We start from the raw sequence: 144,179 nt of genomic DNA, 5'->3' as shown, positions 1-144,179 counted from the left end.
ATTGCCTTACAATAGTGTGTTAGCATCTGCTTTATAACAAAGTGAATCTGTTATACATATACAATATGTTCCCATTTCTCTTCCCTCTTGCATCTCCCTCCCTCCCACCCTCCCCATCCCACCCCTCTAGGTGGTCACAAAGCACCGAGCTGATCTCCCTGTGCTATGCGGCTGCTTCCCACTAGCTATCTATTTTACATTTGGTAGTGTATATATGTCCATGACACTCTCTTACCCTGTCACATCTCACCCCACCCCCTCCCCCTATGCCACTGTCTTCTTAATACCTTAAAAAATGGTATTAAAGTTCAGGAAAAGTAAATTTTGACTGTACATATTTAAATAAGTAGGGTTTATAGCAGAAAAAAAGATTAAGAATAAATTCTGGCTTAGTAGGGCTCTTAGTAAGAGGGAAAATCAAGGAAAGTATAATTTTTTCTCTAGGAGTTATTATAACTCTGAACAAGAGAGCCAAAAAGCTGCTGGAAAGGTTTATAGCTTTCATCACTTAAAGGTATTAGTTACGAATTGGATTAGCTCTCCTTAACAGTTTTGGATAGAAAAATACCCTTGTAATGTCATAGCCCTCCATAATGAAGTGTCCTTTTAATACCTATCAGTGGTTTGTCAGAAATACATCTTTGAAGAGTGAAAAACGATAGTAGCCATATTTCTCAAACTAAATATAATGAATCAAACTCTGAAAAAGGGGCTTCCCTGGTGGCGCAGTGGTTGGGAGTCTGCCTGCCAATGCAGGGGACACGGGGTCGAGCCCTGGTCTGGGAGGATCCCACATGCCACGGAGCGACTGGGCCCATGAGCCACGGTTGCTGAGCCTGCGCGTGTGGAGCCTGTGCTCCGCAGCAGGAGAGGCCGCGATGGTAAGAGGCCCGTGCACCGCCATGAAGAGTGGCCCCCACTTGCCGCAACTGGAGAGAGCCCTCACACAGAAATGAAGACCCAACACAGCCATAAATAAATTATTTAATTAAATAAATAAACCCAAAGTTTAAAAAAAAAAGTAAGCTGAAATATTAAAAAAAAAAAAAAAAACTGAAAATATGCAAATTCTTATTTTCAAATTTACCTACAAATAAATGTGTGTTATTAATGGCTTCAATTTGTTCAGTCCTCTCTGTGTCCTTCCATATGGACTCTGGGCTTGGTCATATGACTTGCTTTGACCAACAGGATGGAAACAGAGACTTGACAAACACTTTTCATTGGGTTTTCTCTCTTACTTTCTATTGGAACCCTGCTACCAGGTGAGGGACACTATGAAAATCTGCTGAGGCTGTATGGTGGGAGTAGAGATGCTTCGTCAGCAGTCAGCCAGCCCTAAACTGACACAGCAGCTGTCAACAGACTCATGAGTGAGCCCAGATAAGATCAGCCAAGTCTGTTCTAGGGCCACAGGGTGGCCCATCTGAACCAAGCATGCATTGCTGACAGGCAAAAATGTGGGCAAAATAAGTTGTTCTAAATTTGGGGACAATTTGCTACATAACAAAAACTAGCTGATACATTACCATTTAAGAACGTTCTTAAAATATTTGACTTTGTTATTTGTAGTCATCCTAAAATCCTAGAATGTAACAGTGGAAAACACTTCACCCCTTGACTTTCTACATAAGGAAAGTGTGTTACAGAGATATGAAATGACTTATTTAAAGTCCCACAGCTAGTTAGTGACAGCATGGAAGCCTGGTTCTCTGGCTCTCCCCTAAGCGATCTCCCTACTAGATGATTACTGTGCTTTCTTTTGTTTATGAAAAAGACGTCATTTTCCTCACAGTATGTGTGATGGAGTTATCTCACTAACAATTAAAATGGAATGTGCTGCACACGTTCACCTGTACCATGTCATGTCCTCCTGTGATAAGTTCCCGACCTATCCCTGGTTATGGTGAGTGGTTTGCCTGTGTCTGTGGTGCACAGAGGGATACATCTCCCACCCCCTATCTTGAACTCATTATCTCTCTGATCCTGAAAATCAAGCAGTTTCTAAGCAGCTGTTATATGGCAGCTACTAGGCTGGTTATCCATACTTACATAGAGTTTGTAAGGAGACAATGAGCTCAAATAGGTTTAGACAGTAGGCAGCGTAAACTGCATGTTCATTTAAGTTCCCCTTGCCCCCAAATCCCATGGGGGTGATGTAGAGGCAGGACCTGGTGGATACTATGCATTCAATATTTGTTTCACAGCGGAGGGACACTGAGCTTAGGAAACTCCCAATCTTTTATAGAAATTATTAGCAAAATTGGCCAAACTTTGTCCTGCAAGGAAAGCATTATTTTTATTATCTTTGTCAGGAAACAAATGTACCCTCCGACCTGGAGGGAGACTCTACCTCTAGATTCCAGGGATATCTGTTATGCCAACATCCTTGAACAAAGTTGCCAATATCTTTTGCTCAGAAGATGTGGAAAAATGCCAGATCCATGGGGAATTATCTCCCAGCAACCACATGGGTTTGATCTTGGAGAGACAGCAGCAAGTGGTAGCTTGAAGTGAGATCTTAGTTCCCTGCACAGGAATTGGACCTGGGTAGCCTGGGTGAAAACCAGGAATCCTAGCTGCTAGTCCACCAGGGGCTAGAGGCTAGAAGACAAGTTGCCCTGGCTCTTGCCCTATTTGAAAAATGAATTTCTCAAGGAGGCAAAAACTGTAAAAACAGGTACAAAGTTTATTATTAGAGACACAGCACAACACTTGGGAGAACACACAGAGAAATAGTTTGTTTATTTAAGACAGAAGCAAGGTAGAAATACACACCCAGAGAGAAAGGGTGTGGGCATCCTCCCTAATGAGGAGCACAGTCAAGAGGTAGTTAAATCATTTATATAGGGCAGTTCTTCCAGGTCTTTATTTACCTATGGCCAATTATCTCATTTTCTTTTTTCCACATCTTACCTTCCCAAGGACCCTCCCCAATATGCATGTGCAAATTTCTGCCAAAATGGATTCCAGCACAGAGGCCTGTGGAAGGTTTGACAGCATTTATTATGGGGCTACACCCCCTCCCTCTTTGACCCCTGAGGAGCCTTCCTGTACATGTGCAGTCCGGGAGATTTTCTTGACCTCAGGAGTAGTCATCTTATCTCTTTACTGTAGCAGAGCTCAACTTTTGCCATTAACTTTTTCCTTGGAGTGTCTAGGGAAAACAAAGCTCCAATTTACTCTACTTGACAAACTCCAGCTTCTCAGCCCAGGAGTCCATCTACCTCAGGTTCAGCTCACCTTCACCTCTTGTCTGGTTTATTGCAATAGTCTCTGGCGACTCATTTTTTCCATTCTTATTTGATTCATACCCACTCTCCATAGTTGGTAGAACTAACTTTTTATAACAAATCTTATCATAACACTGGCTCCTCACTGTCCTGCTCACCAGTGTCATCTGTGGCTATAATGATCTTGTTGCTCTCTGAATTCCTGAGCCACTTTGTGTTTCTCTTGTTTCCTCAAACCCACTGATTTGTTTTTCATTCAAGGACATTGCACATGTTAGTTCTTGGAATGCTAACCCCTATACTTAATCACACGTACTCCTCCCCACCACCTCACCAGGCTTCTGGTGGCTTCCTCCTTCTTAACCAATAGGTGTCATCTCAGAACCTATAATTGGATTGTCTACTAGTTTCATTATACTGACTGGTTTTATTCATTATTTAAAAAACAACTTTATTGAAATAAAATTTATATACACCAAAATTCACCCACATAAAGTGGACGATTCAATGGAATTATAAAACCTTTACTGCAATCAATTCTAGAACATTTTCACCATTCCAGTGGTTTTATCCTTAACACTTGAAGAATTTGTAATGATATACTTTAGTTTGCATGTTTAGTTTTTGTCTCCCTCACTACACTGTAGGCTCCAGGAGGACAGGGATGAGGTCTCTTTATTCACTACAGCATATTCAGCACAATCATAGAATCTAGCACATAATAGACACTTAAATATTTATTGGTTGAATGTGAAGAGTGATCTTGGGAGGAGAGTTTTCTACATAGAGGGAGCAGTATGATTAAAGGCCCTAGATGGGAAATAATATGACAAGTTTAAAGAACTGAAAGAAACTGGAGTAGCTTGAATAAGAGAGCAAAGGAGTCATGGTACTAAGATAAGGCTGGTGAGGCAGGCAAGGGCCTTGCAAGGTTTTGATAAGAATTTCATTTTAATAACTATGTCTAGTCCACTTTGTTTTCTGCTTAAGTTTTACTGAGAAGCCCTTGTCTAGATCAAAGAATTGGTATTTGAGTTCCTTCTCCAACTATTTGAGTGTTTGAAGATTCCCAGAGTTTACATAAGTGCTGAAGTACTGCTGGGATGTATCCTCACATGATACAGGCTGATCTTTGGACAATGTCTCAAGCATAGATTTTGCCATAATCTTACTTAAACCATAGTAGAAAATGTTCTATTGAATCAATGTCAGGCTTATGCCCATATGGGCCCTTTAGTCTGGCTACTACTCCTGAGTACTTACTTAATGCTACTCTCCTTCCCATCAAAGCCCAATCTGGGACAGGTGTCAAGATAGGACTTTGGAATTCAATCATCTGGACAACAAATCCTCATCATACCCTGGCCTCTGCTGAACCTCCACATCTTTCTTCCTTAAGATTCCTGCCTCCTTTAGTAAAAACTTCTAATGTAAAGGTGTTCCTTCAACTCCTATTTTCCATAATAGCACCTATGGCCCATCTGAAAAGTCATACAAATTATCAGTCATATCATGGGTCAACTTCTCCTTACCCATCCACAAGGACACTGAGGCTTTTCTTATTACAACAGTGAAAAACAAGACACAAGTTACTTTCTCAACCTATCATTATACTAGTCAATCTTTGTTTCTACTGAAATTTTACCTTAAGGGCAATGAGAAGAAAGACCAGTGAGGTGTTTTAAAGCACATGGGGAGTGATTGTCAAAAGAAAAGTATTCAAATCTGGACTTTTTAGATCTCTGAGGCTGGATTTCAGGGGACAGAGACTGAATATTAAGTAACCATTTCAATATGAAAACAAGATATTGTTGTCAACTTGATTCTTGGGAGTGGTGGTGAAAATAAGGAGAACAAACTCAGAAAAATATTTAGAAAGTAAAACTGACTGGACACAATGAGATGAGGGAGATGGTAGAGAGGGAAGAGTCACAGATGATGGCAAGGTTTCTGACTTGCATGACTGAATGAATGGTGCTATTATTTATCAGAATGGGACCTGGGTGGAAAAACAGGTTTAGTCTATGAGGAGGATTAGTTCAGTTTAATCAAAAATGCTTGTGTGATATCCAGAGATTGGCAAGTAGAAGGTGGGTTTTATAGATCTAAAACTCAGAGGAAAGATCTAGGCTGAAGATATTAATTTGAGAACTAGTAGCCCCTTTTCTGTCCCTAACTTACTTGACATCTCAGCATCTTTAAACAGAACAGAAAATTCTTTCTTAAAATAGTTTCTTACTTGGCTTTTAAGATACTTCAATCTCTGGTTATCTTCCTGTATCACTGGTCATTCCTTCCTTGTCTCTTTTGCTGCTAACTACTCCTCTTTTCAACCTTTAAATGTTGTATTTGGTATTGGGCCAATTTTTCTTCTCCATTAAATCTCCCTTGCCAAGTAATTGCTAGTATTATTCTGCCAGTGGCTTTCATATTTACATCTTTAGTCAGATTCTTTCCACCCAAATCCAGATCGATATTAATATGTTCAAAACAGAATTCTTCCCTAACATTCCCCTTCTCAGTAAATGGTACCATCATCTATCCAGTTGCTCAGGTCAAGAATAAAGTTGATGTCAAACACTTAAATCATAATAAAGTCCTTTTGACTCCACATCCAAAATAGTCTGAAATATGGCTACTTCTATTTTCACTCAAGCCACCATTTGATTTCTCTGGGATCATTGCAATAGCCTCTTAAAACTCTCCCTGCTTCATAGCCCACCGTATTTCTTTCTATTTTCTACACGGTAATCATTTACATTTGATCTTTTTCAAATGTAAATTAGATGTCATTACCCTGCTCAACACACTCCTTTGAATCCCTATCACACTAAGTATCAAATCTTATTTATAAACCCGTTTGAACAGGCCCCAGGCCATCTATTGAAACTCAACTACTACTTTTACCATCCTTTTTCTCTATAATTCAGCCACAGTTGCTTTCTCCAAACCCTATGCTTCAAATGCATCATTTGCTTCCTCCTAAGTGACTTTGCACTAGTTGTTTCTTCTGATGGATAACTCTTTGCATATGTTGCTTTTCTTATCACTCCTGTCTTAGATGAAACATCACAACCTCTGTGAGTCCTTTCCTGATTACCCAAATTAGAGTAAGCCTAGAGTAAACCCTTGTTTTCTTCCTGTCACATTAACCTATTTTATTTAATCACATCCTCTTTGTTTAAGTTTTATTTTTTGCCCTCCCCTAAATTTTAAGCTCTTTTAAAAAAGGAATATATCTCTTAGGTTCAGCTTTATATTTTAGTACTTAGAACAATGTTCACTGAATGAATGAATGAATGAATGAGATTTGTAAACATATTTTGATAACTGAAGTCATAGATATAAATGAGATGACCCAGGAAGCAAGTAGAGTGTGAGAACAGAAATTGGTTAGGACCAAGTTTTAAGGAATGCCAATATTTTTTTTAAAAAGGCAGGGAGAGAATAATGAGCATGTGTGATGAGAGAGGAAGGTAGAAACTAGGAGAGAGTATGGAAACAAAGAGAAGGAAGAGGGAGTGCTCATTATGTGCATGGCTCTTATGAGGTCAAGTAGGATAAAAGCTGACTCATGTTCACTAAATTTTCTAATATATAAGATTTTATGGACCCTTAGGTACGTCAATAGGCTTTTTAAAAACTGAATACCCTAATGATTTCTTGTAAAAGGGAATAAATGTGGACTTTATCTTACTCTTAACTCTCTCAGTTTTAAGTCTGCCATGCACAGAAACCTCACTGTAGTAGATAAAGATGATGATGCTGCCTTATGGTCATCTAGTGAAATTATTAGCCAGGTTTTTTTATCATTGTGAGGATTTAGCCTTATAAGAATATTTCGTTTGAGACTAGAAGTAGGGTTGAACATAATGGAAAGAATAATATCAAATTTGGCCCAGTACCAGTTTTTGTAAAGAAAGTTGTATTGGAACACAACCATACCCACTTGTTTATATATTGTCTTTTGAGTTATAAAGGATCAGTAGTTGTGACAGAAACCCTATGGCTCATGAAGTTTAAAACATTTACTATCTGCCCTTAACAGAAAGTTTGTCAACCCCTGACTCCTGTTCTAAATCATGAGAATACCCATGTTTTCTCTGTAGGATCTCCCCTGTCCAAAGTATGTTTCTTTGGAGTAGGGACATAAAAAATGATTCATCCCCATTTTTGTTTTCCTTGAAATTTAATGAGTCCTGGTTAAAAAGATGTTGCTTACCACTGATGTAGTAATTATTTGATTCATATTACAAAATTATCCTAGAGGTTAATGATCGTTACTGTTGAGAAATAGTTATAGTATCACTGGGAAACATTTACTAATAAAATATATCTCAAATAATCAGAGAAAATTTAACGAATCAAAAAAATGTGTTTTGTTTTGGTTTTTCTCTAGAACTTAAGGAAACTGATTGTATTGCTTAAGGATTTATATTTAACTGAACAGAAGTCTAAGTTTGGATACTTTTCTTATCACATTAAAAGGTAGATGGTGTATAGAAACAGAAGGGGAAGTCAGTCAAAAGCACACATAACTCTGATTTTAATAAGACTATTTTAAAATTATTTACTAGAATTTTTATTGGATTGTATAAGTAATAAAAACTTAGCACTTCCTAGATGCTGCTTTGCATGTTTAAAAATGAAAGTAATGAGAGATGAAAAAATACTCTGAATCTTGCACGCATATAAATCTGCCTATCTATTAGTTATCCAGGTGGTTCAGGCCAACACATTAATTTGACTAAGAAAATTTCTACATGTTTATTGCTGTGAAGACAAAGCCAAAGAGTGCAGAGTCATGGGATTAGTGATATTTTTAAAAACCACTTTGGTATACAGGTGCTAAAAGAAGAGCTTGGGCCTTGTTTACAAGGAACATATGAAGGAATTCTTTGTGGCATGTAAATAACCATGACTTTCATGTGGCAATCTGTGCAGATAATTTTGTAGAGGGAATTGATTTTAGAGATTAGGTTAGGCCACTCACCCTTAATTTTAAGAGAAACTGAGCTCCAAAGACTTTCCCAAACTCACACAGTTTGGTTATAGCAGAGGTGGGGTGAAGGAGAATGGAGAGTAACTGCTTAATAGGTACAATGTTTCCTTTTAGGGCGATGGAAAATTTTGGAACTAAATAGAAGTGGTTGAACAATATTGCAAATGTGCAATACTAACTGTCACTGAATTGAACACTTTGAAATAATTTTGTGTTCTGTGAATTTTACCTCAATAAAAATTAGTAAATATATATACACCATATATATTATATATATATATATATATATATATATATATATATATATATATATATTTATTCACATATAGTCTCAAGCTTTTTTGTTCTTTTCAGCAAAAGAGTTGGACAGAATTACCTAGTCCACCATTTTCTTTTCTTTTCCATTTTTTTTTTTGTCAGAAAGACCTAGTCTACCAATGTGCTTTTATTTAATACAAATCCCTTGTGTGTTCTACTCTCAACCAGTGTTTTTCATCCTTGGCACTGTTGATATTTTGAGCCAAATAGTTCTCTGTTGTGGATGATTGTTCTGTGCAATATAGGATGTTTAACAGCATTTCTGGCTTCTACTCACTAGATACAAGTAACAACCCAATCCTAACTGTGATAAATAAAAATGTTTCGGACATTGCCAAATATCCCCTGAGAGACAAACTTACCCCTGGTTGAGAATTTCTGCTCTAAATTAAGTGTTCTTAGCTTGGCTTGCATCAGCTCCTAGGGTATGCAAGAAGGGTCTATGAACCCTCTGAAATTGTATGTACTCAGAAGAGAAAGTAGAGTAGGAGTTAACAGTTTCATTTGAAGAAAGTTTTAAAAAGTTAAAAACAGGTTTGAAACTTATTCTTCTCCAGGAGTTGTACAATAGGATTCCAGAATAAGAGGAGGTTCTCATTCTAAGTGCTTTCCTTTTCTTTAGTAGAGGTTTAATCTGAGGTCTGGGTAGGTAGTTTTTGAGTGTTTGTTGTTGTTGATGTTTGTTTTGCTTTTAAAAATCACAAACAGAATTTAAAAAATAGAAGTAACTTGTAAGCTACTAAAATGTCTCAGTCAAGGCTCAGATCAGGAAACAGACCTTGCTTTAGGCATTTCAAATAGAAAGAGGTTTAGTAGATGCAATTGGATGCTACAAAAATTACTGTAAACTTTGGATCATCACCAGTTGATTTCCAGGTCTCACCACCTCAGTCAGGGTACAGAGGTCAACAAGCTGCTGTTGTAATCACTGACACATTTTTTTTTTTTTTTTGCCACTACATCTGGCTCTCTCAACAACAAAGTTTTTGGCTAGACATTGGAATGCAGAGACCAGCTGCTATAAAGGTATTGCTCTCCAACTGCTACAGAATGAGAATTGGTCCCTGTGCAGTTTTGCCTTCAACTGCCACCCAAGGACATCAGATTAGGAGAACCTGAATGACATCCAGATTCCTAGCTAAAAGAAGGTCTAGGAAATGTAGGTTATTTCCTTAATTTTCTAATCTTTTCAAGTAGAAGGAAGATGGAATGGGGGTTTCAAGAACCAGTTTAAGCAGCTACTATGTAAGGAAATTCACTTAGATGATGGATTGTGTGAGTATAAATAATTACAAGAAACAAAAATCAAAGACCCACAAATTTTTTGAATACTGTTCATGAACATCAATATAGTAGAAAAATGGTCATTTTTACTAGTTTTCAAATAAACAGAATCTGACACAATGTTATAGCCCAGACTGGGACAGTGAAAATCTCTGGGCTGTTCCTTCAAAACAAAGAGATAAGCTACAAAGACCTAAGCTAAACTCTGCAGAAAATAGCAGCTTTAGATACCTAATGCTGAGCACTTTCACATGAGAATTGACCTTATCTCAAGAGTCAGGCTAAATAGAATTGAAACAAACGTGCATTAGTTTTAGCATATGCAAAACAACAAGTGACTCATACATTAAAAATAATCATATAAACTACTGACTCGACTTTTTTGTTCTATTCCTCCATCACTTAACCCTCTTCATCATGTCTTTTATGTAATGTTTATTTGGATAATCCAAATAATTTTCACATTATATTCTCTGGTTGAAGTTGCTTGTGCAGAGCAGAGTAATAAAGCTTCCAGGTGAAAGCTAACTTGAATCCAATGGCCTTTCTCTGTAGATAATAAAGTTCTTTATTTACCAATAATCTCTTACACAAGTATATTTTAAAGTGAGATAAACCTGGAGAATATTTTTTTTATTGGAACTCCAGCATGCTAATTTTCACACAGGGCAGGAGAGCTGAAAAGAATGCTGGAAAGGGCTGCCTAGCATGCATATTTGTTATGCTGACCTCTTTGGGAGATTACCTGCTATGTGAATTGAACTGAAGACACTTTATTACTATTTCTCCTCTTGAAGAAATACACAAGCCCCCTCATCAGATACTTTTGCTCATGAGGTCCCTGACCTTTCCTAAAACAGAAGAAATTAATCTTATTAACTAGATTAAATGTAAATTATAGTGACTTGATGTTTTACCTTTCTTAACACATTTGTATTTGAAACATAGTCCAGCATTATTCAGAAGATGTTTGTGGTCAGGACAACTCCCAAATCACATTTCATAGACTACGGTATTATTTGTGCCTGCTTTGTTACCTGAGCAGGAGGTTGGTTGGGTAATATCCACAAAGATCAGTTGTTTGTATAGGCAACAGAGGACTACTCATCAATACACACGTTTATACTGTTTGTGATAATATTCTGGTTATATGGAAGACATAAAATAATTGCCTTTTAAAGATACAACAGTCCAAATTGTGTATTTTTGCTAAAAGTTGACCAGATCTTAAAGAATTACAAAACAAAGCAATCTAGTCTATGAACCAAATGAGGTAAAAAGGTGATTATTTACATAAACAGAAAATTCTTTACTGTAATATCCCTCACAGGATTTTTTCCTATAGAGAATATGTCTCCAGTAGTAAATCCACTTAAATACCACTGAAATATTTTAAAGCATCTTCAAGGATTCATAAATTATAGTCATTTTTTTAAATTGGAAAACAAACTTAGATTCCACAGGATTATTTGTTTTATACAAGGCATATTCTGACACCTGACTGAACAATATCTAAGTGTCATAGTACTGTATCTTTGGACAAATTAAATGCTTGATTTTTAGAGTTCCTATTATGAAGAAGGAGATGTCAGAGATGTCAAAACACAAAAATAATTTATTGCTTATTTAATTGAAAGAGGCTATGTTGGTCATGTGCACTCTTTTGAGGCAGAGCAGGGCTATGATCTTATGATTTTTAGGAAGTTTAGAGTTCAAGGTCTGGCAAACTTTCAGAAGTGTAAGTTGATGTCAGCTATAGAAACATGCCTGCTTGGGGCTTCCCTGGTGGTGCAGTGGTTAAGAATCTGCCTGCCTATGCAGGGGACATGAGTTTGAGCCCTGGGCAGGGAAGATCCCACATGCTGTGGAACAACTAAGCCCATGCACCACAGCTACTGAGCCTGCGGTCTAGAGCCCACGAGCCACAACTACTGAAGCCCACGTGCCTAGAGCCTGTGGTCCACAACAGGAGAGGTCACTGTAATGAGAAGACTGTGCCCCGCCATGAAGAGTAGCCTCTGCTCACCATAACTAGAGAAAGCCCACGATCAGCAACAAAGACCCAGTGTAGCCAAAAATAAATAAATCAAAAAAAGAAGAAAAAAAAAAAAAGAAAAAAGAAACATCCATGCTCAAGTGAGATTTTTGTTCACCGGGTAACGTTCAGAAGCATGTTTTTAGGTGTGAATGCACTCTGATTGCCTGGCTTAGAAACAAGCTGCTGTCACTGATTTGTTGTCTTTCAGAAATGTATTAATTGAGTTGTCCTCACTGATTAAATGGTAGCATGGCTACAGAACTATACACTTTTTCCTAGGAATGAGAAAATATTTCTCCTTATAGCATAATTATCTTCAATGATACAGATAATGATAAGATATTTTAGGGAGGATTTGTGCTGCAAGTAATAGAACACCAAACTCAAACTAATTGGCTAAAGCCATTAGGAAATTTTTGGCTCACGTAAGAGAAAGTACAGTGAAAGGATAGGCTTCAAGGACTGACTAAACTCAACATCTCTGAATTTCTTTACCCAAATTTCCTGATTCTCCCTTCTACAAAATATTGGTTCCAACCTCAAGATTTAGAGGAGGGATGACAGCTATTCCCTATTCCCATATGATGGCATCAGAGGAAAAAGAAAGTTAGCTTTATAAGTTAGGAAGATGCATTCCCCCAAATCTAGTCTCCTTTCATGGTTGGTCTGAATTAGGTTACATACACATTTTTGGACCAGTCACTGGGAAGGAGGAGGAATTATGTTTAGACCAGTCAGGCCCACCCCCATATTTGTTGGTGATTTCAATATTCCCTGATGTGCATGGGTAGGTGGCATGGAAAACAGAACACAATCACAGGTTTAGAAGGATAGAGGAAGAGACACTAGATAGGGGGAAGGGAACCAACAGTATCCACCAAATATAATAAAACAAAATAATGTAGAAAGCTCAATGTTTATATCATAATATGTAAAATTTACTATATAATTCACGTTTTATTTTATTTGATATTCACAACCACCACTGATGGGTATTTAGAGTACTCAATGTATTCATTTTTCTAACTTTATTTTTCACTTCTTTTTAACTTACACTGCATCCATTCTCATTTCTTTATTCCCAAAGAACTCTATGTTCCATTTCTGAAGACAAACTAGAAACTTTATGCTTTTCACTGACATTGATGTCCTTCAGTCCTTATCTTGAAAGTTTCTGTTGATTATTATTTTATTTTAAGTTAAAAGCCATTTCTTCTATTTTTTCTTCCAGTTTTATTGAGATGTAATTGATATACAGCACTGTATAATCTTAAGTTGTACAGCATAATGATTTGACTTATATACAACATGAAGTACTATCATAATAAGTTTAGTAAACATCCATCATCTCATATAGATGCACAATAAAAGAAAAAAACTTTTCCTTGAGAAGAGAAAAACTTTCACATATAACATAATAGCAGTATTAATTACATTAATCATAATGTACATTACATCCCTAGTACTTATTTATCTTGTAACTGGAAATTTATATCTTTGAACCACCTTCATTCAATTAGTGCTCCCCCTGCTCCCCTCCTCTGGTAATCTCAAATCTGATCTCTTTTTCTATGAGTTTGTTTTTTTGTTTGTTTGTTTGTTTCTGAAGTGTAATTGACCTACAACACTATGTTATTTTGTAGTGATTTGATATTTCTATATATTACAAAATTATCTTCATGGTATATTTAGTTACCATCTGTCACCATACAAAGATATTATAATAAAATTGACCATATTCCCCATGCTTTACAGTTCATTTCTGTGACTCATTTATTTTGTAACTGGAAGTTTGTGCCTCTTAGTCTCCCTCACTTATTTCACTCATTTTCCCAACCCCCTTCTCTCTGGCAACCACCTGTTTGTTCTCTGTATCTATAAATTCTGTTTCTGTTTTGTTATGTTTGTTCATTTGTTTTCTTTTTAGATTCCACATATAAGTGAGATTATACTGTATCTGTCTTTCTCTGTCTGACATTTTCCTTAGTGTAATACACTCTAGGTCCATCCATGTTGTCACAAATGGCAAGATTTCATTCTTTTCTATGGCAGAGTCATACTCCATTATATATATATATATATATATATATATATATATATATATATATATATATATATATATATATGTATATATCAATCATATCTTCTTTATTCATTCATCTATGATGGACACTTAGGTTGATTCCCTATCTTGGTTATTTTAAATAGTGCTGCAATGAACATAAAGGTGCATCTATCTTTTCTAATTAGTGTTTTTTATTTCTTCAGATAAATACCCAAAAGTAGAGTTGCTGGATCACATGCTGGTTCTAGTTTTAATTTTTTTTGAGGAACCTCTGTACTGTTTTCCTTAGTGGCTGTGCAAATTTACATTCTCATCAAGAGTACACAAGAGTTCCCTTCTTCCAACACTTGTTATATTTTGTCTTTTTGATGCTAACTATTCTGACAGGAGTGTGGTGATATCTCATTGTGGTTTAGATTTGCATCTCCCTGATGATCAGTGATGTTGAGCATCTTTCCAAGTGCTTATTGTTCATTTGCATGTCTTCTTCAGAAAAATGTCTATTCAGGACCTCTGCCCATTTTATAATTGGATTGTTTCTTTTTTTTGCTATTGAATTGTATGATTCTTTATATAATTTGAGTATTAACCCTTTACCAAATATATTATTTTCAAATATGTTCTCTAATTCAGCAGGTTGTCTTTTTGTTTTATTGATGGTTTACTTTGCTGTGCAAATGTTTTTAGTTTGACACAGTCTCACTTGTTTATTTTTACTTTTGTCTCCCTTACCTGAGGAAACAGATCCCAAAAAATATTGCTGCAATTGATGTCAAAGGGCACACTACCTATATTTTATTTTAGGAGTTTTATGGTTTCAGGTCTTACATTTAATTCTTTAGTCCATTTTGAGTTTATTTTTGTATATGGTATGAGAAAATGGTTGTTTTATTCTTTTGCATGAAGTCCAGTTTTCCCAACACCACTTATTAAAGAGGCTGTCTTTTCCTTATTGCATGTACTTGCATTTTTTGTCATAGATTAATTGGCCATGTAAGTGTGCGTTTATTTCTGGGATCTCTATTCTCTTCCCTTGATATATGTGTCAGTTTTTGTACTAGTATCATACCATTTTGATTACTGTCACACTATAGTATAGTTTAAAATCAGGGAATATAATACCTTCAGAATTGTTGTTCTTTCTCAAGATTGATTTAGCTATTCCAGGTCTTTGTATTCCCATATGAATCTTAGAATTATTTGTTCTAGTTCTGTGAAAAATGTTATTGGTGTTTTGAAAGGAATTGCATTAAATCTGTAGATCGCCTTGGGGAATATGGTCATTTTAACAATATTAATTCTTCCAATCCATGAGCAAAATGTATCTTTACATTTGTTTGTACGGTCTTCAATTTCTTGCATCAGTATCTTAAGTTTCCGGAGTACAAGTCTTTACCTCCTTAGTTATATTTATTCCTAGGTATTTTATTCTTTTTTTTTTTTTTTTTGAAGTTGTATATGGGATTGTTTCCTTAATTTCTCTTTCTGATAGTTTGTTGTTAGTGTAGAAAAATGCAAGATTTTTGTATATTAATTTTGTATCCTGAAACTTTACTGAATTCATTGATGAGCTTTAATAGCTTTTTGGTGACATCAAAAATCTTTAGGATTTTCTATATATAGTATTATGTCATCTTCACACAATGACAGTTTTATTGCTTCCTTTCCAATTTTGACTTCACTTATTTTTTTTGTTTTTCGTGTCTTATTGCTGTGGCTAGGACTACCGATACAATGTTGAATAAAACTGGCAAGAGTGGGTATCCCTGCCTTGTTCCTGATCTTAGAGGAAATGCTTTCAGCTTTTCACTATTGAATGCTATGTTAACTGTGGGTTTGTCATATATGGCCTTTATTATGTTGAGGTATATTCCCTCTAAAACCATATTGTTGAGAGATTTTCCATAAACGGATGTTGAATTTTGTCAAAAGCTTTTCATGCATGTATTGAGATGATTATATGATTTTTATTCCTCAATTTGTTAATGCGATGTTTCATATTGATTGATTGTAGATTGAACCATCCTTGGATCCCTGGGATATTTCCCACATGATCATGGTGTATGATCTTTTTAATGTATTGTTGAATTTAGTTTGCTAATATTTTGTTGAAGATTTTAGTATCTGTATTCAGGAGTGATATTGGCCTATAATTCTTTTTTTTTTTTTTTTTTTGTGGTATCTTTCTGATTTGGAATCTGGTTATACTGACCTCATACATTGAGTTTGGAAGAATTCCTTCTTCTTCAGTTTTTTGGAATAGTTTGAAATGGATAGTTCTTAATTGTTATTTTAATGTTTGATGAATTCACCTGTGAAGCCATCTGTTCCTGGACTTTTATTTATTGGGAGTACTTTTATTACTGCTTCAATTTCATTACTGGTAATCCGTCAGTTAATATTTTCTATTTATTCTTGATTCAGTCTTGAGAGATTGTATGTTTCTAGGAATTTATCCATTTCTTCTAGGTTGTCCATTTTATTGGTGTATAATTGTTCAAAACAATATCTTATGATCTTTTGTATTTCTGTGGTTGTAAGTCTCCACTTTCTTTTCTGATTTTATTGATTTAGGCCTTCTCTTTTTTTCTTTTTTTTCTTTTCTTAATGAGACTGGCTAAATGTTTATAAATTTTGTTTATCTTTTCAAAGAACCATTAATCTTGTCTAATTTTTTTTAGTCTCTATTTCATTTATTTCCCCTCTGACATTTATTTTATTTTTCCTTCTACTAAATTTGGGTCTCATTCTTTCTTCTTTTTCTTTTGTTACTTTAGGTGTAAAGTTAGGTTGTTTATTTGAGGTTCTTCTTGTTTCCTGAGGTAGGTTTGTATCAGTGTAAACGTCCATCTTAGAACTGCTTTTGCTGTGTTACATAGGTATTGTGTTGTGTTTTCATTTTCTTTTGTGTTCAGGTATTTTTAAATTTATTCTTTGACTTCTTAAGTGACCCATCAATTGTTTAGAAACATGTTGCTTACTCTCCACATTTTTGTTTTTTTTCCTTTCTTTTTTTCTTATAGTTCATTTCTAGTCTCTTCCTGTTGTGGTTTGAAAGATGCGTAATATGATTTCAGCCATAAATGTATTGAGGCTTCTTTTGTGGCTTAGCATGTGATCTATTCTAAAGGATGTTCCATGTGTACTTGAAAAGAATGTGCATTTTGCTGCTTTTGGATGGAATGTTCTATATATATCCATTTGGTTTAGTCTGTTCTTTCAGGTCAGTGTTTCCTTATTGATTTTATGTCTGGATGATTTGTCCATTGATGCAAGTGGGGTATTAATCTCCCCTACTAATATTGTGTTACTGTCCATTTCTCCCTTTTGTGTGTTAATATTTGCTGTATGTATTTAGAGTCTTTTAAGTTGGGTAGATATATATTTACAATTGTTACATATTGTTGTTGTATTGATTCATTTATCATTATGTAATTATCTTCTCTGTCTCTTTTTACAATCTTTGTTTTAAAGGTCATTTGGAATAATATAAGTTTTGCTACCCTGGCTTTGTTTTCCTATCCATTTAGCCACTCTGTGTCTTTTGATTGAATCAGTTAGTCTATTTACAATTAAGGTAATTATTAATAGGCATGTGCTCATTGTCATTTTGTTCATTGCTTTCAGATTGTTTGTGTAGTTCCTTGCTTCTTGGGGAGAACCTCTGAAAATGCTATTGTCCTCCTGTTTGTGGGTCACCTATCCAAGGTGTGGGTTTTGACTGTACCACATCTCTGTCCCTCTTACCCATCTTACTGTGGTTCCTTCTTTATATCTTTAGCTGTAGAATATCTTTTCTGCTAGTCTTTGGGTCATTCTCCTTGATAGTTTCTCTGTAAATAGTTGTAATTTTGATGTATCCATGGGAAGAAGTGAGTTCAGGGTCTTCCTACACTGCTATCTTGCTTACCCTTCTGTTGAGTCTTTAAGACCTCAGTTACTCTAAGAAGAATTTAGACCTCTATAATATTGGTCTTATTAGTGCCTTGTACTATCTCTCTGATAGCAATTGTGAGTTTGTTTTATAATTATGGATTTACACATTCATTTCAACTTCTACAATGTGAAGGTGAAGGTGAGTGGACAAGGCAAGAAGGGGTCAAGAACTTTATTTTAATCATATTTGTATCTCTAGTAGCTAGCAGTTCCCATAAGATAGGCATTCAAATTTGCCAAATAAAAAATGAGGCAAAAGATATGTAGTTGTTTAACTTTTATCAATTCCATATATTTGTTATTTCTTTCATTTTCAAAATGGTAAAAATGAGGTTGGTATGGAGAGTGAATGATGAGTGTTATCTCCCAAGATTATCAAATTGAAATTGGGTATGTTAGGAAACCTTTTGGAGAAAGGGATTTACAAAGATAAAAGGTAGTAACATCATTATCACCATCATCATCATGCATTCATCCAACAAATATTTATTATTTACCCTGTCTCAGGCAGAGCACAAGGAACACATTGCTACCTGGAGAATATAGTCACTTTTTCTGAACATCTGTGCCTATTCTTTACTCATAGAAAACAACCATTTTGGAGTACTTTCAGAGATTCCTGAATCTCTATGTTAACAACAGACATGCTTCTAAAATGTGGACTTTCAAGGCCAAATACTTGAAGGCCAAGTGAACATGGAAGACCTCTGGTTCCCAGACAGATGACCAAACCCATGCATCTCTGCATTTGGATGAATGGTTTCCCATGGAACCTTATACAGATTGGACCCATTATTGGGACAATGTTGGCTTGGAGGAATAAGCTCCTAGAAACCTCACTTAGAGTTTGGTGTATGGGCATTAAACAATGTTGAGGCTGGAAAAAATACATCACACAGCAGGTTCCAGGAAATAAGCAGAAGGCTGGCTGTAGGCCAGGGCAAGGGGCCAAAATACTTGTCAGGTACAATTCCTCACAGAGAAATGACAGCAGGTTTGAGGACAGCAGGTGTAACCTGAAGAGATAATGATATTAATTACATTTTGAAAATGGGAAGAAGAGAAAAGGAAAGTGGTTTTTATTTGTTTCTCTAATGAGAGAGATTTTAATTTTTTGCCCAGCTTTCATAAAAGTCTGAAAGGAATGAATAATTAAAAAATGAATTTTAAAACAATGTTAAGCATATTAACCATTACTACACATCAGCCTTATTATAAATTCTTTTAAATATATATATATATATATAGACTTAGTTTTCAGAACTAACCTTTGGAATAGGTAGTTAAGATCTTCATTTTACAAATGGAAGATGTAGAGAATAGAGAGGTTAAGCAACCTGCTCTGGGTCATACAAGTAGCACTGATGGAGCTAGATATCAAAATAAGGTAATCTGGCTCCAGAGTCTACTCTCCTAAACATGTTGTTGTACTGCCTCTCTATTCTGTCATAATAATTAAGAGAGGGTCAAATTCACCCAAGGATAGATGAATAACCCTATGAAACATAAAAACAGAGCTCAGAAGGACTCTGGCACATACAGGATCCTGCTATATGATGGAGGTAGAAAACAGATCAGTCAGAAAACAGGATGCCCTGTTTAATAAATGGTGCTAAGGCAATTGGTTTTCCATTAGGAAAAATACAAATTTGGGTGCTTACCTTACTTACACTGTATATAATAATTCAATCCAAGTAGATTGAAGTCTTAAATGTAAAATATAAAACTTTAAAATTGTTAGAAAAATATATTTATTGCCTATGGGGAGGAGAATATTTTTTCTGAAAGCATAAATTATTTGGAATTTTTAAATGAATTTAATTAAATTATAATTTAACGTTTCAATTTATCAAGATACATATTTTAAAATGAAAATACAAACTACACATTTGAAGAAGATGTTTGCCACAAATAAAATTCACAAAAAAATTGCATCTAGGCTATGTAAAAAACTCCTATAAATCAAATAAAAAACTCCTATAAATCAAATAAATAAATAATAAAATAATTGAGGAAAAGATATACAAAAACATTTCATAGTAAAAGAAACATTAATGGCCAAAAATGTGAAATGATTCTCAAGCTCACTATTAATTAGGAAAATTCAAACTTAATTCAAAGCTTTCATTTCACATTCATTATTTTGGTAAAAGTTAAAACTTCTGACAATGTCAAGATTTGGCAAGGATGTGAGACAATGGAGAATCTTACAGACTTTTGGTGGTGATAGAAAGGTGTATTTGTACAACCACTCTACAAAACAGTTTGTCGGTACTTGGTAAATTTGAAAATATCTAAATCCTACAACCAGCAACTCCACCCTTAGATATATACTCTGAAGATCATCTTGGACATGTGCACATAGCACTAGTTTTTATATAATCAAGAGCCTAAAAATAAACCCAAATAAAAATTGTGAGATTGATAAAGAGTGATATAGTCACAGAATGGAAATCCGACAAAAAAAAAGAATAAACTACAGTTACACACATTAATATGTATAAACTTCACAAACTTTACAATGTTGAACAAATGTTGGGTAAAAGTAAAAAGCAAGAGACAAAATATAACTGCTATGATTCCAATTATTTAAAGTTTAAATACAAGAAAAACTATAAAAATGACTTTTGGATCATAATAAACTATAAAGAAAAGCATGGAAATGGTACACACAAAGTTCAGGGTCATGCCTCCTTTTTTGATGGGGGTGGGAATGATGGCAGATTCTGACATGAAGGGGCTAGCAATAGTAGGGCCTTCAAAATTTCCTGGATGGTAAGTACATGCTTATTATGCTTTATAACTGAAATATGCACTATACATACTTATGTTTAGGTACATTGTTAAATGTATACAATATAAGTTTTGCCTTCAAGTTGTTCTTACCTTCCATTTGGGGAGACAGGCAGAGGAACAAATAAGTGCAAATATTTTCAGTGTGTCTATGTCCTAGGAGCTATGAAAGTCTTGTCACTGGATTTCTGAGAAAATTACTTCTTAACTCTGTGGAGAAAGAATGACAGATAGACAATACTGAAAACAGTGAGGCTAGACAGACACTATAGTAACAATCTAGTCAAGGGATAGTGGCTGGGACCAGTATTGTAGCAGTGGAGTTAGAAAGAAGTGTGCAGATTCGGGATATGTATTGGAGATACTCAATAGAATGTGCTGAATGACTGTGATATAGAAAAAAGGGAATAAAAAGACTCACTAGAATGCATAGATTTTTGGTTTGAGCAATTGAATGTATAGTGGTGCCATCTAATATGATGTGAAAGGCTAGGGGACTGGCAGGCAAGAGCAGAGGATAGATGAGGAAATCAAGATTCCTGTTTTGGCATGTTAAGTTTGAGATACAAAATAGATTATTCAATTAGATATGTCATGAGGGCAGATAGATAAATAAGTCTGGGTATTCAGTAACAGTTAAAGACTGAATATAAAATTAAAGTGTCAAGTAATTTGGGACATATCTAAAATCTTGATTTTAAATCTCTATTTTCTCATTAGCTGATTTTTAGGGATATTTTAAAAATTAAATAATTTTAAATGTGAAAATGTTTTGGGAATAACAAGTGTAACATAAGAACATTATTATTAGTGGGAAAAATGTACTAGGATTAGAAGAAAGGCATTTTAGGCCTAACTCTCCCACTGGCTAATGCTACAACTTTAGACAAGTTATATAATTCATCGATTTGAGTTTCTTTAGCTTTAAAATGATGGAATTAGAATCAATATTTATTGATTAGTTTCCTGTCTAACGTTCAAAAAGACATTGACATATTGACGTTAATTGTTCACTGGGAAGAATATGGTTATTGTTATTTAGGTGCAAATTACTTAAACGTATAAGCTTTGTAATAACTTTATTTGAAAAACATTAAGCATCTAAATGTGACATTACAAGAAAATCTTAAGTTTGAGCCAGAGGAAGGACTCAAGAACCAGACTGAATTCTTCAGTGTCTGTGCAATTTTGTACTAGAAATAAACTTGGTTTTCTCATTTGGATTTGCAGTGACCTTTATATTTAGGCAGAATGGATCTGAAGATGAGGGCAAATAATTGTAAACAAACAAAAAAAAAAGCTTTGGATAGAATATTTTTATGATGGACCATCAAACAGAAACCTTAATTTCCATTACTAAGCAAAGTCATAAATGGAATAAAAACTTTAAGAAGAATAACTTTGACTGCATCCATATTTTTCTGTAATCTTGACATTTTTGTAATATGCATGTAAATTTGTAATTAGCTAGATACTTAGAGGATGGGTGAGAATAAACTAGCTACTGAGTCAGCATTTAGAGACCTAACAAGAATATCACTAATCTCTAAATCTTATATGCCACACGTGGACTCATAAATTTCCAAAGACTAGAGAATTTAGAGTTCAACTTCTTTTCTTATTTAAGACCACTTGGAAGTGGCCTTGAATACTTCCAGTGCAGTAAACTGATATTTCACAGGATAGCCTATACTATTATTGTACAATTCTAAATGACAGACCATCCTTTGCAATGTAAAACCAAAGTCAACTGCCTTGTAATTCCCATCCTTTGATTCTATTTTTTTCCACTTTGGAGAAACAAGTAGAAAAATAAGCAAACATATAAACTTTGAATATATTGTATTTGAGGTAGGAAAAACTGGGCTTCAGGCCATACACTTACAACTAGCCTATTGTTTGCATTTCCTGAGAAAGGAGATAGGTGGGCTCCAGGTTAGGCATTTACAGTCAGCCTCCTGTTTGCTCTCCGAAATGGAAGTGACGACAGAAACATGATAAACAGCCAGGCTTTGTCTCCTGGGTACACTTTAAGATAACAGTCATGGCGGGAACAGAGAGGCGCTAAACCTTGTTTGAGTAAAGTATCAAGACGTCACATATTTCTCATCCTTGGAGCAAGGGAGACATTGCACATGTGCAGAAAGGCTCCTTGGGGGTTAAAAAGGAGGGGGCACTACCCCATAATATGTGATGCTAAGGCTGTCCCATAGGCCTCTGGGCTGGAGTCCATCTTAGAAAAAAGTTGTTCACGCATGTTGGGGAGGGTCCTAGGGCAGCTCAGGTGTGGAACAAGAAACCAGCTAATTGGCCAAAGGTAAACAAAGACCCGGAAGAACTGCCCTATATAAATAACTTAACTGTCACTTTACTGCACTCCTCCTCATTAGGGAGGACACCCACACCCTTTCTCTCTGGGTGTGCATCTCTGCCTTGCTAAACAAACTGTTTCTCTGTGTGCTCTCCCACTAGTTGTTGAGCTATGTCTCTAATAATAATTTTTTACCTGTTTTTCAGTTTTTGCCTCCGTGAGAAATGCATTTTTTCACTGGGGGCAAGAGCTAGGGGGTCTGGTGGCTAGGATTCCTGGTTTTCACCCAGGCCAACCAGGTTCAATTCCTGGGCAGGGAGTTAAGATCTCACTTCATGCCACCACTCACTGCTGGCTCTCTGAGATCAGTATCTTCTCAGATCTTTCTATTCATTCTCATGTTCTTCAAGCATTTGTTATTCTATTTTCTGGACTACTTCATCCATAGTTTGTCCTTTTATGTAAGAATTCATTTTATAGTTTTAATCTTTAAATGTGGTGACCAGAATGGACCATGATTATTTAGATATGATATGACAATTACAGAAATTAGTGAGACCCATCACCTTCAAGATTGACTTGCATTGAACTTGTAGGATTAGGAAGCCCTTAGTCTGTCTTAAAAAGTGTCAAGCCAGGCATTACCAATTGTACACTTTTGTAATTTATTAAACTTCTTCAGATTTCCAAGTAAAAAGTTCAATAAACATTTCCTTCAACCTGAATTTTCTCTTAAAACCCTCTGTTAATTTGGCTCCCATGGCCACTAGAATATAAATCTGTTCTTTCTATTCTTTATGTTAATGATAATAGATGAAAGATTTTTTCATCTCAGGGCTTTTTATCAAATATCACTGTGATATATGAGACCAGGTCTTTTATTTTTGACCAAAACAATATCAAGATTTTAGGTTTATTATTTAATGTCTGCAAAAGACTAAATTTGAAAACCTCTGACCCACAGCCCCAAAAAATATATTAAATTCCTATTTTTGTAATGTTATAATTCTTGTCCTGTAGGGTTGCTCCCCGCAGGCTCGCAAGCACTGTAATTGCCCAGCCTCAAGACCGACAAAGAACCCAGAGTCAGTGACAGAGACATCAATGGTTTAATAGATGGGAGATCTTAAACATTTGAAGGAAAAGGGTCATAAAGTGACAGCCCACCATGGAAGGGACAAGCAGATGGCAGGCAGGACGCTGCAGCAGCAGTCTTCACTGGTTGGGGGGGCAGACTACCAGTTATAGGGAGAATTAATGTCAGAATGGCTCACTGGTTACAAGGGAAACCAGCAGGGAGGCATGGCCCTATTAGTCCCTCTGGCTAAGTACTTCATGGGGCAGAGGTCTTCCCTTTGTTAAACTATCAAAGGAGAGCCATTCTGACCTAAAGATTAGACTAATCACTAGTTGGGGCCCAGAGGCAAGTATGTAGGTATTTACTGATTAGGCTCTGCAATTAAGGGAGAAGGTCAGTCATGTGAGTAAGATATAGGTGAAGCTGGGACTATTCAAGCAGTGGGTCTACAGAAAGCCAGCAAACAGCCATCTTGGATAGCCTGATCATATATGTCTTGAATAAAAAGTACTCATAGATATCATTTAAAAAACTGTAACATTTATACTTTTTTATGTTGTATTTATTCTTGTTTATTTTGGCTCAGATTTCCACCTCTGCATATCATTTTGATATGCGATCTGACCTCTATCTTGTTAGCTAGGTGTAAATTGTACTAGAATGTCTTCTGTCAATTCTTGATAAATATATTGTAAACACAAGGCCAAAGGGTCAATTCCTTGGCTGCTGGGAAACTTATATTAGACTTATTCCTCTTCAAATATTGACCATTCCTGAACTTAATATTACTTCCCAGACAGACAAAGACTAATGTCTGGTTTAATAAATTTAAATTCTATCTCTGTCTCTCCCTCCCTCTCTCTTTCCCTCTTTTCTTCCCTCTCTTTCTTGTCCATTAACCTTTCAGTCAAATTCTTTAGCAAGACTCTATCCTTTCTCACTTAGAACATTTGCTTATATTCTTAATCCTAAATCCAGGTCTTAGAGCAAAAGGTGCTCAATTCTATGCTACTTTTTCTAGTGTCATGACCTATTCTGCAAATATTCTGTCTGGCTCTGGGTAAATCTATCTGCATGTCCCATAGTATGACATCTCTGAAATGAACTCATTCGTTTATCCCAGTCATCAAAGACTGCCTATCTGTAGATTTTCTGACACCCCCCACCTTTTTTTTTTTTTTTTCCTCTTCCTGTTGCTAAAATTTGGCCTCTGTACACCAGTGCTGGATTAAATCTCAGAGACAGAGTTTTGGGTGAAGTAGAAAAAAACGGCTTTATTGCAGGGCACCAAGATAGGCGTACAGGGCAGCTAGTGCTTAAAAGTCCCGAACACACTAAAGGCTTTCAAGGAAAGGTTTATAAAGACATGGTGAGGGAGGAGGTTTGTGGGGTGTGTGATCAGCTCATGGACATTCTTCTGATTGGTTGGTGGTGAGGTAATTGGGAGTCAGCACCATCAACCTTCAGGTTCCAACAGGTCTGAGGTCTACATGCTTGTGGGCAACATACAGTTAACTTCTTCCACCTAATGGGGGTTTCAGTATCCGCAAAACAGCTGAAATGACATGGCTCAGAATATTATCTATAGTCCTTGAGGAAGAAGTAAAGGTCCTTGACTTTGTTTAATGGTTAAAGTATTATTATTTTATCTTGCTTGACTGTTTTCCTTTCTTTCTGCATTTTCTCAGTTCTCTGATTAAATTTATTCTTTGACTAAAGTTTTTCTACAGACAAAAGGCAAGCAGAGGACATGGGTGTGGGAGAGTCTATTCTGGGAAGGTCTCACAAGGTCCTGCTCAGTTACATTCCCAGTTGACTACTTTATGTTTAAAGCCTCCTCTACAACCAGTGTGCCTAGGTTGTCCTCTCACACAGTCCATTTTCTAATATTGTGTTTCTCTGATGAAACATAGATAATATGGACACAATTAAAACATTTATCACTAAAAGAGCCAGTCATTATTAACATAATCTTCATAATAACATAATTACCATCATCAGCTTGGTAGAAGTCAAAGCGTTTAACTAGAGCTATTAAGTTTACTGTGGTAATGACATGATAAGGGAGTGAACATCACAAATACCAAGCTATTATTATCCCATCTTCTTCAACGTCAAATGAGCCTTTCTCAAACTAACCCTGCTACATCCTCTATTGATTAGTGTCACCTCTAAAATGGTACTTTATTTGAAATTGATCAGCCATTAATTTAAAATTTTTAAATGCCAAGATTTAAAGCTGAATATTAAAACAGGAGACCATAAGCTGTATTCATCTATATTGGCTTCTTAGATAAGATTTAGAGTTCACAGAAACTCTCATATCCCAAGTTAGTTTACCAAAAAATGCTCACAGGCCATTTTGATCTTCCACTACAAAAAAGAAAATTAACATTAAAAAAATCACTTTCATTGGTTTGGACACTTTATCCGTGTTTAATTATCACTAAAAGTCTATTATTATCCTTATCTTTTAGATGTGAAGACCAAAGCTCAGAGAGGTTAAATAGCTACTCAGAGAAACAAAATAAAAGAGCCAAGGCATGGATAGAAATCCTACGTTCTTTCTATATTTTACTGCCTTCCAAGAAGGAAAATTGCCTAACACTTTACTAGTTATATTACCTTAGGAAAGTTGTTTAACTTTTCTAAGCTGTAGTTTGTCTCATCTCTAAATTAGTTATAGTATCATCTATATAATATAGAATAGTAATCATCTCACAGGACTGACACAAAGATTAAATATCTTAGAACAGTTTCTGTCATATAGGAGCTTCTATACATGTTATATGATAAAAATGAGTGTAATGAAGATTATGATTGCTATAGATTAAACTATTCAGAAAAAAAATCTCGAGGAAGCGATGTGGTGTTTTAGAAAAAACACTATATTGGAAATGTACTCAAGAAGAGGAAGAACAGGAAGGTCCTTCTAAGATTTCAAGCCTGGCTGATGGAAAAGATTAAGATCTCACTATATAAGAGGGAAATAATAAGAGTAGTAATCTTTTCAGAATCAAAGAAGTTGGACTTTGTTGTTACATGTGAAGTTTTTGAGTCTCTTAGGCTGGCAAGATGAGGATGTCTAACATGGAGTTGTATATGTAGGGATGGTGCTCAGGAGAGTAAAGAGGCTGAAGAGCTATGTCTGTGAGGTCTCTGCATACACCTTGGGTTGAAGCTAGTGGAATCAATGACATAGATCAGAATGAGAATTTAACGTGTGTAAAGGAAAGTAATAGGAATGAAAATTTCATAATATCTACATTAAGAATAGAAATAGAGAACAAATTTACCAGCCAAAAAGACGGAGACCAGTATTCAGCCTATTGCCTGCAACCTGTCAACTGGAGTTTTGGGGGGAAATACTTGACTTCCTTCTCATATTTTAGCTTAAAATCAAAACAACTCTGCTAATTTGAAAGCTGTAAAGACATTTTGGCCTCCCCAACTTTCTGTCCACAGCACAGAGACCAAAGATGGGTAACCTGAAGAAAAGTGAACTATTGTGTTCTATTTTCTGATTTTTTATGATATCTGAGTAATGGTTGCTCATCAGTTTTTGATTTTTCTTCCATTCAGACACTGCAGTTTTCAAATAATATTAGGGCAGAAAGTTCAGAGTTCGAAAGCTGAAGCAGGTGGTAGAGCTTTTCAACTAGAGATACTTCCCTAGAATGATATTAGATTGTAACTTCATCTACCTGACCTCACATCTTGAGGGCAGAGAACATTTTTTCATAGAGTAGCACTCACATATTGTTAAGAAAATCAATGAGTAAATAATAAACAAATGAGCAGATAAGATACAGTATGGGCCCAGGTAAAATGCTATGCTTGAATTTATAGTTTTTCATGTATTTTAACCATTTAAAGAATCAGATAAGCAAACAGTGGGGAGAGGAAAGAATACTGTTTCAGACTATCAAAGCTCACTAGATACATGGGTACAAGACAGTGGGATTTGGGGAGAAGCTTTCAAATCTAGCTACCCTGTAGCTGTCTGAGAAGTAGATTCCTTCATCATCCAAGTAAACGCTGAAGGAAGGCAAGGAACATCTATATACAAACATTCTTTCTATTGACAATATCGAGGGTGAGTAGATGTGCTTTATCCATGAGCATGTGACATGTAAACATAAAAATATACTGTAGAATATGAGAAAGGAAATAAATATGATGAAGATCTATGAGACAAACACACACACATCTGGAAATGTTTTCCTAAAAATTTAGAAAACTGCTTGCTATATTCAAAAGGATACAAGTTTTAATGGTCTATGTCTATGAAAGAGAATAACAAATACACAAGGAAAGAAAACAACTAAAATGAAAGATGATACTAATGTGTGTGAAGAAAACAAATTTTAATGTAAAAAGAACTGCCTGAGAAAAGGAACAATTGTGTCATTTAAAATTGCAAGGGTAATAATTGGAAATACAAATGATCAGAATTCAGAATGCAGAAAGTTGAATCAGCAAGGTAGGTTATAAAATTGAGATACACTTCAGTGTAAAGGAATAGAACTACTACATGAAAACAGTAAGAAAAAAGATATAAAAATGGTAAAAATTCAAACTGAAATTTATGGCTATTTTCAAAAAAGAAAAGTTAGGAAGGAAGCAATAATCTAAAATGTAAGGAAAATATTTCCAGAATTGAAGAAAGGCATAGGTATTTACATTGAAAGATTCTGTGTGTCCCAAGGAGATAAATTTAATAGGGCAACAATTAGTAAAGAACATGAGAAAAATCTCATGTAAGTATCAGTCAAAAAAGAACAACTTAATGTCAAGTAATCAAAAATCAGGCTGGCATAAGCATTTTTCTTAGTAGTACTAAATATTAGAAGAAAACAAAATTTTACATGAGTATAGAGTTTACAGCAAAAGTATTGAGAACTAAGAATCACTAGATGATGAAGAAAAAAAAAAGAATTTCTTAGATAAAAAAACGGTTCAGAGAATATGTCCCTCACTTTATTTTTTCTCAGTGTGGCCCTGCCATCTCAGAAATTTCTGCTGTCTACCATATGGATGGGTAAATGAGAGCACATTGGGAATCTTGCAGGTATTTTTATGGACAGACCTGAATGTGATCATCATCCTTTTGCCCACACTCTATTGTCAAATACTCAATCATGCAGTCTTAATTCAAGAAGTTCGGAAATACAGTGCTCCTATGTATTTAGCAAGATCAAATGGGATTGGTGAACATCTCCCTACTAATGTTATGTTTTCCAACATTTCCCTTGGAGCTATAAGCTCAGTAAGCACATGATCTGCCTTCTAAGTTACAGTAAGTGGCAGTTTTAGTGAATATTTTGCCACTGTATAAAAAGAATCTCTAGCAGCCCAGTCTACTATATTCCTTTCTTCACCAGTTGATGCCTAACATCTAAGCCAATACCATATGCTTTAGGATTTTATTTCAGTGGTGTCTCAATTTGGGTATCAATCTGGATTGTTTGAGGCTACTCTGCAGCATCACTCCTCCCCCACACCAAATCTTGTGGTTTAACTCAGTGGAAGTATGTCTTTAGCACAATTCTAAGTGGGATATAGGGGATGTGGAGAATCTCCTAGCTGATGCTCTTCGAAGCAAAGGTGCAAGGGCCTTGGCTTCTTTTCTGGAGTGACTCCATTACCTCATGCATGCAGAAGAAAACTGAGTATATGTAAAAATCACAAAATATAGTTTATGACCAGTTTTTTTTTTTTTGCTACTATATGGACAATAGGCTGTAGGAGCAAGGTAGAGAAGGAGGAGACTAGATAGGAGACTATTGCAACAATCCAGGTGGGTGAGAGGTGATGATGGTTGGAGAAAAGAGTTAGAGATGGTAGTGAGAAGAGACAGGATAATAGAGAAATTTAAGAAACACCAATAAGTTTTGGTGAGTAATAAAGAGTCAAGACTGACTCCAAGGTTTCTGGCATAACTAGAAGGACAGAATGTCCATCAATTGAGATAGAGAAGCCTGTGGGAAGCAAGTATTTAGGGAAAGGTCAGAAGATGAATTTTGAGCATATTATGTTTGATATGTTTAACAGCTATCCATTTGGGATTTTGAGTAGCCAGCTGGATAGATGAGTCTGAAGATGAGGGGGGAGTCTCTTCTCTATCAAGTTCATGGCTTTATATATTACAAATAAAGAGATGCACAAGAATAAAGAGTAAGAAAGACTAAGACTAAGGAATGGTAAGAGGGGTAGTAAGAGACTCAAACACTCTTATTGGGTGATAAAAGGTATCTGACGATACCACTGCACTTTTAATTTTAATAGTTAGAAAAACATAAGTACAAGAATATTTTGAAAAACTTAGAGATAAATTTTAGTAGAATTAAAACGTATTCTGTACCTTATAAATTCCTGGAGAAGAAGAAAGCAAAGGAAATAAAATTTATATGATGAAAAAATGAAAGAATGCAAAGAACAAAAAACATATTAAAGTAGATATTTTTAAAAAGAATATAAAAATTAAGATAATAGGTGATTGAACATGTAAATATATCAGTGATCACTTAATTTAAGCAGATTAAAATATGAAGAATCAGAAGGAGGGTTCTTTTTTTTAACTTTATTCTGTTTATTAAAAAATACATTAAGAATAAAGTGACATACCACAGCTAAAAAAATGAAATGTGAAATATACAAGCAAGAGGAAAATGTTGACAATATTAATTTCAAGAATATTCTAGTATTCAAGGCAACATGGATAAAAGAGGATTATTTTATAAGGATAAAAGGTAGACCCACAAGGAAGATACAAAAACCAAGAACTTCAGGCACCAAATATAACTGCAATTGCACATATAAAATAAATATTTCAGAAATCAACACAGAAAATTATTATGTGAGATTACCTGTCTCAGCCTATGCTGAGCCAAATAAAGAAATAAAGAAACTTTGGAGTACATCAATAATACAATCCCAAATTTAAGTGAATAGATGGATATCAAATTTTGTTTCATACAGATTATTCTCCTTGTGTTTAAGAATGCATTATATACTAGGCCCAGAAAAGAGAAAGCAGCTAATAGTCACCAAACCTCTGCTATGTGTCAGCAACTGTGTTGGACATTTATTTTCATTATCTCTTTCAAATTTTTAACTTTCATACAAATACGTGAGATTGGTGTTGCTATTCCCATTTTACATACAGAGATTTCAAGAACACCAGTCCAAATTATATAGCAAATAAGTGGCACAACTCAGGTTCAAATCTAGATCTTCTTGTTCTAAGGTCTGAGCTTATTGATTTCCTCCATGTGGCATTAATTTTACTCTTCCTCTTATGTGTGGGATAAGCAAATACTTAAAAGTTCAGAAGATAAAATCCACTTGCTCCCCCTGCCCCACCACCCCAGCCCTGGCGGGTCTTGGCCAGCAGGTTCACAATTTAGTCATCTGTGGGGGTGGGGAAAGGTTTTCACCCATTGATACTGCTCATGCTTCTTGTTAGAGAATAAGCCCCATCACTCAATTGCTCAGTCAAGTGTTCTTCCCATAATCCTCACTGTTTGGTTGTCTCTTCCATTTTCTTGTTTCCCAAGAGGCAGTTCAGGCAGTCTGTTATGCTGACTCTCCTCTAACTGGGCCCAAGATGAGATGACTAAATTCAACTACATTGCTGAGACAATGTACAACTTTTGTTCTTTAATTACTCCTACTTACTTTCACCACATATTGTGATTCACTTGCTTAAAACCACAGCAGTAGTTGCTGCCATAATGATTTCCTGAGAGTCAGCTTAATGTTCCCCTTTATTTCCAGCTTATCTCCAGCATGTCTGCAATAATGCAGTCAACCGAAACAAGCTTATTTTTCACTCACAGCCTGCCTTTTATGAGTCCCGCTGACAGTTTCTTAATAAATAATGCATTTCTAAATGTTCCTAAGCTTTTCTCCTTATTAATAATTCCAGTAGATTTCCCAGGGCCGAAGGGTTTTATTTGGTCACTGGCTATATTTTATTCTTGCTGTTTTTCTACATTTTACTTTCTTAGACTACTGTCTGGACAAGCAGAATGTTGTGACAACATTTCCCCAGTCAGAGGAGGTGTTCAATAATTATGAGTTAGTATAAACGAAACATTCAAATCTATAGCATAGACTCTATTGGGTGTTTTTTGCTAGTTTATTTTTGTAGTCTGGCTCTTTTGTCATGGGAACCAAGGCCAATCCTTGGGCTCCACTGAGAGAAACTTTAGGGCTGGTATTCTGGACACATCATGTTTGCAAAATGCTTTCTGAGGTCCAATTATCATGTTTGGACATGAGAACTTTATTTCTGGTGTTTGTACCAAACTATCTTTTCTTTATCTATAAGTATGAGAAATTGTAACTAATGCCTGAAGATAGGCCTTTTTAATCAAAAGAACATTGGCTCAATTAATTCAGAAAAACACAATTCAAGGGGGAAGAAAAAGAGCAGATCCACACGATTACTCATTCTCCACAATGTATTCCTCTTTTCTCTTGATAATGCACTGTGGTGACATGAATGGAAAGGAAGTCCAAAAGGTAGGGGATACATGTATATGTATGGCTGATTCATTTTGCTGTACAGTAGAAACTAACACAACATTGTAAAGCAACTATACTCCAATAAAAATTAATTTAAAAAATACTAATCTGGAATGTTCTCTCTGATATTCCTCCATGAAGCGTTTTCTGGATAGCCCATTTCATGGCTCCCCATTCTGAAATTACTTGACTACGTGCTACCCAGTGTATGAATTGAATATATACTTTCTTGTAGGATTCTCTTATTATTTCAACGTTTCTTCCAAGTAACTTGTAAATTTATTTCTTCCAAGTAACTTGTAAATTTGGGGGAGGATAAGGCCTTGGCTTAGTCACATAACATTTAATATATGATGTAGTAGAGTAAGAGCTCAATAAATATGCTCTGATTAATTGATTTGTTTACATCTACTTATGTTTCATCTTTTGTGTGTTTTGTATCTTTTTTTTGTGCTTGTCAAGAATTTTCTGTATGGAAATTCCACAAGCCAGCAACTATGTTTTCAGGTTCTTTTGTATCTATGCTGACAATCAGATTATTCTACATATAGTCAGTGTTAATATTGATAAATGATGTTGTACTACAGAAAGAGAGAGGGGAAATTTCACCATGATGAAGAAATGGTTTAAGTAAATTCTTCTTTCTATAAAAATTAAGTAAATCTTTACTGACTACAGTACAATATATAATCTATATCATGAGATTTCTTGAACTGATGTAAAACTTGTTTAGCACCTAAACTGACTGCATATGCTCAGCTTATAAAAAACAAAACAAAACAAACAAAAACAAATACATTTGGATTCTAGGAAGTTTTGCCTTGGAAATTCTTATAATTTTATTTCTGATAATTTATGACACATATAATCTCACCAAAGCATTCAGTCTTTGGGGGTAAATCCTATCAATTTGAACCCATAGGCTCTAACCTTACCTCTTCAGTACACACCAATTAACTTCTAACTGCCAGCACTTACATTTCTTTTTTTGTTGTTGTTGTTGCATTGGGTCTTTGTTGCTGCACGTGGGTTTTCTCTAGTTGTGGCGAGCAGGGGCTACTCTTGGTTGTGGTGCGTGGGCTTCTCATTGCAGTGGCTTCTTTTGTTGTGGAACATGGGCTCTAGGTACACAGGCTTCAGTAGTTGTGGCATGTGGGCTCAGTAGCTGTGGCTCGTGGGCTCTAGAGCACAGGCTCAGTAGTTGTGGCGCACAGGATTAGTTGCTCTGCAGCATGTGGGATCTTCCCGGACCAGGGATCAAACCCATGTCCCCTGCATTGGCAGGAGGATTCTTAACCACTGTGCCACCAGGGACGTCCTGAGTTTCTTTACTTAAATATCTTCCTTGCCATGGGAAACCTCAGCCTTGCACCCTTTGGGTGGAATAATTCTGAGGTATGGGTGCTACATTAACTCCTAGAGTAACCCTGTGTGCTTAAACTCCAGTGCTCTATGGTGGTAGTTGGCTTGAAAAACTTCCCTTTGCTGTTTCCCTTCCTTTATTGTGCTTCTATTCCTTGTCTCAGCTCTCCACTTCCAAACCAGCATTTTCTTCACTGTCCAAATAAAATATTTAACACTTGAATTTTTGAATCACCTATTTCTGGGGAATCCAAATTTGGACACTTATATACTACTCATTTCAACAGAAATGTACATTTTTATTATTTTAATTTATTCATTTTTATTAATCACTTATTTTATAGAAATCCATTCTTGACAAATATAGAGTTCATGTGGGGGTTCTTAAAGATTTTTTTTAAAATTTCACTTGAGAAACAGGAATAAGCATCCTCATGAGGAAGGTGTGTGGAACAAGCTCAACTTGTATCCTTTTTGATATCTGTGGTCTCCTGCATGCAGGACTGTTGAAGAAGTCAAGTAAAGATGTTGGCAACTAGCTCTGACTTTGAAAGAAGCACTTGCCTTCAGATACCAGGGACAATTTCAGTTTTTCTGTTTATCCTTGTGTTACTAAGAGGATGGAAGCAAACCAAAGTGCTGATACGGTGGGCATAACATTGCTGAAGCAAAATGTAATCCTAAGTGATGCATTCAGAGTCCAGGTCTTGTGTAACCCTCTAAATTGCCTTAATTTCCATTTCAGAGCTGATTCAGAAACACTCTTTCTTAGGAATAGCTGCAAAAAGTTTATCCCTGAAACTGCAGTTGGGATGTGAGGCACTGGCTCGGTGAAATACAGAGATGGCATGAGGTACTCTGGAGCTGATTTTCTCTCCTGACTATATATATCAGAGCTTGGTTTACCACTCATTCAATTATAATTAGAGTGTTGAACATGACCCATTCACTAAGGATGTGAAGTTAATTTACATCTCAGATTAGAGATTGTTACATCTTGTATTTTGGAGTCCAATGATTTTAAATATGATATTGTGTGTATTATATATATGACATTATGTGTTTATTATATATATATACACACACACATAAATGAATATACATACATATGCAAAACCCCATATTTCCATGAGCCTTCCTAAAGTCAGCTATTCTCTTCCTCAACCTTCTTTCCTAATTCTCAATCCCCAAAGGAGCACTCTGCCTCTTGCCCCTTCCTTAACACAGTCTGTACCAATTATACATTATATATGTGTGTGTATATTTATATATATATACCACCTCTGGATGTGTTTTAAGAAGTTATCATCAAAGACACTAACTTTCAAATTCAGGAGGCATTTTAGATTCTTTTATTACTGGACATATCTGCTACATTGATTTTGTTCATCACTTTTCACTTCTTCAATATTTCTTTTTTCTTTTCTTCTATTGCATAGCACCATTGTATAATTGTGATTTCTTCTTTCTCTGTGATGATCCTTTGTCTTCCAAGTTGATGCCCCTCAGGGTTCTGCCCTCAGCTCATTCTTCTCTATGTGGACTCTCTCCATGTTTGATCTCCTCTCCTTATGGTATCAATTAACATTCATGTGCTGAATCCTAATCAATATCTCTAGTACAGAGCCTAACTTTATTCCAATGCAGGGAACGTGGGTTCGATCCCTGGTTGGGGAACTAAGATCCCACATGCCGTGGGGCAACTAAGCCCACATGCCACAACTACTGAGCTCGTGTGCCTCAACAAGAGAGCCCACGTGCCACAAAGTACAGAGCCCATGCACCCTAGAGGCCATGCCACAACCTAGAGAGAAGCCCGTGCACTGCAATGAAAGATCCCATATGCCTCAACCAAGGTCCCATGTGCCACAACTAAGACCCAAAGCAGCCAAAAAAATAAATAAAATAAATAAATATTAAAAAAATAATAAATAAAAAAACAAAACAAAACTTCAGTTTCACATATCTGATTGCATTCTGGGTACATTCAGCAGGTATCCCAAACAGAGTAAGGCCAAAATAAACTCACTATTTTTCTCTTTAACTAATTTGGCTTTTTATCAATCACCAAATGCAACAGTTTTCCTCCCAAATACCTCTCTAGTTCACCCTTTCTTCTCCATCCCTATTATATCATTCATCTCTCACTTGGACTGCTGCAGCAGCCTCTCAAATTGGCTACTTATCTATAGGGCTGGATCTTCAAATCCAATCTCCACTCTGTCACTAAAACAATCTTTCTAAAACATAAATTAGACCATGTCGTTCTGCTGAAAATCAATTGATCCCTTCCATCAAGTATAGCTTACTTAATGCAGCATGTAATGCTGCCTATAGTCTGCTGCCAGCCAATTTCTATAGACTTATTTTTCTCTAATTGTTGTGCCAAACTTTTGTTTTAGCAACATAGAACTTATGTAGTTGTTTGCATTTTTTTTTTTTTTACCCTCACTCTGTACCTTTGCTTATTTTTCTACTCTGTTGTGAATAAATAACATCTTCATTTCCCCAATTCCAACTGAGCACACTCATTATTTAAGACTTGATGTCAGGTATATGAATAGACCACTTCACTGAAAAGCCTTATTATCTTCAGGACTTTAACATACAATGAAGGTTGCAAATGAAATCAGTAGGGAAAAGATGAATTAAATAATAAGTAGTGTTGAGAGAAACTATTTGCCATTAAAATAAAATTGGTCCCTACATCTTATACCAAAAGAAGTTTTGGTGGATTAATTATTTAAATATCAAACAAAGAAATTATAAAAGGATAAAAGTAAAAATGGTGGAGGAAACTTTTCTAGTACTCTTGAGAGTGGGAGAGGCCATTCCTAGCATACTGCTAAACAAAGAATCCCTATAAGAATAAAGTCAACAAACAAATAAAACCCCGACACATAAACAGAAAAATACCTACCTGTATGGCAACACAGGTACAGAAACACATGTGCACACACAATCCATATATTCCAGAAAAACAAAGACAAAATAAAAATGTCAAGGTATTTGCAACTCATATAACATGCAAGTGGCTAGTTTTCTGAAACTTTCAGTTTTATGATTCAATTACTCAACAGAATGACAAAGGCAATGAACAGACAGTTCACTGAAAACAAAATACTAATAATTTTTAAGTTTAGGAAAACATACTTGGCTTCACTCTTAAAAAAAAAAAAAGTGCACTTAAAAGTATTAACTGTGCTAAACAGCAGAAACTAATACAACATTGTAAAGCAACTATATTCCAATAAAAATTTTTTGAAAATAGTATATTGTGGAAAGATTTTTTCATTTTTCTGAATGGCAAAGATAAGAAGTTTGATAATGATAATGAGTTATGGAAGATTATAAGTAAAAAGCCAATCTTTATATTTTTGCTTGGTAATTTAGAAATATGTTTCAAGAATAAGAAATGTAAAAGCACTGTGACCCAACAATTTCTCTTCTAAGAATTTATTCTAAAGATAAACATACTCAAATGTGTGAAATGACCTATGTACAAAAACATATTCACTGCAGCATGTCAGCATTTTAGCAAGGATTTGGAAAATAAGTTAACTGTTCATCAACAGGGACAACTTAAATACATTATAGCACATTCCTACAAGGGAATTTTATGTAGGCTTTATAAAAATGAGGTTAATCTATGTACTAATATGAACAAAATTTCTTAGACACATTGTTAAAAGAAGATCTAGAACAATATGTAACCTCAGCTATTCCATATGTTGTCATTAGCCACATATGGCTATAGAGCACTTGAAATGTGGATAGTGTGAAAAAGGAAATTAATTTTTAATTTTAGTTAATTAAAATTTTCCTGATACTTGATTTAGTTATTGGAAAAAAAAAACTAAATATGTTTGGAATAATTTGTATATGAGAATCTACTTTTGAAGCTGTTAGTTTTATGAAATCTGAACACAAAGCAAGTATTTTACATGAAAATTCATTTTCTGAAATGACATTTTCTGTAAGTATAAAACACACTAGATTTTGAAGACTTGGTACAAAAAATGTAAAATATCTCTATAATAATACTTTAAATATATTACACACTGAAATTATATTCAAATATACTGGGTTAAATATAATATATTAAAATTAATTTTACTTTTTTCTCTTTGTCTTCTAGAAATATTAGAATTATGAATGTAGCTAGAGATTTTATTTCTATTATACAATACTGGTATCTAGTGTGCTTTTCATGATAGAAAAAAAGTATATATATATATTTTTTTATTGGAGTATAATTGTTTTACAAAGTTGTGTTAGTTTCTGCTGTACAGTGAAGTGAGTCAGCTATATGAATACATTTATCCCCTCCTTCTTGGACTTCCCTCCCATCCCCCTCCCGATCCCGCCCATCTAAGTCATCACAGAGCACTGAGCTGAGCAGCCTGTGCTATACTGGAGGTTACCACTAGCTAGATATTTTACACATGGTAGTGTATTTATGTCAAGCCTAATCTCCCAGGGCATCCCAGCCTCCCCTTCCCCACCTGTGCCCACATGTCTGGTCTCTACAACTGTGTCTCTATTCCTGCCCTGGATATAGGTTCATCTGTACTATTTTTGTAGATTCCACATATATGCATTAATACATGATATTTGTTTTTCTCTTTCTGGCTTACTTCACACTGTATGGCAGACTCTAGGTTCATCCACATCTCTACAAATTACCCAATTTTATTCCTTTTTAAGGCTGAGTAATATTCTATTGTGTAAGTGTATATATGTACCACATCTTCTTTATCTCTTCATCTGTTGTTTCCATGTCCTGGCTATTGTAAATAGTGCTGCAATGAACATTGTGGTACATGACTGTTTTTGAATTATGGTTTTCTCAGGGCATATACCCAGTAGTGGGATTGCTGGATCATATGGTAGTTCTATTTTTAGCTTTTTAAGTAACTTCCATACTGTTCTCCATAGTGGCTGTATCAATTTACATTCCCACCAAGAGTGCAAGAGGGTTCCCTTTTCTCCACACACTCTCCAGCATTTATTGTTTGTAGATTTTTTGATGATGGTCTTTCTGACAGGTGTGAGATGATACCTCACTGTAGTTTTGATTTGCATTTCTTTAATAATTAGTGACATTGAGCATCTTTCCATGTGCCTCTTGGCCATCTGTATGTCTTCTTTGGAGAAATGCCTATTTAGGTCTTCCACCTATTTTTGATTGGGTTGTTTGTTTTCTTGATATTGAGCTGCATGAGCTGTTTGTATATTTTGGAGATTAATTCCTTGTCAGTTGCTTGTTTGCAAATATTTTCTCCCATTCTGAGGGATGTATTTTTCTCTTGTTTATGGTTTCCTTTGTTGTGCAAAAGCTTTTAAGTTTAATTAGGTCCCATTTGCTTATTTTTGTTTTTATTTTCATTACTCTGGGAGGAGGGTCAAAAAATATCTTGCTGTGATTTATGTCAAAGAGTGTTCTTCCTATGGTTTTCTCTAAGAGTTTTATAATATCCAGTCTTACATTTAGGTCTTTAATCCATTTTGAGTTTATTTTTGTGTAAGGTATTAGGCAGTGTTCTAATTTCATTCTTTTACATGTAGCTGCCCAGTTTTCCCAGCACCCCTTAGTAAAGAGGCTGTCTTTTCTCCATTGTATATTCTTGCCTCTTTTATCAAAGATAAGGTGACCATATGTGTGTGGGTTTACCTCTGGGCTTTCTATCCTGTACCGTTGATCTATATTTCTGTTTTTGTGCCAGTACCACACCATATTGATTACTGTAGCTTTGTCATATAGTCTGAAGTCAGGGAGCCTGATTTTTCCAGCTCCGTTTTTCTTTCTCAAGATTGCTTTGGCTATTCGGGATTTTTTGTGCTTCCATACAAAGTGTAAAATTTTTTGTTCTGATTCTGTGAAGAATGCCATTGGTTATTTGCTAGGGATTGAATTGAATCTGTAGGTTGCTTTGGGTAGTAGAGTCATTTTCACAATATTGATTCTTCCAATCAAAGAACATGGTATATCTCTCCATCTGTGTCATCTTTGATTCTTTCACAGTGCTTTATAGTTTTCTGTGTACAGGTCTTTAACCTCCTTAGGTAGGTTTATTCCTAGGTATATTATTATTATTGTTGGAATGGTAAATGGGATTGTTTCCTTAATTTCTCTTTCTGATCTTTCGTTGCTAATGTATAGGAATGCAAGTGATTTCTGTGTATTAACTTTGTATACTTCAACTTTACCAAATTCATTGATTAGCTCTAGTAGTTTTCTGGTGGCATCTTTAGGATTTTCTATGTATAGAAATGTCCTCTGCAAACAGTGACAGTTTTACTTCTTCTTTTCCATTTGGACTCCTTTTATTTCTTTTTCTTCTCTGATTGCCATGGTTAGGACTTCCAGAACTATGTTGCATAATAGTAGTGAGAGTGGACATGCTTGTCTTCTTCCTGATCTTAGAGGAAGTGCTTTCAGTTTTTCCACCGTTGAGAATGATGTTTGCTGTGGGTTTGTCATATATGGCCTTTATTATGTTGAGGTAGGTTCTCTTTATGCCCACTTTCTGGAGAGTTTTTACCATAATGGGTGTTGAATTTTGTCAAAAGCTTTTTCTGCATCTATTGAGATGATCATGTGGTTTTATTCTTTAATTTGTTAATATGGTGTATCACATTGATTGATTTACATATACTGAAGAATCCTTGCATACTTGGGATAAATCCCACTTGATCATGGTGTAGGATATTTTTAATATGTTCTTGTTTTCTGTTTGCTAGTATTTTTTTGGGGATTTTTGCATCTATGTTCATCAGTGATATTGGCCTGTAATTTTTTTGTGTGTGTGGATATCTTTCTCTGGTTTTGGTATCAGGGTGCTGGTGGCCTCATAGAACGAGTTTGGGAGTGTGCCTCCCTCAACAATTTTTTTGAAGACTTTGAGAAGGATAGGTGTTAACTCTTCTCTAAATATTTGATAGAATTTGCCTGTGATGCCATCTGGTCCCAGGCTTTTGTTTGTTGGAAGACCTTTAATCACCGTTTCAACTTCATTACTTGTGATTTGTCTGTTTATATTTTCTACTTTTTCCTGGTTCAGTCTTGGAAGGCTGTACCTTTCCAAGAATTTTTCCATTTCTTCCAGGTTGTCCATTTTATTGGCATATAGTTTCTTGTACTAGTTTCTTATGATCCTTTGTATTTCTGTAGTGTCAGTTGTAATTTCTCCTTTTTCATTTCTAATTTTATTAATTTGAGTCCTCTCCTTTTTTTTCTTGGTGTGTCTGGCTAAAGGTTTATAAATTTTGTTCATCTTCTCAAAGAAAAAAACTTTTAGTTTTATTTCTCTTTATTATTGTTTTCTTTTTTTCTATTTCATTTATTTCTGCTCTGATCCTTATGATTTCTTTCCTTCTACTAACTTTGGGTTTTCTTTGTTCTTATTTCTCTATTTGTATTAGGTGTACAGTTAGATTGTTCATTTGAGATTTTTCTTATTTTGTGACATGAGATAGAACTGCTATAAACTTCCCTCTTAAAACTGCTTTTGCTGCATCCCATAGGTTTTGGGTCATCATGTTTTTGTTGTCATTTGTTTCTATGTATTTTTTTTTTTTTGCTTCTTCTTTGATTTCTTCAGTGATCTCTTGTTTATTTAGCACTGCACTGTTTAGCCTCCATGTGCTTGTGTTTTCTACATTTTTTTCCCTGTGATTGATTGATTTCTAATCTCATAGCATTGTGGTTAGAAAAGATGTTTGATATGATTTCAATTTTCTTATTTACCGAGGCTTGATTTGTGACCCAAGATGTGATCTATCTTGGAGAATGTTCTGTGTGCACTTGAGAAGAAAGTGTATTCTGCTGTTTTTGGGTGGAATGTCCTATAAATATTAATTAAATCTATCTGTTCTATTGTGTCATTTAAAGCTCACATTTCCTTATTTATTTTCTGTCTGGACGACCTTTCCATTTGTGTAAGTGGGGTGTTAAAGTCCCCCACTATTACTGTGTTACTCTCGATTTCCCCTTTTATGGCTGTTAGCATTTGCCTTATGTATTGAGGTGCTCCTATGTTGGGTGCATAAGTACTTAAAATTGTTATATCTTCTTGGATTGATCCCTTGATCACTATGCAGTGTCCTTCCTTATCTCTTTTAACAGTCTTTATTTTAAAGTCTATTTTATCTCATATGAGTATTGTTACTCCAGCTTTCTTTTTTTTTTTTTTTTTGAATTTTTGTATTTTATTTTATTTATTTATTTTATACAGCAGGTTCTTATTAGTCATCAATTTTATACACATCAGTGTATATATGTTAATCCCAATGGCCCAATTCATCACACCACCATCCCCACCTCCCCACGGCTTTCCCCCCTTGATGTCCATACGTTTGTTCTCTACATCTGTGTCTCAATTTCTGCCCTGCAAACTGGTTCATCTGTACCATTTTTGTAGGTTTCACATACATGCGTTATTATACGATATTTTTCTCTTTCTGACTTACTTCCCTCTGTATGATAGTCTCTAGATCCATCCACGTCTTAACAAATGACCCAATTTCGTTCCTTTTTATGGCTGAGTAATATTCCATTGTATATATGTACCACATATTCTTTATCCATTCGTCTGTCCCAGCTTTCTTTTGATTTCCATTTGCATGGAATACCTTTTTCTATCACCTCACTTTCAGTCTATATGTGTCCCTAACTCTGAGGTGGGTCTCTGTAGACATCATCTATGTGGGTCTTTTTTCTGTATTCATTCAGCCATACTGTGTGTTTTGGGTGGTGCATTTAATCTATTTACATTCAAGGTAATTATCGATATGTATGTTCCTATTACCATTTTCTTAATTGTTTTGGGTTTGTTTTTGTGGGTCTTTTTCTTGTCTTGTTTCCTGCTTAGAGAAGTTCCTTTAGCATTTGTTTTAAAGCTAGTTTAGTGGTGCTGAATTCTCTCAGCATTTGCTTGTCTGTCAAACTTTTGATTTCTCCATCTAACCTGAATGAGATCCTTGCTGGTTAGACTAATCTTGGTTGTAGGTTTTTCCCTTTCATCACTTTAAATATATCCAGCTACTCCCTTCTGGCCTGCAGTGTTTCTGCTGAAAATCAGCTGTTAACCTAATGGGGGTTCCCTTATATGTCATTTGTTGCTTTTCCCTTGCTGCTTTTAATATGATTTTCTTTGAATTTAATTTTTGTTTATTAATATGTGTCTTGTTGTGTTTCTCCTATGGTTTATCCTGTATTAGACTCTCTGTGCTTCCTGGACTTGTGTGGCTATTTCCTTTCCCATGTTAGGGATGTTTTTGACTATAATCTTTTCAAATATTTTTTTCAGATGCTTTCTTTTTCTCTTCTCTTTCTGGGACCCCTATAATTTGAATGTTGGTGGGTTTAATGTTGTCCCAGAACTCTGTGAGACTATCTTCAATTCTTTTTTATTTATTTATTTTTGTTTTGTTCTGCTTCTTGGCAGTCATTTCCACCATTCTATCTTCCAGCTCACTTGTTCATTCTTCTGCCTCACTTATTCTGCTATTGATTCCTTCTAGAGTATTTTTCATTTCATTTATTGTGTTGTTCATCACTCTTTGTTCTTTAGTTCCTTTAGATCTTTGTTAAACATTTCTTGTATTTTCTCAATCTGCACCTCCATTCTGTTTCTGAGATGTTGGATTATCTTTACTATCATTACTCTGAATTTATTTTCAGGTAGGTTGTTTATTTCCTTTTCCTTTATTTGGGCTTGTAGGTTTTAACCTTGCTCTTTCATCCATAACATATTTTTTTGTCATCTCATTTTTTTTCTGATGTGTGGCACTGTGTTCCTGTCTTACTGGTTGCTTGCTCTGAGGCATCCATCACTGGAGTTTGCAGGCAGTAAGGTAGAGCTGGGTCTTGGTGCCAAGATGGGACCCTCTGGGAGACCTCACTCTGATTAATATCCCCTGGGATCTCAATTTCTCTGTTCGTCCAGTGGTTTGGACTTGGTGCTCCCCATCCCAGGAGCTCATGCCAAATCCCCAACCTGGGAGTCAAGATCCTGCAAGCCATGCAGCACAGCATAAAAGAAAAAAAAAAAGGAAGAAAAAGAAAAAGCAGGCAGAACAATAACAAAGAATAAAAATAAAATGAAATTAGAAAAAATAAAAAAAAATTATTAGAAAAAATAAAAATACAAATGATAAAACAAAAGGGTAAAGTACAACCACAACAGCAAAAAAAAAGCCTGAAAAATGTATTTGCTGTGGGGGGTGGGGCTTAGGCTGGGGGCATGACCTAGGCTCCATGTAGCCAGAAAGGGCCTCTGAGTGCAGAGGATCAGGCTGAGGACCTCAGCAGGCTCCCTGGGGCCCAAGTGGGTGGGGGAAACGTTGGCCCATTCCCTTCCTATACTCCTAACCCCTGAAGGTCTCCCTCCTTTCTTGCTGATCTCCTGACCATGGATGGGCCCCTCTAAGGGTGGCAACCCCTCCTCACCCCCAGCTGCCCCTCAGTGTCACTGGTCTCATCTGGCCTCCAGTTCTCCTTCCCCTTTCCTCTCCCCACGGCCTACCCAGTCACTCAAGGTTTTCTCCCATTCCGTTAAGTGTCCAAGGTCCCCCAACAGCACTGGTAGCTGCCCTAGTTGTGAGGAGACATGAACTCCAAGTCCTCCTACTCCACCATCTTGACTCTGTCCAAAAATTATATATTTTTAAACGTATGTAGCATATCTGGAAGGACTTGCAAAAATTTGATTATGTCCTGAGAGGAAACTGGGTGGCTATAAGTCAAAAGTAGGAAGGAGGCTTAACTTTCATTCTCTTCTCGTTGTACCTTTTAAATTTGTTTTCTATGGGCTTGCCAGTTATTTAAAATGAAAATAATAAACATAAATAAAAAAATAAGATTTAGTGCTTGTGAAGGTTTCCAGGGGTCCTTCTCTGAGTCCCTTCACTAGTCAGGGTGAGGAACCCTTATTCCTTCCATAATTCCCAGATATGACTAACTTTATCCTCACTGAATTGTTTCATAATTGTCCACTTGCACTATTATGCCACACACTCTGAGCTCTTTGAGGACAGGAATAAATCATTACCTAAGTTAACCGTATATATAATTCTTAGCTAGAAATAATTCCTTGGGAAAGAAAGAAAGAAAGAAAAGGAAAAAAGAAAAAAATTCTTATTTTTCTCTACTGTTGACCTTGACCCTGATATTCCATGCTGTGAAACTAAAGGAAAGAGAAGACAGAATTTTAAAAGTGAGAGAAAAAGAGAAATTTAAAGAGGAGGAGGAACTAGGGAAGCAGAGTGGATGGGCTTTCACCTTCTCATCATCCCCTTTGCTCTATAGTTACCTGTGTTGCTATATTATTGACCTAATTCATGTACAAGATGACTGAGGCCATGGGTGGGCCCAACCATTCTGCTCTGCTGGGTACCAGACTATGGGACATCCAGAACAGATGCTAGAGAAGGACCAATCCACCCACCTCTCAGTCAGCTATTTCACTTGTTCTCTTGTCTGTGGCTTCTACCCATTGATCTTAGCTCTATCCTTTTTAGCTAGGAAGAACAAGGTGATTTCCTTTCACAGGATGACCCCTTGTACCTTGAGAAGGTTACTTTAGTTGAAACTGAGAGTTGGATTGGCTTCTTGAAAATCTTATCCTCCTTTCACTGTCAAACAGAAAACAAAGTGTCTTTCATTTCACTTCTTATAGATAATTGACCAGAAATGAAGAATTTGGTTTTGCTTGGAAGCATTTATTATAGATAAAATTGAAACATCTTATTAAAATATATTGGCCTGTGGTAGCTAGAAGCTGAATTGCTAAAAATACAATATTATTGACAAAATGAATCACATTTCATAATAGAACTGGGGCAGTTAAAATACTGAGAGAGGTGCCAATGCTTTAAATGCAGAGAATTTGTGGGTTTTCTCTTGTTGTTGTTCTCTGGAAACAAACTGGACCCAAGTACAGAGCCTATTAATGACCTTTAGAAGCTGAAACCATGCTAGAAATGTGTCTTCTCTTTTGTTCATGTAGCGAACTATATAATGGCTGGAGTTATGGGTGCAGAATGATCTTCAAGAAGGATTATATTCTCATGCTATACCAGGATTAAAGATAGTTAGAAAGAGGTCAGGGTTGGGTCTCTATTTTGCCATTGGATACTGTGCTTTTTAACATTCTTGTAACATAACCCAGCATGTATGATTATATCTCCTCTCTCTCCATCAAACTTAGAAAAGTGTGTCAGGATATCCATTGTACTGAAGTCAGAAACCACATTTTGTTCAATAGATTGATTCATATTGTATCAAAATGCTAGTGATTTTCTTATACTAGCAGAAAACTCGCATGTGGACAGTAATTAGGGAACTGCTAGGTCTGTAGCAGATGCAAACATTCCTTTTTTCACGTCCTTTTTGAGCAACCTCACAGAGACAGCACATTATGCTTTAGACAGATCTGAATCGCAAAACTCTTTTCCTTTAATGTATCTTCATTCTGTCTCCTTGCAACTTTTACCCTTAGTCTTTGCACTACTCTTTTTAACCAAGTAGAACAACTTCAATCTTTCTTTTTCATGGTGGTCCTTTGCACCCTGAGAAAGTTACTTTATCTCTCTTTTCTTTAGTTTTCTCTTCTGAAAAATGCAGATTAATGATAGTATCAAGTTCTAGGGTTACGGCTACTGATTTTTTCATAGTAGTAGGTTGTTAATGCTACTACTAAATGAGATGATACATATAAACATTTTATAACAGAGTGTCTGGCACAGGTGAACATTCAGTAAATGTTGGCTATTTTTACTATTATTTGAAGATAAGAACATGGTCTAGTCAAATCTTATCTTCTCTAGAATAAACATTATTGCCACCCTCATCTCTGGATGGTTTCCATGAAGTGTAAGTATCCTCTTCAGTGCAGCAACCAAAACTGAACATTCCATCTTGGTTGGGGCTGAATGACAACACAAAGTGGACTGTTTCTGTGAGTGTCCTCTGAGTACTATAATTCTAGAAAGCTGCTTCAACCAACTTTACTTTTGCCAACAGCCACTAACGTATATAAAGTTTCCTATGCCTTGAAACTAACTTCACATGATCCAGTTCTAGTCTGTGCCTTTTTCTGGTTTGTCTTTTGATGTAAGAGCAAAAATTTGCATTTATCCCTAATAAAGTTTATATTGTTGGATTTCATTTTAACCCATTTTAAACATTCTATTTTTTAAATAGTTAGGCATTTATCTTCAACTGTACTTTTTAAAAAGGTCATGTAAGTATCCAACTTATTTCAAACATGTATTTCAAGTGATTTTCAATAGAAACAGAACCTAGGACAAAAGGATTTGATTTGTTCTTTAACTGTACTCTCAGTGACTGTCCAGTCATTCCTGTGTTGATAAAAAGATCTGTTCAACTATCCAGAGATCTAACGTTTTGCTTCCTTATGGGCAATATTCAAGTGAAAAGAATATTAATTATAACAAATAAACCTAAATTTTGTAACTTTGGTAAATCCACACTAGAAGCTGAAGAAATAGGAATCTGGAACAAATTACTGAGGGGTCCTAGAAGGGGCCCAACCCTACTATATCAGGGTTCATACCTTTCTGGGTAAGATGACTTGGCCCAACATTGGGAATTAAGAACACAGATCTGTAGGTAACAGTTTGCTTCAGGAATTTTAATTTCTACCGTAGGAAAGTTTGCTTTATCTTTACACCTACTTTGTATTGCTTTTTAACAAATAAATGTCTATTGGCACTCTAGTCTCTAGGCTGTCAATTTAGCACTTAAATTGTTTGCCTTTTTCTTTTTTTTTTTTAAAGAAAAATATCACTGTAAACAAAGAAATTAATCAATTCCACATCAGTGAAAGAGCTAAGATTTCATCTTCTAGTTCAATTATTCTTGCACATCATTTCTGAAAAGGTAATTGGAAAATTGTGCACTTAGGTGGTTAAAGACTTTATCAACCAAAAATAAATATTTAATACTCTGTCTGTTAGGTAAAGCATTTGCCAGGAATTCAGAGAAAGTTTGTCATTGACCATAGAGGTTTAGAAGAAATAGCTTCTGAAGGGACTAGGAGAGAACATAAGTCAGATCTAGGTCAAGGATTTTCTTACTGGGTCTGAGGTATCCTCTATAACTAAATTTACTCCATGTCTGTAATAGAAATAAAAGCATTGTGGTTTTAAAGATAAAATTTTCTTTTCACTTTGATCCTTCCCTGCTATGAACAATCAGACAGTTGTAGAGATATTGCACTTAGTTTTATATTCACACAGCTCCTCCTGTTGTACTGAACTTTGTAATATATTATTTCAGCAAAGTATTTATAAATTTAAAATTCTTAAAAAATAATGTAATTAGTTTAACTCACTAAGCAATTTTATGTGTCTAATATTCTCCTATTGCTGGTATAAATGTAATAAAATATGAAAGAAGTATAATATGGCATTTGTAGAATCTCAAGACAGAAAATACTTTTAACTGAGGTTTTGGTTGACTGCTTCTTACCAAAGAAGCAACGACACTCAGCAATTTGGTAGACTCAGGAATTCTTCACATTCTACTGCTAGAATCTACTTCCATTAGAGACATTAGTGAAATACATAATTTTATTAAGCAGTTGGCAGGAGAAATGGAAGAGTATTTTGCATACCAAACTCCTCAGTGTAGTCCCTGATGAATTCCCATAAGCATATTTTTTCTTGCCAGTTGTCTCCTCTCTCTCTCAAGCCACCAGCCTTTAGGTGCCTCTTCCTCCCTCCCCCTATAACACTCAATCACCAATGAATTTCATTCCAATATCTTTTTTTATGCAGAACACTCAAATTCAGAAAACAAAGAAAACTTTAATGACCATATTCCTTAGAAAGATGATGAAAATTATGAATTAAATAGGTACAAAATGTGTTCTCTTACATACCAGAGTAGAATTCAAGGAATGGTTAAATATCAATTTAAGGTTATGTAGATAGAGAGCATTTTGACTGTATCCCTGAATTAGAATATAGACAGTACTATAGAGAAAAAGAAAATAGATCTCACTAGGTAAAATATATCATTGCTCATATTTGAATTTCAAAAATGATATCTTAGATTTCCAAATAAAATAATAGTCTTGAAGGCAGGCTAGTTTTACTTGGAAATCCAAGACTTGGCCTTTATCAATAACTATTCAATCTATAAAACAGCCAGAAAACAATTAGTAAAATGGAGATAGTAAATCCTTACCTATCAATAATTGCTTTAAATGTAAATGAATTAAATTTCCCAATAAAATAGACATAAAACAGCTGAATGGATTAAAAGACAAGATCCAGTGATACGCTACCTACAAAAGACTCACTTAAGACTTAGTGACACACATAGATTGATAGTGAAGGGATGGAAAAATATATTTTAAGGAAATGGTAACTTAAAAAATCAGAGATGGCTACATTTATTATCAGATAAAATAGACTTTAAACTAAACATGGTAAAAAGAAACAGAGAAAGTCATTATATGACAATGATAAAATTGTGAATCTATTGAGATGATACAATGGTTGTAAACAGTTATGCAACCAATATCAGAGCACCTAAATATATTAAACAAAAACTAACAGAGCTAGAAGGAGAAATAAACAGGAATATAATAATAGCTGGGGACTTTAATACCCCACTCTCAATAATTGATACATCTTTCAAACAGACAATCAATAAGAAAACAGCTTTATTGATGCTCAAACAGATTTGAACAGCACTATAGATCAAACAGACCTAACAGACATACAGAAAATCCTATCCAAAAACAAAAGAACACACATTCTTCTCAAGTGCACATGGAATATTTTCTAGGATAGACCATATATTAGAACACAAAACAAGCCTTAGCAAATTCAAGAAGATTTAAACCATACCAAGAATCTTCTCTGACCACAATGGTATACAACCAGAAACCAGTAACAGGAAGGAAACTGGAAAACTCATGAATATATGAAAGTTAATGCTCTCCTGATCAACTAATGAATCAAAGTAGAAATTAGAAGTGAAATTAAAAATATCTTAAGACAAATGATAATAGAAACACAAAATACAAAAACTTATGAATATAGCAAAAACAGTTCTGAGATGGAAGTTTATAGCAATAAACACATACATTAAGAAACAACAGATTTTTTAAAATAAATCAAGATGGCAGAGTAAGAGAACACGGAGCTCCTACCTCCATGAACACATCAAAAATACATCTAAGTGTGGAAAAATTCTCACTGAAAACTAACTGGAAATTGGCAGAAGGAATCCTGTACAACCAAGGCTGTAAGAAAGATACACATGTAATCAAGTAGAAAGGGAAGAAAAGAAATCAGGCCAGGACCTGTGCCCCTGTGAGGGAACTCAGAGGAAGAGATTACACAGGCAGACATCCAAACTAGGGAGTGAGTGGTTTGAGCCACATGTTGGGCACCTCATTCCTGGAATCCTACATGAAGGAGATAAACACCCTTGGCTGGTTAGAGGACTGCTGGGACAAACACCAGGGTTGAGGGAAGCCTGGAGTCCATTCATGAGAAGGATGCTCACACTGGTTAGCCTCTGAGGCAGGGTGGAGAGAGGTCTGCTCTAGTAGCTTACTAAAGCAGCACCCCAGAAGCTGCCTAGATATATTAGAGTGGCCACTCCATCACAGTTCACCCCATGATACACAGAGAAACCATGCAGGCCTCCATGCCCTGTGAGGTGGTTCTATAACAGGGTGGGAGCAACAGAGGCTGTGAACAGTGATCAGCTGTGAGAGACAAAGAGAACTTGCCACTGAGGCAGGATGGGGAGAGAACTGCTATTGCAGCTTCTGGGTTTCTCACTACTGCCTCGCTGTGCATTCTAGCCCAAGCTAAACAAATACTCCAACCTTACTCACTCCATGCCACAGCTTGGCAATGGATCTGTGGTGCCCATGACCAGGGATAAGACTCTACTGTGGGATTCAGAGGTAACCTGGTTCCAGGGCAGAGCCTGGGTGGGGTGGTGGCACCCATTGTTGGTGCTTACTCAAATTATGCCTCAGAAGTCACCCAGATCTCTGAGAGCAGTTGTTCCATCATAACTTACCTTCCGATACGAGCTGAAAATCCATGTGGACACTGCCAGCCCTGCAGACTGATTCCAAGAAAGGGTGGAAGACTGGAGGTAGTGATTGGCTATGAGGAACAAAGGAATCTTGCATATAAGGCTGCATCTGAGAAGAGATGCATGCCCTTACACAGACAATGCACCAGACTTCTGTCTGCATACAAGTCCCACTTTCCTCAACACTCTTCTCTTCTGGGGCAAGGGTCCTTGTGTGGGGAGAGAGAAAAACACACACTTAAAAGGAGTAGAGTCAGCTTGAGCCCAACACTCAGGGTTTTTCCTGCAGCAACTTAGGATCAGACCCCACTCTCAATAGGGTGGTGATGGCCCCTGAGCAGAGAGAAAGTTCTGCCTTATACCCAGTGCTGGCTCTAACCTGTTTATCTCCAGAGCCACTCCCTATCAAGGTGATAGCTGCCAGCACACCCTGAGGAAAGACATGACTTGCATCATATCCAATCCAGTTCTCCCACCAAAGGCACTGGACACACATAGTCTATATAGGGATATTTCCTTATACGAACATCCATTCAAGACCACAAAGGTAACTGTTTCACCTAAATTGATGGAAACAGAGAAAGTTAAACAAAATGAAAAGGCAGAGAAACTGCTCTCAATTGAAAGAGTAAGAGAAAAACCCCTGGAGAAATAAATAATGAAACAGAAATTTTAAAAATTACCAGATAGAGAATTCAAAACATTGGTAATAAAAATATTAACTGAATTAGGGAAAATAATTGATGTAAAGAGTGAACGTTTTAACAAGGAACTAGAAAATAAAAAAAAGACCCAATCAGAAGTGAATAATTCAATAGCTGAAATAAAAAGCATGCTAGAAGGAATGAATAGCTTACTAAGTGATACAGAAGAATGCATAAGTGACCTGGAAGATAGAATAATGGGAATCACCCAATCAGAACAGCAGGAAGAAAAACAAAACAGATTTTAAAAAATGAAAACAATTTAAGAGATGTCTGGGATAACATTATGTGTTCCAACATTCACATTATAAGTGTTCTAGAAAGAAAGTGAGAGAGAAAGGGTTCAAAAATGAAGTTGAGGAAATTATGGCTGAAAACTTCCCAAATCTGAAGAAGGAAACAGGTATCCAGGTACAGGAAGGAGAGAGGGTTCCAAATAAGATGAACCTGAATAGATCCACACCAAGACGTATCATAATTAAAATGACAAAAGTTAAAAAGAGAATTCTAAAGGCAGCAAGAGAGAAACAAAAAGTCATATACAAGGGAATCCCCATAGGTCTACCAGATGATTTCTCTGCAGAAACTTTTCAGGCCAGAAGGGACTGGAATGAAATATTCTAAGTGTTAAAAGGGAAAAACCTGTAACTTAGGATACTCTACTCAACAAGAATATCATTTAGAATAGAAGGAGGATTAAAGAACTTCTCAGACAAGCAAAAACTAAAAGAGTTCATCAATACTAAGCTGAAAATAAAATAAATGTTTCATTGTCTTCTCTAAGTGGAAAAGAAGTAAGACTCCATAGGAAAGTGAAAACTCCACTAGGAAAGGCAAATATATAGTAAGGACTGAAAGGCAGCCACTTAAGTAAGCCAGTACGTAGATTAAAAGACAAAAAATATTGTAAAAGGGAAGATGTAAAATATGACATCAAAATCACAAAATGTAAAAGTGTGGGGAAATAAATGTACATCTTTTGGAATGTGTTAGAAGTTAAATGACTACCAGTTTACTAGAAGTAGATAAAATTACAAATCAACATATATGAACTCTATGGTAAACACAAAACAAAAACCTACAATAGATGGACAAAAACTAAAAAGATGGGAACACAAGCATACTGCTAAAGAAAATAATCAAGCCACAAGGGAAGGAACAACAACAAAAAAGAAATGAACAGAGAACTACAAAAACAACCAGAAAACAAGTAACAAAATGGCAACAAGTACATACCTATCAATAATTACTTTAAATGTCAATGTACTAAATGCTCTGATCAAAAGACATAGGGGTGGCTGATTGGATATAAAAAAATACCCTTCAATATTCCACCTACAAGAGACTCACTCCATGGCTAAAGACACACATAGACTGAAAATGAGGAAATGGAAAAAGATATTTCATGCAAATGAAAACAAGGAAGTGTGGGTAGCAATAGTCATATCAGACAAAATAGACTTTAAAACAAAGTCTAAAACAAAAGACAAAGAAAACATTATATAATGATAAAGGGATCACTACAAGAAAAGGATACTATACTCATTAACATATATGCACCCAATATAGGAGCACCTAATATATAAAGCAAATATTAGCAGATATAAAGGGAGAAATAGACAATAGTTCAATAATTGTAGGGATTTTAACACTCCACTTACATCAATGGACAGACCATCCAGATAGAAAAATCAATAAGACAACAATGGTCCTACATGATACAACAGAGCATTTGGACTTAATAGATTTCTACAGAATATTCCATTCACAAACATCAGAATACACATTCTTTTCAAATGCACATGGAACATTCTCCAGGAAAAATCACACACTACACCACAAAATAAGTCTCAACAAGTTTAAGATAGAATTTATATCAAGCATTTTTCCAATCACTACTGTATGAAACTAGAAATCCATTACAAAAAGAAAACTGAGAAAAGAACAAACAGTTGAAGACTAAAAACATGCTACTACAAAATAAAAGTTGGTCAATGATGAAATCAAACAGGAAATCAGAATATACCTGAAGAAAAATGGAAATGTAAACACAATACTCCAAAATCTATGGGATGCAACAAAAACAGTTCTAAGAAGGAAGTTTATAGCAATACAGGCCTTCCTCAAGAAATAACAAAACTCTCAAATAAACAACCTAACCTACCATCTAAAAAAATATATAGAAAGAATAAAAAACAAAGCTCAAAGTCAGCAGAAGGTAGGAAATAATAAAGATCAGGCAGGAAATAAATAAAATAGAGATTAAAAAAACAATAGAAAATATCAATAAAACAAAGAGCTGAGTTTTTGAAAATATAAACAAAATTGATAATCTTTCAGCCAGCTTCACCAAGAAGAAAGGACCCAAATAAACAAAATAATCAATGAAAGAGGAAAAAAACAACAACCAATACTACAGAGATATAAAAAAAAATCATAAGATAATACTATAAACAGTTATATGCCAACAAATTGGACAACCAGGAAGAAATGGACAAATTTTTAAAAGATACAACCTGTCAAGATGGAATCAGGAAGAAACAGACAAGTTGAATAGACCTATCACTAGTAATTGAATTTGTAATAAAAAACTCCTACCAAAGAAAAGTCCAGGACCAAATGATGTCCCAGGGGAATTCTATCAAACATATGAAAAGAGCTAATACCTTCCCTTCTCAAACTATTGCAAAATACTGAAGAGGAGAGAACACTCTCAAATACATACTAAGAGGCCACCATTGCCTTGATACCAAAACCAGACAAAGATAATATAAAAAATTACAGACGAGTATCTTTGACGAATATATATGCAAAAATCCTCAAAAAATATTACAGAAATGAATCCAACAATACATAAAGAAGATCATACACCATAATCAAGTTGAATTTATTCCAGGAATGCAAGGATGATTTAACATTCACAAATCAATTAATGTCGCACCCAACATTAACAAAAGGAGAGATAAAAATCACAATGTTCATCTCAATGGACACAGAAAAAGCATTTGACAAAATTCAACATCCATTCCTGATAAAAACCCTCATCAAAGTGATTATAGAGAAAACATATCTCAACATAATAAAGGCCATTTATGAAAAACACACAACTAACATCAAACTCAATGATGAAAAGCTGAAAGCCTTTCCTCTTAATTCAGGAACAAGACAAGGATGCCCACTCTTGCTACTTCTATTTAACATAGTATTTGAAGGCCTAGCCATGGCAATTGGGCAAGTGAAAGAAATAAAATGCACCCAAATTGGAAGGGAAAAAGTAAAACCATCAGTATTTGCAGATGACATGATTCTTTACATGGGAAACCCTAAAGTCTGCACTAAAAACTATTAGAACTAATAAATGAACTCAGCAAAGTGACAGGATATAAGATTAATATATATATTAATATATGTTTTTCTCTATACTAATAATGAACTATCAAAAGAAAATTTCAAAAAAAATTCCCATTTACAATTGCATCAAAAAGAATAAAATACATAGGAATAAACTTAACCAATGGGCTGAAAGTCCTATACTCTGAAAACTATAAAATATCAATGAAGAAAATTGAAGATTATACAAATAAATGGAAAGATAGTCCATGTTCTTGGATTGGAAGAATTAATATTGCTAAAACGGCCATACTACCCAAAGCAATATACAGGTTTAAGGCAATCCCTATTAAAATAACCATGTTATTTTTCACAGAACTAGAACAAATAACCCTAAAATTTATATGGAACCACAAAAAGCTTCAAAATTACTAAGGCAATCTTGACAAAAATGAACAAAACTGGAAGCATGACCCCCACAAACTTCAAATTGTACTACAAAGCTATAGTAATCAAAACAGCAAGGTACTGGCACAAAATAAACAAGTAGATCAATGAAACAGAATAGACAACCTAGATGTAAACCCATGCACCTGTGGTCAATTAATCTACAACAAAGGAGGCAAGGATATATGATGGAGAAAAGATAGTCTCTTTATAAGTGGTGCTGGGAAAACTGGACAGCTACATGTAAAAAAATGGGATTAGAACATTCCCACATACTATATACAAAAATGAAATAAAAATGGATTAAAGACCTACATGTAAGACCCGAAACCATAAAACACCTAGGAGAGAACACAGGCAGAACACTCCTTGAAATAAATCATAGCAATATTTTTTTGAATTTGTTTCCTCAGGCAATAGAAATAAAACAAAAATAAACAAATGGGATCTAATTCAACTTAAAAACTTTTGCACAGCAAAGAAAACCATCAGCAAAACAAAAAGACATTCTTTGGAATGGGAGAAAATATTTGCAAATGATATAACCTACAAGGGGTTAACATCCAAAATACATAAACAGTTCATACAACTCAATATCAAAAAAAACCCAAACAACCCAGTCAAAAAATGGTCAGAAGACCTGAGAGATATTTTTCTGAAGAAAACATACAGATGGCTAACAGGCATGTGAAAAGATGCTCAACATTGCTAATATTAGAAAAATGTAAATCAAAACAATGAGATATCACCTCACACCTGTAGAATGGCTATCATTAAGAAATATTCAAATAGCAAATGTTCAAGACAAGGTGGAGAAAAGGGAACCCCTGTACATTGTTAGTAGGACTGTACATTATGTAAATTGGTGCAGTAACTATGGAAGACAGTATGGAGATACCTCAAAGAACTAAATATAGAACTACCATATGATCCAGCAATTCCACTCCTGGGTATATACCCAGAAAAAAAATGAAAATATTAATTCAAAAAGATACATGTACCCCAATATTCATAGCAGCACTATTTACAATAGTCAAGATATGGAAGCAACCTAAGTGTCCAAAAACAGACAAATGTATAAAGAAGCTATGGTGTGTGTGTGTGTGTTTGTGTGTGTATATATATATAGAGAGAGAGAGAGAGAGAGAGATATTACTCAGCCATAAAAAAGAATGAAATATTGCTGCTTGCAGCAACATGGATGGATGAAGAGAATATTATGCTTAGTGAAATAAGTCAGACAGAGAACAACAAATACTGTATGATATGACTTATATGTGGAATCTAAAAAGTAATACAAATGAATGTATATAGCAAAACAATAGCAGAATCACAGATATAGGAAACAAACTTGTGGCTACCAGAGGGCAGAGAAAAGGGATAGGGGCTTTTTAGGGTTATGGGATTAAGAGACACAAACTACTATGTATAAAATTAACAACAAGGATATACTGTACAGCACAGGGAATTATAGCCATTATCTTTTACTAACTTTTAATGGAGTATAATCTTTAAACATACTGTATCACTATGCTGTCCATCTGAAACTAATATAATATTGTAAATGAAATATACTTCAATTTAAAAAATGTAGAAAGATTTCAAACAATGTAACTCTACACTTCAAGGAACTATATAACAAAGAAGAAGAACAAACAAAGTCCAAAGTTACCAGAAAGCAGGAAATAATAAAGAATAGAGCAGAAATAAATAAAATAGAGTGAAGAAAAGAATAACTATTTGCAGACTTGACCATATTGTAGCTAATGTATAGGAAAAGCAAAAGAGTATATCATAAAAAAGGAGAGTTTGTTTCATACAGGGGAAGGTAAATCTTTCTTGTCAGTGGGAGGTGGTGCCAGGAGAGAATAGTGATATGCAAGAGGTCAGAGGCAAATGTGAGTGAGTATGAGGAACAGAAAATTCTGATGGTTTGGGAAGATTCGGATGTCATGTCTGATTTTTAACTTCTCAGGCACAGGCATGGGAGAATGCATACATTATCCATATTTAGTAATTCAGATATGTACAAGGCTATATGCTGAGGCAATTATCAAGTCAGGAAGGAAGGAATGGCATTGACTTCAGCAACATCCAGTATCATGCCCAAAAGACCAGGTAGGACCAGGCAAATCTCACTGAAATCAGTTCAGGGTAATATGGATGAGGTGACCAGATGGTACCACCATGAACACAGCAAGAACCTGAAGGAGACGCCAGGATCATACAACTCTTCTCCAACTCCTGAGCTATGAAAGTTTCCGCTTGTCAGGGGATGGCCTTATTCTTTCTTAGAAGGCAGAGAAGGATGGAATGAGGAAAATCTCAAAAAGCTAAATAATTACACCGCCCCCCCCCAAATAGGCTATAAATCATAAGAGCCTGAGATAACTTTAGTTGAGAGTGGGGATGAAAGTGATGAGCTTTAACACAAAAATTAAATTAGAAATTTGGCAATCTGTTTAATACTTTGTAAATTTTGATCCCTTTACAATGTTTACAGTTAGGAGTTAAAATGAATTGTCAAAAGGAGTTGAGCTGGGAGAAAACACACGCTGTGACAAAAAGAGAAGAAGGAGAGACAAAACAAAGGGGATGATTGTGAGCTTGAGTTGTCCATCAGCTAGAACTAAAAACTCAAAACATCATACAAGGTAGGAAGTCAGAGAGGAACAAATTAAAAATCAATACAAAGAAAGCAGCATTAAAGCGAGGTTATGGGATGTCAATGATTGATTTAGCAAAAATGTCATGAATTTTTGAGTTTTTTCTCTTTTTTTCCCCAGGTTTGGATTGACAGCCAGCAGATAAAGAAAAAAGCTCTTCAAAGCATCAGGGCCATGCTTGCTGGAAAAGGATGACCTTACGTGTAAATACCTGACTATTGATTGTCTTTTCTCATCTCTCCAGATGTGGGTTCCTTTCTAAAGAAATTCCCCTCAATTTAAATAGAACAACCATGTTTTACAGATTCCTCAGTAAGAACAGTTCTTAAATCTTCAAGGCTGACAAATTTCCTTTAGGCTATATAGCTCTCAAATCATTTAAAGTTTTTTTTCTTAAAGTTTTGCATAACTGTGTAAAATTATAAGTAGTTTACATGTTAGAGAACGTTCACAAAAGTAGGCTTGTTCAAAAGTACTAAAGTGAACAAACAATGGAAAAGTGTAAGCTTGGAATCAAACTAAAGATTGGATTTTTGTCTGCTGGCAATGGTCATATAGTCATGATGGACTGAAATTGAATAGGGATATGACTTGTTTTGCTTATTGTGTAAGTTTTTTGAAAGAGTAATTTCTCCTGATTCAAAGAAAAATGCTCTCTTTAAACTGAGATGTTTTGCTATATTCTTCATGTGAAAAATTTTTCTAAGTTTCTGTTGATTTAGATTACTGTTCAAGCATAATTGACTCTCCAAACATAACTGGTTTGGCTAGGAGAACTATTGCTGAGTGGCTCTCTGTCACCAATGGTCACGGTTATTTCACTCTCATTCTTCAAAACCACCCCTGAGGGCCACTCCCCCAAAGGTTCTGATTCCACATCATTGAATTTGGAGGCTGTGTGGGTGTGTATGCCTGCCTGCCTTTTTGGCACTGATTAGTCTTTTGTCTGCTCCTAAAGTTGGCTAAACAAGACCTTCTTCCTCACTGTAAATGAGGACTAATTCATTTATTTTAACCATGTCATGGTTGGTTTGGTCCAATGCTTCTTTAGAATAGTTAATCAATCAATCATTGAGTGACTCAACAAATATTTATTAAACACCCTCATGTGCAGCAATCCACAATAGGCATTCTGAGGGAAACAAATCGAAAGCAAAGCACAATATCTTCCTTCAAGTATGGAGGGCCCAAGACTTGCCGTATTCTTATTGAAGGAGGAAACTTATGTACTAGAAATGCATGTAGAATGTAGATATGCAGAATAGAAGTGCCATTACAAACTAGGTGACTGACAAGAATAGAAGGTTAACTGAGCCTGATGGAGGTTGAGAGTGATGTGGGTAACCCACAAAGAATCAACCATCGAAAGCATTATCTGTTTAGTTTTCTGATATTAGAAGTAATTATTTGCTCCCTAATAGATCAGATTTCCTAATTATTTAGACTTTGTGTTATTTTTGTATTGCTCCTGTAACTAATTACCATAATGTTGGTGACTTAAAATAGCACACACCTATTCTTTTATAGCTTAAAGATCAGTAATACAAAATTAGTTACAATGGGTCAAAATCAATGTGTCAGCAGAGCTGTGCTCCTTCCAGAGGCCGTAGGGGAGAATTGTTCTCTCCGCCTTTTTCAGCTTGTGGAATGACATTAATGGCACTGCTCGACTCATGGTGCCTTCTTCTGTTTATAAAGCTAGCATCATAGTATTTGGCTTCAGTGCTTACATGGCCTTCTTTTTCAGCATCAAATCTTATCTTCCTTTTAGAATACTTGTGGTTCAAGATAATCTCCCCATCTCAAAATCCTTAATTTACTCACATCGGCAAAGTCACTTTTGCTGTATAAAGTAACACATACAGGTTCAAGGAATTAGGATATCTTTGGTGGTGGGGGGCATATCTCTGGGGGCCATTATTCAGTCTATCACAGACTTTTATTGTACTGACTTCATATTCTAGGATAAAATATCAGTTGAGGAAGAAAGCTGATTGTCTCTGCTGGAAAGATGACCAAGGCAATAAGCAATGTATATCCAGAAATGGAAATAGAGAAGTGAATAATTCAGAATGTATTTTGAGTATGTATTGATGCTTGGACTCATGTTTGTCTTGCAGACACTATTTGTTGATACCACTGAGATTCTATAATGTTGGGCCTACATTTGAGAGTTACTGGGAGCACTCTGAAGGCATGAACTCAGGCATGAACTCCTCCATGTGGGGAGGTTTTTTCCGTATGCACATATTGCCCCTGATGTGTCAGCAGGAGCTACCTCCTTTGCTGTCAAGAGGAACTCCACCAACTTCACTCTGTCATCCTCAGTGCCTGGCATCTTGCTCCTAATCTGGCAGTATACCTTACTTGTCTGTGCATCCAGCAGTTGGGATGATCTTAACATCTGGAGTTTTCTATTTAAATAGCCATTCACTCTGCCTCCTGGCCACATATGCAGATGTCGTTATTTTAAGTCAACTCTCTCTTGCCATGCTGCTAGTGGAATTCATCCTTGAAGTGCAGGACATCACAGCTCAATATTTCTTAAGCACAGTGTATCCCTGTGCATTATCACTCTTCCAGAGCCCATGGCCTTTTCTTGTTTCTTCATACAAGGCATAGCCACCCAGGACACCTAAACTTCCCCTGTGATTTCCTGCTAATCACTACTTCCCCATTCTCAGAACTCTCAAAAATTGTAAACTTTTCAAATGCAAACATTTTTACATTACATGTATATGTTTTCTTAGCCACTGACACCATCTCATAATACCAAGCTGAATGTCACTTACCATTAGTTGCTCTTCAAATGAGCGTCATTGTGGGGAAAAATGAAAACCTAAAACCCTTAGGTTTTACTTAATAGGAGTTAAATACTATTATTTTTTGTTAATACACTGCTGGGGGCCTTTGATAAATCACTTATCAACTTTAAGTTTTACATATATTTTCTACAAATTCCTCATCAGACTTATTACACAGGGTTATGATCAGGGTTAAAGAAGGTCAAAGTTGAAAAGGCATTTTGAACAACAGTATTAGTATAGGGTATTATTATTTTTTAATCATAGGAATTACTATACTCTAATAATTAGTATAATAATTTATATGATTATTATATAATAATAATCACATAAAACACTTCTTTAATTTCAACTAAAATAACTTTTAAATATTTTTCAATAAAGAGAAATTTTGAGTACAGAAAGATCAAAGATATTATATGGTCAATAACCCTGAGAAATAATTTCCATAAAGTCAGAAACTCGTTATTGGCAAAGCTGGAAAGAGAGAACAGATTTTTAGTTTAAAGCAGTGCTTATTCTACCATTCCATAATACTTACAATAAAAAGTATGGTTGGCTTTTTCATGTATGATTCTTACACTCACATTACTTTATGTTCTCTGCTTTTATTAATTAAATTTTTTTTTCTGTTTTATGTTGTACTTAAATATTTACTCAGTCATTAAGGTTTTGTTTTTATTTTATTTTCAAAGACAAGTTACTTTCTTGCTTAACCTTTGTAAATTGTCATTAATAAAAGTATCTGCCTCGTAACGAGAAGTTTTTATTTTCTTTTGTTTTGTTTTGGAAAGGTCAGTTTCTTTATTTGTTCTCTTTTATTTAAATCACTTGGATGAGAATCTTCCAAATACAGACTATTGTAGGTTAGTTATTTGTTGTTGTTATTTAGAAAGGATGAAACTAAATTATCATTGCTCCCAGGTTCTTTATTATATACATAAAGAATCCCAAATAATTTAGAATTATTCAGATTAGTAAAATAGTTATTTGATGCATGATTTAAAAAAAAAATTGCTTTTCTACATGTCAGAAAACAAAAAAATTTTGGAAAAAGATTACATTTACCAAAGCAGAACAGCAACAAAATGTATTGCAAAGGACTCCCACAGAGCACAGTTTCCATTGTCATTGTTGCAAAGAGCTGAGTTCCCACGTAGAATATAATGAACAGATAAAGGGATTGGTCCTGTGCTGGCAATGCAAACCTACCTAACTGCAACATGGTAGGTGTCTTTTCATACCTGAGCCTCAGTGATCTCATCTGAAGTCTGGTGGAAATGGTAAATTGTTCACTTTCATTGATGACTAGAATTCCATTGCTTGGATATCTACCAGTTTGTCCATTTTCTTATTGATGGACAACTGGGCTGTTTTGTCTTTATGTATCTTGGGTAAATATTATATTTAGGGTTGAGATTGTGGTGTCAGAGATAGATATACCCATAATTAGAAGCTGCTTAATTTCTTCTATTACACAGAATGCATGAACTAGAATAAATGATTTGTTTCTAGGTCTCTCTGGCTGCATTTCCTCAACTGAAGTCATGAAATCATGGATCACACATCCTAAAATATTGTTCAGAGATTTAATCAATCAATTGGGGGTAATGCTCCAATCCATTTGTATATCTGCAAAGCTAGAAATTTCTACTTATCTTCCTTTCCTAAATTTGCAGTGAGCTTTGCAAAATTGCAGGGAAGTGCTAAATTGTATTATTATGCAGGAGACATACTTGGGCTGGAGTATAAATTCTGATAATTCCAGAGTCTTTTAAGGTACCACGGGGAATGGATAGATCTATGTTTTGATTGGTTTAGACAGCTGTCTACACAGCTACATCCTGGCTATTTGTCTTTGCCCAGTCACATGGCCCCGGACATCTGTCTGTGCTATTTCCCACCCCTGAGAAAGCTACTGAGGTCATCAGACACGTACTAGACATATCTGGAGGGGTTCAGTTAACACTGGGATGATTGCTGGTCTGGTTACATTGTAGGCACATATTTTGTAAAATATCTCCTTATTTTCAGAGTTGCAACTCCAGGTGCTATGACATACGACACATCTTTTGTTTGGAGTGAACACAGCATTTGTTTCTCAGTTAATTTTAAATGTCTGCTATTGCCTCTTAAAAGAAAAGGCTGTGTTTTTGACAATGAAAGAAAATGGCTCTCATCCTTCTGAAAAGGGACTTCCTGAGAACTGGTATACATCTGATGGAAGAAATGACAGAAAAGATCTCCCCAAATCTGCAACAGCAGAAAAGGTGATATGTCCATCACCACTCTGGTACCAAAACCCTGATCCTTAAAAATTAATGAATGTTTGCTTCCTTTGTTCTCTTCACCTGAAAAATTTATCTTCCTCAACCCTACTTACCTCTGCTGCTGACCTGTGTGTGTCCCTCAGCTCTACCTGTCCAAATCCTGCTTATTTTTCAGACAGTCAAAATGTCATTTTCAGTGTTAAGCCTTATTCATCCTTTAAGTACATTCATATTCTCTTGCATAGAGTTTCCACTGAGTTTTGTTTTCATCTTTAATGATATCTCTGTTTTCCTTGTCCACCTTCCTTACTACTGAAGACCAAGATAATGTCTTATTCATCTTTGTGTCTGACCTGTGGCAGTGCCAATGATTAACAATGTCCTGATACTTGTTAAATTATTTTATGTTTCTAGGTGACTTATGGAAGAATCCATTAAAATCATTCAGTAGGTCCTTTGTGCAAAAATCCTGAAAATATATTATACACTATAGTTTTTGGAATATCCTTGGGGAGACTAATACACTAAATAATGCTATCTGCAAAATAGTTTTTGTCATTAATGTAAACCTAGAAACTGAATGTAACTTACCTTGTTAACACCAGGACTAAATTGAAGCATCAGGCCAAAAAATGGGCTGAAGAGGTAAAACCTCAAAGAATATGAATGCAGAATTGTATATTCTTGGTAAAAAGTCGTAAACAAAGTAATATTGCAGAGACAAGATGTTATTGAAAGGCTTCCTTCATGTGTGTTTCTCTATTCATCTTTGGGTTTATTTGGAAAAGTTTATTCTGTTGGATCTTTTGGTTTTGCATAGGTTCTCTGGAATGGAGATGGTCTAGAAAACCAGACACTAATATGTATGTCAAAATTATATGAACAGCTGTCATCACTGGAGCATAGTGACATCTCAGTGGGATCAACTACAGGATGATCTTGAAGCAGGCTGAAGAAAGCAGGGTAGGGAAAGGGGAATTTTCTTTCTTGTTGAGTCCAAAAAAGGTTTGGCAGCCTTTTTTTCTGAGTCAAGTGGGACACTATCAAGCATACTTCTATCTGTTGAGGGTAGGATTACCCCTTAGCACACATCACCAAAAATATATGCATAAACTATCAAACAATGCGGTGACAAGCAGGGAGCTAAAGGAGGAGACCAGGGGGAAGACTCTAGTAGATAGAACTATGCTCACTGAACTCTGGTAACAATATCCCTGGAAACACAGTCTGTTTCTTTTTCCTTATCTCATTCCTAAGTGTCTACGAGGTTTGGCTAAACTTTCAGTCTGGTATTTGTTGTTCTGGGTGGAATAAAGGGAGGAGTGTGCAGCCATGCTTGGAGTGAGATGGGAGATGAAGAGCCAAAGCGATGTGCAGCAGGAGGGCAAGTGTGGACCAACAGGGAGGGCAGATTAGGGAGACCAGAGACAAAGAACCAACATGAATGTCTAGTTTACCTGTTAAGACTCTTATTCCTTACAACCTGGGGATAGAGCTGCCTATAACAAATCAGTGCCAGAGACTGAATGATAGTTACTGGATATTAAAGGGAGGATGGTCTCCTGAAGGCTGGGAAACTCAGGGACATTTGATTTTATCTACATAACTAGAAGAAATAGAGATAAAACTCTGGGAACACCTGTCCTCTTTTCTTAAATGGTCAGTTCATAAGTAGGAAATCTAAGACCAATCAAGGAAGAACTTATGGAGTTGACCCTTGAACTACATGGGCTTAAACTGTGCAGGTCCACTCACATGCAGATGTTTTCAATAGTAAAGACTATAGTACTATATTATCCATAGTTGGTTGGATTCAGAGGAACTGTGTATATATGGAGGATGACTATAACTTATACACGGATTTTTGACTGAGAGGAGGGTGGGCACCCTTAGCCTCCAAATTGTTCAAGGCTAACTGTACTATAATAATATAATTGGCCAACTTCACAAAAGCAGATGACATCTAAGAGTGGATCACTATGAGACTGACATTGAAATATATTGGAGAATGAAGAGAAGTGGAAATTTAAAAGTTATTTTATTTTTGATCTACAAGGAGAACACTGACGAGCAACCCTCCAGTGAAGGTGTTTTCACTCCTTTTATCATTAAAACATGATGTGGGGGAAAAAAAGACAACTAAACTTGAAATATTTAGACAAAATGTAATAAGAAGGTAATTTTCTTCCTTATCCCCCTGTTTTGGATGATCATATTTTTTTAATAGTTTGACCTAAAGCAGTTGGCTTTGCTCGATTAGGTGGGAAAATATCTGAGAACAGACTTCCTCCTGCCTCCAATTGTGGCAGCGATAGCTCATGTGTGACCTTTGGTGGTCATAAAAGGTATTGCGGTATTGTAGGGTTTCAGCATAGGCCCTGGCTAGGTCAGACAGGCACAGATGCTCTTCACTAAAAGTGCTCAGATAGGCCAAAGTGAGATGCTCCTTGCTCTGCACATGTTATCCAGATGAAAGTAGAATTTAGACATAATTGGATCCATGTCATCCAAACTAAATGACATTTTAAAACTCTGCATTATGGATTTTGTTTCCCTTTTTGATTGTTAGAGTTTTCAGGGGCATCTGTGAGCACTTGTAGATATTCAAATCAAAGTGCCATTGTGCAGTTTTGTAAAGGTTTTGTCTTCTAGAAGAGAGAGCACTGATTTTGGAGTCAGACTATCTTGGGTTTGAGTGACATTTTTGGTTAGTAAGCGTGTTACTACTGGCAAGTTGCCATAATTCTGAACCTCAGATTCCAATGTGTAAAATAAAATAGTAAGGATAGTAATATATTTTTACAAACAAACCAACCCTCACGTTCCCTTTAATCAAAACACTTCAAAACCTTAAGGCATCTTCGGGACTGTAGGACAAGGTCGAACACACAACATCCATCCAGAGAGTCCTGATTTCCTCCCCACCTCTCTAATTTTATTTTTCACTCCCCTTCTACCTCTGCCCCTCACAATACTCCTCTCTCTCTGGCCATCTTCACTGCTTGCATCTGCTAACATCATGCTGCCCTGTTTCCTGCCTTCTTGCTTTTGTTCCCAGTGCTCTCTGTGACTAAAACAGACTCCCCTCCCTCATCCCTGGCCAACTGGATAACACTAGGTTCTTTTTGGAGCTTCAAATATTATTTCTTTTATTTAAACAGCCTCCTCATCTTTTTTTCTTTTTTTTTTAATTCCCAAGTGGAAAAAAACACTTTTCCTTTGAGTTCCTCCTGACTTAAGAGTTTTTGTGCCCCCAACATGTAGTACAGAACTGAGAACAAAAAAAGACACTTAATGCTTTTGTTGAATGAATGGATCACTGACTGCAGAGTTAGAAGTCCCTAGATTGTGTATTCATTATTCTGAACAAGCCATACAGTTCGCTGGTTTGAACACCATTCTTATGTCCCAGGCTTTAACACTCACTTCAGCATCTGCAGCAAGATTAGTGAGCTGAGAGAATGAGGAGCTCACCTTATCAGAAAGCCCCCATCCACTCATCCTCACTGTGGGTATGTAACACCTTTTCCCAGCTAACTTCTCCAATACCTCATCCTACAACCCCAGTGTAGGGGTCTAAACTTTAAGAAACATGGAAATGTTTTCTTCTGCATGGGCTATGGAAACAACAAAATTACTCTCTTCTCCCAAGATGAAAGAGAACAAGCCAGGCCAGAGGTAAGCACAATAGTGGGTGAGGTTGAATGCTGCCTGCTTCCTCCACCCATCCCTCCACTCTCCAATGTATAAGTACACATCCACGTCCTGCTCACTTCAGCCATGCACATTACCTGCCCAGTCCTAGAAGGACTTGGAGATCTGATTAAGAGCTTAAAGGTTTGGATATTGTTCTTCCAGGAAAGGAGAAAGGGTCAGAGTAGAATAGGTGATATGTGGAAGAATAAATTTTCATAAGAACAAAACAGTGCATATTATTGCTACCATTTAAAAATGTTCAAATATATGTTAATTGAAATTTAAATAAAAATTTAATGAAACTCCTGGTGCATTTCTGTGGAACTCCAGATTCTAGATATCAAAGTATAAAATCTAGTTATCTGCACCTTTCCACCAAACTGAACTCTCCAGAGCATCAGAAATAGACCATAGACAGTGTAAAGTCCTTTGTCAGTTGACAAGTCAATTTTCTAGGATTTGTAGCCAATCCCTATTCATACTAAGGCTATATTTTCACAATGCCAAAAAGCTAGTCAAGTTAATTCCAAAAGCAGCCACTCAAGATATTTTCCTCATGAATTAAAAAAAAACAATTTTTGATGGACACATTAGAATCTTTCAATGAGCACTTTGTGATATATGGACGCTCTTAGAAAAAGCTACATGTGTGAGGTAAGGGGGAAAATATTCTTGTACCAACAATTTGTCATTTCACAATATCAGTGTTTAGATTCTTGATAAAAAGTCTAGCTATACCAGGGAAACAAATGATGCATGAAGCATAGTGAATTCTCGAGGTGTCTAAAGTATTTGGAAGTATGACTTTGTGTGAGCCACATCACACTGAACATCTACTGGGACAATGCACACCTCTTAGTTTTATTTCTGATGTCTAGAAATGAAAAGCACAAATCCAACTCTCAAAATCTACAGCAAAGTCATGTGAATAAAACAGGATGCTTCCATCATCAAAGTCTGATTGAACAAGAGTTCAATATGTTCAATGAAAATCTTGGCTGTATTTTAAATTGTATTTACTCTTCCAAAGTAAGGAGTAACATATCCATTTAGACTTGAGTTTGCTTTCACTTGGTGAGAATAGATTTTTGTTTTGTTTTGTTTTTTTCTTTTCTTCTTTTTAAAATGTGAGCTTCACTGAATGTACATAGTACTTTATTTTGGTCAGCTCCATTTTCTTGTCACTCTATTTCTTTTGACGTGAATGATGCTGGGGTTTCAGGTAACATATTTCAAGCTGTAACCAGATTCTACAATATGGCTTTCAGGGGCCTAACATAGGCTATATACATACTTTAGTTTTAAGTAGCTTGCTTCTAAAATAGAGTGCTAGCTCAAACAGTGTATGTTTCATTGATGCCCATTCACACAATGGCTATAGAGGACAAATAATATTTTTAATTTTAATTTTAAAGAATGATAAATACTCTTTTGAGTATTTGATTAAATACTAAAACCTAAGTCCACAAACATGTTTTGTTAGTTTATTACTAGCAAGGCAGGTAAGTGGCAGAGGTCCCCAGTCATCATTTTGGGAAAAAGTAATTTAGTGGGGGAAGGGTGTTCCATAATTCTCTAAAGCTCTATGCTCCACAAAGAATGAAAATCACTTAAAGGACTAATGAAAATATTCATGTCAGAGTCAAAAAAGTCTTAAGAACTAGTGTTTGATGAAAGAAACTGTGCCTGCTGCATATCATTCTACTCATCTCAGCTGCCACTTGGAGTTGGAGGTCTTACCTCTGAGTGCCCTCTGTGTTCCATTTTCTTGCATTCCTGACTCATGTGTTCCAAACTCTAACATTGAATCTGATTGCCCAAAGCAGCTCTGTGATTTGTTTCAGTTGTACTCCTGTGTGCAATAGAAAAGGTACAAGGCTTGGAATCAGGATTGCAAGGAATCAGGGCCATCCCTTGGTGGTTGTGTAATCTTGAGATGTTGTTCAGTTTTCATGAGAGTAGGGTTGTTGTGAGAGTCAAATGCACCAATACACATCAAAGTGTAGCCAACAAAGAAGTTAGAAAACAGTTAAATATCAATGTTTAGGATTGCTATACCCTCAGTAGGGAATGAGGGAAATGCAATAAAGTGACTTCTGCAAAGTGGTATAGGCTTTTTTCAGGTAACATTTGCTGACTGAATAAAAAAACCGCACAGCCTAAAAGTGGAGAATTATGTTTTATTTGACAGACAAAACTGAGGATTTAAGCCTGGGAAGCACACTCTCAGATAACTCTGAGAGACTGCTCCAAAGAGGGAAAGGAGCAGGCAAGATATACAGGAATTTTTTCAACAAAGACTAGGTAGTCGAAAATTTAGATGAGTACTGTTAATTAAGAAAACCAGAGACCTTCAAGATGGCAGAAGAATAAGACGTGGTGATCAACTTCTTCCCAACAAATACATCAGAAATACATCTACATGTGGAACAACTACTACAGAACACTTAATGAACGCTGGCAGAAGACCTCAGACTTCCCAAAAGGCAAGAAACTCCCCACGTACTTGGGTAGGGCAAAAGAAAAAACAGAGGCAAAAGAATAGGGATGGAACTTGTACTTCTGGGAGAGAGCTGTGAAGAAGGAAAAGTTTCCACACACTAGGAAACCCCCTCAATGACAGAGACCAGGGTGAGGGGGAAGATTTGGAGCCATGGAGAAGAGCACAGCAACAGGGGTGCAGAGGGCAAAGCAGAGAGATATCCGTACAGAAGATCAGTGCTGACCAGCACTCACCAGCCTGAGAGGCTTGTCTGGTCAGCCGCTGGAGTGTGTGGGGGCTGGGAGCTGAGGTTCAGGCTTTGGAGGTCAGATCCCAGGGAGAGGAATGGAGTTGGCTGCGTGAACACAGCCTGAAGGGGGCCAGTGCACCACAGCCTGCCGGGAGGGAGTCCAGGAAAAAGTCTGGACCTGGCTAAGAGGCAAGAGACAATTGTTTCAGGGTGCACAAGGAGAGGGGATTCAAAGCACCACCTAAACAAGCTCCAGAGATGGGCACGAGCCGTGGCTGTCAGCGCAGACACCAGAGAAAGGCATGAAACGCTAAAACTGCTGCTGCAGCCACCAAGAAGCCTGTGTGCAATCACAGGTCACTATCCACACCTCCCCTCCAAGGAGACTGTGCAGCCCGCCACTGCCAGGGTCCCGTGATCCAGGAACAACTTCCCTGGGAGAACACATGGCATGCCTCAGGCTATTGCAACATCAAGCCAGCCTCTGCTCCTGCAGGCTTGCCCCGCATTCTGTACCCTTCCCTCCACCGGCCTGAGTGAGCTAGAGCCCACTATTCAGCTGCTAGTTTAACCCCGTCCTCTCTGAGCGAAGAACAGACACCCTCAGGTAACCTACACACAGAGGTGGGGCCATATCCAAAGCTCAACCCCAGAAGCTGTGCAAACAAAGAAGAGAAAGGGAAATTTCTCCAGGCAGCCTCAGGAACAGTGGATTAAATCTCCACAATCAACTTGATGTACCCAGCAGCTCTGGAATACCTGAACAGACAATGAATCATCCCAAAATTGAGGTGGTAGACTTTGGAAGCAACAGTAGACTTGGGGTTTGTTTCTGCAACTAATTTGTTTCAGTTTTATGTTTATCTTCGTTTAGAATTTAGAATTTATTATCATTGGTAGATTTGTTTATTAATGTGGTTGCTCTCTTCCTCCTTTTTTAAAATGTATAGATATATGTATTTTTTTACTTTTTCCCTTTTTATGAGTGTGTATGTGTATGCTTCTTTGTGTGATTTTGTCTGTACACTTTGCTTTTACCATTTGTCCTAGGGTTCTGTCTGTAAATTTTATTTTATTTTTTTATTTTTTTATTTTTTCAGTATAGTTTTTAGCACTTGTTATCATTGTGGATTTCTATTTTGGTTTGGTTTCTCTCTTCTTTCTTTCCTTCCTTTTTCTTTTTTTTTTTAATTTTTTTGGCTGTGTTGGGTCTTCGTTTCTGTGCGTGGGCTTTCTCTAGTTGTGGCAAGTGGGGGCCACTCTTCATCACGGTGCACGGGCCTCTCACTGTCGCGGCCTCTCTTGTTGCGGAGCACAGGCTCCAGACGTGCAGGCTCAGTAATTGTGGCTCATGGGCCTAGTTGCTCCGCGGCATGTGGGATATTCCCAGACCAGGGCTTGAACCCGTGTCCCCTGCATTGGCAGGCAGATTCCCAACCACTGCGCCACCAGGGAAGCCCCCCTTTTTCTTTTTTATATTACTTTTTAATTGTTTTTTTAAAATAATTATGTTTTATTCTTTTATTTTATTTTATTATATTTTATTTTATTCTTTCTTTCTTTTTTCTCCCTTATCTTCCGACAGGGAAGCTGGCTGACAGGGTGTTGGTGCTCTGGCTGGGTGTCAGGCCTGTGCCTCTAAGGTGGGAGAGCCAAGTTCAGGACACTAGTTCACCAGAAACCTCCTGGCTCCACATATTATCAAATGGTGAAAACTCTCTCAGAGATCTCTATCTCAATGCTAAGACCAAGCTCGACTCAACGACCAGCAAGCTACTGTGCTGGACACCCTTTGCCAAACAACTAGCAGGACAAGAACACAACCCCATCCATTAGCAGAGAGTCTGCCTAAAATCATAATAAGGTCACAGACACCCCAAAACACACCACAGGACATGGTCCTGCCCACCAGAAAGACAAGATCCAGCCACAACCACCAGAACACAGGCACTAGTCCCCTGCACCAGGAAGCCTACTCAACCCACTGAACCAACATTAGCCACTGGGGGCAGACACCAAAAACAATGGGAACTACGAACTGCAGACTGTGAAAAGGAGACCCCAAACATAGTAAGTTAAGCAAAATAAGAAGAAAGAGAAACACACAGCAGATGAAGGAGCAAGTTAAAAACTCACCAGACCAAACAAATGAAGAGGAAAGAGGCAGTCAACCTGAAAAAGAATTCAAAGTAATGATAGTAAAGATGATATAAAATCTTGGAAATAGAATGGAGAAAAAAAGGAAAGTTTAACAAGGACCTAGAAGAACTAAAGAACAGACAAACAATGATGAGAAACACAATAAATGGAACTAAAAATTCTCTAGAAGGGATCAATAGCAGAATAACTGAGGCAGAAGAACAGATAAGTGACCAGGAATATAATTGTGGCAATAACTACTGCAGAGCAGAATAAAGATAAAAGAATGAAAAGAATTGAGCACAGTCTTAGAGACCTCTGGGACAACATTAAACACACCAACATTTGAATTATAGGAGTCCCAGAAGAAGAAGAGAAAAAGAAAGGGACTGAGAAAATATTTGAAGAGATTATAGTTGAAAACGTCCCTAACATGGAAAAAGAAATAGTCAATTAATTCCAGGAAGTGCAGAGAGTCCCATACAGGATAAATCCAAGGAGAAACATGCCAAGATATATATTAATCAAAATATCAAAAATTAAAAACAGAAAAAAAATATTAAAAACAGCAAGGGAGGGGCTTCCCTGGTGGCGCAGTGGTTGAGAGTCTGCCTGCTAATGCAGGGGACACGGGTTCGAGCCCTGGTCTGGGAGGATCCCACATGCCACGGAGCAGCTGGGCCCGTGAGCCACAATTGCTGAGCCTGCGCGTCTGGAGCCTGTGCCCCGCAACGGGAGGGGCCGCGATGGAGAGAGGCCCGCGCACCGCGATGAAGAGCGGTCCCCGCACCGCGATGAAGAGTGGCCCCCGCTTGCCGCAACTGGAGAAAGCCCTCGCACGAACCGAAGACCCAATACAGACAAAAATAAATAAATTAATTAATTAAAAAGAAAATCCTTAAAAAAAAACAGCAAGGGATAAACAACAAATAACATATAAGGGAAGCCCCATAAGGTTAACAGCTGATCTTTCAGCAGAAACTCTGCAAGCCAGAAGGGAGTGACAGGACATATTTAAAGTGATGAAAGGGAAAAACCTACAACCAAGATTACTGTACCCAGCAAGGATCTCATTCAGATTCGACATACAAATTAAGACCTTTAGAGGCAAGCAAAAACTAAGAGAATTCAGCACGACCAAACCAGCTTTACAACAAATGTTAAAGGAAATTCTCTAGTCAGGAAACACAAGAGAAGAAAAAGACCTAAATAACAAACCCAAACAATTAAGAATATGGTAATAAGAACATACGTATTGATAATTACCTTAAATATAAATGGATTAAATGGTCCAACCAAAAGACATAGACTGGTTGAATGGATACAAAAACAAGACCCATATATATGCTGTCTACAAGAGACCCACTTCAGACCCAGGGAAACATACATACTGAAAGTGAGGGGATGGAAAAAGATATTCCATGCAAATGGAAATCAAAAGAAAGATGGAGTAGCAATTCTTATATCAGACAAAATAGACTTTAAAATAAAAATAAAGACTATTACAAGAGACAAAAAGGACACTACATAATGATCAAGGGATCAATCCAAGAAGAAGATATAATAATTGTAAATATTTATGCACCCAATGTAGGAGCACCTCAATACATAAGGCAAATGCTAACAGCCATAAAAGGGGAAATTGACAGTAACACAATCATACTAGGGGACTTCAATACCCCACTTTCACCAATGGACAGATCATCCAAAATGAAAATAAATAAGGAAACACAATCTTTAAATGATACATTAAACAAGATAGACTTATGATATTTATAGGACATTCCATCCAAAAACAACAGATTACATTCTCTTCTCAAGTGTTCATGGAACATTCTCTAGGATAGATCATATCTTGGGTCACAAATCAAGCCTTGGTAAATTCAAGAAGGTTGAAATCATATCAAGTATCTTGTCCAACCACAATGTTATGAGACTAGATATCAATTACAGGAAAAAATCTGTAAAAAATACAAACACATGGAGGCTAAACAGTATACTACCTTATAACCAAGAAATCACTGAAAAAATCAAAGAGGAAATCAAAAAATACCTGGAAACAAATGACAATGAAAACACGACCACCCAAAACCTATTGGATGCATCAAAAGCAGTTCTAAGAATGAAGTTTATAGCAAAAAATCCTACCTCAAGAAACAAGAAACATCTCAAAAAAAAAACAAACTAACCTTACAGCTAAAGCAATTAGAGTAAGAAAGACAAACAAACAAACAAAAAAACCCAAAGTTAGCAGAAGAAAATAAATCATAAAGATCAGATCAGAAATAAATGAAAAAGAAATGAAGGAAACGATAGCAAAGATCAATAAAACTAAAACCTGGTTCTTTGAGAAGACAAACAAAATTCATAAACCATTAGCCAGACTCATCAAGAAAAAAAGGGAGAAGACTCAACTCAATAGATTTAGAAATGAAAAAGGAGAAGTAACAACTGACACTGCAGAAATACAAAGGATCATGAGAGATTACTACAAGCACCGATATGCCAATAAAATGGACAACCTGGAAAAAATGGACAAATACTTTGAAAATCACAACCTTCCAAGACTGAACAAGTAAGAAATAGAAAATATAAAAAGACCAATAAAAACAATGAAATTGAGACTGTGATTAAAAATCTTCCAGCAAACAAAAGCCCAGGATCAGATGGCATCACAGGCAAATTCTATCAAACCTTTACAGAAGAGCTAACACCTATTTTTCTCAAACTCTTCCAAAATATAGAGGGAGGAACACTCCCAAACTCATTCTATGAGGCCACCATCACTCTGATACCAAAACCAGACAAAGATGTCACAAAAGAAGAAAACTACATGCTAATATCACTGATGAACATAGATGTAAAAATCCTCAACAAAATACTAGCAAACAGAATCCAACAGCACATTAAAAGGATCATACACCATGATCAAGTGGGGTTTATCCCAGGAATGCAAGGATTCTTCAATATAAGCAAATCAATCAATGTGATAAACCATATTAACAAATTGAAGGAGAAAAACCATATGATCATCTAAATAGATGCAGAAAAAGCTTTTGACAAAATTTGACACCCATTTATGATAAAACCCTCCAGAAAGTAGGCATTGAGGGAACTTACCTCAACATAATGAAGGCCATATATGACAAACCCACAGCCAACATCATTCTCAATGGTGAAAAACTGAAACCATTTCCACTAAGATCAGGAACAAGAAAAGGTTGTCCACTCTCACCACTATTATTCAACATAGATGTGCGAGTTTTCGCCACAACAATAGGAGAAGAAAAAGAAATAAAAGGAATCCAAATCGGAAAAGAAGAAGTAAACCTCTCACTGTTTGCAAATGACATGATACTATACATAGAGAATCTTAAATATGCTACTAAAAAACTACTAGGGCTAATCAATGAATTTGGTAAAATAGCAGGATACAAAATTAATGCACAGAAATCTCTTGAATTCCTATACACTAATGATGAAAAATCTGAAAGAGAAATTAAGGAAACACTCCCATTTACCACTGCAACAAAAAGATTACAATACCTAGGAATAAACCTACCTAAGGAAACAAAAGACCTCTATAGAGAAAACTATAAGACACTGATGAAAGACATTAAAGATGACACAAACAGATGGAGAGATATACCATGTTCTTCGATTGGAAGAATCAACATTGTGAAAAAGACTATACTACCCAAAGCAATCTCCAGATTCAGTGCAATCCCTATCAAACTACCAATTGCTTTTTTCACAGAACTAGAACAAAAAAAATTCACAATTTGTATGGAACCCAAAAGACCCTGAATAGCCAAAGCAATCTTGAGTAAGAAAAACAGAGCTGGAGGAATCAGGCTCCTTGACTTCAGACTATACTACAAAGCTACAATAATCAAGACAGTATGGTACTGCCACAAAAACAGAAATATAAATCAATGGAACAGGTAGAAAGCCCAGAGGTAAACCCATGCACATATGGTCAACTTATTTTTGATAAAGGAGGCAAAAATATGCAATGGAGAAAAGATAGGCTCTTCATTGAGTGGTGCTAGGAAAACTGGACAGCTACATTGAAAGAATGAAATTAGAACACTCCCTAACACCATACGCAGAAATAAACTCAAAATAGATTAAAGACCTAAATGTAAGGCCAGACACTATAAAACTCTTAGAGGACAACATAGGCAGAAGACTCTATGACAAAAATCACAGCAAGATCCTTTTTATCCACCTCCTAGAGTAATGGAAATAAAAACAAAAGAAACAAATGGGACCTAATAAAACTTAGAAGCTTTTGTGCAGCAAGTGAAACCATAAACAAGATGAAAAGACAGCCCTCAGAATGGGAGAAAATTTTTGCAAATGAAGCCACTCACAAAGGATTAATCTCCAAAATTTATAAGCAGCTCATGCAGCTCAATATCAAAAAAACAAACAACCCAATCCAAAAATGGTCAGAAAACCTAAATAGACATTTCTCCAAAGAAGTTATACAGATTTCCAGCAAATACATGAAAGAATGCTCAACATCATTAATCATTAGAGAAATGCAAATCAAAACTACAATGAGGTATCACCTCACACCAGTCAAAATGGTCATCATTAAAAATCTACAAACAATAAATGCTGGAGAGGGTGTGGAGAAAAGGGGACCCTCTTGCACTGTTGGTTAGAATGAAAATTGTTACAGCCACTATGGAGGACAGTATGGAAGTTCCTTAAAATACTAAAAATAGAACTACTATACGACCCAGCAATCATAGTACTGGGCATATACCCTGAGAAAACCATAATTCAAAGAGTCATGTACCACAATGTTCATTGCAGCTCTATTTACAATAGCCAAGACATGGAAGCAACCTAAGTGTCCATCGAGAGATGAATGGATAAAGAAGATGTGACACATATATACAATGGAATATTACTCAGCCATAAAAAGAAACAAAATTGAGTTATTTTTAGTGAGGTGGATGGATCTATACTCTGTCATACAGAGTGAAGTAAGTCAGAAAGAGAAAAACAAATACAGTATGGTAACACATATATATGGAATTTAAAATAAAAATGGTTCCTAAGAACCTATGTGCAGGATAGGAATAAAGACACAGACGTACAGAATGGACTTGAGGACACGGGGAGGAGGAATGGTAAGCTGGGCCGAAGTGAGAGAGTGACACGTATTTATATGTACTACCAAATGCAAAATAGATAGCCAGTGGGAAGCAGCCACATAGCACAGGGAGATCAGCTCAGTTCTTTGTGACCACCTAGAGAGGTGGGATACTGAGGATGTGAGGGAGACACAGGAGGGAGTGGATATGCGGATATATGTATATGTATAGCTGATTCACTTTGTTATACAGCAGAAACTAATACACCATTGTAAAGCAATTATACTCCAATAAAGATGTAAAAAAAAAAAAAAAAAAAAGAAAACCAGATCTATCAAGTTAATGCATTTAGTACTTTTCTATGATGGGAAGAAACAAGAGTCTGGGCTCACTGAAATTATACCTTTGATGTTCACCTCAGCTATCTGGGGTCAGTATCCTTTGTTTTCCTATCCCAATTCTCCTAGGGTGCACTGTTGGCGGTGGCTGCAGTGGCTGATGGCTTGATAGCGGGCATCCTGTTTTTATCCTGAGTTCCCTTAGGGCTCACCATTAGTTTGGCTGTAATGTGATGGCTTGATGGCTGCAATATACTTTGTTTACTGATATGGCAGACAACATTTTTTTCATTGACACATTCGATCTAAAAGTTGTTATTTCAGTTCCAAAAGTCCAGTTTATTTGTGACAGTGTTTCTCAAAATATGGTCTACAGTCCAGTAGTACTCAGAATAGGTAGATTAACAATCCTAAGAACTGATTTCATAAGAAAAACTATTTCCACCAGGAGGGGCAACTTCTGCAAAAGGACGTCTAAAACTATATAGCTTCATAAAAAGTTATCATTTTTAGAATAAATATAAATTGTTTCTTGACTCTGACCTTGACTCAATGGTGTTAATTTGACCCCTCTCCCTTCTCCAAGAAAAATGCATTTTTTTTGTTTGTTAAGTAGAAATTTATTATGAACATTGAGATATTGAAGATCTAATTGCATTTTCCCTCCATTTTTCATGATTCCTTTCAGGTATCAAACCCACTATCTTTTTATTTCCTCTGTTGACTTGGTTTTTCTGGGAGAGGAGATTTGTATCTGCTTCTATATGGGTGGAGCAATGTTCAGGTGGTCCTCCTTCAGAATGGACCATCTCTTAGACTTTGGTGGTGCCACTCTCCCCTTCCTTTGGGCTTACCTGTATGAGAGGAAATGGCTGGACAGCTTCTCAGTGGCAGTAGTACTCCATCATCTTCTCTAAGTCTAAGAATGTTAAATTTATGAGCTAAATACTATAAGAATGAGGCTCATCTGCATCACTGAGCAGTGATGCAGTGCTGTTTTGTGCAGCACTTTGGCACAAAACAACAGGCTGGTTTTGTGCCAAAGTGAAACCAGGAAGTGGCCATTTCACAGTCAGGTTACTCCAGTTGTCTTAACAACTGGATTGTTGCCAACTGGCAAAGGTAAGATTAATTGATAAGAGGCTGACTTGCAAATAGTCAAACCAGTCAGTCATACGGACATAAGCAGTATAAAATGGAGGTCAGCTCAGCTGGCAAGCAGTGAAGGGTTGTGCGGCTCTGGGTTATTTACATGAAATGACCCACATGTGAAAGGGAGAAGGAAACTACTTTAGTCAAGAGCACTGAAATTGGGAATTCATAAAGATTCTGAAAAGAGGCTTGGAGAGTATCTAGTCCAACCTCTTTGTGTTATATATAAAGAGAGTGAGGTAAAGATAAATTAATAAATTAGCCAGCATCATTACAGTTAAGGAGAGAGCCAGGATTAGAACACAGGATTCTAACTTCCGATTCAGTCCTTTTACTGTAACCAAGGGAAGGGTGATCTGTACTTCCTTCGAAAATTCCCTTTCCCTAACGTTGCAAATGAGAGAGTCATATATTCTACCTCACCCCAAGGCAGGTGTGAACTGATGAACGAGTACTTAAGAAGATGAGGGAAATATCAGCCTCACAAGGAGGTAACATTGATATCCATGGGATCTAGTAGTGGTAGTGGAACATGGGGAAGAGTGTCTTCCTCTTAATGACTTAAAGTTTAACACAGAGTTCAGAATCAGACTCTATTGTACATCTTACTACAATTATACATGTGAAGTTATTCTTAAAAATAGCTGAACATATGTTTAGCACTAAAGAAAAAAGGTTTCAAAAGTCTTATGGATGTTGTGCTTAATGACACCTAAGTAATTTAATTTAATGCCATCTAAGTAGTTTTTAAATGCTTACGGTATTTCTAAACAGTGGATTGCTAGCATTCTAGTAGGTAAAATTGGGAACTTGGTGGTTCTGCTGTTTTGCAAGAACTAATCAGATAAGAGAGACAGCCTCAACTGTTACAGATAAACCCTAGTCCATGACCTTATAACACATTTTTTAAAAATGCTCTTGCCTTTGTACATTTGTTCCTATAATATTAATAATCAGCAAACAAGAAACAAAAACAGACAAGTAAAAAGCCCTGACAAAGTAAATCATATGTTTTATTGGCCATATGCCTTTTTATTTAGTGCTTAAGCAATGTGTAAACTTCCTCACATTTTTTGAATTCTTTGAAAAAAGTATAAACCATGAAAATACTTGAAATTGCATTTATTTTCTTTATTTCTGTTTTTGCTAAATCATTTGGTGAAAGAAATATGTTTTTAATTCCCCAAAGCTTATGGCTTTTACTTCTTATCTATTCCTTAAGAAAGTTAGGTGCTCAATTATATTTATGTTCGTTATATTATCTAACACTTTAGTTAAAAGTTCATAAAGGAATCAGAAAAGTTGGTGAATACCTGTGAGAGAAAGGTGCATACATTTTCCCGATAACTACCACCATAAACTTGGGGGTTTTAAGAGGAAAAAGAAATCCCAGGAATGACTTTTACAGCCATGCTCCTATGACTGCATTTAACATGTGTCAGAACATTATCAGTGATTATATCTTATTGAATAAGCAGATTGCTCACCCGATCTCCATATTGTGGGCACACAGATAAATCTCACTTTATGCTATGCTTGGTTACAGAAAAAGAGTTAGATTGTGTTGTTCTAAGGGACACGAGGATATATATCCATTGTAATCATCCATAAAAATTACATAAAGTTGAGCCACTAAGAGCTTGTTGGGCCTCTGCAAAATCTGGATAGCGTGCTTTGGCCCATTTCATGTAGACTTGAAAAATATATATATCCCTGAGTGATTTGTGTCTAGACCTTTAGAAATGAGACAAGTTTGTGGATTTTCTTCCTGAGAATCATATTGCAAAGGAGAAGTATTGATTTTATTTCATTCAGACAAAACTGGTTATTTATTTTTACTTATGACTATTATAAAAATGGGCTGATCTGCCTTGTTATGATCAAATAAGAATGATCTATAATGGTTTCCTAGGTATTGAATAGAATCCAAACCATATTGGGGTCAGCAGTGTTAGACAATTTCCCAGTGTTGAGAGGTGGCGAAAGGATGAACACAGCTTGTGGACAGCATGTCTGATCAGAGCAATAAACTTTGGCTGTGCCTGCACTTTTATTAGAAGCCCAAAGGAATCAGAAGCCTCATTTCAGAAATGATAATGATGTGGACTTAGATGGCCATAATAAACTTATAATTATTTTTCAGTCAATTGGCCTGTTTGATAATTCCTGGAATGAAATGCTCTATTGACTCAACATTTATCAGACACACTGACACACACACACACACAACCAAAATAAAGCACTATATTACTGTCAAATGCCTTTGACTTCCAGTACCCCAAAGGATAGTGCATCTAAAACTATGTGAAATGAAATTTTACATATATTTATCAAACATTTATAGAATATTTGATTTTATTATTCAACTCCCTAACATTCGGGGTGAGGAAACTGAGGGCTATTTCTCTATTAACTCTATTATTTCTCTGTGTCTCCCAAGTCCCAAATCAGTACGCATGCCACTAAACAATACTGGTATCTATTGCAGATATTGTAGGAAATGATTTAGGACAGTCTTTATCCACAGTGCTTCAATCTGTTTTGGTTTTAGTCTACCTTGTTTTTTCATTTCAGGTCTCAGTCTCAATTTTACCCTTTAGAAAGAACTGTAGTGATGACCCTGTCATTCATCTCTTCATTACTCTTTCAATATATCCTGTCTATTTTACTCCTAGCATTTAGACAACTCTCTGATTATTTTGTTTATGTATTTGTCTGCAGGTTCCACTCTTCCTACCATTATGAAAGTTCCCTGAGCAGGATTCACATCTGTGTTGTTCACCACTCTATCTTTAGAACATAGTGTCTGGGGCCATGTAAGTGCTTGATTCATCTTTGAACATTGAATAAAATTAGACAGAATGAGATAGAAAGAGAAAAAAATTAATAGTGTTTAAAATCCAGAGGGGAAAGGATCAAGAATGTTAATTGGCATAATATTTAGCAGAATATTTATATACTCTGTAGAGACATAGAAAATGTACCCTTTGTGTGTGTGTGTGTGTGTGTGTGTGTGTGTGTTTGTGTTCATGTCAGGCATGAGGTAGTAGATGAAAGAGAAATTGAGAATGTTTGGAAAAAATCAAAAAAGCTTGATAAAAGGTGTCTATGGTAGGCTGAATAAATGCCCCCAACGATGTCCACATCCTGATCCTTGGAACTCATGAATACGTTAGCTTCTGTGGCAAAGGAGATTCTGCAGATGTGATTAAGTTAAGGATATTGAGATGGGAAGATTATCCTGGATTATCCAGGTGGGCCCAATGTAATCACAAGGGTCCTTATAAGAGAGAATCAAAAGAGAGTCACAGAAGATATAATGATGGAAACAGAGGTGATAGATAGAAAGGGAAAGAGACAAAGAGTTGAAGATGTTATGCTGCTGGCTTTGATGATGGAGAAAGGAACCATGAGACAAGGAATACAGGTGACCTGTAAAAGCTGGAATGGGCAAGGAAGTCCGTTCTCTTTTAGAGCCTCCAGAAACAGTGTGGCCCTGCCAACTCCTCTTAGATTTCTGACCTCCAGAATTATAAGTTTGTGTTGTTTTAAGCCACTGAGTTTCTTGTAATTTGTTATAGCACCAACAGGAAACTAATATGGGATCCTATTAAATATATTCCTTAAATGGTAGTTCTTTTACTCTTTTTAAATTTATTTTTTGAATAAAATAACACATACTCACTGCAGACAACTTGGAAAATGCAGAAAATGTATATACAAGAAAATAAAATTACCCTTAACCCTATCACCCAGAGAAAGAAGTATTAACATTGTATGTTTTAGTTTTATAAATGGACTTTTGATCAATGAAGACAGGGAAGAGGGATATTAGAGCTGACACTAAAAGCACTTTGTCATATTGAAATGAACATTTAGTTAATTTTCAAATTACATGTCATATTTAATTATTATTTTCTTAGCCTTAAGTATAATAGAAGTTAGTGTGATAAAGAAAAAATGAATTAGGAAAAGCTTATATCTACTGCCCTCCCCTTTATCAGGGTGAATTTCTCTTATAAAGCCCTGGGCATGGCAGAGATGCCATTGCCCACTTTGTTTTACCATCACATTCCATCCCAGGGAGCATGATGAGTATTAGCCCAGAGTTACAGAATGAAGTTGGCAGTCTTAGTGCCTAGCTCTATCCCTCACACGTCCTTTCTCTTCCCTGGAACTCAATTTATCCATTAAACATCTGTCAGCTTATCTTGAAAGCCCTTTCTACCTCTAACTTCCTAGGGCCCAATTTAAAGCTCTCTAAGAATAACTTGTATTATTTCAATTTCTGTTACACTTGTTTGTTCCCAAGGGACTCTAGTGAGTACTCCTCTGTTTCCCCAAATCACATTTCATTACTGAAGGAGTTAAAGAAATAAATTAATACTTTCTGGGAGACACTGACAAGACTGTGAAGAAATTGGCAGCCTACAATATTTTCATACTGGATACATTTTCAACTAACCCTTTAGTTCTTAGAATTTTGTTCAGAACGTCAAACAAATTTCAGTAGAAATGTTGAATTACTACTTACTATAATCATTTCAAGCTTACAAGGCTGAGAGTGGCAAAAGGAGTGTTAAAAACACAAATCATAACTGCATTCACCTGGGTTCTGTAAAATGGGAGCTCTCAGTGTGGATGGCCCTAAGTTTTAATCTCACATTCAGAGTCTAAGAGGATAGAGAAATTGTTGAGAAATCAAACAGACTGAAGTTGTGTCTGCATATACAAACTGATTTTGGGGGAACTAGGGATGGAATTAGATTAAATTGTTATGTAGAATACAAATATTCAATTTTAAAGTAATGGGTCTTGCTGAATTCAACTCGTTTTCTGAATTCTGTATGTGCAAAGACCCTAAAATTAGTGTGAATAGCAAAATCCCTTTACCTTTTGCAGATTGCCCTCTTGAGTCCTTCCTGAGGGAAGAACTGCTCCCCTGGTATAGCAGAGAGTAGATGAGTGTTTTGAAGAGCCATTCGGTTTATTATTTACAGTAATAATGAAAACATTGAGTTGAATAATTTAAAGGTCTGAATTAGTCATTCAGAACCAGGATCTGAATGACAGCTACTTACATATGAAACAATCTTGAGCTTAAAAAATTCTGCCTTGACAGGGTAGGTCAGAAAAAGTAAAAAGTTGAAAGGATGATAAAGCTATTAGAAAAAATGTTTAGAAATCTGAGAGCCATTTTTTGAAACACAGACCTCTATTTCATGAATAGAGAGAAAGGTCAAGGACATTGCTATTCGGCAAGAAGAAAATTCTTCGCTTCTAATACAAGGACTAAATTATATTATGTATTTCATAACTGTGAAAGGTTTAATAACTCAAGCTCTGGATTAGTACATCCAGGATTGACTCTTGGTGATGGACCCACTGTGTATGTAAGACCAAGAAAATGGCTTATCTTCACTTTCTTGCCTGGAAAGTGGGGCTATTAGTAGCACCTGATAGTCCATTCCTGGAGCATTTTAGGAGAGATGAAATGAGATAATACATGTGGTTCCTGGAAAACAGTAAGGGTTCAATAACTGTTAGCTTTTCATAGCAATAGTAGTATTTGTAAAATACATCCTGAGCAATTCTTTTTTTTTTTTTTTAAACATCTTTATTGAAGTATAATTGCCTTACAATGGTGTGTTAGCTTCTGCTTTATAACAAAGTGAATCAGTTATACATATACAATATGTTCCCATTTCTCTTCCCTCTTGCATCTCCCTCCCTCCCACCCTCCCCATCCCACCCCTCTAGGTGGTCACAAAGCACCGAGCTGATCTCCCTGTGCTATGCGGCTGCTTCCCACTAGTTATCTATTTTACATTTGGTAGTGTATATATGTCCATGCCACTCTCTCACCCTATCACATCTCACCCCTCCCCCTCCCCATATCCTCAAGTCCATTCTCTAGTAGGTCTGTGTCTTTATTCCCGTCTTGCCACTAGGTTCTTCATGGCCTTTTTTTTTTTTTTTTCCCTTAGATTCCGTATATATGTGTTAGCATACTGTATTTGTTTTTCTCTTTCTGACTTACTTCACTCTGTATGACAGACTCTAACTCCATCCACCTCACTACAAATAACTCCATTTCATTTCTTTTTATGGCTGAGTAATATTCCATTGTATATATGTGCCACATCTTCTTTATCCATTCATCTGTCGATGGACATTTAGGTTGCTTCCATGTCCTGGCTATTGTAAATAGAGCTGCAATGAACATTTTGGTACATGACTCTTTTTGACCTATGGTTTTCTCAGGGTATATGCCCAGTAGTGGGATTGCTGGGTCGTATGGTAGTTCTATTTGTAGTTTTTTAAGGAACCTCCATACTGTTCTCCATAGTGGCTGTATCAATTTACATTCCCACCAACAGTGCAAAGGTGTTCCCTTTCCTCCACACCCTCTCCAGCATTTATTGTTTCTAGATTTTTTGATGATGGCCATTCTGACCGGTGTGAGATGATATCTCATTGTAGTTTTGATTTGCATTTCTCTAATGATTAATGATGTTGAGCATTCTTTCATGTGTCTGTAGGCCATCTGTATATCTTCTTTGGAGAAATGTCTATTTAGATCTTCTGCCCATTTTTGGATTGGGTTGTTCGTTTTTTTTTTTATTGAGCTGCATGAGCTGCTTGTAAATCTTGGAGATTAATCCTTTGTCAGTTGCTTCATTTCCAAATATTTTCTCCCATTCTGATGGTTGTCTTTTGGTCTTGTTTATGGTTTCCTTTCCTGTGCAAAAACTTTTAAGTTTCATTAGGTCCCATTTGTTTATTTGTGTTCTTATTTCCATTTCTCTGGGAGCTGTGTCAAAAAGAATCTTGCTGTGATGTATGTCATAGAGTGTTCTGCCTATGTTTTCCTCTAAGAGTTTGATAGTGTCTGCCCTTACACTTAGGTCTTTAATCCATTTTGTGTTTATTTTTGTGCATGGTGTCAGGGAGTGTTCTAATTTCATACTTTTACATGTACCTGTCCAATTTTCCCAGCACCACTTATTGAAGAGGCTGTCTTTTCTCCACTGTATATGCTTGCCTCCTTTATCAAAGATAAGGTGACCATATGTGTGTGGGTTTATCTCTGGGCTTTCTGTCCTGTTCCATTGATCTATATTTCTGTTTTTGTGCCAGTACCAAACTGTCTTGATTACTGAAGCTTTGTAATATAGTCTGAAGTCAGGGAGCCTGATTCCCCCAGCTCCATTTTTCGTTCTCAAGATTGCTTTGGCTATTCGAGGTCTTTTGTGTCTCCATACAAATTGTGAAATTTTTTGTTCTAGTTCTGTGAAAAATGCCAGTGGTAGATTGATAGGGATTGCATTGAATCTGTAGATTGCTTTGGGTAGTAGAGTCATTTTCACAATGTTGATTCTTCCAATCCAGGAACATGGTATATCTCTCCATCTATTTGTATCATCTTTAATTTCTTTCATCAGTGTCTTATAATTTTCTGCATACAGGTCTTTTGTCTCCTTAGGTAGGTTTATTCCTAGATATTTTATTCTTTTTGTTGCAATGGTAAATGGGAGTGTTTTCTTAATTTCACTTTCAGATTTTTCGTCATTAGTGTATAGAAATGCAAGAGATTTCTGTGCATTAATTTTGTATCCTGCTACTTTACCAAATTCATTGATTAGGTCTAGGAGTTTTCTGGTAGCATCTTTAGGATTCTCTATGTATAGTATCATGTCATCTGCAAACAGTGACAGCTTTACTTCTTCTTTTCCGATTTGGATTCCTTTTATTTCTTTGTCTTCTCTGATTGCTGTGGCTAACACTTCCAAAACTATGTTGAATAATAGTGGTGAGAGTGGGCAACCTTGTCTTGTTCCTGATCTTAGTGGAAATGGTTTCAGTTTTTCACCATTGAGGACAATGTTGGCTGTGGGTTTGTCATATATGGCCTTTATTATGGTGAGGAAAGTTCCCTCTATGCCTACTTTCTGCAGGGCTTTTATCATAAATGGGTGTTGAATTTTGTCGAAAGCTTTCTCTGCATCTATTGAGATGATCATATGGTTTTTCTCCTTCAATTTGTTAATATGGTGTATCACTTGATTGATTTGCATATATTGAAGAATCCTTGCATCCCTGGGATAAACCCCACGTGATCATGGTGTATGATCCTTTTAATGTGCTGTTCGATTCTGTTTGCTAGTATTTTGTTGAGGATTTTTGCATCTATGTTCATCAGTGATATTGACCTGTAGTTTTCTTTCTTTGTGACATCTTTGTCTGGTTTGGGTATCAGGGTGATGGTGGCCTCGTAGAATGAGTTGGGGAGCGTTCCTCCCTCTGCAATATTTTGGAAGAGTTTGAGAAGGATAGGTGTTAGCTCTTCTCTAAATGTTTGATAGAATTCACCTGTGAAGCCATCTGGTCCCGGGCTTTTGTTTGTTGGAAGGTTTTTAATCACAGTTTCAATTTCAGTGCTTGTGATTGGTCTGTTCATATTTTCTATTTCTTCCTGGTTCAGTCTTGGCAGTTTGTGCATTTCTAATAATCTGTCCATTTCTTCCAGGTTGTCCATTTTATTGGCATAGAGTTGCTTGTAGTAATCTCTCATGATCTTTTGTATTTCTGCAGTGTCAGTGGTTTCTTCTCCTTTTTCATTTCTAATTCTATTGACCTGAGTCTTCTCCCGTTTTCTCTTGATGAGTCTGGCTAATGGTTTATCAATTTTGTTTATCTTCTCAAAGAACCAGCTTTTAGTTTCATTGATTTTTGCTATTGTTTCCTTCATTTCTTTTTCATTTATTTCTGACCTGATCTTTATAATTTCTTTCCTTCTGCTGGCTTTGGGGTATTTTTGTTTTTCTTTCTCTAATTGCTTTAGGTGCAAGGTTAGGTTGTTTATTCGAGATGTTTCCTGTTTCTTGATGTAGGCTTGCATTGCTATAAACTTCCCTCTTAGCACTGCTTTTGCTGCATCCCATAGGTTTTGGGTCGTCGTATCTCCATTGTCATTTGTTTCTAGGTATTTTTTGATTTCCCCTTTGATTTCTTCAGTAATCACTTCGTTATTAAGTAATGTATTGTGTAGCCTCCATGTGTTTGTATTTTTTACAGATTTTTTCCTGTAATTGATATCTAGTCTCGTAGCATTGTGGTTGGACAAGATACTTGATATGATTTCCATTTTCTTAAATTTACCAAGGCTTGATTTGTGACCCAAGATATGATCTATCCTGGAGAATGTTCCATGAGCACTTGAGAAAAATGTGTATTCTGTTGTTTTTGGGTGGAATGTCCTATAAATATCAATTAAGTCCATATTGTTTAATGTATCATTTAAAGTTTGTGTTTCCTTATTTATTTTCTTTTTGGATGATCTGTCCATTGGAGAAAATGGGGTGTTAAAGTCCCCGACTATGATGGTGTTGCTGTCGATTTCCCCTTTTATGGCTGTTAGTATTTGCCTTATGTATTGAGGTGCTCCTATGTTGGGTGCATAAATATTTACAATTGTTATACCTTCTTCTTGGATCGATCCCTTGATCATTATATAGTGTCCTTCTTTGTCTCTTGTAATAGTCTTTATTTTAAAGTCTATTTTGTCTGATATGAGAATTGCTACTCCAGCTTTCTTTTGATTTCCATTTGCATGGAATATGTTTTTCCTTCCCCTCACTTTCAGTCTGTATGTGTCCCTAGGTCTGAAATGGGTCTCTTGTAGACAGCATATATATGGGTCTTATTTTTGTATCCATTCAACCAGCCTGTGTCTTTTGGTGGGAGCATTTAATCCATTTACATTCAAGGTAATTATCGATATGTATGTTCCTATTCCCATTTTCTTAAATGTTTTGGGTTTGTTATTGTAGGTGTTTTCCTTCTCTTGTGTTTATTGCCTAGAGAAGTTCCTTTAGCATTTGTTGTAAAGCTGGTTTGGTGGTGCTGAACTCTCTCAGCTTTTGCTTGTCTGTAAAGGTTTTAATTTCTCCATCGAATCTGAATGAGATCCTTGCTGGGTAGAGTAATCTTGGTTGTAGGTTTTTCTCCTTCATCACTTTAAGTATATCCTGCCACTCCCTTCTGGCTTGCAGAGTTTCTGCTGAAAGATCAGATGTTAACCTTATGGGGATTCCCTTGTGTGTTATTTGTTGTTTTTCCCTTGCTGCCTTTAATATGTTTTCCTTATATTTAATTTTTGACAGTTTGATTAATATGTGTCTTGGCATGTTTCTCCTTGGGTTTATCCTGTATGGGACTCTCTGTGCTTCCAGGGCTTGATTAACTATTTCCTTTCCCATATTAGGGAAGTTTTCAACTATAATCTCTTCAAATATTTTCTCAGTCCCTTTCTTTTTCTCTTCTTCTTCTGGGACCCCTATAATTCGAATGTTGGTGCGTTTAATGTTGTCCCAGAGGTCTCTGAGACTGTCCTCAGTTCTTTTCATTCTTTTTTCTTTATCCTGCTCTGCAGTAGTTATTTCCACCATTTTATCTTCCAGGTCACTTATCCTTTCTTCTGCCTCAGTTATTCTGCTATTGATCCCATTTAGAGTATTTTTAATTTCATTTATTGTGTTCTTCATCATTGCTTGGTTCCTCTTTAGTTCTTCTACGTCCTTGTTAAATGTTTCTTGCATTTTGTCTATTCTATTTCCAAGATTTTGGATCATCCTTACTATCATTATTCTGAATTCTTTTTCAGGTAGACTACCTATTTCCTCTTCATTTGTTAAGTCTGGTGTGTTTTGACCCTGCTCCTTCATCTGCTGTGTGTTTTTCTGTCATCTCATTCTGCTTATCTTACTGTGTTTGGGGTCTCCTTTTCACAGGCTGCAGGTTTGTGGTTCCCTTTGTTTTTGGTATCTGTCCCCAGTGGCTAAGGTTGGTTCAGTGGGTTGTGTAGGCTTCCTGGTGGAGGGAACTAGTGCCTGAGCTCTGGTGGATGAGGCTGGATCTTGTCTTTCTGGTGGGCACGTCCACGTCTGGTGGTGTATTTTGTGGTGTCTGGCCTTATTATGATTTTAGGCAGCCTCTCTGCGAATGGATGGGGTTGTGTTCCTGTCTTTCTAGTTGTTTGGCATAGGGTGTCCTGCACTGTAGCTTGCTGGTTGTTGAGTGAAGCTGGGTCTTGACGTTGAGATGGAGATCTCTGGGAGATTTTTGCCTTTTGGTATTTCATGGAGCTGGGAGATCTCTTGTGGACCAGTGTCCTGAATTTGGCTCTCCCACCTCAGAGGCACGGCCCTGATGCCTGGCTGGAGCACCAAGAGCCTTTCGTCCACACGGATCAGAGTAAAAAGGAGAAAAAATAGAAAGAAAGAAAGAAAGAGGCTATAATATAGTGAAGTAAAATAAAGCTATTGTAAAGCAAAGCTATACAGACAAAATCTCACCCAGAAGCATATATATATACACTCACAAAAAAAAGGAAAAGGGGAAAAATTAATATATCCTGCTTCCAAAGTCCACCTCCTGAATTTGGGATGATTCGTTGTCTATTCAGGTATTCAACAGATGCAGGCACTTCAAGTTGTTTGTGGAGTTTTAATCTGCTGCTTCTGAGGCTGCTGGGAGAGATTTCCCCTTCTCTTCCCTGTTCACACAGCTCCTGGTTTTCAACTTTGTATTTGGTCTTTCCTCTGCATGTAGGTCGCCTGAGGGCGTCTATTCCCCACCCAGACAGGACGGGGTTAAAGAAGCAGCTGCTTCGGGGACTCTGGCTCACCCAGGCCGCGGGGAGGGAAGGGTACAGAGGAGGCGGGGCGAGCCTGCGGCGGCCGAGGCCGGCGTGACGTTGCACCAGCCTGAGGCACACAGTGCGTTCTCCCGGGGAAGTTGTCCCCGGATCACGGGACCCTGGCAGTGGCGGGCTGCACAGGCTACCGGGAGGGGCAGTGTGGAGAGTGACCTGGGCTCACACACAGGCTTTTTGGAGGCGGCAGCAGCAGCCCCAGCGTCTCTCGCCCGTCTCTGGGGTCTGCACTGATCGCCGCGTCTCACGCCCTTCTCTGGAGTTCATTTAGGCGGCGCTCTGAATCCCCTCTCCTTGCGCACCACGAAACAAAGAGGCAAGAAAAAGTCTCTTGCCTCTTCGGCAGCTGCAGACCTTTTCCCGGTCTCCCTCCCAGCCCGCTGTGATGTGCTAACCCCTTCAGGCTGTGTTCACGCCGCCAGCCCCAGTCCTCTCCCTGCGATCCGACCGAAGCCGAGCCTCAGCTCCCAGCCCCGCCCGCCCCGGCGGGTGAGCAGACAAGCCTCTCGGGCTGGTGAGTGCTGGTCGGCACCGCTCCTCCAGGCGGGAACCTCTCCGCTTTGCCCTCCGCACCCCTGTGGCTGCGCTCTCCTCCGTGGCTCCGAAGCTTCCCCCCTCTGCCACCCACAGTCTCTGTCCACGAAGGGGCTTCCTAGTGCGTGGAAACCTTTCCTCCTTCACAGCTCTGTCCCACTGGTGCAGGTGCCATCCCTATTCTTTTGTCTCTGTTATTTCTTTTTTCTTTTGCCCTACCCAAGTACGGGGGGAGTTTCTTGCCTTTTTGGAGGTCGGACGTTTTCTGCGAGTGTTCAGTGGGTGTTCTGTAGGAGCAGTTCCACGTGTAGATGTATTTCTACTGTATCTGTGGGAAGGAAGGTGATCTCCGCGTCTTACTCTTCCGCCATCTTCTCTCCTCCCCCCCTGAGCAATTCTTATGGGCAAACAGCAAGCTAGAATTTGAGGACAGAGTGCCATAATTGAAAAGAATATTAAAAAGAATGTGTGTTTATATATATATATATATATATATATATATATATATATATATATATACATAACTGAATCAAATTGCTTCACACCAGAAACTAACACACCGTTGTTAATCAACTATACTCCAATATAAAATAAAAAAAAAAAATTAATGAAAAGAAAGAAGGAAAGAGAAAAAGAAAAAGAAAATCTCACTTGTGGACAGCCCTTTCAGTCCATGTCCAAAGTGCCAGCCTAATCTTCCCAATAGGCTGTGCTATGGATTTTGGACTTGTTTAGCCAGGCCCCAATTGTGTAAGTGGGTTCCTTGCAATAAATCTCACTATACATACATATATATATATGTGTGTATATATATACACATACATATATATATATATATATATATATATATATATATATATATATATGATTATATGTGAGAGAAATGCATAGAAGACTATTTCAAGTCCAAGTGAGATGCAGAGAGAGCTTTATTTAAGATAGTAAAAATGGTGATGAAGAGATAAATATAAATCTGGGGGAAAGGGGTTTCAATTCTCAGAAAGATGTGGAAAGTGAAAGAGACAGAGATGTAAAGAATCACCTAATTAATGGTTGGTTATAACTTGGAATAACTGTTTTAATCACTGTTTCTATTAATCAAGATAAAGCATGCACATGGAGCTTGGAATGGGAAGTGGGGAGAGATAGTGTTCTGTTTTAGAAATGAGTGTGAAGTGGTTAGCTTTCCTAATCGAGGAAGACCAGATGCCAAGTGCAATTACAGATGGGTAACTAAGCAGACAAGTCTTTCATGACCATGCTTATTTGGGGGTTGTCAAATCTGCAGGAGATAGATAAGACCTGGGCAGCCAATGTACTTCAGCAGAGATAGACTTAAAAAAAAAAGGTTGGGGTAAAAATCATTGTCTCTACAGGAAGTGAAAACTTAGATGTGCCACTTGTATTTAATTAAATGAAAAGGTAAATGGGGTAGAATGCAAACAATTGGTGTCTCTCTATAAAGATTACTTGTGTTATTCTTACAACTTTTCTCTAAGTTTGAAATTATATTAAAATGAAAATGTTACCAAAAAAAGCCTTCTCCATAACTGTGTCAACAGAAATGCTACCAAATAATTACTCATGAATGATTTCAAATCTAAAACTTTGTGTAGAATGGAGCCAACTGACCAGTTGGATGAAATATTTTTCTTTAATTTTCTTTATTAGTCTTTTTTGCTAATGTTGCCAATATAAGATTTTAGCTTCAACTTTAAATTCTCTGGTTAGGATTAATAAAAATTGACTAGTTGTGTGATACTTTGGAATTTACTTGTCATGTAGAGTGAGGAATTAAGGGAGCTTGTTTTTATTCCAGTCAATGAATATCAGTTAGATTTCTTCATGAAGATGAAGGAAGGAATAGAGGGATCAGTGCAGTTATGGGAATTCAAGTCTCTGAGTTTGACACTGTTAGATGTATGCTCATATTAAGAGGACTCAGTTCATTTACAATCTCTGACTTGGGGCTCTTCCTTGGTAAATGCCACAGAAAATGACATAGCCCATTTTTTTCTGTAACACTTTTCCATTTCGTTTAGCTTGAGAACATCTACTGGAGCCCAAGGGCTTGGAGGAACTCCATACTTTTATTTGTTTTCTTTGGGAGGATAAGATAAAGAGACAACTTATTTTGGTTCTCTGTGCATGGTCAGAATGTACCAGCCAGAAGGGCGTTTTTATGGGTTTTTCTATACAAGATGAAGGGGAATTTGTTATTAGAATATCAGTTCCAGTACAGATATCTCATAAAATTGTTCATTTAATAGTGTCTTCTGTCATCTGGACTTTAAACACAAGTGTATATTTGAAAATGAAATTCACAAAATTAATTTTTAATAAGTTAAAACATCTGAAAGAATAATTTCATTTAAACCTACTAAAAGTTTTCAAAGAGCATTTTAATAATAAAATTTAATTTGATTGTGGAAAAAATTTATAATTTACATTAGACCTTACATTTCTTCCCAATAACCTCATCCTGTGATACACTGTATGATATAATTACTTTGTGTAGTTTCTAGTCAACATTTCTTGGTGGCGAATCTCACCAGTGTTTGCTTCATCTACTTGTTCTTGTGAGAGTTATGCAACCATACTAAACCTCAGTTTCCCCAAAATGAAGATATTAGCAGCACTTACATCATCAGCTTATTGTGAGTATTAAATGAGATAATGCACGTAATATTTAGCATGGTACCCAGTCTATTCTAAGTGATCAATATACATAGCTATTATTATCTTAACATGAAAGCTTTAACAATTTTATCCTTTCTGACTAAATGTATATTTTAGTTTAGTAACACAATGAATCAAAATAGTCACATTGATCAGTAAACCCTTTATTTATTATTTTATTCTCTGGTCAATTTAATTGAACTCACAATGATGTTTTGTACCATAACCAATCAATCGTATAGTCAGTCAGTTTTTGAAAACCAACTATATGTTCCTTTCTTAGCCATTGTAGAAGATACAACACTTATGTTTCTCCCTCAGTGTTACCCTTTTAGCTAGGAACTGAACACACAGTTACTGTTTGGATGTTCCATGAAGAACCTGCTACCCCTCTCAATTATTTCAATACTATTTAATTCAACATGCTCTGTTTTCATACATGAGGGATATACAGATTATAAAGGCTCAGGCGATATCCTTAAGAGTCAGTCTGGTGGTGAAAATGAATGATCCTAGTACAGTATTATATGTAGCACAATAAAAGTATATGTATGGCAAGATATTAGCAGAGGGTGAAAGAGAAAAAAACTATGAATTATTCCTAGTAGATCCAAGAGGGCTAGATTGAGAATGAAGAGCTTGAGCTGGGATCTGAAGGATTGAGTAAGCACTCAGTTTGTAATCCCAGGCAGAAGGAAGAGACTATGTAAATACATGAAGGAATGAAATAGCAACAATGTGCAGAACAAGAACTAATTATTATTTGGTTGCAGAGTATTAAGTGGGTAGAGGAAAAAAAAATTGAGCATAGATGGTATAGGCAAAATAATATGATACTTCTTGATTATTCCCATTCCTACCACATTTCTTTATAGGAAATCTAGTTCTCCCTTCTCATTGAGTTTATAGTAAAATACATTTTTCCCCATCTATTATTTCCCTGCTCTATATGAGACAATAGAGTGTGTATTCAATGTGGGTAATTTCCTTGGATGCAGGCATGTGGGACTGGACATGTGGGTTTGGCCAAAGCACAAAGTTCATTTTTACACAGTTATTTCTTCACTTACATAGGGCAGAGAAATATATGTAAAATTGTCTGAAATAGTCCTGAGTTTCCCATTTTCCTCCAAATTGAACAGGCAAACAGGTATAGATTTCTGGGCCTTACTCTTGACCAACTAAATCAACATCTCAAGTAGGGGACACAGAATCTACCTTTTAAGACTACCCCGTAGTGATTCTTTTGCTTGATAAAATTTTAGGAGATCTAATATAAAGTAAAAAATCTGAGATACTGAAGAGTTATGAAAGTTGTGTTTTGGGAAGATTAATGTGCTAGCATAGTATAAGATGGATTGGATCAAGGAGAAATTCGGGGCTATAAGACAGAAAGTTATTGTACTTCTAAAGCAGGTATAAGGGCATGAGAACAGATATTAATCTTGGTGTTTGGATGGATGCATGGCTCTAAATCATGGTAATGAATAGAGGAGATCTCTCTATAAAGGTTAATATTGAAGTGCTTAAAAGGCATCCTCTAGTGTACAAAACCCTGCCCCATCGTTAAGAAATAGTGAAGGTATGGGCATATGCTATGACTTAAAAGGGCCAAATGTTCCCCATGAGTGTTGACAGGAAAGTTGGAATTGAATATGATTATCCAATATCTCAAAGAAAAACATGCACTGAATTAATAAGATTGAGAAAGCGTCATCTTGCCATTTTTGTGAATGCGACCAGATGGTCAGTCACACATGCCAATGAGAAACTCTGAAGCAGTTTTGCTTTTTTTTTTTTTTTTCAAACTAGCTTTTGATTATTCTAAGATGCAAGCTATTATGGGAAAAGTCCATAGAGATAGGCCAAAAATAAAATCAACAGGGACAGCGTAAGAAATAAAAATTAGAGTTCTCATAAGGACAGGCATAAAGGTGTGCAACTCAGCTCTAGTTATCCAGGTAAATGTAGTTTCAGAATATAGTTTCTGGAAGTGCCTATTGAAGGTCCAATGCTTTTTACTCTACAGATTGGAAAACAACAATCCAGAGAGGCCAAAGGACTTTTTTAAGTTTGCAAACTAGTTAATGACAAAGCCACAATAAAAGCCTCATATTCTGCGTATTTTCTTGTGTTCTTTCATCTATATCACAAAGCATTCCTACTTTCTTCAAAATCAATACATACCATGTCAACATAAACATGTGGTTTTTATAACTTTATTAATTTTTAAGTAAACCTTTTACTAACACATAGCATATATACTGAAAAATAATGTATACATTGTAAGCAATCTGATTAATGAATTTTCATCAAATGAACCAACCACATGAAAACAATGCAGTAAGGAAACAGAACATTATTTGAATTTGATTTTGAATTATCAGTAATTCAAAGTTCCTCCCTCCCTTCTTTCCCATTCATCACTATCTACTCTATTCTCCCAAAAGTAACTATTTTTTAATTTTAACACCAGAATTAATTTTGCTTGTTTTTATATCTTAAATAAAGGAATCATTCAGTATATATATACATATTTTTTTTCAGACATTTTTGCCCAACGTTATATTCTTAAGATTTTTTCCTGAAATACGTAACTGTAGTTCATCATTTTTTATTTTCATTGTAGGATATTTGTGCTAAATAAATTTGTAGAATGTATTTATCCATTCTACTGTTGATGATCACTTTGAGTGTTTCTACTTTTGGTCTATTATAAGCAATATTGCTTTGAAATATTTTTATACATTTCTTTTATATACCTAGAAGTATAATTGTTAGATAGTAATATATAAATACATTTATCTTTTGTAGATTCTGTCAGTTTACTGGCCTATACTTGTGTATATGAATGTTTGATTTAAAATCAAATTAGCACTGCAGATCTGTGAGGAAAATGATAATCCTCTAATAAATATCACTAGAACAATTACATATATGTATTTTTTTTTTTAAATGAACCTTAATCCCTACCTCATACTATATACAAAAATCAGTGTCAGGTGGATAGTAGTTTTAAATATCAAAGTTTAAAAACTAAAGCTTAAGGAAGTTATATTAGAAAATATTACGTACTGTCAAGATTTTTAGGCAGAAAAAAACTTTTTATAGTCTAAAGAAAGTGTGATACATAAAGGAAAATATGAAGTATAACTACATTAATATTAAGAACTTCTCTTAAAAGCACCAAATGGAAGATATTTACATACATGTAACTGTTGAACAGGGCATGAATCCAGAATATAGAAGATCTACAAATAAATAAGGAAGAGGCAGCATAGTAAAAATTGGGCCAGAGTCTGGAATGGGCACTTTATAAAAGAAGGTATCCCAATACTATAAATAAATAAATAAACAAACAAACAAATAAATACATAAATAAACACCTGAAGTTAAACCCCAAATCAGATGTACACACATCAGATTCGTTAAAATTCATTGCAGAGGAAGAAGAGCCCTGAGTTCTCTTATACACTGCTGGTGGAAACATTAGTGAGCACAACCACTTATAAAAACTTTTTGGCATTATTTACAAAAGTTATAGACACTCCTCTGAATCTACACCCAACAATATGTACCTCATGAGACAGGTACAAGAATGCTCATGACAGCTTTATTCATAATAGGCCCAACATAAAAACAACTCAAATGTTCTGTCAATAATAGTACAGATTGATAATTTTGTGTGTCAAAGGATAGAATGCTATAAAGCAGGGGTTAGCAAACTTTTTCTCAAGGGGGAGTTAGGGAGCAGTAAGGGGAAGGGACACTGTGGACAGGGAGGCTTTAGGTAGTCATCAGCCCTCTGTTTCATTACCTGAATGGAGTTTATCCATCTGTTTCCTTGAGCAATACATTTTTGTGCAATTTTTTGAAATATGTTATATTTCACAACGAACATGGTTTAAAACAATAAACAAACTCATTAAACATTTAATAAAGACTTCTTACATTAGAAATAGGAGGGAGATATTGCGGGATGGATAAAAAACTACAGCTCCAAAAACAGAGTATTTTGAGAAATATGGAGTTAAATTCACTTGTTATTTTCACAATATTTTAAAAATCACTATGGTGGCCTTGAATAAATGAGAGGTAAATAGAATTAGGGCTTTGGAGTTGGCAGCTCACTTTGCAGGATGACATACTTTAATGATAACACAGCTTTGTTTGGACAGGGGTTGGGAAGAGTGGTTTCTTTTCTTTTTATTTCTTTTTTTTTTATTTCTTTTTTTTTCCTTCCAGTTTTATTGAGATATAATTGATATACAATACTATATAAGCTTAAGGTGTACAGCATAGTGGTTTGACTTACATACATCATGAAATGATTATCAAAATAAGTTTAGTGAGCATCCATCATGTTATATAGACACAAAATTTAAAAAATAGAAAAAACAATTTCCTTGTGATGAGAACTCTTAGGTTTCACTCTCTTAACTTTCATATGTAAGTATATGAAAGTTAAGAGTATATTTCTCATGTTGTGATTACATCCCTTGTACTTATTTATCTTGTAACTGGAAGTCTGTACCTTTTGACCACCTTCATCTAATTGCCTCTCCCCTTCCCCTGGCATCTGGTAACCACAAATCTGATCTCTCTTTCTATCAGTTTGTAAGTTTGCTTGTTTGGGTTTTGAAGTGTAATTGACCTACAGCACTATGTTAGTTCCTGTTACACAACATAGTGATTCAATATTTCTATACTTTTCAAAATGATCACCATGATAAGTCTAGTTACGATATGTCAACATAAAAAGATATTACATAGTTACTGACTATATTTCCCACACTGTCCATTTCATACCCTGACTCATTTATTTTGCAACTGGAAGTTTGTAACTCTTATCTCCCTCATCTTTTTCTTTTCTCCCCCTACCTCCCTCTTCTCTGGCAACCACCTGTTTGTTCTCTGTATCTATAACTCTGTTTCTGTTTTTTTACGTTTGTTCATTTGTGTTGTTTTTAAATTTCACATATATGTGAAATCATACAGTATTTGTCTTTGTCTGTCTGACATTTCACTTAGCATAGTACCCTCTAGGTCCATCTATGTTGTTGCAAATGGCAAGATTTCTTTCTTTTTATGGCTGAGTAATATTCCATTGTATACACACCACAATTTCTTTATCCATTTATCTGTCGATGGGCATTTCAGTTGCTCCCATATCTCAGCTATTGTAAATAATGCTGTAATAAACATGGGGTGAGTGTATATTTTCTAATTAGTGTTTTAATTTTCTTCAGATAAATAACCAGGAGTGGAATTACTGGGTCATATGGTAGTTTTATTTTTAATTTTTTGAGGGAACTCCATACTGTTTTCCACAGTGGCTGCACCAGTTTACATTCCAACCAACTGTGCACAGTGGCTCCACTTTCTCCATATCCTCACCTACATTTGTTATTTATTGTCTTTTTGATAATAGCCATTCCAACAAGTGTGAAGTCATATCTCATTGTGGTTTTCATTTGCATTTCCCTGGTGATTAAAGATATTGATCATCTTTTTCTGTGTCTGTTGGTCATCTATATATCTTCCTTGGAAAAATGTCTATCCAGATCCTCTGCCCATTTTTAATTGGGTTGTTGTTTTTTTTTTTTTTTTGATGTTGAGTTTTATGAGTTCTTTGTATATATTGGATATTAACCTCTTATAGGATATACTATTTACAAATATCTTCTCTAACTCAGTAGATGGACTTTTCATTTTCTTGGTAGTTTCCTTTGCTGTGCTAAATCTTTTTGGTTTGATGTAGTCCCATATGTTTATCTTTGCATTAGTTTCCCTTGCCTGAGGAGATATATATATATATATATATATATATATATATATATATATATATATATATATATATATATATAACTTACATAAGACATATATGACTTAGTTATGTATATATGTTATATATAACACATATATATATAACTAAGTCATATGTATATATATAATAACTATATAACTAAGACTGATGCCAAAGAGCTTAATAACTATGATTTCTTCTAGAAGTTTTATGGTTTCAGGTCTTACATTTAAATCTTAAATCCATTTTGAATTTATTTTTGTTCATGGTGTGGGAGAATAGTCCAGTTTGATTCTTTTCCATATAGCTGTCCAGTTTCCTCAACATCATTTATTGAAAAAGCTATCTTTTCCCCACTGTATATTCTTGCCTCCTTTGTCATAGATTAATTGCCCATATAGGTGTGGGTTTATTTATTAATTGCCCATATAGGCGTGGGTTTATTTCTGGGCTCTCTATTCTGTTCCATTGATCTATGTATATTTGCCTTTACCAATGAGATTTTTCCTTTTGTAATTGTCATATTTCTAGTTGTGACTTTTTATTTTCCACTTCGAGAAGTCCTTTTAAGATTTCTTGTCTAGAGCTAGTTTGGTCTTGTTGAACTCTTTTAGCTCTTGAATTCTTGTAAAACTTTTGATCTCTTCTTCAAATCTGAATTAAACCCTTGCCAGGTAGAATGTTCTTGGTTGTAGGTTTTTCCTGTTCATCACTTTAAATAAATTGTGCCACTCCCCTCTGGCCTACAGCATTTCTACTAAAAAGTTAGCCAATAACCTTATTCAAGTTCCCTGTATGTAATTAGTTGCTTTTCCCTTGCTGCTTTAATATTCTCTCTTATCTTTAATTCTTGCCATTTTAATTACAATTTGTCTTCATGTTGATACTCTTTGGGGCAATTCTGTTTGAAACTCTTTATGCTTCCTGGACTGTGTTATCTGCTTCCATTCCTAGGTTAGGGAAAGTTTTAATTATTATTTCTTCAAATAAATTATCTGCCTTTTCCTCTCTCTTCTCCTTTTGGAACCCCAATAATGCAAATGTTAGTGTGCTTGATGTTGTCCCAAAGATCTCTTAAACTGTCCTCATTTCTTTTTATTCCTTTTTTACTTTTTTTTCTGTTCATCTCCACTACTCTGTCTTGTAGCTCACCAATCTACTCCTCTGTATTATCTGATCTATTGTTGATTTCTTCTAGTGTATTTTTTATTTCTGTTATTGTATTCTGCATCTCTGTTTGGTTCTTTATGCTTTCTAACTCTTTATTAAACACTTCTAACTTTTCATTCTCCACATCCAATTTTCTCCTGAGTTGTTTGAACATCTTTACAAACATTACCTTGAACTCTTTATCCAGTAGATTGCCTGCCTCCACTTTACTTCATTCATCTTCTGTGGTTTTAACTTGTTCCTTCATTTGAAACATGTTTCCCTGTTGCCTCATTTTGCCAACTTTTCTGTTTTTATTTCTATATATTTGGTAATTTGGTTATATTTCCCAACCTTGGAGAAGTTGCCTTTTGTAGGAGATGTCCTATGTGTCTCAGCAGTGCACTGCCTTCTGGTCACCAGAACTATATGCTCTTGGGATGCCCCTTATGTGGGTTCTGTGGGTCCTTCTGTTGTACTGGGATGACTATTATGGGCAATCTGGTAGGTGTGGCTGGCCCCCAGTCAGGTTGGTTGCCAGACTCTTACTTGTGCAGAGGCTGCTGGGCACTGGTGGGAGCGGGGTCTGGTCACAAGGTGGCTGGTTGCACAGCCTAAGTTGTCCTGAGGCTACTGTTGGCCCATTGGTGAATGTGGATGGATCCCAGGGTGGCTGGGTGAGGGATCCAAGGTGTATCAGACCTAATGTTGCCCTGCTGGTAGGTGGCCTGAGTCCTGACATGGCAGGCTGTGGTGGTCCTGGGCCTAGTGTCCACTCACTGGTGGGCAGGGCCAGGGCCCAGGGTAACACAGAGCTGATGCTTTCTAACTGGTGGTTGAGGCTGGGTCCTGGGGCTAGTGCCAGACCCACTGGTGGGTGGAACCAGGTCCTGGGGCCTCTGGCTACAGGGCTTAGGGATCCCAGATCTGGCATCACCCCCCTGCTGGGAAAGACTTAGGCTCAGGAGGTTCCTGGGGCCAGTGCAGGCTCACTGGTGGGTGAAGATGGGTCCCAGGGTCTCTGACAGCAGTGCTCTGAGTGTCCTGGAGTTGGTGTGTCAGCCCTTTAGTGGGTGGGGCTAGAGCCCAGAGGTGCTTGGACTGGTGTCTTCCCACTGGTGTGTGAAGCTGCTCCTGGGTCTGCTGCCCACCTGCTGGTGGGCATAGCTTGGTACCAGGCCCTGGGAGTCTCAAGACTATTGCTGGTGCACTCGTGTATAGGGTCGTGTCCCAGGGCACTTTGGGACTCAAAGGGTCTTAAGGCAGAAGACCCGCTAGTGGTTAGGGTGTGTCCCTGCCTGACCAGTTGCTCAGCTTGTCCTGAGTTGTCCCAGGGCCAGAGTCGGTGGGGCCAGATGCTGACACTAATAAGCTAAAAGAAGGATTCCAAAATGGTGCTGGCAAGTGTCCTCATAGTAGAATGAGAATGCCAAAATTGTTGCTGCCAGTGTCTCTCTCTCCAGGGTGAACTCCATTTGCCTCCTGCCTCTCTATGAGGCTCTTCAAGATCAGCAGGTAGGTCTGACCCAGGCTCCTTTCAAATTATTACTTCTTCATCGGGTCCTGGAGTGTGTGAGATTTTGTGTGTAGCGTTTAAGAGTGGAGTCGCTATTTCTCTCAGCCCTCTGGCTCTCCTGAAAGTAAGCCCTGCTGACTTTCAAAGCCAAGTGTTCTGGGGGCTTGTCTACCTGGTTTAGGACCCCTGAGCTGGAACTCCTGATGTGGAGCTTGTACCTCTCATTCTTTGGGGAGAAATTCTGCAATTGTAATTATCCTCCTTTTTGTGGTTTGCCTACCTAGTTGTATGGGTCTTGACTATACTGCATCTCCACCCCACCCCCACCTGCTTTGTTGTGGTGCCTTCTTTATATCTTCAGTTATAGAAGATCTTTTCTACTAGCTTCCAGTCTTTTTCAATAGTTACTCTGTAAGTAGTTGAAATTTTGGTGAGCCCCTTGGAGGAGCTCAGGGTCTTCACACTCTACCATCTTGACCACACTCTGAGAGTAGTTTATTTTTGAAGGGAAATTCAAGATTCTAACTTCTCTAATGCAGTTATATCCAAAATTATAATCCCTCTCTTCATTTATTAAGGTGGTATCTGAATTTATCAAAGCAGGAAAATGTCTGATTAAATAAATATTATGGAATATTTATTCTTCCTCTCTTGAGAGCACTGATTCTGTTTTTAAATGGCTTCTGCACATCAGATTGCTATCTTCAGGACAGCTTCATCTAAATCTGGCCCAGTGTCCACTCACTGGTGGGCAGGGATGCAATCTGACTGGGATGCAAGGAGGACTGTAGGCACCCAAGACTGAGGCAAAAGAGGCTTCAGCACAAGGGACTCTTTTTTGCCGAGGACTCATTGAAACTTCAGTGTTGTCTGGCCTCTTATCTCTGTCTCTGGAGACATTCTATTGACTGACTGTTTTTAATAGGACATTTTGCTATCCATATTTCTCTCCAGATCTCTTGGTTGTTGACTGTTTTCATGGACAATTGACTCCTTGACTTGGTCTCTTCTCTATGTATCCTCATCCTTAGTGTTTTCATGGCCTCTGATCTGTTCATTTCTTGTGTGCTCAGCTTCCTGCATCTGGCTCCTTACTTGATCATTTAAACTCTTGTGTCCCCTGACTTAACATGACCACTGTAGATGAGCACTTTTTATGCCTGTGGAAAATGTGAAGTTTTGGAGATACCGGTTTCATAAGAAGAAGCAGAAATAAACAGTGAAGAGGCCAGGAAGGGAGAGGAATAGCTGGAATAAACAGTGAAAAGAGTATAAAAAAAAGTATTAAAAAGAAACTTGCTTAGTTATATGATTGAGTTAAGAGAACTCAAGTTACTTAAGAAAAGTATTTGCAGGAGACAAGAAGAGGGCATATATTGATTAGAATACCAAGTGATAGATCAAAAAAGAAAGGATAAGTTGCAGAAAATTAACACAATGAACAAATTTTTAAAGAAAAATAAACTGGTCTAGTGTAAAGCTGAGCTTTAATTTTTATTAACTGCACAGAAGGTACTTCTGTTCTGAAATTGAGAGATGGAACAGAAAGAAATAACAGCAAATCCTCAAATACCGGAACAAGGCACCATATCATTGTATACTGTGTATTAAATTGTTTCTAGCATATTTAGCAATAATGTCACAACCAATAATAGGGATTGAGGGAGAGGTACAGAATAGCAATTTGATAAAATTTGTCTGTTGGTTAGATGGTATGAGAAGTTCTGCTGAAGAGAAAGTGAAAGGACAGGTTGTAGACTGTTCATGGCAAGACAAAGCAAAGAATCAAATTGAAATCACTGTGTCACTATTAATACCCCTGAGTCTCATGGAACATAACCTTCATCTGCTTTCCTATACCATCACCTGCATGAATCTACATCCCTGCCTTTGTCCCTTTTTCTTTTCTTTTGACAAATTTAAAACTCTCTTCTTAGGTACTGGAGATGTAAACAACCACTGCAAGCATGGAGCTTGAAGTCAGGTCTAGTGGTGACACAGAATACAAATAAATAATTGATCAATTAATTATATAAATAAGTGCTAGAAAGGAGAAGTGCAGCTTATTAAGAGTGTATAATGGGACAGGTAATCTAGAAAGCATCTAGGAGATAAGGATACTTATGCTGAAATAATCCTAGCTTGAAACTCTTAACACATTCAGAATGACATCCATTTTCCTACTTCTCCCACAACCCTTTTACATCCTGTTCCTCATCTGGAACTTATCCCTTGGTTCCTCAAGGCAATAGCCTAGTGGCTTTCTTTGAATTGTTGACTATACCTAGTACTTTGGACAAATCATAAAGCTGCATATCTAATGCATTTTTCATATATTCATTTATTTTAAGTCCTCAAATGTATCATATCATGTTAAAGTAAAAAGTTTTACTTAAAACAAACTAAAGTTTAGAAAGCTTACAACACACAATGGAAGGTTTGAGGTACAGAGGACTGGGCACATCAGTCACAATCATCAACTTGTGGTCAAAATACTTCTTTTTCCTTAAAGTAGAAGCTAATGTAACCAGCAGTGAATTCGTCTTTGAAGAGTTTGTCCAGTAACACTTTTCTGTCCTCAGCCTTGTAGTGGTTTCCCGACAAGACTGAAGAAACAACATGTGAAAAATACAAGGTTGAGCACAATGTACTCAGAGAATGCCAAGGAGACTCTCCTTGGCTGACATGGTGTGCTGTCTCACTATAAGGGAGAAAAGGAGGCAGTTGGTATTGTGGTTGGGAGACTGGACTTTTTATTCAGGGAACTAGGTTGTATTCTGACTCCTTCTTATTCTACCAGTATGAACTTTGGCAGGTTACTTAACCAGTCCTTGCCTCAGTTCCTTCATTTGTAAAATAAAGATAAGAATTATACCGTTGCAAGATTGTTTTAAGAATTTAACGGTGGGTACTTCCCTGGTGGCGCAGTGGTTAAGAATCTGTCTGCCAATGCACGGGACACAGGTTCAATCCCTGGTCTGGGAAGATCCCGTATGCTGCAGAACAACTAAGCCTGTGCACCACAACTACTGAGCCCGCGTGCCACAGCTACTGAAGCCCACAGGCCTAGAGCCCATGATCCACAACTAGAGAAGCCACCACAATGAGAAGTCTGCACACCACAATGAAGAGTAGCCTCCGCTCACTGCAGCTAGAGAAACCCCGTGCACAGCAATGAAGCCCCAATGCAGGAAAAAAAAAAAAAAAAGAAGAATTTAATGGAATATGTGAACTATAGCACTTAGCTCAGGATAGGAATATACTAATAAAGAATGTACCTGCTGCAAAAGATTGAAATCCAATTTAAAATAGCTTAAACAAACAAACCACAGGACTTTTTGACTTTCATAACAGGGAAGGACAGAGGTGGGGTTGATCATCAGCTCAAGTACAGGGAATCAAATTTCCAATAGAACTGCATCTTCATCACACTCAACTTGCTCCAGAGTCTCAGCTTCATTCTTTGCTATTGCAGACTAGTTTTTTTTCTGTTTTGGGGGAGGCATGACACAGATTCTTCCAGACTTTACCTTGCCTGTCAATGTCAATGGTTAGAAGTAGGTTTCATGTCCATACCTCAGCAATATAGAGATCTGCAAAAGGACTTTTTTTCTCCTATCTTGGTGCACAACGCCACACTTATAGCTATGAGGCAGGGGAATTTAGATTGTTATCCCTCACAGAACCACACAGTTAGAGTGGGGGAAGAATAATATCCTCCATGAGGAGCAGAGAGGTATAGCCATAGGGAGAAGAAAGCAGCCAGCTTAAGAAGTGATATAAAGTGTTACTAAAGGTGAATGGTAAGTAGTGCTACCAAAGGTGAATGTCAAGTTTCTGTTATGGCATAAAATAATCATAAAATTTGAGAGTCCTTGACTCCAAAATGGGACTGATAAATGACTTCAATAAAATGGGAAGGGGTGAAAGGAGAAATCCCAGGCAGTGCAGCCATTCCTGTCCTTCATTTCACAATTTAGAATTTGCCCCCAAGACAAGGATAAAAGAATACATCTGTGGTGGGCAGAATAACAGTCCCCAAAGACGTCTATGTCCTAAATCCTCACAACATGTGATATATTTATTATCTTACTTTGCAAAAGGGACTTTGCATCTTGATTAAATTAAGGCTCTTGTGATGGGAAGATCATCCTGGATTATCTGTGTAAACCCAATGTAATCACAAGCGTCCTTATAGTTGAAAGAGGGAAGCAGGGAGTTAGAGTCAGTAATGGAGATGCAATGATGAAAGTAGAAGTAGGAGTGATCTATTGCTGGCATCAAAATGGAGGAAATGGCCAGAAGCCAAGAAATACATGTGGCCTCTGGAATTTAGTAAAGGCAAGGTAATAATTTCCTCCCAGAGTCTCCAGAGGAATGCAGTCCTTTCAACACCTTTATTTTAACCCTGTGACACTCATTTCAGACATCTGATCTTCATAACTGTAAGATAATATTTTTTGATTGTTTTAAGCCACTAAATTTGTAATAACTTGTTATAGCAGCCATAAGAAACTAATACAACATCAGTTCACTCCTAACATCTGTCTCTTCTCTTGCTCTCCTTCCCTGTCACCCTCCTTAATTTGCTAGGGCTTCCCTGTCATAATGGTTTGTCATTCATTAGCTCATATTTCCCTGAAAAGTAGGGCCACATCTTTGAAAAATAGCCTATTACTGAGTGCTCATGTGGATAAACTCTTGTGCCATTTCACTTTCTACACCTATGAGCGATGAGCTTCTCCATATGTTGGTGAGCTCATCTAGGCAGTGCCCAAGTTAAAGGCAGGCAATAGATGTTTTTATATTCCCAATTCATGAAACTAGGATAGGTAAATTTATTTTGAATTTTCATGCATGTCTCTCTGAAGATATTTCAAATGATAATTATTTGCATATTTTTGAGTCAATTTGCCAGTTATCATTTCTCTAGTTCCAGGGGAATTTGTGGGGGAGGAGAAGATGGCCCAATACTGGCAGAAGGATGACACAGAATTGCCATGGAAAGAGTTGCACAGCATATGTGGAAGAAGCTCCTCTTCACCTTTGTGCATCTCCAGCAATCTGCCATCAGAACTATCACTAGACCTCTTTATGCCTCTGCTCACTAATTGACATATAACTTGTGTATTGAACAAATAAGGCTTATGAATGCAATGAGAGCATAAATTTGTTTTCTCCTCCCATTGTCTTAATTACTTTGCTTAGGAGGTAGGGAGTTACTTTTCCCTTTAATCTAGAAGAAAACTCATGCAGACTCATAGCTTTTCTATTCTCCCAATTAATCCAATGCTCTACAGTCAATTTGAGTCAAAAACAGATTTATCTCAGCACTCAGAATGTTCAATTTAATGGAATAGTCAAATTCATTCACAGTTACAACTATTTTACCTGCTTCTCCAGCTGGAAGTTGCTGCAGTGAGTGATAGAAATGTGGGCAGATTATTCCTTCTTCCCTTGATCCTCCCCCACAAACTTGCAGTTAATGAGTCCTCTAGTGTTGAATCTTAGTGAAAGAAGTAGGATAAAGTGTTCAGAAAAAGTTTTTACTTGGCTAGTACAGTCACATGCTGGCTTTACGCTTTCTGAGTCTGACCAATGTTCAGTGCTGATGTGGTTTCCTCAATAGGGTTTCCAAATAAAGTAGAATTAAACATGATTTCAAATAAACAGCAGTTTTTGTTTGTTTGTTTGTTTATGTTTTTGTTTTAGTGTACTTATCTTCCACACAAGATTTGAGACATACTAAAATACTACTTGTTGTTTATCTGAAATTCAAATTTACCTGGTGTCTTGTATTTTTATTTTCTAAATATGACAACCCTATATTTTTAGGGACTTCCCATTATTACTGGGAACATTTAACTATAGTTCCTTTGATGTGTGTGATCTTTCTATTCTGGCAAAAATACCTTGGATATCTTAGATGGGGCTAAGGCCTGTTTGCTTCTGTAGGTGCCTTGCTGGATAAGATCTAATATAACTCACACTACTGCTCTCTCATTCTTGACCCACATTTGGTCAGTTAAAAAATGCTCATGAAACCTTTGCCCTAATTAATGCTGGGAGTGAAGTTCACCAGTTTTATCATTTCACCTATGTTCCCTCTATCCAGGATGCTAGCCAGACGTCTCTTGCCTTTAACTTTTCCAGTCGATGTTAGACACCAATCCACTTCACTTCACCTGCAGGTGGCACATATTTCACTCAGAGAGGTTACACTGATGTCCATTCACCAAGCCTGAGGAGGGGGGCTGACACTTCCCACATCTACCCTTAAGAGGCAGAGATTCAGAGCAAAGAAATACCTCTTTCTAGAGAAATACTCTCCAAATTTTTTTACTCAATTTCTAATGACCAGATCTTCTTATTCCTTTGAGTCTTATAATTGGTTTTCTATACTTTCCTTTGACAATGTGACAAGATGCACTTTGGTGCATCTTATCTGTTGTATCTTCCAACAAATTTTCTAATTTAACATCCTGTCTATGTAGAAGGAGAGGTTGGAGAAAATGATCTCTAAAGTTTCTTTTCCCCTTTTCTAGAAGTCAATTTTGTCCCCTTGGATCTTAGATGAGATGTAGACATCTCATTTCTACTATACAAATTGGTTCTGATCCTGAAGTTTCTTTGTATATGCCCTTATTAGAACATTAGAATTCTCACCTGAGTAACAACAAGAGCTACAAGGAAGCACAATTATTTTAAAAATATACAAGAATACATGTAATAACAGTGGATGCAGCTTTCTAAAAAACCATTTTGTAAAAATATAACCCACCTTAAAATTCTCAAAGACCCCTTTATTGCCTACAAAATAAAGTGCAAAATCCTCAGTAGGACATTCTTGCATTCCATTATCTGCTTCTTATTAGCCCTCTCATTTTTACCTTTAGTCCTCTTCACCATGTACCCTCTCTTTCGCCATTATAAACTACTTACAGTTTCTCAAATTAATTAGGCTACTTCATGACCCATGCCTTTGCTTACTCTGTTTCCTGATCTTAAATGCCTTGACCTTGCACAAGTAGTAGAAGATACAAGTTCCCAAAATTACCTGTTCTTAACAGTCCTTGTTGAGCTTCCATCATTGCCTCTTCCAAGAACTGAAGTACCCTTCTCTGTGATCTTCATTATATATTACAAACACTTCTAGAATGATCTTAGAGAAGAATGCTTCTAATTAGTACTCAGTCTTCTTTGATTAAAAGTTTGTCTCCCTCTATCTGACCCTAAGTTCTTTGAGGCAGGATTTGTATAATTTTTCTCTCCAACCCCAGCAGCTAGTTCAGTATTTTCCTCATGGCATGTGTTGTTCAGAGAGTGAATGAATGAGGTGTGAGATCCCCTTATATATGGTTACTTTGGGATGGAACACCATGATTCAGCTAATATTGCCAGTGCCCAAACTCTTTAGGGAAATACTGTTTTGAAACTCTGAACCATTTCAGAGCCATACAAAAAAAAGTTCTTGTCTTTATATAACTTTAGGTTGTTGAAAATAAAATAAAACACACTAGAATAAAATAAAATAAAAATCAAACCCACCCAGAAAATAAGGATTGATCTCCTTTGAGAAGGTTCAATATAGGCATTAAACAAGATTTATTTGAAAAGGAGTAAACACTAGAGGTGAATGTATTCTGTTAAAGACAGCATCCCACAACATCTAATGGACTATTGAGAAAAATGTTACAATAGAAAGAACAATCTTTTGTTTCTACAAGATAGAGTTCTGATTTGATATTTTTTTCTAAATTACTGAGCAATGTTTGCAGAGTATCTCAAGTATCTTAGTCCATTTCTTACTAGGGACTACAGGATCTGTGGCCATCTTGAAATCAAGTGGTCTTGGCCTACAACGGCTTGAAGCAGGATTTCAGTTCTCAGCCAGAAACTGAAGTCAGGCTGTGACAGTGAGAGCACTGAATCCTAGCCACTAGACCACCAGGGACCAGTGGCCAGTGACAAGACCCCTGGCCCGTCAGCTTTTTAGAAATTAATTCCCACAAAGACAGAAAGTAGTGAAACAAGTGAAGTGTTTATTAAGAGGAAAAAGAATTCCTGAGGATAGATACACTGGCGGACTCAGAGAGAGAGTCACACCCTCGTAGTAGTTTGAATCACTTATATGGGACATTTCTTCCAGGTTTCCTTTGGCCAAGCACCTTGCTTTGCCTGGTTCTGAGTCCATATTTGTTTTATCTCAGGGTCCTCCAATGTGTGTGCACGCATCTCTTAGCCAAGATGGATTCTAGGGAAGATGCCTATGGTAGGTTGACATCACTCCATTTTTGACCTTCAAGGAGCCTTTCTGAGCATGTATAGTCAGGAAGGTCTCCTCCACCTCGAGAATGAGAAATATGTGGTCTCTATCTTTTATCTGCGCAGGGCGCAGCTCTTCTCTCACTTCTGCTATTTTGGAGTATCTGCCCACGGGGACAAACTCCAGCTGCTCAGCCTGGGGCCCACCTATCTCCTGCCTCAATCTCACTATATTGCTGTGTGTTTCTTGATAAAATATAATCTTCTTTTTCAAATTTTTATAGAACTCAAAAAATTTTATTTTTATGTGATAATCTAAATGTATGTGAGAGATTGAATTTACAAAAGGACAATGCACAGGCCATATATAAAAATAGAACTCTAACTCACAGCCTGCAGCAACCTGGCCAGGAAACCATCCTTTTATTACAATAAACAACACAGAAAGCCAGCCTCCTCTGAGACATACTTGTAAGAAACCAGATTGCTATTGCTAGTAATAATCCAGGAAGCTAAACAATAACTTCTGTAACAATCAGTCCAAAATACCCAGGACCTGATAAATAACTAAGAGCTTCCCTAATTTTTGCCCCCACTTTCAACTTAGGACCAACCAGAGAAAGCCAGTTATGTACCCCTAACCAATCACATAAATGCCTGACTTCTAGTTAGCCCAACCACATCTTTCCCAGGTCAATAGCCTCCAGGGCATTTCTGAAGCCTCTTTTTTTCCCACTACTAAGCTTTCCCACTTTTCTGTTGGTCTTTGAGTCTGCCAAACACAGGTGATGGTAGTTGACTCCCTTGCTATAGCAAGCTCTGAATAAATAGCCTTTGCTTTTCCCATTTTGTTGATCTTATTTCCACGTAGGTAATACTCATACTTGTTTTCCTCCCTTAAAACATGATAAATACCAGATATTTAAAATTGCTCTAGTTTTGTTTGTTGTTGTTGGGTTTTTTTGTTTTGTTTTGGGTTTTTTGGAATGAAGAACCATGTGCAATTATGGCCACGATTTACAGGAAAGTTCCTTTATTTTTAGATATAGCAGACTATATTTAGAGTCTGGTTAGATTATGTTTTAACATAATAGCTCTTTTCAGTTTCCTCTCTTTTATGCTCAATGCTCCTGATTACCTAGACAGTAATTGCAGTTTTAATTATACTCTCATCTTTTCCGAAGATCAGAAATATTTTAAAAGAAAAAAGTAGTTAATTGTCTGCTCACAAAGGATCCCCAAATATGTTTCATTTTATGAATCAAAAGTTCCAGTTGTTCTTTCTTCACAGCCCCTGTTTGAAAAGTTGCTTGATAGATGAGGAAACTACAGTGCAGAGTGCTTGAATATGCAAGTTGTACATGCTGATAGATGGAAAATTACAGTGTAAACTGCTATAATAATCAATATGCAAGTAGCAGCAGAATAGAATGCCATTCTGGCTTAATTGTTCCCCTTGTTGGATGGCTTCCCTGGGTTGCTAGTTTGGAATCACCATAATCCTGGGAGTTATGATCATGAAATCTTTTCACAGCTAGTCTGCTGACCTGTATATCATATGTTTGTTCAATTACTGTGCTCTAAATTCTAGCTAGGTTGAGGGCTCCAGGCTGTTTGTAACTCAATTACAAATGCTATGTAAGTTTTTCTTTTTCTTTCAGAGAATGTATTTAATGCCTACCTTGTAGGGTCTCTGCAAAGATATAAAGCATTATAAGTGTAAAGTACATAGTTTGGTATATGCTCAAAGCTTAATAAATGGTTGTTCTCCTGGCTTTGCTTTTCACCTTGCTGCTATCTTTGATTCTGAAGACAGATAAAATTAACAAAGCATTTTTTTTTCCACCTAGATTAAACTAAAATTTCTCAAGGTTAAAGAGCAGTAACAAATTCTAAAACCAGGACAAAGAACTACTCCATTTTTTAAATCGTTATTGAATGACTTGGGATACTTCATACGCTATGAATGAATTTGTGGGTGGTACCCAAAGATACCTGGTGTTGCAAAAAATGACATGTGTTCAATTTTGAGGGGCGAAGAATGAACCGCTTGATCTGAAGTCTTTCCTTACTGACTGTGAATCAGTTAGAGTCAAGAGTGGGAAGGACTTACTGGCTTCAAAGTTACGAAACTGATGAAGTTTGTCTTTAGTAAACTGCCTCCCCTTTCTGCCACATCCAGTGACTTCATTGTTAAAACCTCAATAGAAACTGACAATAGTTATTCAAATACCAGTCATTATAAAACACTAGATTCCTTCCCTTGAGAACGTTTACATTAACAACTTTTCTGTAGGAGCAGAAACAAGATTGGTTCCTGATTGAAGGAATTTGAGCCATTTGCAAACAGAACCAGAAAATGTTTAGAGTAAAAGGGAAGCCCTTTCCTAAATCTCTAAAATAAGTCAATAGTAATGCTTAGGTTTGATTTTTCTTTTTTACTGACAATAATTTTTTAATCTGTTCAATTTAAAAGATTAGCAGATTTAAGTTCAAGTGTGGTTGCTTTAAGAGCTATGCGTGCCTCGAAAAAGATGAAGGGAGTGAATTCCAGGGCATATGCAGCAGTCCAGATATAGAACAGCATAGCTGTTACATAGTTTCAATAACTATAAAATTAGGTAAAATTATTAAATATGAAAAAATAAGACAACAAATGTGAATATACTTTAAAAGCAAATCACACCTGTGGGACTGTAGCAATGGGCTCTCATGAATGAGAAACCATCACATCCACTAAATTATGGACTTCTGAGAACAAAAGGAACAACTAGCTCTTTTTACATTTCATTTGAAACTAAGTGAAAAGAAAGTAAGCTTAAATTTTGCTGCAGTAAATATTATTTACTTAGAAGATTTTGGCTAAAGTTATACAGTTAAAATAATTGCTTTAATGACCCACTTTACCTTTTTTAACACAAAAATGATTTGCTCTAATAAAACAGAATTTATCAAATAGAACTCAGCATTTTTAGATGAGTCCATTTAGATGAGTTTATTTACAGTATTTGGGATTAATCACAAAAAGAAAACCATAAGAAATTGCATTGGTCATTGTCAAGGGTAAAATTTGGACTATGAAAAGGATAAACACTGCATATGATTGAATTGGATTTCCTTGTTAATTTTTATTTTAAAGGTTTATTGTTGGTTTAAGCACAATCTTTTTCCTTGATTGGAATTGTGCTTATATGGATACAGCTGGTGAATGTGCCTTTAGATATGCATGCAGGTCTTAAGAAGTTTACTTATATTTGAAAAATGCAGAAGTATTTATATTATATTTGGTGTGTGTTTAGCAATAAGGCAAAGTTGGGGCTTCCCTGGTGGCGCAGTGGTTGAGAGTCTGCCTGCCAATGCAGGGGACACGGGTTCGAGCCCTGGTCTGGGAAGATCTCACATGCCGCGGAGCAACTAGGCCCGTGAGCCACAACTACTGAGCCTGCGCGTCTGGAGCTTGTGCTCCACAACAAGAGAGGTCGCAATAGTGACAGGCCAGCGCACCGCGATGAAGAGTGGCCCCACGCTTGCTGCAACTAGAGAAAGCCCTTGCACGGAAACGAAGACCCAACACAGCCAAAAATAAATAAATAAATAATAAAAATAAAGTTATTCCAAAAAAAAAAAAGTTTTGCTTTAAAAAAAAAAAAAAAGCAAAGTTTACTAAATAGATAATTAGCTTATGGGATAGAAACGTAAAAATATAAATATTTATATTAAATTTCTAGCTTTTTTTCTAGACATTTGCCACTAGCCCTATATGATCAAGGCTATTTCTATATTCTATACATCAAAAAGGTGCAGAATAGTAGGAATCTATTGAATTTAAAACGCATGGAAGACTCTATAAACCCAGGAGATTTTAAAGCCTCTGTTCTACAATTACACTAACTGTTCTACAAGTAAATATTTATACAAAGAGCATTAATTGTTCACTTATGCAGTACGTATTGAGCACACTCTGAGGCAGGCACTAAGTCACGTGCTCAGGATACATTGGTCACTAAGACTCAGTCCTTGACCGTAAGGAATGTAGGGTTTGGGAAAGACTGACAGGAACGCAGTGGTTACAGATGAGATCCATGTTCTGTGACAATGCAACATAAGGCCCATAACCTACCTATTTTAAGAGTTATGGATGCCATCCAAGGAGAAGCAAAATTTAAAGTGAAAAACGAGGAGGAAGAGGCAATAACGGCATGGACAGAACTTTAGGCAGAATATACAAAGGCTCAGCAGCATGGGAGAAGATGGGGCATTCAAGAAACTGCATAAAGTCGAAGGTCAAATGGTGAATTGAGGCTGATGAGAACAGGGGCCAGGTCATAAGAGTCTTGATAAGTGGTCTAAATAATCAGGACTGTACGCTGTGACAATAGCAATTCCTTGAAAGATATTAAGCGAGGAAATTATATGACCAGACTGGACCCTTAAAAGATCAGTCGAGCTGCAATGTGGAAAATAGATTACTGGATATCAGGAGTTGGGGTGGAGGATAAACTGCTTTGAAACTGTGTAATTTGGGAGAGTACTGGTAGCCTGAAATAAGGTTGTGTACTGGTGGTACAAAGAAATGCACACATTTCAAAGATACTACATATGAAGGTAGAATCTAAAAGGCTTTGTGAGAGATTGGACAAAGGGAATAAGAAACAAGTAAACTTCGAAACTAATGCCCAGTTTCTGGTTTAGGCAACTGGGTTTATAGTGGTGTTGTTCAATAAAATAGGCAGGATTTTAAGGGGAATAGTTTATTAGTCAGGATAACTAATGCTAGTTGTTATGTCGCACATACCTGCCCCTGGTAACTAAAGGATCCTTGTTTTGATTTGTCTCTGTATTTATTTTAAAGCACCTGACATTTGTCAAAGATGTTTTACAGCTGTGCTTCAAGAAATATGCAATGATCAACTGCCCTGAACGGCTCTAATTTGACCACAGGAGCATGCCTGGCAGATGAGACTTGGAGGTGACCAAGAGTTACCTGTGCTTCATTACCATGATGAAGTCTCGCCCAGGGGGAAACTTGCACTTTGCTCGGCACAATTTGTGCCATGTACAAAGAATTGTGGAAGACTGCACATGCCCCAGCTGCCTCTGGAAATCTCTGCCCCTTTCCTAGACGTACCTTCCTCTGGCCCTTAAAATTCCTTTACTCCTCTTCCCTTAGGAAGAAGGTGCTTTTAGAGCACTAGCTCTCCCTTCTCCATTCCTTGATCAAAGAATAGTTTCTGCTCTGTTATACTGAATCCAATTTTGTTTGATTGGATGTGCGACTCTGGGCAAAGGACCCACTGAGGAGTCACCGACCCATTGGGGATTGGTAACAATTAAAGCAACAACCTCCAAATATCAGTGGCTTCACAAAGAAGAAGATTTTGTGTTGCTCACCATACAGTTTGATGAAGAAAAGACAGTTCGCCTAGTGGCAGCTCAGGGATCTGGGTTCTTTCCATCATGAAGTTCTGTCATTTCAGATTGATTCCATTTGCATCGGTCAAAGCGAGAGAAAGATTTTTTTTTTAACTATTTTAAACCCTAAACCTTTTTTAAAAAATAGCAGTTATTGTTATCCTGATTAATACAGAAATAGGGTGCTACCATAACAAACACTTAAAATATGTGGCAAAGGCTAGTGGTCTGTCAGCAAGCAGGAAGAAACCTGATATTAAAGATTGAAAAGATGCCTATACATGTTATGCAGTGAAGAAAGTTTGGAAAAATATTTTTCTGTAATAACTTGGGAAACATGCTATATGCCCCAAGTGAACTGGCAGCTCTAGGTAGAGTTGTCAGGTAGAACTTTAGTTGTTTTTAGTGGCTGTCTTGGGCAAGTGAAGCAATTCAGACAAGACCTCAGGAAACAACTGGCTTTTAAGGATCTTGGCTAAAATTAAGGAAAAGGTACTATTGTAACTAGATGAATGTGTGAGGTCAACAGAGATTTTAAGACATGAGAAAATAAGAAGAAATGATTGCAGGGAATCCTATCTTGCACAACATTCTAACTCTAACTCCACTTCTAATCCTAAAATAATTTCTATACTTTATCCTAAATTTTCATACAGGGGATGTCTTCTGCTTCTGTGTTCCCCAGGGCTGAACAGAGATTGAACACACAGTAAGAGGGTAATAAATATTTTATTGGTGTTTAACCACTATAGACATTGAGATTACTTAACTGGAAAATGAGATTCTGAGGAAAATATATCATATTAGATTTCAGAAATAGGAATTTAGGATAGAAATTAGAAAACAAAAATATCCTACTTCCCAGAATTTTGATGAATTCTACCAGAGAAGTTTGAGAACATTATTCTGCAGTTATTTTTAATATTTGTTTCCAGGCCTCTAACAATCCCTTCAGTTGTAAATATGTACTGGGCAGAATATAAAACTGCACAGTTATAATATGTCATAAAATACTTAGATATTCCTATCATTGTAATTTTATGTTACTTTTTCATTTTTGTTTCATCTATTAATAATATTTGTCCTAATAAAATAATAAGAGCATCTTCACTTTTATCATTGTTTAACTTTCACATTAGTTGTCAAATCCTGACACAGTCTGGGAAGATAGGCTAGGAAGACACATTTATTTCTACTTAGCGACAGATCTGGGATTAGAATTCAGCTTCTCTATTTCCAGTCCAGGGATCTTGCACTATATAAATACAATCAACGCTTTTGTGACATTTCTATACCAAGTATTTAGCTCCTACAATCTGGTTAGCTTTTCTGTCTGCCTTCTTTCCCTGGTTCTTATGATATGTTTGAAATAAAGAATAATTACTCTCATCTAAATAGAAATAACTGTTTAACACATCCATCAAACATTTATTTCATAGATGGCTTAGAGAGTGAGGATTTGAGGAATACCTCCATCTGAGAAGCTCATTCAAATTGCCTGAAGCTTTTTTCACTGTACAGGGCTGGTGCTTAAAGTCTTGATTCTGTGTCCAATCTCAGGGTACTCCAGGAACCACACTGCACTTGCTGACTCTTAGAAGCACCACAGCTCTTAGCAATAATTTCTTTCAGTCAGTAAGTGGAGACTGTAGGGTCGGGGTATTCTCTTTGCCCCTGAAATCACCCAATGTCAATTGTTGTATATAACTGCCTACGTGCAAAACTGGGCACAGGAAAAAGGCGATCTAGGTGAAAGTACTGGATTGATTTTCAGGGAGACAAATAATTTCAAACAATAGCAAATTTTAATTTTCAGAGATTGTATCAAGAATTGTATTTATTTTTCTAAAAGTGCACGCTACAATTGAGGTTATAATATAGTAACTTATTTTTAGTAATGTCAAACTGCATTTGAATTGTCTCTTTTTTGGTCAAATTTCAGATAATGACTTGTTCTTTTCATGAAAATAGAATAAAATAAGCCTTCAGAGACAGACGGAACATGGTCTCATAAGGAATTCAAATGGGTGGTACGGAGCTGTTGAGTTTGCACCCAATTCTGTACTCCAAATGGTACATTCTTAGTGATCAGATATTTTCAAAAATTACTTTTAAATTATGGGAAAAAAAGATAATTAGTTGTCAGCTGGAGATATTTTAGTTTTCCACACAAATTTTGAACCAGATCTTAGACCCAACTTCCGAATACTTTGCAACAGTGCTTATACTGGAGAGTTAATCTCTCCCAGAGAATATTATATATTAAGTCTCCAGGTAAGGAGTGCCCCTTAGGATATAGCACATGGTTTCAATTAAAGAGAACTGGACTGATCAGAGATGAGTGTTTTACAATTAGGTTCACCTAATATTTTTGGATACAAATTATTTAACTTCTTCACGTCAGTTTTCTAACCTATAAAATGGGAAAATAATGTCTGTGCCTTTTGCAGGATTTCTAAGGTGTCAAAAGTACATTTTCATTGAAATAAATATTTGGAAAATATCTCATTTAACAATGCATTGTTTATCATTTTTATGTCCTATATATTATCATAATCCACTAACTGTTGTGGACCTGGGGTACTTTGAAATGTAGTACACTTGTTTTATTTAGTTTCTATTTTCAAAATTGGCTCAGAGCTTGGATATATTTGAGTTAAGCAGTTCTTCCTTATGGCCCCAATTATACGGCTCTTGAGGATATAGAGAAGAGTGTGAAAGAAGATGGTGGGAAAACATAACAATAAAGATTCAAACTTCATAGAGTTTTCATGGCTTGAAGTATTATCTCTAAAAAGAAAAATAAGGGGGAAAAAGAGAAAAGAAAAGAAAAAGAGCAGAGTCATTTCCCTTATCTGTTTTTAGATATTTTTTATGGACAGATTTACCTGCATATATATATTTTTTAACTTTCATTAAGTGCCACTAAGAAACTATATTAGGTTAAACTTTATTAGCCTCTCTTGAGCTCTGATTGAGTTTACATATCCAGGTTGAAGAAGGCAGGTGTCTGCCTTTAAAAGAAATGCTTTCTTTCATTGACCTCCCTGTTTCAGATTCTGTTTTTCATTTATGTCACCTGTTAATGTGTACTGAGTCACAGAAATGATAGTTGAGGGAACACACACTGTTTGGGTGTAAGCACAGGGAAGCAAACCTAGCAAGTAGCATTTGGTTTCTTAGATGATGGTGCCATCTTCCTGGCACTGATGAAGACAATGAGATATTCATGGATTTCTTAAAGTCTTTTAGAATGAGCGTGTGCTGGAATGGAACATTTATGAGCCAATCTCTTTTGATTTCATGTCAAAAGGGGATGTTAAATAATTAAGGTGTGAAAGCCAGAGTTTATACAGGAGGAGGTGGAAAGAAGCAGTCCTTCAACATTAGAAATGTTCTCCTGCCATATTGAAAAGAACACCCATCTGGGCCAAGTTCTCTTACATTATTTGAAGTATTCTCTTTAAAAATCTCAAGGTACAAAATGCATTAAATTGTTTTGACAGAAAACTACTGAGGAACATTGAGCTACTTCAAACATATTTGGAAATCATTCAATTAGCTTTTAGTGATTGTGAATAGCACTGTGAGGCAGTGAGGAGGAAAACAAAATAATCATACCTCAAGATTCTTGCTTTCTAGTACCCTTAGACTAATTGAAACACCATGGAAAAAAATTACTCTGTGGTCAATTGTTAAATTGTGTAGAGATTTAAATGTTTAAGGGAGAGATACAGTGAGTACTGATGAGGCAAGGAAGTTTTCATGGATAATGGGGTATTTATCTTGGGCCTTGTAGAAGATAATAGAATTGCATGAGCAGAAGAGAAAAAAGGTTCATCTCTAATAAGGAAGGAATAAGAAAATGAACAAAAGTGTAGAGAAAGTAATGCACAAATATAGAGTACAACTATTATGTGATGCCATATCATCAGTAGACAATATAGAAAATAGCATTCATATTTTACATCATACATGAAAATGAAATGAACCTAGGTCCTAAAGGAAACATTGAATTATTTCAGCTAAGTATTGGCTCACCACAATATTCAGACTCTCTGAAAGGTAAGGTGGATTCCCAGGAGACATTGACACAGTCTTTCAGCAAAGTAGACAAATTGAAACCTAAGGAATTTTTATGTGTGTGGATCTTTCATATCAGACTATGAAAACAGACATTCTCATAGCTTTATATTAAATATGTAAAATCTCGTGATACTTTCATAAGAGAAAATACTCTTGCTGCTTCACTTGATCACCGATATATTATCCACAGAATTGTTAGTCTGTGACTTTCTTTACAAGGCTGGCCTTTGCAGATATTTAATAACTATATTTGTTTGTTTATATATGGGCTTTCACCTAAACAACTAAACACCCACTGCTCCGAAAACAGGGATTTTTTTTTTTTAAGTTAGTGTTTTGGGTTTTTTTAACATCTTTATTGGAGTATAATTGCTTTACAACAGTGTGTTAGTTTCTGCTGTATAACAAAGTTAATCAGCTATATGTATACATATACCTCCTCCTTCTTGGGTCTCCCTCTAACCCTCCCTATCCCACCCATTTAGGTGGACACAAAACACTGAGCTGATCTCCCTGTGCTATGCAGGTGCTTCCCACTAGCTATCTATTTTACATTTGGTAGTGTTTATATGTCCATGCCAATCTCTTACTTCATCCCAGCTTGCCCTTCCCTCTCCCCGTGTCCTCAAGTCCATTCTCTACGTCTGCATCTTTATTCCTGTTCTGCCCTCAAGTTCTTCAGAACCATTTATTAAATATTTTAGATTCCATATATATGTGTTAGCATATGGTATTTGTTTTTCTCTTTCTGACTTATTTCACTCTATATGACAGACTCTAAGTCCATCCACCTCACTACAAATAACTCAATTTTGTTTCTTTTTGTGGCTGAGTAATATTCCATTGTATATATGTGCTACATCTTCTTTATCCATTCATCTGTCCATGGACACTTAGGTTGCTTCCATATCCTGGCTATTATAAATAGAGCTGCAATGAATATTGTGGTACATGATGCTTTTTGAATTATGGTTTCTCAGGGTATATGCCCAGTAATGGGATTGCTGGGTCATATGGTAGTTCTAGTTTTAGTTTTTTAAGGAACCTCCATACTGTTCTCCATAGTGGCTGTATCAATTTACATTCTCACCAACAGTGCAGTAGGGTTCCCTTTTCTCCACACCCTCTCCAGCATTTATTGTTTCTAGATTTTTTGATGATGGCCATTCTGACCGGTGTGAGATGATATCGCATTGTAGTTTTGATTTGCATTTCTCTAATGATTAATGATGTTGAGCATTCTTTCATGTGTTTGTTGGCAATCTGTATATCTTCTTTGGAGAAATGGCTATTTAGGTCTTCTGCCAATTTTTGGATTGGGTTGTGTGTTTATTGATATTGAGCTGCATGAGCTGCTTGTAAATTTTGGAGATGAATCCTTTGTCAGTGGCATCATTTGCAAATATTTTCTCCCATTCTGTGGTTTGTCTTTTGGTCTTGTTTATGGTTTCCTTTGCTGTGCAAAAGCTTTTAAGTTTCATTAGGTCCCCTTTGTTTATTTTTGGTTTTATTTCCATTTCTCTAGGAGGTGGGTCAAAAAGGATCTTGCTGTGATTTATGTCATAGAGTGTTCTGCCCATGTTTCACTCTAAGAGTTTGATAGTGTCTGGCCTTACATTTAGGTGTTTAATCCATTTTGAGTTTATTTTTGTGTATGGTGTTAAGGAGTGTTCTAATTTCATTCTTTTACATGAAACTGTCCGGTTTTCCCAGCACCAATTATTGAAGAGGCTGTCTTTTCTCCATTGTATATTCTTTCCTCCTTTATCAAAAATAAGATAACCATATGTGAGTGAGTTTATCTCTGGGCTTTCTATCCTGCTCCGTTGATCTATATTTCTGTTTTTCTGCCAGTACCATACCATCTTGATTACTGTAGCTTTGTAGTATAGTCTGAATTCAGGGAACCTGATTCCTCTAACTCTGCTTTTATTTCTCAACATTGCTTTGGCTGTTTGGGGTCTTTTGTGTTTCCATACAAATTGTAAATTTTTTGCTCTAGTTCGGTGAAAAATGCATTGGTAGTTTGATAGGGATTACCTTGAATTTATAGATTGCTTTGGGTAGTATTATCATTTTCACAATGTTGATTCTTCCAATCCAAGAACATGGTATATTTCTCCATCTGTTTGTATCATCCTTAATTTCTTTCATCAGTGTCTTATAATTTTCTGCATACAGGTCTTTTGTCTCCTTAGGTAGGTTTATTCCTAGGTATTTTATTCTTTTTGTTGCAATGGTAAACGGGAGTGTTTCTTTAATTTCACTTTCAGATTTTTCATCATTAGTGTATAGGAATGCAAGAGATTTCTGTGCATTAATTTTGTATCCTGCTACTTTACCAAATTCATTGATTAGCTCTAGTAGTTTTCTGGTAGTGTCTTTAGGATTCTCTATGTATAGTATCATGTCATCTGCAAACAGTGACAGCTTTACTTCTTCTTTCTGATTTGGATTCCTTTTATTTCTTTTTCTTCTCTGATTGCTGTGGCTAACACTTCCAAAACTACGTTGAATAATAGTGGTGAGACTGGGCACCCTTCTCTCATTCCTGATTTTAGAGGAAATGGTTTCAATGTTTCACCATTGAGAATGATGTTGGCTGTGGGTTTGTCATATATGGCCTTTATTATGTTGAGGTAAGTTCCCTCTGTGCCTACTGTCTGAAGGGTTTTATCATAAATGGGTGTTGAATTTTGTCAAAAGCTTTTTCTGCATCTATTGAGATGACCATATGGTTTTTCTCCTTCAATTTGTTAATATGGTTTATCACATTGATTGATTTGCATATATAAAAGTATCCATGCATTCCTGGGATAAAAACCACTTGATCATGGTGTATGATACTTCTAATGTGCTGTTGGATTATGTTTGCTAGTCTTTTGTAGAGGATTTTTGCATCTATGTATATCAGTGATATTGGCCTGTAGTTTTCTTTTCTTGTGACATCTGTGTCTGGTCTTGGTATTAGGGTGATGCTGGCCTCATAGAATGAGTTTGGGAGTGTTCCTCCCTCCCTCTGCTATATTTTAGAAGAGTTTGAGAAAGATAGGTGTTAGCTCTTCTCTAAATGTTTGATAGAACTCGCCTGTGAAGCTATCTGGTCCTGGGCTTTTTTTGTTGGAAGATTTTGATCACAGTCTCAATTTCAGTGCTTTTGATTGGTCTTTTTATACTTTTTATTTCTTCCTGGTTCAGTCTCGGAAGGTTGTGCTCTTCTAAAAATTTGTCCATTTCTTCCAGGTTGTCCATTTTATTGGTATATCGGTACTGGTAGTAATCTCTCATGATCCTTTGTATTTCTGCAGTGTCAGTTGTTACTTCTCCTTTTTCTTCTCTAATTCTGTTGATTTGAGCTTTACTCCTTTTCCTCTTGTTGAGTCTGGCTAATGGTTTATCAACTTTATTTATCTTCTCAAAGAGCCAGCTTTTAGTTTTATTGATCTTTGCTATTGTGCCCTTCATTTGTTTTTCATTTACGTCTAACCTGATCTTTATGATTTCTTTCCTTCTGCTAACTTTGTGGTCTTTTTCTTCTTCTTTCTCTAATTGTTTTAGGTTTAAGGTTAGGTTGTTTATTTGAGATGTTTGTTGTTTCTTCAGGTAGGCTTGTATAGCCATAAACTTCCCTCTTAGAACTGCTTTTGCTGCATCCCATAAGTTTTGGGTGGTCGTGTTTTCATTGCCATTTGTTTCTAGGTATTTTTTGATTTCCTCCTTGATTTCTTCAGTTATCTCTTGAATATTTAGTAGCGTATTGTTTAGCCACCATGTGTTTGTATTTTTTTACAGGTTTTTTTCTGTATCTAATATCTAGTCTCCTAGCGTTGTGGTTGGAAAAGATACTTGATATGATTTCAATTTTCTTAAATTTACCAAGTCTTGATTTGTGACCCAAGATATGATCTACCCTTGAGAATGTTCCATGAGCACTTGAGAAGAAAGTGTATTCTGTTGTTTTTGGGTGGAATGCCCTATAAATATCAATGAAATCCATCTTGTTTAATGCCTTATTTAAAGCTTCTATTTCCTTATTTATTTTCATTTTAGATTATCTGTGCATTGGTTAAAGTGGGGTGTTAACGTCCCCTACTAATTGTGTTACTGTCAGTTTCCCCTTTTATGGCTGTTAGCATTTGCCTATGTATTGAGGTGCTCCTTTGTTGGGTGCATAAATATTTACAATTATTATATCTTCTTCTTGGATTGATCCCTTGGTCATTATGTAGTGTCCTTCTTTATCTCTTGTATAGTCTTTATTTTAATGTCTATTTTGTCTGATAGGTGAATTGCTACTCCAGCTTTCTTTTGATTTCCATTTGCGTGGAATAGCTTTTCCCATCCCTTCACTTTCACTCTGTATGTATCTCTAAGTCTGAGGTTGGTCTCTTGTAGACAGTATATATACGGGACTTGTTTTTGTATCCATTCAGCCATTCTATGTATTTTGGTTGGAGCATTTAATCCATTTACATTTTAGGTAATTACTGATGTATGATCCTATTACCATTTTCTTAATTGTTTTTGGTTTGTTATTGTAGATCATATCCTTCTCTTATGTTTCCCACCTAGAGAAGTTCCTTTAGCACTTGCTATAAAGCTGGTTTGGTGGTACTGAATTATCTTAACTTTTGCGTGTCTGTAAAGGTTTTAATTTCTCTGTTGAATCTGAATGAGATCCTTGCTGGGTAGAGTAATCTTGGTTTTACAATTTTCTCTTTCATCACTTTAAATATGTCTTGCCACTCCCTTCTGGTTTGCAGAGTTTCCGCTAAAAGATCAGCTGTTAACATTATGGGGATTCCCTTGTGTGTTATTTGTTGTTTTTCCCTTGTTGCTTTTAATATTTTTTCTTTGTATTTAATTTTTGATAGTTTGATTAATATGTGTCTTGGCATGTTTTTCCTTGGATTTATCATGTATGGGACTCTGCACTTCCTGGAATTAATTGACTATTTCCTTTCCCATGTTAGGGACGTTTTCAACTATAATCTCTTCAAATATTTTCTCAGTCCCCTTCTTTTACTCTTCTTCTTCTGAGACCCCTATAATTCGAATGTTGGTGTGTCTGATGTTGTCCCAGAGGTCTCTGAGAATGTCCTACATTCTTTTCATTCTTTTTTCTTTGTTTTGCTCTGTGGTAGTTATTTCCACTCTTTTATCTTCCAGGTCACTTATCCGTTCTTCTGCTTCAGTTATTCTGCTATTGATTCCTTCTAGAGAATTTTAAATTTCATTTATTGTGTTGTTCATCATTTTTGTTAGTTCTTTAGTTCTTCTAGGTCCTTGTTAAAGTTTCTTGTATTTTCTCCATTCTCTTTCCAAGATTTTGGATCATCTTTACTATCATTACTCTGAATTATTTTTCAGGTAGACTGCCTATTTCCTCTTTATTTGTTTGGTCTGGTGGGTTTTTACCTTGACCCTTCATCTGCTATGTATTTTTCTGTTTCTCATTTTGCTTAACTTACTGTGTTTGGGGTCCCCTTTTCACAAGCTGCAGGTTTGTAGTTCCCGTTGTTTTTGGTGTGTGTCCCCAGTGGGTAAGTTTGGTACAGTTGGTTGTGTAGGCTTCCTTGTGGTGGGGACTGGTGCCTCTTTTCTAATGAGTGAAGCATGATCTTGTGTTTCTGGTGGTCAGGACCACGTCTGTTTGTGTGTTTTAGGGTGTCTCTGAACTTAGTATGATTATAGGCAGCCTCTCTTCTAACAGGTGGGGTTGTCTTCCTGTCTTGCTAGTTGTTTGGCAAAGGGTGTCAAGCACTGTAGCTTGCTGGTCATTGAGTGGAGCTGGGTCTTAGCATTGAGATAGAGATCTCTGGGAGAGCTCTCGCCATTTGGTATTATGTGGGGCCGGGAGGTCTCTGGTGGACCAATGCCCTGAACTCGGCTCTCCCATCTCAGAGGCTCAGGCCTGACACCTGGCCGAAGCACCAAGCCCCTATCATCCACCCAGCTCAGAAGAAAAGGGAGAAGAAAAAAGAGAGAAAGGAGAAAGAAAAAATTAAACTAAAATAAAATATTTAATATAAATAATAAAAAAATATTATAAAAAATAAAACAAATAAAAAGTAATAAAAAAAGAAAAAGAGAGCAACCAAACCAAAAGACAAATCCACCAATGGTAACAAGCAATAAAAACTATATTAACCCCCCCCCCAAAAAAAAAAAAACCTGGAAAACTGAAACAGACAGTGAGAACCCTAGGACAAATGGTGAAAGCAAAGCTATACAGACCAAATCACAGAAAGAAGCATACATACACACTCACAAAAAGAGAAAAAGAAATATATATATATATATATATGTAAAAAAAGGAGGAGAGCAACCTAATCAATAACTAAATCTACCAATGATAATAAGCTCTAAATACTAAACTAAGAGAAACATAACACCAGAAACAAATTAGATTCAGAAAGCAAACCCAAGTCTACAGTTGCTCTCATAGTCCACTGCCTCAGTTTTGGGATGATTTGTTGTCTATTCAGGTATTTCACAAATGCAGGGTACATCAAGTTGACTGTGGAAATTTAATCTCCTGTTCCTGAGGCTGCTGGGAGAAATTTCCCTTTCTCTTCTTTGTTCACACAGGTCCTGGGGTTCTGCTTTGGATTTGGCCCTGCCTCTGCATGTAGGTCCCCTGAGGATGTCTGTTCCCCACCCAGCAGGATGAGGTTAAAGGAGCAGCTGATTTGGGGATGCTGGCTCACTCAGGCCGGGGGGAAGGAGGGGTACAGAATGCGAGGTGAGCCTGTGGTGGCAGAGGCTGCCATGACGTTGCAATAGCCTGAAGCATTCCATGTGTTATCCTGGGGAAGTTGTCCCTGGATCACGGGACCCTGGCAGTGGCAGGCTGCAAAGCCTCCTGGGAAGGGAGGCGTGGATAGTGACTTGTGCTTACACGCAGGCTTCTTGGTGGTTGCAGCAGCAGCTTTACCATTTCATTGCAGTCTCTGTTGTCCGTGCTGATAGCCATGGCTTGCACCCATCTCTGGAACTTGTTTAGGTAGTGTTCTGAATCCCCTCTCCTTGGGCATCCCGAAACAATTGTCTCTTGAATTTTAGGCAGTTCCAAACTTTTTCCCTGACTCCCTCCCAGCTAGCTGTGGTGCACTAGCCCCTTTCAGGCTGTGTTCATGCAGCCATCCCCTGCCTTTTGTTTTAATTTCTCCATCAAAACTGAATGAGATCCTTGCTGGGTAGAGTAATCTTGGTTGTAGCTTTTTCTCCTTCATCACTTTAAGTATATACTGCCACTCCCTTCTGGCTTGCAGAATTTCTGCTGAAAGATCAGCTGTTAAACTTATGGGGATTTCCTTGTGTGTTATTTGTTTTTTTACCCTTGCTGCTTTTAATATGTTTTCTTTATATTTAATTTTTGATAGTTTGATTAATATGTGTCTTGGCGTGTTCCTCCTTGGATTTATCCTGTGTGGGACTCTCTGTGCTTCCAGGACTTAATTAACTATTTCCTTTCCCAGATTAGGGAAGTTTACAACTATAATCTCTTCAAATATTTTCTCAGTCCCTTTCTTTTTCTCTTCTTCTTCTGGGGCCCCTATAAATCGAATGTTGGTGCATTTAATGTTGTCCCAGAGGTCTCTGAGACTGTCCTCAGTTCTTTTCATTCTTTTTTCTTTATTCTGCTCTGAGGTAGTTATTTCCACCATTTTATCTTCCAGGTCACTTATCCTTTCTTCTGCCTCAGTTATCCTGCTATTGATCCTGTCTAGAGTATTTTTAATTTCATTTATTGTGTTTTTCATCCTTGCTTGGTTCCTCTTTAGTTCTTCTACGTCCTTTTTAAATGTTTCTTGCATTCTGTCTATTCTATTTCCAAGGTTTTGGATCATCTTTACTATCATTATTCTGAATTCTTTTTCAGATAGACTGCCTATTTCCTCTTCATTTGTTAGGTCTGGTGTGTTTTGACCCTGCTCCTTCACCTGCTGTGTGTTTTTCTGTCGTCTCATTTTGCCTATCTTACTGTGTTTGGGGTCTCCTTTTCACAGGCTGCAGGTTCGTAGTTCCCGTTGTTTTTGGTATCTGTCCCCAGTGGCTAAGGTTGGTTCAGTGGGTTGTGTATGCTTCCTGGTGGAGGTGACTAGTGCCTGTGTTCTGGTGGATGAATTTGGATCTTGTCTTTCTGGTGGGCACGTCCACATCTGGTGGTGTGTTTTGGGGTGTCTGTGGCCTTATTATGATTTTAGGCAGCCTCTCTGCTAATGGATGGGGCTGTGTTCCTGTCTTGCTAGTTGTTTGGCATAGGGTGTCCAGCACTATAGCTTGCTGGTCGTTGAGTGAAGCTGGGTCTTGATGTTGAGATGGAGATCCCTGAGAGATTTTTGCCTTTTGGTATTACGTGGAGCTGGGAGGTCTGTTGTGGACCAGTGTCCTGAAGTTGGCTCTCCCATCTCAGAGGCACAGCCCTGATGCCTGGCTGGAGCACCAAGAGCCTTTCATCCACATGGTTCAGAATAAAAGTGAGAAAAAAGAGAAAGAAAGAAAGAGGATAAAATAAAATAAAATAAAATAAAATAAAGCTATTATAATAAAAAATAAGAAAAAATATTATTAAGAAAAAATTTAAGAAAAAATTTAAAAAAAATTTTTAAATAAATTTATTAATTTTTATAATAAAAAAATTATTAAGAAAAAATTTATTAAGAAAAAAATTTTTAATTTTAAAAAAAACATAAGAAAAAAATTATTGGGCTTCCCTGGTGGCGCAGTGGTTGAGAGTCTGCCTTCCAGTGCAGGGCACACGGGTTCTAACCCCAGTCTGGGAAGATCCCATATGCCGCGGAGCAACTGGGCCCGTGAGCCACAATTACTGAGCCTGCGCGTCTGGAGCCTGTGCTCCGCAACAAGAGAGGCCGCGATAATGAGAGGCCCGCGCACTGCGATGAAGAGTGGCCCCCACTTGTCACAACTAGAGAAAGCCCTCGCACAGAAATGAAGACCCAACACAGCAATAAATAATAAATAAATAAATTTTAAAAAAAAAGAGCTAAAAAAAAATTATTAAGAAAAAAAATTTTTAAGAAAAAAAAAAAAAAAAACGGATGGACCGAACCTTAGGACAAATGATGAAAGCAAAGCTATACAGACAAAATCTCACCCAGAAGCATACACATATACACTCACAAAAAAATGAAAAGGGGAAAAATTAATATATCCTGCTCCCAAAGTCCACCTCCTGAATTTGAGATGATTCGTTGTCTATTCAGGTATTCAACAGATGCAGGTACATCAAGTTGTTTGTGGAGCTTTAATCCACTGCTCATGAGGCTGCTGGGAGAAGTTTCCCTTTCTCTTCTTTGTTCGCACAGCTCCCGGGGTTCAGCTTTGGATTTGGACCCGCCTCTGCATGTAGGTCGCCTGAGGGCGTCTGTTCTTCGCTCACACAGGATGGGGTTAAAGGAGCAGCTGCTTTGGGAGTTCTGGCTCACTCAGGTGGCGGGGAGCGAAGGGTACGGATGCGGGGTGAGCCTGCAGCGGCAGAGGGCAGCGTGATGTTGCAGCAGCCTGAGGCATGCCATGCGTTCTCCCGAGGAAGTTGTCCCTGGATCACGGGAGCCTGGCAGTGGCGGGCTGCATAGGCTCCCAGGAAGGGCGGTGTAGATAGTGACCTGTGCTCGCTTACAGGCTTCTTGGTGGCGGCAGCAGCAGACTTAGCATTTCATGCCCGTCTCTGGGGTCCACGCTGATAGCCGCGGCTCACGCCCGTCTGTGGAGCTCATTTAGGCAGCACTCTGAATCCCCTCTCCTTGCGCACCATGTAACAAAGAGGCAAGAAAAAATCTCTTGCCTCTTCGGTAGCTGCTGACATTTTCCCGGACTCCCTCCCGGCTAGCTGTGGTGCACTAACCCGTTCAGGCTGTGTTCACGCCACCAACCCCAGTCCTCTCCCTGCGATCCAACCGAAGCCCGAGCCTCAGCTCCCAGTCCCCGCCCGCCCCAGCAGGTGAGCAGACAAGCCTCTCAGGCTGGTGAGTGCTGCTCGGCGCCGAGCCTCTGTGCAGGAATCTCTCAACTTTGCCGTCCACCACCCGCAGTCTCCGCCCAAAAGGGGCTTCCTAGTGTGTGGAAACCTTTCCTCCTTCACAGCTCCCTCCCACTGGTGCAGGTCCCATCCCTATTCTTTTGTCTCTGTTTTTCCTTTTTTCTTTTGCCCTACCCAAGTACGTGTGGAGTTTCTTGCCTTTTGGGAGGTCTGACGTCTTCTGCCAGCGTTCAGTGTGTGTTCTGTAGGAGCAGTTCCACGTGTAGATGTATTTCTAATGTATCTGTGGGCAGGAAGGTGATATCCATGTCTCCACATCTTACTCTTCCACCATCTTGCCCAGACCCCCTCCAGTTTCTATTTCAAGGTGCCAACTCAAACCAGAGTCTTACTTACCTCAGGGTCAGCCTACGTGTCAGGCTCCCCAGTACTGACCCTGAGAACTAGCCTTCCAGTCAAGTCCAAGGATCATTTCAGACACTCCAACCACTATCTTACCTGAGATCATTCCCTAAAACCTGGCCTACTTTCTTTTACTGCTGCAGTAGACAGTATGTTTTACTGCACTTGAAAGATACGGTGAGTTCAGCAAAACTAAGTTCTGATACTCATCAGAAATAAGACCTTGCAAAATTATTTAACCTCTCTGATACACAGTCTGTAATAATATGCTTTCCTCTAAAGGTTTCTGTGAACGTCAAAGAAGATGCGATTTTTTTCTATCGCAATGCCTGGAATAGGAGCTCCTGTTTTCTCTCATAGTTCCTATGAACATAAGTAAGGAGAGTAAGCAATGTCTGAAAGAAGAAAGTAGACACTCAGGAAAACTGTAAAAGAGTTCACTGAATTTATAAATTAGGGTGATTCCACTGGAGAATACCCTTAAGTAAGTATTGAAAGCTATAATTTATTAGTAATGTTTAGGACAGAGTGACCTATCCCCTGGGAAATGTAGATGATGATATAGTTTCAAAATCACTCTTGCATATTATCTTGTATTCATTTCACACTTCAAAACACAGTGACTTAAATGCTGTATAGAAATAAATTTACAATAGCAAAGAACCACCATGATTATTAATTGTTTTGAGTTCAAATCTATCAAGATGTTTATTAACCTATCTCTGTACATCTCCCATAAAAAATATTTAGGAATTAAATATAAAATTATTAAAAAGTGCTTCTCCAGAAAGGAGAAAAAGATGATTTATCTCATTTTTCTTTGAATCATGCCAGTTTATGTGTGTATTTCTGAATAGAACTGAAGTTTGGGGTGCCATTGTACTCTTTAACTGTTGATTTGCATTAGAAATCCTCCACCTAGTGCAATCTAAAGTGGCAATTTAATTATATTTTTATTCGTCAATCTCCCTCACTGGCTCACACTTGACGTTCCTGAAGCTATGAGTCTTTATTAAGGTTATAAAATGTTTCAACCTTCATAAAAAGCATAGTGACTTCCCATGAGGTTCAAAGCATTAATGATGAGATGAAATGCAAAATCATTATCTGAGAGCAGCATCTCTCTTACCACAGAAGTTATTCAAATCATCCAATTGAAAGGCAAACCTATACAAAAGCTAATAAAGAATTCTCCCTGGAGGTTGAAATATTGGACAAATTACTTTTCAGATGTTAACTGGGTGACAGCTAAATGATGCTGCTGGTTCACTATATTCCACCTCTGTAAGCTGGGTAATTGATGATCTTTGGGTTCAGAGGTCAAAAGTTGTTGGTGAGTTTGCAATGAGAAACTTCACTGTGGAAATGGACCAGTGGTAAGTATTTATTACTTACCATTGTCTTGGTACCAAAGGCTTTAATAAGTAAACCATGCTTCATTCAGGGTTAGTGTCACATTTGCATTCAACTGTTCATGAAAGCTTGTAACTGTGTCAGTGCAAAATTGAATGCTGACAACTTGAGAAAATGTCACTTACGTAAAAAACAGTTTATAAAGACAGGGTCTTACCTTCTTCCCTTCTAAAGCAAAGCAGTGTGCAGCAATGTATGTAATACCCATAGGCGATGGTAGTGACAAATAAGTGCCTCTTGCAAAACCAATCTTTTTATTTCATCTTAGATTTTAAGCCTGTATTAAAAAGAGGCTCAAGTATGTGAGAGCTGAAAAGTCCATCTTTATCAGTCTTTATCCTATCTTCATATATGTAAACTTACTCATTTTTTAATAATGGAAGAGAAAATTTCTTTATGATTACACCAAAATCCAAATGCTTTTGTGTCAATTAACATATTTATAATGAAATAGGTGTTCTTGGGCTTCTATTGCACAATATGATGATGTGATATGTACTGACAAGGAATGTTAAAGGGATCTAAAATCTTATCTATTTCATGAGTCCACAAAGGCCCACCAAGGTATAAATGTGGAAATGTAGGTCGATAATCATTTTCAATGTTTCATAACACTTGCTGGAAATTATATATTCACTGGTTGGTATAATGATCAACTTTAATCTACTTTTGACTGCTTTGATACCAACTCAGGGTACACCTAATTCTATTATCTGTGTTCTCCATGGTATTCAGAAGCACTGGTTGACAGTAAAGTAACTTATGGAAAGTACATAGAATCTGACTTTTCTATTCAGGCTAGAGAACTAACTTAACCCTTAATGACTATGTAGTTCTTGATACTGTTGAAGCATTTTCTCATACAAACTAGGCATTAAGGCATGATAAACACAACCGGTGCTCACTTCAGCAGCACATAGAAAAACAATCGAAACAATACAGAGAAGATTATCATGACCTCTGAACAAGGGTGGCACAGAAATTTGTGAAGCATTCCATATTTTTAAAAGAAAAGACTATTCCATCACACAGACTACTTTTGTACTAGAATTTGCTAACTTGTAATATGGAATTTTCATTTTGGATGATAAGCAGGATTTCCTTATAAATTGCTTGGACACTGGTCCCTTTTAGGAGATTTAAACTCTAGTAATTATGACAGCTACATTGAAAAATAATTGTTCTGCAATTGTTTACCTTCATTTAGTTTAAGATTCTTAATGTTTGTAAAACTAAATTGTTTTAGGGGATGAGGCAGAAGGGTGGGCGATTTCTTTTGTAAGTGTAAAATAAATGAATATGTATTGAATATTAAAAAACAAACAAGACAACAAAACCAAAAAACCAGCACTGGACTGAGAATCAGGAGACCTGGTTTCTGGTAATGACTCAGTCAATATCTATGACAATTTAAAAGAGTTGTTTTATTTACTTTAGTTTCTAATTTCTGGTCATACCAGATAATCACTAAGGCCTCTTCCAAGTTTGAACTTGGAAGCTACTTTCATAAAGAAGCTACATTCTTCATTGCTGAATGTGCTTTTTATTGGAGCATTTGAGTAATGCCTTCTAGCTACTCCCTGTAGGGAGTGTTTCAAATCTGGTTTCTAATGGAAGAGAAGCAAATATGGTAGCTGGAAAACTAGTAGTGCTTAAGTCCATGTCCCTCACTATTTCCTATAGAATAATAGAGAAAAACAAGACAATCAAAACTACACATGAAGGACACACTCAATGTACTTAGAGTATCACTTAATTTAAAAATAACTGGAACCAAAAAAGAAATAAGAAAAAAGCAGAAGAAGAAAAATCACAAAATGATCTCTTATGTTTCCATTATATCATAAGACTTTGAGGTCAAGCAAGAGCAGTCTAAGAAAAAGTGTAGAGAAGAAAGAAGAAAGCAGCTGGTGACAGGACTAAAGTTGAGCCAAAACACTGCCAGAAAGATTACATTCACTCTTAAGTCAGAAAATACTAACAATGTGCCTTGGTAGATCAGAGCATGCATGGCAAAGAAGGCATTTACAAGTATGTACTACTTGAAATGACAGCCCTGTAGAACTTATGGGTGGGAGGGGGAAGAAAGGACAAAAGTGACAGAGAAGCATCTTTGATGATTACGTGGAAAGAGAAAAAGCAAGAGGAAAAACACAGTTCCACCCTCAAGCAAACACATGTGCAAAAAAGACAAAAATTCACTAAAGAATCTAAACTTTGGAGCACTGACAGAATATGCCATTGTAAACATTAATCTTGTAAACCACACCAAATCCACAGAATGAACAGAAGAAACTGGATAAATCTAGTCAAAATTGCCATAACATAACAGAAAATATGATTTAGCACATCTTGACTGACAAAACTCTTTTTCAAAGTAGAAAAATAAGGCAGAAGAAAATTATAAATGCTAAAGTAGGTTACCACTTTGAATCAGAATAGAAACAAAACTCAAGAAGCAATAAAACGAGTTGATTGTACTCAGAAAAAAAAAATAGGAGAAATACAGAAATATTTCTCAACTGAAGACTGTTGAAGAAAGTCAGGAAAATAACTAACAAAATGAAAATGAAATAAGAAAAGAAGTAAAAAAGCCAAAGATGAAGTAATGGACATGGAAGGTAGACAAAACTAGAATAACATAGGTACAATCAGAGTCCCTGAAAAAGAAAACTAAACAATAGAACAGAATTAATATTTAAAAATATAACTGAACAAAACTTCCCAGAAATAAAAGAATGTAAAATCTACATATTGAAAAGGCCCACTAGGGACCTAGGAAAATTAACCCAGAATTATCATCTCCAAGGTGTATCCTACTAAAATTATTAGACTTAAAAAAATCCAACAGCCTATCAAAGCCTCCAGGCAAAAGATCAAATAATTTACAAGATCATTAGACTATTTAAAAACAACATACAAGGAAAGGCAACAATAGAGTAACTTTAGAATAATAAATCTCAATGAATGAAGGTATGAAAACAGATTTTTATTGCCAGCTAATGTGCTTGTCAAATACCAAGTCTTTAAAAAACCAATATTAAACATACACAATGTAAAACATTCTCTGCCCATGAGACCTCCATGAAGAATTTACTGGATTAGTTTCATTCAATCAATAGATAAATGGGAAAACCTCAACAAAGGACTGATGATGGGCATTTTAATGCATACAAATGTAGATCTAAGACAAAAACAGAGGCATGGAAAGGCAGCTGAGCACAGGTTGGAGTGCAGAGCAGACGGGACACAGGCAGTGCTGGCTGCAGGCTGCAAGCAGGGGGGCTGGCGGAGCACCTTGGGGCACAGTACGGGGCACCCGCGAGCCCAGGGCGAGGTGTCCAATGAACAGACAGTGCCCCTGGGAGCTTTGCCGACCAGCAGGACTACAGAATGGTACCCCTAAATGGAGAGAGATTACAGAGCTGATCAGAGAGGACGAGAAACAAAGAAGGCTTCTGAAGGAGGGGACGTGGGTTAGATCCCTCATCAGGGAACTAAGAACCCACGTGTCATGGGGCAACTAAGCCTGTGCACCACAACTACTGAGCTCATGCACCTCAACGAGGGAGCCCATGTGCCAGAAACTACAGTGCCCACACGCCCTGGAGCCCCTGTGACACAACCAGAGAGAGAAACCCCACATGCCACAACTAGAGAGAAGCCTGCATGCCCCAATGAACAGCCCATGCCACAACGAAAAATCTTACATGTCTGAACGAAGATCATGTATGCCACACTTGAGACCTGACACAGCCGAATATAAAATTTAACAATTTTTTTTTAAACAATTACTTATTTGGCACTAAGCACACACCTCTTTATTTTTAAATCTTTTAAAGGATATGTCTTATGTTCTTAACTAAGTTAAAAACACTAATAAAAGCAAAGACCTTGATATATATACATACACATATAAAAATAAATGCATATATATATTTACCTTCTACTTCTATCAAAGTGCACTAAACAGATTCACAAAAAGATAGACAAGATGAAAAGGCAGAGGACTATGTACCAGATGAAGGAAAAAGATAAAACCCCAGAAAAACAACTGAATGAAGTGGAGATAGGCAACCTTCCAGAAAAAGAATTCAGAATAATGATAGTGAAGATGATCAAGGACTTCAGAAAAAACAATGGTGGCAAAGATCGAAAAGATGGCAAGAAATGTTTAACAAAGACCTGGAAGAATTAAAGAACAAACAAACAGAGATGAACAATACAATAACTGAAAGGAAAACTATACTAGAAGGAATCAATAGCAAAATAACTGAGGCAGAGGAAAGGATAAGTGACCTGGAAGACAGAATGGTGGAATTCACTGCTGCAGAACAGAATAAAGAAAAATGAATGAAAAGAAATGAAGACAGCCTAAGAGACATATGGGACAACATTAAATGCAACAACGTTCGCATTATAGGGGCCCCAGAAGGAGAAGAGAGAGAGAGAAAAGACCAGAGAAAATATTTCTCTGTGTGCAACCTGTGGGCTGCAGCAAAAGCAGTTCTAAGAGGGAAGTTTATAGCTATACAAGCCTACCTCAAGAAACAAGAAAAATCTCAAATAAACAATCTAAGCTTACACCTAAAGGAACTAAAGAAAGGAGAACTAACAAAATGCAAATTTAGCCGAAGGAAAGAAACCATAAAGATCAGAGCAGAAATAAATGAAATAGAAACAAAGAAAACAATAGTAAAGATCAATAAAACTAAAAGCTGGTTCTTTGAGAAGGTAAACAAAATTGATAAACCATTAGCCAGACTCTGCAAGAAAAGGAGGGAGAGGACTCAAATCAAGAAAATTAGAAATGAAAAAGGAGAAATTACAACAGACACCACAGAAATACAACACATCCTAAGAGACTACTACAAGCAACTCTATGCCAATAATATGGACAACCTGGAAGAAATGGACAAATTCTTAAACAGGTATAACCTTCCAAGAGTGAACCAGGAAGAAATAGAAAATATGAACAGACCATTCAAAAGTAATGAAATTGAAACTGTGATTAAAAATCTTCCAACAAACTAAAGTCCAGGACCATATGGTTTCACAGGTGAATTCTTTCAAATCATTTAGAGAAGAGCTAGCACCCATCCTTCTCAAACTCTTCGAACAAATTGCAGAGGAAGGAACACTCTCAAACTCATAATATGAGGCCACCATTACCCTGATACCAAAACCAGACAAAGATACTACAAAAAAAGAAAATTACAGACCAATATCACTGATGAATATTGATGCAAAAATCCTCAACAAAATACTACCAAACAGAATCCAACAACACATTAAAAGGATCATACACCATGAGCAAGTGAGATTTATCCTAGGGATGCAAGGATTCTTCAATATATGCAAATCAATCAATGTGATACACCATATTAACAAACTGAACAATAAAAACCATATGATCATCTCAATAGATGCAGAAAAAGCTTTTGACAAAATTCAACACCCATTTATGATAAATACGCTCCAGAAAGTGGGCATAGGAGGAGCCTACCTCAACATAATAAAGGTCATATATGACAAACCCACAGCAAACATCATTCTCAATGGTGAAAAACTGAAAACATTTCTTCTAAAATCAGTAACAAGACAAGGATGTCCACTCTCACCACTATTATTCAACATAGTTATGGAAGTCCTAGCCACGGCAATCAGAGAAGGAAAATAAATAAAAGGAATACAAATTGGAAAAGAAGAATTAAAACTGTCACTGTTTGCAGATGACATGATACTATACATAGAGAATCCTAAAAATGCCAACAGAAAACTACTGGAGCTAATCAATGAATTTGGTAAAGTTGCAGGATACAAAATTAATGCACAGAAATCTCTTGCATTCCTATACAATAATAATGAAAAATCTGAAAAAGAAATTTATGAAACACTCCCAGTTACGATTGCCACAAAAACCATAAAATACCTAGGAATAAACCTACCTAGGGAGACAAAAGACCTGTATGCCGAAAAGTATAAGACATGGGTGAAAGAAATTAAAGATGATGCTAACAGATGGAGAGATATACCATGTTCTTGACTGGAAGAATCAATATTGTGAATATGACTATACTACCCAAAGCAATCTACAGATTCAATGCAATCCCTATCAAATTACCAAGGGCATTTTTTACGGAACTAGAACAAATCATCTTAAAATTTGTATGGAGACACAAAAGACCTCCAATAGCCAAAGCAATCTTGAGGGAAAAAAACGGAGCTGGGGGAATCAGACTCCCTGACTTCAGAATATACTACAAAGCTACAGTAATCAAGACAATATGGTACTGGCACAAGAACAGAAGCATAGGTCAATGGAACAAGATAGAAAGTTCAGTGATAAATCCATGTACCTATGGTCAACTAATCTATGACAAAGGAGGCAAGGATATACAATGGAGAAAAGACAGTATCTTCAATAAGTCGTGCTGTGAAAACTGGACAGCTACATGTAAAAGAATGAAATTAGAACACTCCCTAACACCATACACAAAAATAAACTCAAAATGGTTTCAAGACCTAAATATAAGACTGGACACTATAAAACTCTTAGAGGAAAACATAGGAATAACACTCTTTGACATAAATCACAGAAAGATCTTTTTTGATCCACCTCCTAGAGTAATGGAAATAAAAACAAAAATAAACAAATGGGACCTAATGAAACATCAAAGGAATGAAACTTCCTTTGCATGGCAAAGGAAACTATAAACAAGATGAAAAGATAACCCTCAGAATTGGAGAAAATATTTGCAAATGAATCAACAGACAAATGATTAATCTCCAAAATATATAAACAGCTCATGCAGCTCAGTATTAAAGAAACAAACAACCGAATCCAAAAATGGGCGGAAGACCTAAGTAGACATTTATCCAAAGAAGACATACAGATGGCCAGGAAGCACATGAAAAGCTGCTCAACATCACTAATTATTAGAGAAATGCAAATCAAAACTACAATGACGTATCACCTCACACCAGTTACAATGAGCATCATCAGAAAATCTACAAACAACAAATGCTGGAGAGGGTGTGGAGAAGGGGGAACCCTCCTGCATTGTTGGTGGGAATGTAAATTGATACAGCCACTATGGAGAACAGTATGGAGGTTCCTTAAAAATCTATAAATAGAATTACCATATGATCCAGCAATCCCACTACTGGGCATATACCCAGAGAAAACCATAATTCAAAAATACAGATGCACCCCAATGTTCATTGCAGCACTATATACAATAGCCAGGTCATGGAAGCAACCTAAATGCCCATCAACAGATGAATGGGTAAAGAAGTGTGGTACATATCTACGATGGAATATTACTCAGCCATAAAAAGGAACTAAATTAAGTCATTTGTTGAGACGTTGGTGGGTCTAGCGACTGTCATACAGAGTTAAGTAAGTCAGAAAGAAAAAACAAATATTGTATGTTAATTCATGTCTGTGGAACCAGAAAAATGGTACAGATGAACTGGTTTGCAGGGCAGAAATTGAGACACAGATGTAGAGAACAAATGTAGGGACACCAAGGGAGGATAGCCTTGGGGGTGTGGGGATGGTGGTGTGATGAACTGGGTGATTGGGATTGACATATATACACTGATGTGTATAAAATTGATAACTAATAAGAACCTGTTGTATAAAAACATAAATAAATTAAAATTCAAAAAAAAACACACCAATACTAAACTTTCTTTGGGTTATTTGTATGGAAATATGTTAATATAAATGTTCCAGACATTACATGAAATTCCTAAAAATCTTATATGTTCTGGTATAATGTTATGTCATAATTCTTGTTATTATTTTAAAATGTATATCTCAGAAATAACTAAATTTCCTTGTTTATTGCAAAAAAAAAACCAAAGACATGAATGCACAGATGTTACATTTTATGACAAAACAGAAAAAAAGCAACTAAATATGAGAGAAGAGAGGAAACATAAAGTAGAATAAACTCACCTATAAGTCAATAAGTAGGATGTAAAATATACCATCTAAAATTAACAAACCAAAGAGTAAAATATCAAATAAGAAAATGTAGGATAAATGGTATTATAAAAGATATAAATTCAACTGTAACCATTAGAATGAAAATATGATCCTTCCTAATTATTGTGTTTAATTAAAGAGCAAATAATGCACATTTTGTGAAGGAGTAAGCATAGCAAGTATAATCTACTACATGAAAATTTAAAAATATAATGACACAATTGGGACAACAGAATTGAGACATATTAGTCATATCAATAAATATGAATGAACTAAAATTGTTAAAAAATTTGATTTTCACTTTGGCTTAAAAAGCAATACCCAGCTATACGCTGTATTCAAGGGACATAATTAAAACAAAGTGATTCAACAAAGCAAGCAAATGATATAGACAAAAGTACCCCAGGCCCATAAAAACAGTAAGAACAGAAGAATGTGAACTTGATATCTATAAAGCACTATTAAATTTAAAAATTAATAAAAAATTGAGATTTTTAATACTCATATTTTAAAATATGTAATTTATGAGTATATATGAACAAATAATGTAGCAACCACCTTTACAAAGTAAAAACTGTAGAACATATATAGAAACACCGTAATAATAAGAGATTTTAAGACAGCAATCTCAGATCAAGACAGAACAAGTGGACAAACCAAAAATAATTAAGGAGCCAGAAAACCTAAGCAACATAATCAATAAAGTAGATCTTATCATCATATAACAAATTTTATACCATGATATTAGAAAATAGTCTTCCTTTCCAGTGCTATGGAACATTTACAAAGTTTTTCACATATTACTTCACAAGAAAAACATCAAGATGTCCTATAAAGCATAAATACTACAAACGATACTCTCTGATGACAGTGCAATATAACTAGAAATTATTAACAAATGAAGAAATTAAAAGCCCCTTCCACTTTCTATTAGACAAATCTTGGGTGAAACAGAGAAATAGAGATTGAAACCAGAGAAGTCAATCAAATAATAAAAATACTACATACAAGAAATCCTGGGATACACTTAAAGCAGTAGTCAGAGGAAAATTCATAGCAAACTCTTTCACTAGTAAAAATGAAAGAATGTAAACAAATTAAATACCCAGCTGAAGAAACTGAAAATAGAACAAGCAAAAGAAAGCTCAAAAAAGTAAATAATAAAGATAAAAGCAGAAGTTAACAAGGTATGTCTTAGAAAAATAGTAGATTTGAATGTGTGTGTGGGTGTGTGTATTTGTGTAAGTGTGCATGGCAGGATGGGTGTGGGATGGTTCAATGAGAATGGAGCAATATCTTCTTCAGATTTGAGGATATTCTGTGGAAAACACAGGTTTCACTAGGATAGAAAAAATGTGTTTGTGTGTTGGTGTATGTGTTCACATATATCTGAATTTTTGTCTGCAACTTACTGTTTTACAACTTGAAATGTGAACATATGTGGTTTTCATTATATGGATTGTGACTGCTTATACTGAAATGGCAAGTGGGACCTAACACTGTACAAAACCTAAGCAGAATTGTGCTGTTTATCTCTGTAACAGTGATAACATGATTAAGAGAATCTATAATGTGGATAGCCACAGTGCTGGTGGCAATAGGAAAAGAACAATAGGAATAGGAACATTACGCTTGAGCAAAACAGAGATATTATCAATGCTGGATTTCTCCAATTATATTTGTGTTTTACATTTATATTTTTATAGCTTTCTTCATGCCCAATATTAGTAAAATTATTTCAAGGAAGAAAAGACTTCAATATAGTTAGTCTGAAATACTTTCGCCTCCCACCCCCTTTTCTGTGAAGCACTCTCATGAAATTATTGTTAGGTGAGTCAACGCGGGTTGTGAAAGAATTCACAGAAGTGAGAAGAAAAGAAAGTTTTAATTCACTTTCCAAGGGAGGAAAGGGGCCAGACGCAGAAAATGGTGTCATCCCTGAAGGGTGGGGGTTTGAGTCTTTTATTGGGCTACAAAGGGCAAGGTGCAGGAAAGAGGTGGTGGGTTCTTATATGTTTTGGTCCACAGTTGTATTCGAGCTGGCTATGCTTCTATAGGATGTGGTTTTTCTGAGAATCTGTAACTTTTTGTCTTCAGTAATTTTCCAGTCCTTGGGTGTCTGAAAAAGACCCGATAGTGGCCCTTGACGGGCGTTACTCTATTTTCAACAATGTTACATGTGTTTACATTTATTATCAAAATTACTGCATCTTAACAGAGCAAACATTTTTATTAAATGAGCTGAAAAAAGGTAACTTATTATCTTAGAGAATATTTCTCAACATGATACTGAGAACAGTTGCTCTGAGGATTGAGATTCTATTTTACATATCAGGGCCCTGCATATTCCAGGCTTTCAGAATATCTACTGACTAAATATACCAAAAATGAACCATTGTTCACTTTTTAAAATTTCTATGAAGATACGGTTTTCCCTTCTTTAGACATATTACAGTTTGTCAATTCCTTTTGTGGTTTATATCTCCATAAAATTTCAACCTCCACAAAAAAAGGAATGTGCTAGTTCTATAGGACTAGGCTTAAAATATATTTTCTTAGTCAGAAAACCAGCATAACAATTTCATAAAGTTTTCTCATTTAAGGCTAATTAATACCGTGTCTTTGATGCTTACCATAAATTTCAGCCATGCTTCATTCTAATATTACTATTTGGTTCCTCAGAAGATGTGAAGGATGCCAATTTCCTGTACAATTTATCAGAAAATGTTCAATGTTGTTTACAGCAAACTTATAAAAATACAATTTACACAAGATTTATCACATTGCTTGCATTTTAGCATGTTTCTAGAACTAGCAACCAAGTTCCTTCTTGACTGCTTTTGACAAGAGTAAGTTTAATAATAAATATTAACTCTCCTTCCCATAAAAAGACATAGATATTATTTATTTAGGATGCATTTTTTGTAAAATTATTCAGAGATTTTCATACTCTACTGCAATGCCTATATAAGAATCATTCTTCCTTATTTAATTTGATTGTCTTTCCTCATAAATATCATTTAGTAGCTTTGTCACCTACCCTTTATATATATATATATATATATATATATATATATATATATATATATATACATATTATGTATATATATATATGTATATACATATATATGTGTGTGTATATATATATATATATACATGTCTTATTTGTTCTGAACTCTGATGAATATACCTGCTATTAGAGCTTTCCTATTTTTTCTTTCTATTTGGTTGGCTGGGGAAGTTTACGATATAGGATCAATTTCCTTCCTTCCTTCCTTCTTTCCTTCTTTCCTTTCTCTCAATATATACTGCCCTAAAGTTGTAATACTTTACCAACAGCAATCTGGATTTTCCCTTAGCGGGAGGAAGCCCAGGTTGTGGGTTGCAGTCCAGCCCAGGGACTACCACATTGATTCTTATAGGTCCCTGACTAAAATAAAGTGATCCTCCTCCTAGTGTGTGCAGCTCACTTGGGAATACTAAAGTGAGGACAAGCCTTTTTAGATTAAGCCAATTATCATCAAGTATAACCCTAAATTCTACCTAATCTGTGAACATGTCCTAATCCTTAAATTTGTTGGGGCTTGTGAGGGGGCTGCTCTATGTTCCTGAAGCTGTCTAGGTATGGTTCCATCACAAGATAGAACCTTTCTGGGCAGAAGAAAAGAGAGGCACAAACTCTCATTTGTTGAGCTTTCACTGTGTACCCACCACTGAGTTATTTGTTTTACTTTGTTATATTACTTAAAGTCATTCAGTTCACACCATAATCCTGTGAGGTAAACACTGTCATGAGAACACTTGAAATCACACATCCCCTAAGTGTCAGAGCTGCAGCTAACACCCACTCCCAAGATGGGGGTGATAGTTCATAGCTCCCACAGTTGCTCTGCTGGCCAAGGTGATAGAGATCCCACAGATCCATATCAGAACTGAGGATTGACCTTAAATTTAACCCTTTGTAGATATGTGAATTTTGTTCTTCTAAACACCTATTGGAGATGGTTAGGTGTCCACTAAAATCCATATTCTTCTTCTTCCAAAATTATAGAATTGGGCTAGGATTCAGCTCTCTAGGGAGCACATATCTCAGCCTTCTTTGGAACTAGGTATCACTATATAACTGAATTTGTGCCTGGCAGTCCAAATTTGGATGTCTTTCTGTATGCATTCTTTTCTGCCTTCCTACTGGCTGAGATGACCAGAGCATTGCCACTCAGGAAGTCATTTGTTGAAGATGGTGGAGCCACTGCTCCCCTATGTCTGTGAATTATGGTATGTGGGTAGCTGCCTACTGCCCCAAAACGCCCACCCTGGACTATTACATGAGTGAGAAACAAACCTTTTTATTTCTTAAGCAACTGAATTAATATTGGGTCTCCTTTGCAGCAGAACATCTGAGTCTATCCTAACCAGGGAACACTTTGTTTATATTGTTAGTTAATTTAATTAACATAGAGGGTTTTACTGTATGCAAATATAATGCCTTGTAAATGCATTTGTTCTATTGGTGAACTTATTCTGATGATTAAATTGGTATCTTTGTGCATGTCCAAAATTAACCATCAAGTCAATAAGTTGAAAAAAATTCCATCAAATTGGTTGGTGCTCAATGTGTAGAAAAATTTACTGCTAATTTTTTACTCATTTCCCTTTCTGCTCTGTTCTAAGAGTAGTATGTGAACTCAATGCTAGATTAGGTGTGTCCTCAGTGCATTCAAGCAAAAGTATTTTTATTCCTTTACTGCCCTCCACTGTACCTA

The 144,179-nt window shown here is 36.6% G+C and overlaps 1 non-coding gene across 1 annotated transcript; it reads left to right on the top strand.

Moving 5' to 3' along the window:
• Window positions 1-132,317: 132,317 nt before the first annotated feature.
• On the top strand, window positions 132,318-132,425 carry LOC114236535 (U6 spliceosomal RNA). The gene has a single exon (XR_003622473.1). It is a non-coding gene; the product is annotated as a U6 spliceosomal RNA (small nuclear RNA).
• The last annotated feature ends 11,754 nt before the right edge of the window (window positions 132,426-144,179 follow it).

This window comes from Balaenoptera acutorostrata, chromosome 13 (assembly GCF_949987535.1).
Source record: "Balaenoptera acutorostrata chromosome 13, mBalAcu1.1, whole genome shotgun sequence".
NCBI classification, from domain to species: Eukaryota; Metazoa; Chordata; class Mammalia; order Artiodactyla; family Balaenopteridae; genus Balaenoptera; species Balaenoptera acutorostrata.
Note: the sequence above shows the minus strand (reverse complement) of the source record. Positions and strands in the feature narration are given on the sequence as shown.